Below are 144,179 nucleotides of genomic sequence, written 5' to 3'. Positions count from 1 at the left end.
TGTCCGATGTTCAAATTTTTCTCCGTTGCGTGTCGCTTCGTGTTGAATTTTCGTCGATTTTAAGCCTAACGAAAATTTTTATAATAATAATCGAGGCTATCGTATCGTTAAAAATTATTTCTGCATTTTGTACAAACAAAATAAATATATTGAAGAATATGAAAACATGAAAATTATACTTTAGAAGTAAATTTAGTATCAAGAACGTTCGATTCAGCACGACACAGTCCGACTAAAAATCGTGCCGATTACCGGCGATTCCGATTACCGGCGTTCCGATTAACGACTCTCTACTGTATTGTAATACTAGTAGGTAAACTAAGCGTTGCCCGGGCAAAAAATAACAACAAACATTAACAATATATTAAAATAAATAAAACAATGGGATTATTAGATATAAAAATTAAAATGTTTAAAACAACGAGTTAAAATACTGAATTTTCTTCCGACTTCGAAGCAGTTGAAACGCAAGCGGAAATACTCAAGACAACAATACTTTTTTATTAAACAAAATGTCCCATATGCATTGCGCTACAAATAGCCTCTTCAGTGGTTACTTTGTTTAATAATGCTCGTGTTTTTACATTTAACAAACACCTCCCAACATGCATCAGTGCTTACACCTGTATTCAAATTAATTGTATTTGCATAACTACAGATACAATAATGTTCTACGCAGTGGCGTAGCGTAGTGGGGGCGGCAGGGGCGGCCCGCCCCGGGCGGCACTTTTAGGGGGCGGCAAAATTTCACAATAAATAATAATATCATGCAAAAATAACTGAATAAGGGGGCGGCAAAATTTTCCTCCGCCCGGGCGGCTGACACCCACGTACGCCACTGGTTCTACGAACCATCTTATAAATACATTATCTATTTTATAAAGAATCTTTACATTATTACGGTCAATAGTACACATGTTATTATTACAATGCTGGTACCATGGAGATTCTGTTCTTTTAAGACGTACCGCCGCCTCGTGCTCTTTCAATCGTACACCAAGTTTTCTTCCAGTTTCACCAACATAAATTTTTCGGTCTGGACATGTGCTCTGTAGTTTGTAGATCACACCAGCGCTTTCCAATGGATTTTCTGTTGTTATAGTGCTTCCTTTATTAATTAAGTAAATAAATTTATCAAATCAATTACATTGTTTACCAATTAGTTCTATTGGATAATTATATAATAAACATTTATATTTTTCATACAAATTTTTAATGTATGGTATATCGATGAACACTTTATCTATTTTTTATCTTTAACATTATATCTAGTATTCATATAATCGTGGTGCCATTTTTGTATAAGCTGTCGCGGATAATCATTTAACAAATATTTTTTTATAAACACTTTTAAGTTCTATAATATCTATGTATTCTTGCAAAGTAGTTGTACTATATGTTTTTTGTAATTCCATAACGAATACATTACGTTTTATTTTTTCCGGGCAATACGCTCTATAATTTATTACTTTATTAATATTACATGTTTTCTCGTACTTACGAAATAACAGTTTTTCTTCCTGTCTCGTTATTATCACATCCAAATATGCTATCTCATTGTGTATCTCTTCCTCACAGGTAAACTTAATATTATCATTCAATGTGTTCACATTACTTTTAATATTTCCTGTCATAGTAATGTCAGAATCATACAGTATTAGTATATCATCGACATACCTCGCATAAAAGACTATACCTTTTAATTGAAAAATTGTTTCATCTATCGGAATCATGCAAATTTCCGCCAACTTCGGTCCGACAACAAAACCCATTGCTATGCCATCCTTCTGGCGATAATATTTCTTTGAAACTGCAAAATAGTTGTTTTTAAATATAAAAGTTATAAATTCCAAAATATAAAATGGTAAATTAAGTCTATTCAAATTTTCGATTATAAACTCCAAATGTATAGAGGGATACATAGACTTAACACCTAAACTCAATAATCTGTAAGAATTTTTAATATATCCTCGAAGTCGGAAGAAAATTGAGTATTTTAATTCGTTGTTTTAAACATTTTAATTTTTATAACAAACATTAAGTTTATTAGATTATTTCGTACTTCTAACCCTTCTATTATATTATGGTATTTGATTTATATAACTACGAAGGCTATCTTACGTAAAAGTTTATCACATCAAGTGTCCAATCTAACGCATTTTAAATATTCCTTAAATTGTGTACAGTGGAGGAATTAAAGAATTTTTAAAATGTGTTAGATTGTTCATTCGGTGTGATAAACTCTTACGTAACATAACTTTTCTTGTTATATAAATCAAATACTATAATATAACAAACATTAAAACGAAAACCATATAAAGAGTTTGGTCATTGTAGCCTACGATTGTCACATTTATCGCTATACTCGGACGGTACGAAATGGCACACTTTCAATGGTCAAGTAGATATCAATTGAAAATATGATATGTTAAATTTTTTCAGATATCATAATTTTTCCTAATGTTAACTCTAAGAAACTGTATCATTCACAGCCGAATAATAAACGGTAATCTGCCAACCAATCAAATTTCGCAAAAAAAAAAAAAAAAAAACGGATCAAATATTTAAACTCGGCATCCTCGAAAAACCACTTAAAATATATTTTGTGCAGGCGGTAACCTGGTATTATGTAATTTTCTTATTCGAATGCCATCATATAACTTTCATACATTGATAGAAAGAAGGGAGCCGAAATAACTCGACCAAAGTAGTAGTTGTCCTCCTGCAGGAAGAGAGGATGGTCAACGACTGCTACTTAATACCGATCTACTATTAATATTTGAAAAGTGATCCGTGTTTGATAGGTTGTGATGGCCCCGCACGTGATCGAAGTTGCTAACCTGTCCGAAAGGCTTCATGCGACTTAAGTAAAAAAAAAAAAAATCCTGTAAAAATTCGAGAATAATTGTTTTTATGTGATAATAAAGTGTTTATATTTTTGCAACAGATTGTATAAACTACGTGGGAAGTATGTTCTCGTACATATCGCGTTTATAGTAAAATTATTAGAATTAACGTTGCCGTAACCAAACTAATTCTGTTTGGTTACGGCAACGCAACATGTGAACGATCTGCCAAGGGCCATGCATCCTGGGAAGACTTTTATGTGAAGCCTGGTCCCTATTTAGGTTATTCTTTACTTTATTTCCGGGCCCTATTTAGGTGTTTGTAACGTAAAGAAAACTCAGAAAATTCCACGTGGCCTGCGCGGCGCGTGTTTTCCATGCCCAAACCCACGACCGACTACCCGACTACTGGAGGGTAGTTTTTAAATTTCACTTATGTTATTTATATATATAATTTATATTTGTATATTTATATATTATTTTAAATATTTACTTATATTATTCACTTATATATAAATTCATTTATATTAAAAATTCTGTACTGCTTTGATCTGAATTTATTAAAAATTTACGCATCTTCATTCATTTGAACTAATTTATTTGAGTAAAATAATGGTCCACCAGTAACCGCGTGGATAAAACTACTAATTACTGGCCTCGGGCTCAGCCTTGACCAAGGAGCTGGCCATGTACCACGTACAGTGCGTTCAGGTGTCTAGCACCTGAATAAATGACAGTTTCCTATAGAATTTCCTCTTGTGAGGCATCCCATTTGGCAGATCGCCCAAAATAAAGAAAAAACACAAAGATTTTTGCGTCCATTAGACCAAACCAAACCTTAATAATTGTTCATGAATGAAACATTAAATTAATATGATCTTCAGTTATCGAATTCTAAATTGAATATTACAATTAAAACCACTTCAAAATTTACAAAATTTAATGATAAATTATAGACTTAGATTTAAAAGCTTTTAAAAAGTAAATTGTGAGCGGCATTATGATATTCAGTTCTTAAAAATAAAACAGAGAAAAATATATTTTATTTAAAAACTTTATTTAAAAATCAACATTTTTGTCCAGTATAAAAAAGTACATCGATGAAAATGAAAATGAGTTCTATACAACAAAATGTAAAATATCTACAATAGAAATTCAATACACGTGCATTATATACAAAAAAAAATTTGAATCTACCAATGGCTGTGGCCCATACTGAAATTTAAAAATAGTAAATTGTTATAATGTGAATGATAATAATAAAATTAATTTATACAAACGTTAATTCTTACTGAATAGGGATGGGGATAGGGATGGGGATAACGTGTCCTAGATGATCCAAAATTCCGTATCCTCCACCTTTCTTCACTAAGTGTGCAGCCAATAGTGCAGCGCCTAACATTTTATCCATTTTACCACCAGCTTCTACGTACTGGATGAAAGTTGTACTCAGCATCATCATCAAGAAACAAAAAGCCATCATTTTTTGGAAATTCATGGTGGAATCTAAAACTGGAATCATAATGTATACATGTTAAAAATTTTAAATAAATTCTATATAGAAATATGCCAAATCTATTGAAGTACTTACAACTCTTGTAACTGTTGTTTTCAGTTGGTAGGTGAGAGAATGTCGAAGAAGAGAAATGAATCTCTTTATATACTTTTACTAACAACTTTTTTGGGGGAAAATATTTGTTTGACATTGAATGAAATGACAATGATCGACATTACTTTACCCTTAAAATTTAACGCTCCCATTAATTTGTAGGGCGTATAATTTCCAGCTAAGGTTATAATTATCAGGATCTTCCTTATTTTAGTAATGGGGAGATTATAGAATTTTGATTTTTAAAGTTAGATTTTATTTTCACTTCTTGAAGAGGATAATGGCCTTCTTTTAATGAAAGCGTAGATACAAGTTCTGAGAATATTGAACTACTTTTACTTATTTTTTCTTTATATTTATATATACAAATGTAACTTTACAAGCAAATTTTTAAAATAATTTAGTTGATTAATATCTTATAGATTTATACAACTTTTGACTTTTAAATACGGTTGAACCTCCAATAACGGCCTCCGCTAAATAGCGTCCATTTTTTCATGAAATTCTTTTGTCTTTTAAACAAACATGCAAACAAAATAACCTCCAATTTCTTATGTTTTTGTCAGTGGCCATTGTTCAGGGGTTTTACTGTAGTTAAAGATTTTCTTGCAACTTTTAAAGTTAGTTTTAAAAATTTATTAAGTAAAATATTTTAAATCGCTAGTAAAGTTTTTGCATCTCTTTTGGACTTGTAATTATCTATAGCTTCAGTATAAAATGTCAAATTTGCCGTTTTAAACCATTAAATATGATTTATTTAGCAGATTATCACTTCATAAGGAAGATATAAAAGATTATTAAAAGCTATTTCTGAACTCATAAACAGGTAACCACCTTATTAAAATTGCTGATGATGTAAATGGAGAAATGGTCTCGTAAACTGTTTTAATTTAAACGAGGTTAAGTAATCTCGTGTTATAATATTGATTCTGTTAAATGACATGTTACATGTTAAGAAATAACGAATATTTTTCCCTTTTAAAGCGTATAAAATGTTATAAATTATAAAATTTAGTCTAGTATTGTATTCTGAATTAAGTTGGAAGACATTTAATTAGGTGCTCACTTTCGATCCTCTCTTCTCTGTTGTGTACTTTGGCAAACTCTCCCCCCTTTAATCGCATGTACAATAGTTCAGATCTCCCTGACATTAAAAAATGGGAATTGGAATGGAGATGGGTCGAGTAATTGCTCGACCCGCCTCCATTCCGATCCCCATTTTTACAATGTCAAGGAGATCTGAAGGAAGGTGTCGGGTCATTACTTGACCCCCTATTGTGTATAGTGTTATACTTTGACCCCTTCCCTCTTAAACTGTACACGCAATTAATGAACGGTTCCTTATTTAAAGAATTAACTTCATTAAAATTTCAATCCATAAATTCAAGTCATTTCAATAATATGTGGAAAGTCAAACTACAGTATGAATGTATATGAATCATGTTCAATTTGTGATGTTCACTGAAGGTGAACAGAAAACGTTCAAACTCAAATTATTAAGATTTTCCAAAAAATTTTACAGGAAATATTTGATTTATTAGATCGAAACTAGAACCGTTTCACATGTGATTTTAAGGGTGTCATCTAATCATAAATAGTGCAGCAAGTGATGTATAAATAGCTTAATGTAACATCTGCTTTACTATAGTACTGTACATTTCAACACTAGAATTATAACGTAATATTTGCTACCAAACCTCTGAACAACGGCCGCATGAAATAAAATGGCCACTGTTTGGAGGTTATCTTATACACACTTTTGTTTCCCCCAAAAAAATTCATAAAAAAGTTTAGAGATTGTCGTATTGGAGGTTCGACCATAATTAATTTGGTACAGAGAATATGATAATTAGTTTCCACTTATTACTAATTAATTATCCGTAGATATCATCCAAAACTGAACTTTAACGTTGTGGTCAACGTACTGTATGCATCAATTACGAGTTTAAATGAATGAGTTTCATTTATATTTTTCCTCATATATTCTTTTATTAACATTTGTGACAAAGATAACAATAAACCTTTTAAATGAAGCAATAGCCTGAAGTCACGAACGGGTGTTGGCCTCGGATATCAGAATCATTTCATCGAAACGAAAACTATGTTTTCTCTCTCGTTTTTATTAGAAAGTTGCGTTTTTATTAAAAAATCTTTCTCGTTTATTGTTTAAGAAAATAGTACAAAGAACCCGTTAAATTATCGTTTTCATATAGAGTCATTGCCTTCATTAGTAAGACTTTATGCCACAGATACAAAGTATAAATTCTCTTCGTAATTAGGTTAATTACTCAGTTAAATTCTATTAAAATTAACATTATTTTTCATTTAATTCGTGAATAAGAATGGAGCCGATGTGCTGGATCTTAAATGTGTATCAATCCGCCGCCTTATCTAAGCAATGAAAATTATTCGAAACGATATCAATGACATTGTGTGACGTGTTATAAATTTTTTATTGCTTTGTTCTTATTTATGTACTAGAGTAATTTTTTTGAAAAATGTAGGAAATTTTAAGTAGATTATAACAGTTTAAACGTATCTTGTAATTTTCTAATATGTTTTATGCATACATTATGTTATACTTCGTAATGAACACCGAACTATTTTCCTCGAACATCAACTCCATTCTTCTGGGTATGATTATAACGCAATTCGTTTACAGATGCAAAACATTTCTATCTTTTTCTGTTGATTCAAAACAATTTTGTTGAATTGCAAATGCCAAAATTTATACTTGAAACCGATGCTAGGGACTAAAGAATCATCGCATTATATTTAATCATGATTTAATTGAGATTTGCATACAAGGTGGCCCAAAAGTCGTGCATTGTTTAGCGTTTAACAGGGTTATTTTCAATTTTAACTTCTCTTTGTAGGCTTTTTTCCATACACAGGGTGAGTTCGACAAAGCCCACAATGATGGCGGCCGAGTGATGAGGAACGAGACTTCAACGATGGTGTTTCGGGTGTGATAATAATTAACTTTTGGGCCAACAAGCATAAATATCCGTCTGTAAAATAATTATGTTTATAATTTTATTTCTTACATCGTTTCTTCTCTCATCTCTCATCATCTCATCTTACATCATTCGTATCAGAGTTAACAAGAATAACTGAACTAAGAACTGCTGTTCGGATACTTAACTGTATTAATCATCCAAAACAAGGAAAATAAGAGTCATATTTTAAGCTATAAATTTTCGTCGATATTATAAGCTGATTTAATAAAATTATAAAATTTTAGTATTATTTTAATATCATTAATTTAAAAATAAAAAATAAATGTCATTAATATTTATAATATTTAATAATTACTATTAAAATGAAAAAATAATTCCTCACAGATATTTCTCTATTAAAAGTTTTAAATTTCTTCAATTACTAGTAAATTAATTTCGAGGTGGCGCCTTTTACGTGCACGAATTTATAGATCTGTTCGATTGGTTGAGATATTTTGTATACCATACGTAAATTTGACGTCATTCTTTATAATTTCCCATTATAAAACGGCACACATGACGTCAAATTGACGTAAAAGTACGCGTTCTTCCATCCAAGCAACAAGATCCTGATATACGTTTGTTCGTAGCGTCATCTAAGATTATTTTATTGCTTATTCTAATATTAGGTGATTGTTCCAGTCGATATAATTCATGTTACATTTCTTTTTATTATTCTAAAACATTTTAAACTAAATTACAAATATAATAAAAACAATTTAAATACATTTAAAATTATTATAAAATATTTGAGTATTGAACCATACAGTATGTAAATATTAACAATTTTGATTGAATTAATACATTAAACAAAAGCGTTTAATATTAAAAAGTTACAAAAACAATTATTCAACTAAAAAAATTAAATTAATTTATTTTAATTAATATGATAAACTGTGAATTTTGTTAATTCCATAGAGAAGCGTTGTTAATTCAAATTGTCTATATTTTTACTTATATGAAATCACATTTTTACCATTTACTAATAATAACAAGTGTTTCCGCTCATTGTTTCATTCTAAATATCTTCAATAAAGACCGTGATGTCCCATACCCATGTAACTCCTATAAAAATAAATCAAAAATCTAATTATAAGTTCTGTAGAAATTAATTTGTAAGAATTTGACTATCGAATAATTTCTTAATACGATAAAATAATAAATATTGCGATCAGAAGGGTGTTGAAAATACTTCTGAAAGAAAAGTAAATTGAGAATTTTTCGTAAATAATTATTTGTGATTAGATATTTTTTAAAATAAATTATGTAAAAATTAGAAAAAATAAATATCTAATCCCGTGAGTCAGGGCAATTCTTGACGACCCACTAGTGCCAAGCGGTTCCGTTCCCTGAACACGTGGGATCGTGCCTCGCTAGAACGTGGAGTTTTCCGAGTTTTCTCCTCGTCTGTTAGACACGTAAAGAAAACCCCGCAAAACCTCACGTAGACAGTTTGTTGGTGAGGCGCGAACCCGTGACCCAACTACTAGTGTTCAGGGGTTTTCTTCAATCATTGTTCACCATTTAGGGATAAATTAAATAAAATTTTCCACAAAAACCCCTTTTAAAATCTAAAATAATTGTTTCGGAAATAAAATTTACGAAATGTAAACTTCTTTTTTACCTTATAAATGATTATTTAATGTTTATGGTCAAATGAGAAAGTGTGTTTTTCTTGCAGAAAACCAAAATCGCATTAGTTCTACTCTAAATCGTCTACCGCGTTTATAACAAATAACCAGGAAACAATATTTAAATTCTCTTTTCACGTGGAAAGTGAAATTAATGCTATTTATCTATAGGAAAATTTACTAGAAATGAAATTTACTCACATCATAGGAATTGGAATTGGCATAATTATCATCTTCTTGTGCATTCCTTTCATTAATAATTCTACTAGCATCATTTTCTCCATCTTCATAGCATTGACTTGATGATGATGATGCGCCATTAAGATGATGAATATCGTAGTAACGATTAAAACAGTAAATAATTTTCTATTGGATATCATTTTTTAATTTTCGATAACCTAAACAAATGCATTTAGTAATTTTAAAATGTATGTTTAATATCAATACCGTTGAACTGTTTTTTCTAGCGTTGAAACGTTTTACTGATTTTAACTCATTTATTACTAAAATATTTTAAAATTTCTCAGTAATCTACTGTAATGTAAAGCATCGTACATAATTTATTTTATAAAAGCAGTGTATATAAAAATCTTCATTAACTAAGCGTTCACTTTTCACACGGTGAGAGCTCCTATATTAATCTATATCACTTAAATATCTAAGAATTTAACATATTATATTAACAAAAATTCAGCTAAACTTAATTTTGAATTTTAGTTAAAGGATAAAGTGATTTTTCTAAGAAAACATATGGAAACTCAATGTTAAGATCTTACCTTTCTCTGCTTCTTCTGAGATAATGGATGCAAAGAAGAAAACTTCATTATATACACAGAAATATCGCGTTAAAAATTGCATTTAATATGACATTTTTGTAAAATATTACAATTTTTCATTCAAATTTTCTTTGCATTTATAGTTATTTGGGACAAACGAAAAGTGTTTTCATGACTGATTAAAATAATAAAACTTTCGGTTTTAGAAAGTATTATCATTGTTTTTGTACACTTCCTTATTTTAATAGCAACTCTGTACGAATGTAATTATTAAGGAAGAATTTATTTTATTGTCGAGGAAGTAAATACGGCAAAGGTTGTTCATCTCGAAGGATGATCCTCGTCTTCAATGTGGAACGTAAGTTTTCATAGAGATTTAAACAATGTTCAAAAATGATTTAACTTTAATTTTAATAAAAATTCTTATGAAACGTTTAAAGTTTGACATTTTTTGCATTGATAATTTCCTACTTATTTTTCGTAAAACAATCGAACATAGGTCACCGGTTCTCATCCGACTAAAGGATTAGACACGTGAAGTTTTTTTTTTTTTTTTTTTAATTTTTCTTCACATGTCGAACACCTTAATAGGTGCCAGTTTCCATAAGATTTCTCCTAGAAGACACCCCCCACAGACAGATGGATAAGAGCCATCTGTTTCCTGGAAAAGACAGGTCGCTCTTATTCCATCTCTTCACTTCATTCATTTATTTTTCGTATATTCATACATATATTCAGTGTTGAATTCTCACTCGTGTAGCTTTAAATTAAATATTTTAACGATAAATTAATATTAAATCATAATTAGAATGTTTATAACTAGTAGTATCTTTTGTTTAAGCGTAATTTATTCAAAATTAATTTTTTTACAGTAGTTATGGGACCTATGAAGTGGATAAGAACCCCTCAGCACAACCCATAAGCCGTATATCCATATGTTTTTTACTTTCATCACATAATCTTACTTCTTTTATACTTAGACTGTAAACACCAGTCGCAATTTTCTTCGGCTTGCTCTTGTATGCCACAAATGACATTCCTGGCTATAGGACTGCTAGTCTAATCTCTACTCTCTTAGTAAGGATTTACAGTATATAAAAACCAATAAATTCAGAGATACTAATGAAAAAATAAATATATATAACAGTAAAATTATTTTCTTCGCGTGTTTAACATCTAAACAGAGGCCAATTTCTTATAGAAAGTCCTCCCGAAAGGCGGTTCATTCGCGTGTTGCGTTGCTTTATTCCATTAACCCAATTCAAATTCTTTCAGCTAATACTAAATATGCCCAAATAATAATGTAATAACAGTTTACCGACGAAAAAAATAAAGCACAATGCACTCTTGTTTAACGTGTAAAATGATGGCAGATAATCAGCCATGTCGTTAAGCAAGGGTTTTATAATTACCTTATACACAATTATAACGGTTGAAAAAATATTAAAAAACTCAAAGAAAATCTCTTAATGAGTAAATAAATTAATTAATTAACAAATATTTTGTTTAATTCTCAAAAAATAAAAATAATGTTAACTTATTTTTGTGAAAAAACAATGAACAAATGAATTAAAAAACTGACTTGGTTATTTGTTGTGTCAGGCACGTGCACAAGATTTTAATTTTAAAAAAGTAGAGTTAAAAAATATATATATTATTTCTCGTAACGTATTTTATAATTTTTACAATGTACATGGATTGGATTGATGGAATAAGGCAATGTATAGACGATCTGCCAAAGAGGATTACATCGAGGTGAATTTTCTATGAGAAATTAGCGGCATAAAGAAAACTCGGAAAATCATGAGTGGTCTGTGCCGTCTTAATTCATGGGGTCTCTGAGCAGTTGCCCGAGAGCCCACGCACAAACCAGAATTTAACACTAATTTTACGACTATCCGCCGGTTGTGTAAGCAGGGTCCAGTGCACTGCTTTGCTCTGGGGCCTATAATGCTGTTAAGATGGTCCTGTAAGTGGCCAGTCTCGTTGGCGAGGAGCGAACCCACGATCAAATTACCAGTGTTCAGTGGTTTTATCCATTCAACCACTTGGTTAGCACTTTACAGTGTAGGTAGAGGGCCTGGAGAGGAGGAACTGGGAATTTTTTCCCGGGTTCGGAGAAAAGTTAGGAGTTTATATGTTGGTTCCTACTCCTATAAATTAATGTTATTTTTACTTATAAAAAAATAAAATAAGGTCGCTTTTTATTAATAGAGAAATAGTCAACGTATTTCATTTCTTCAAAAAAAGAAAGAAAAACAAAAAGGGCCCGCTCTATCCCTGGGCTTCACACAAGCTCTCTACAGCCCTGCATAAGTTAGGTACTGTATATAGAGTAACAGTACAGTAGACTAAAAAATAAAATGGATACAAAATAAATATAAGTTCTAGGTAATATACTTTTTAATTTTAATTTTATTTAATATTTTAATGTTCTCCAAATGAGAGAAGTAAAACCATCAAAACCTCGTGTGCAGGGGTCTTATGTCTTAAGTCTTCAATAAATTTACTAAAGATTAATTTGGTCAAATTTATTATGATTTCGTCTTAAATATCAATAAATTATTTTTATTTTTTGTCTGACAATCTAGAAATTTATTAGATGAATGCCGACTGAGAGAGGATTAAGTGTAAACCTTCCACTTTGCAGATCTGAGTTCTAGTGTGGATCAGTTCCTTAGACATTTTCATAGATTTTAGAACAGACCAAAATATGTCGGACTCCACCTTCGATCTTCACTCTTCTCTTAAAGGAATAATAATAATATATTAATTAAATTAAAACAAGCAAAACAAATTTGTTGCTACTTATCAACAGAACGTTTTACTGTCATATCGCATTTTTTACATAAAAATTTAAGTTTATGATTTTTTTCTGTTTGGGGCTCAAGCATGATCCTGTTCACATTTTCTTTATCTGGGCTTTCTGGCCACGTGGAGTTTTCCAGAATTCCTTCACGTATCTAGCGCATAAATAGGAGCCAGTTTTCCATTGAAATCCCCACGGAAGGCACCCCATTGGAAGATTACCCATGTGTTGTATTACCTTATCCTATTAAACCAAACTTAGATAGGACCTATTATAGGGCCAGATCTAGATTTATATTCAATGCGGCTTAAGATATATTTAATATAAAAGTATACAACACACAAATATAATAATAGTAGTATATTTATTCATATAACACATAAAATTATTTTAAATTCATATTTTTGACATATCTAACAAATATAGTACAAAATTCTTGTGAAAATGTATTTTAATATCCACCTCCATATCCACCACCACCACCTCCATATCCACCTCCTTTACCAAAAGATGGGATGGGATGAGATATCATCATTCTGTAAAATAAATAAATTCAGATATAAGATTTATATATAAGATTCACAGTATAAAATATTAAAATAAAAATCTTACGGTATAGGCATAGGCATGGGTATAGGTATGATTTTCTTACTCCCCATTCCTTCCATTAGCATCTTCATCAGCAGATACTTCTCCATTTTCTTGCAAGAAACGTGAGATATTGAATATAACGCGAGTAGGACGATCAATATCGATGCTGTGATAAATTTCACGGATTTCATCTTAGAATGATGCTAAATTTTGCAGAAAATATAAATCTAGATGGCAAATTTTAGTGAAATTAAAAATCGAAGGAGAAGGTGAAGGCCTGTACGGAATTTTTGGACTGGTTCTCTTCTGTCCACATATTTATAGAGAGATAGTTGCGTTTAATTCGAACATAAACATTTCTTTGATGATTTAATAGTTATTAACGATAATTTTAATTCGTTTTATAAAAAATTTCCTGCTTTTGTATTTATGTAGAACAGGATAGATGAAGAAAAATAATATCAATAATTAAAGTGTTACAGAGTATTTAGTGTTGAGGTTATTTGATGTCAAAAGAAACTTTCCTTATCGTTTAAGTGAAGGTGTTTTAATTGGTTTTAATTCTTACCTTATTATGGTTAATGACCTTAAATGTAAACACGAGATTGCAATTTTGAAGATCCTCAGATAACTTCTTTCAACTTTGCTGCTTCTAAACTTTAATTTTAAATTTTAAAAATTTATGTTTATATTTGAAAGTGTCTATGAAAAATATTCTATAAATTATTTTGAAAATTAGTAGTAAACAAAGCGTATTAATTATTTAATTTGTTGGTAATTTATGAACCATCTCTAATTTTAGATGAGATTTTCAGGAATAAATTGGATTATAAATGGAAGTTAAATGAGTTTATTAAAGAGTAAAAACGTTAATAATATATTTTAAATAAAATACACACACACACTACACACATGCTACGCACACACTGTGAACACAATACATACAACACTATACACTTCTAAATAGCGACAATTTTTTTTCAGGAATTTTCTTCTTAAAAAAAATTCTTACAAAATAATCCCTGAACAACAGTCATTGTACAGAAGTTGCTGTATAATTAAGAAAAAATATACAGTATTAAAATTTTTATCATACAGTGAAAGGGAATACCTCGAATTTAAGAGGCACTTTTTCCAGTTCGGAAATACAATAGATGGAAAAAAAATGCTTCTTAAATTCAAAATAACTATAATTTTAAATTATTTTCTTTCAAAACATCTTGAGACTAAGCTTGAATCTTAAATATAAATAAGTGACCAGGTATTATCTACTCCAAGTGAAACAGAGACCAAGAGCAATCAAAAATTGTCCTTTATTGGAAACAATGCATTTCGGATTAGAATTTTGTCAATCCCTCTTTAAACTAGAAAAACTGTTAAATATAATACTGTATGTGTGTAGTGTACAGCAGTGGAGGATCCAAGGGAAGAGTTACAGGGACTCAAGTCCTTCCCATTGGCACAAAAATAAAGTAAAAATTTACTTGTTCGAACCTCAAAAAGTCGATTTTTAAGAACATTTACGACGGAAAATATTGTCTATTTTCATTACAATTGTCTTGTACAGTACGTGTTAAGAGGAATTTAAAATATGTTCTAATTAAACAATTTCTAATTTTCAGAATAATCAATTCTTTTATATTTTATAATCTCATACAAAATTCCAGCTTTATTTATTTAAAAAATATTAAGTTTACTCAATTAATAATTCATTGTTGTATATTTTATTATTAATATATTCATTTGATTTTAGAAAAACAAGAGACAAGGGAAGAAAATTTAAAGTTTACTTTATTAAAGTTCAACAACCTACAACACACCTAAATATTATATCATATACAAATGCTTGTCGCTTGGAATTTAAACTAGGATTTTCCATCTTTAAAAATATTCAATAAGAGACCAGCGACCTCACTTAATTCAAAACACTTTCCTTTATTCTTCTTCACTTTTCTTATCATAAACTGTGAGATCAGAAGACACACTTTGATGAAGATGATTAACCAGTGAGACGATGTCCAATGTCGATGAACTTGACATTATTGAATAGCTGTGCACTGGACTGTGTAACTCACAACAGCTAACACCTGTTACGCTTTGTTCTTCTGCCTGTTTTTTTTTTTTTTCTTCTTCTTCTTCTTCTTCTTTTTAAATCATATCTTCTTAAGGATCTTCCATAATAATAAAGTTGTTAATGTTCTTACAAGGTGTTAAATATTAAACACGGTATTTAAAAAGAGCTAATTTAAAATAGCCTATGTAAATTTATTTTAATGCATTTTATTTAGACGATAAATAAAGAGAAAATCCAAATTCTTGAATTAATAGGAAACAAAATAAGACTTTTATCACGGGAAACCATTCTCTTCTTGTAAATACAGTACTACTTGTTAGGATTTGTATTGCCTTTCACTATACTTTCTCACTATATCCTTATAGTGATCAGTATGATCCTGTGTTAAAAACTTATTTTATTTTCTATTAATTCACTATCAAGGCCGCCTAGAACTTGTATGAGGCCAGAGAGTAGAGCGGGCTCCTTTTGCTCTCTAGAGGCCCTTTTTGCATGTTTTCTTTAAACAAATAAAATACATAGAATGTTTGTTTATTAATAAAAAGTCTCCTTAAAAATGCCATTAATTTTATAGGGGTAGGAATCACTAAAGGCCTCTAAAAGCCAGGGAAAAATCCTCCAGTTTACCCTGTAGTGAAGCTGTTACTTTACGTATTTACAACTACTATGTATTTACTTTGACGTACTAAACAAATATTATATTTATTCTTTACATTTTCTCACCCACCTTATCTGTTCAGCACTCTATTGGGACCTTCTCTCCTCTTTTTTATTCCCTTATTTATCTCCTCATTCTTTTCTCTTCTTCAGCCTATACGCTTGAGTAGACTCTACCTTTTAATAATAATAATAATAATAATAATAACAATTTACTTTAATTTAATATTTACAAAATCATAAATTGGATTTATGTAGAAGTTAAGCTAGAATTTTGATTGTAAAATATTCAAATATGCAATTAAATAATGATAAAATTTCATTTAAAAAAATATTAAAATTATTTATATTAAAATAATTTAACTTTTACATAAATATATTTAAATATTTTTATGATATAAAAGAATCTTACAGTATCATTAAAAACTTTATTATTACATAGAATAATTTATGTAATATTAAAAATTAAGTGTCCTTTATTATAATTGATACATATGTTTTAATAATGATTATACAGTACAAAAATTAAATATATCTACTAATTATACTGTTAATTGATCCAATTTTTAATTACTATTTTTCAAATTAAACAGAATATTATTTTAAAAATAAATTATTTCAGATATTCCTGTATTATCATATTACAGGAAAAAATTAGTTTCAGTTGGAAAATGTTTAAAAATTAAAAAACTTAATTACTTCACTCAAGTCTAGCTAAAGGAGTGCTTGCAGTCTCCATTTTGACTGTGCCCTGAACACAGAATGACCCAGAAAATTAAATATTATATATATATATATATATATAAAATTATATAAATCAATAATTGGAGGAAACCTTTTTATTTTATTTGTTTTAAAGATTTTTATTCATTTACTAAATTTTTGACTCTATAAGAGTATTGAAGCCCTTAGGGTCTGCTTATGCCTTATAACACCTTCCTCAAGCTCAGGCTTCCTTATTAAATATTGCTTTTATACTTTAAAAATTTCACTTAATTAAGAAGTTTTAAGAAATAAATTCAATTTGTTAATTATATTATATTGAAAAAATAATATAAAAATTTTATCTTCCTCACACACAACAATAAAATTTTCATTAGTAAACTTTGATTAAAATAAAGGAAAATTAATGAATTATTGTTTTTTTAATTATTTGCTTAATAACTCAAGGAAAAAATAGATTAAAAAATTATAATTTCATTTTCCTGGATAGAATAATCAATTTAAAATTAATTTCCCTCTTAGTTATTTAATTTTAAAAGGTAACGGTCCTCTAACCATCTTGATAAAGAATGAACTGTACTCGAAAATAAAGAGAGCGCTTATGTGTGAAAAATAGGGAAGATAACACGCGAGATCTTCTCTATATCCTCTTTCATCTTCATAGTATTTAAAGCCAATCACTGAAAAAAATTAAATAATATCGAAACAAATTGACAAGCTATGACTTCGAATTTACAATTTCTTCACTCCGTATTCCACATTCTTTAAAAAATTATTGAAATGTATAAGCCGCATGTAGGTATATTTTTTATATTTTTAATATTTACATCGTTCGTTCTTGAAGTAACATGCGGTGTAATCATTAAAATGGACAAAATGCTAGCAGTTGCACTCATGATGCATGCCATAGGAAAGCATTTTGGGCATGGCAAAGGTGTTTTAGGTGGTGGTGGACACGGACACGGGCATGGAGAAACTAAAAAAGTGTTTATACCAATCCCCATTCCTATTGGAAAACATCATGGTGAAAAAGTTAAATACATACCTGTACCGTAAGTATGTTTTTAGAAATAATCACTGGCGGTTTTAGGCTGTGCAAGGCCCTAAACAAACGTAAACTTACGAGGCTCTTTTGTGTAAGTTTACGTAAGGAATTGTATGAGTTTTAGAATCCGAATAACTGCTGGACTGAGGCCTAATATCAACAAACGTATATTTGCGTGTGTCTGAGGCCCTTAAAAGCGCGAGACTCTAGATTTCTTATGCCCAAAACCGCCACTTGAAATATTAAACTTTTTTTCTTTGATTTACTCAACATTTTTGAATTTTTAGTGTGTATAAGAATGGACATGGAGGAGGAGGAGATGGTAAGAAAGATGACGGTGGCTTCGGTGGATACGGAGGTGATGATTTCGGCTGGCATCGATGATAACGTTTGCATTTGAACTAATTACATTCATAGTTTTTAAATATTCCACACAAAAGTTTTGATTGTATAGTTAGTGTAATGATTCGTTAACTCCGTGTTTTAAATCACAATTGATTTAAAACACGGAATTTTAATGTAAATCTGTACATAAAATTTGTGAAAATAAAATTATAAAAACGTAAATTTGTATTTCTATAAAATTTTATGCTCAATGTCCAGTGGGCAGTTACTAATGGCATCCACGGAAGGCTACGGCTCCTGCACACCAATGTAAAAAAGTTTAATACACATAAATATATATATATATATACGTAAAGAAACTATATAAAAAAAACTTCGGGCTGACAAAGTTCGGGAAGACTGGCTGCACCACGGAGGCCAATTTGCATATCCAATTCTTGATATGCCATTGAATTTTATTACTTTTTTCCATAAGAAGTATTATTGATTTATTGAATGAATGATTAAAATCTATACAAATCACTCGTTAAATTAAAAAATATATGTGAATTTATATAAATGCTGATAAATTATATTTTAAATACAAAAATTTTTTTTCTATATTTGCCAATTTTGTTAACAGATGGCGCCAAAAATAAGTAAAACTTATACTGTTGTATTATAAAATCGAATAGTTTCTTCATTCAAAAATAAATGATTTAATAATTAAAACTATCTTCTGTTATTTTTATTCATTTTGACTTTTTCCCCCTCTTTTACATTTTAATCCGAAATATAGACGGCTAGATATTTAACATTAATATTATAGATGTTGGTAAGAGGAGATACGGAAATGGATTTTTATTCGCTATTAAATTCAATTTTAACATAAGAAATTATTCATTCCATATTTAATTCATGACGGGAACGTTTTACTACTACATTATTCTTATCACGACTGTAATAAATGGCAAATTCAACCCACGCGATCCATCTTGTTCGAGTTAGCTCCTCACTGAGGATAAACAGTTTCTATCGGTTCTTTGCTCCGTCTACTACGTTACTAGGCAACGTTTCACTTGTTATGATGATGCCATCATTTAGTAATTTCAGTGAATGACTTTTCTTCCTGTTTTTATATTAACCGTTTTCTTAGAAATGTGAAGTTTTCCATTAATTTAAAATTAGTAATGGAAAACTAATTTTAAGCAGTATTAAGGAATTACGAAAAATATTCTGACTAAAAAATTATTCTCGTATTTTAATGACAATTAGGCCGAAACGATGGTAACACGTGTTGCAACACGTGGTACTTAAATCGTTAATAACTTAGTAACTGAAACCTAAAGTAATAATTTTACTGTATTTAATCAAACATTACTGTCTATAACTTTATGGATGTAATATTATAATGAAATATTTTTATAACCTTGAATTGTATGTTAATACAGTAGCGCGTCATAACTTTATGGGGCCAGCCAAATTTGAAATAGGGGGCCTCGTGTACAGTGTTCACTTCAGATCTTTTTCTTCGGGGGAATTTTTTAGGGAAGTATTTTTTGTAAAAGCTTGGTTTGGTCCACCTGTTGGTGAAGGCCCCAGGCAATTGCTCTTTTTACCCATAGGCAGTAGCGGATTATGTTCCTTTGATGCTCTAGGAGCAATTTTGTTTTAAGTTCTTTTTGTAAAAGTGATATTTTTTGTCCAAAAAAAAAAAAAAAAAACAATAAAATCCTTAAATGATAAGTTTTTAAAAGTCTTTTAAACGTTCAATAAATTTTAAAGGCATATTGTCTTTTTGCTATATAATTTTTCAGGATCCTCGAGATTACGAGGCCCTAGGCAGTGGCACGTTATCCTATGGACAAAAAGAGCAATTTCCTGGGTTGGGGCCCCAAACCAATCTTTCCCCAAAATATCCCCAAAGAAAAATGCCTGAAACCTACACTGTACATGAGCCCCCCCCTTGTTCAAGTTCTCCAGAGTCCCATAAAACCTCTGTTTCGTGGGACCCTGGGACCTCTGTTTCATGGGGCCTATTGGGTAATCCGCCACTGCCCGTAGGATAATGCACCATTGTTTTAATGCATTTTCAATGATTAATTTATTATTTTTCTTTTACTTTGTTGTCAGCAGTGCCGGATTTGCACGTATGCTAAATAAGTTGCAGCTTAGAGCCTCGCGTTATGATTCTATATCTTAGAGTCTCATGGTATGGGCACAGGGTAGAGCAGACTCATTTTGCTCCTTAGTGGACTTCTTTCGCTTTTTCTCTCCCTTCTTTTTGGTACGAATAAAATACGTAGAATGTTTGCTTATTGATAAACAGCAATCTTAGTTTTTGTTAGTAAAAATAGCATTCATTTACAGGGATAGAAACCAATCTGCGGGGGTCGTACGTTTTCTCTGAGCTCGGAGTAAAATCTCCATTTCCTCTCGATGACCCTGGGCTTCACATGTTTACAGGTATCATTATTTGGTGGAGTATAAGGGCCTGTTATATGTTATGGCTTAGGGCTACAACGAGTGTAATTCCAGTCATGGTCGACCAAATTTCTTCTGAAATATTCTTTGATTTTAAAATAATTGTTAAATCTAGTATCAAATTATCATTTGTTATTAGAATTTTGAGAATATATTAATTAATGTTTGCTTCATTTTATTAATATTGAAAATATATTAATCTTATTTATTCTTAAGTTAACAAGAGTTCTTATTCTTTAGTTATTTATTTATTTTTTAAGAATTGCTTATCCTATGACTTGCACATTGCATTGTTTAGTTTTTTTATTTTCTTTTGTTCTTTGTTCTATTAAATGCTAAAAGTATATTTTTAAAAAAAGTCTATATTGTTTTTAATTCTTCTAAATTTATTTTAAACAGCTGTTTTTGTTTTGTTTTGTTTTATTTCACTTTCTTAATTTATTATTTTTGTTCCTTAATTTAGCAGAGTAAATCATAAACAGAAAATTAAAAATGTCCAAGTTCATCCACTTTTTCCTCAGAAAATTGTCTAGTTTATCCTTTTGTATTTTTTTTTTTTTTTTTTTTTTTTCTTCTTGATATTTTGTATTCTAGAATAGAATATATTAACTACTAATAAAGTTAATATATTCTATTAATGTGTTAATAAAGGAATAAAATTTAAAAAAGAGTAGAAAGTAAACTGGTATACCTAATTAAGAAATTTGTATATTCTTACTTTTATATAAATTTAAGGTTAAATAAAATAAAAATTAAACGAGTTTGTATTTAAGCTTCTTAGTATAATTTATTTTTATTGATAAATTTATATATTAGAATAAATTCCTAATAAGGTAAACTATTTAGTTTATTATATATTTAAGAAAAATGTCAAACTAATTAAAATTTACTGTAACAATTATTTTATTATTAAATAATTTATTTACTCCTAAAATAAAAATTCTGTAAAATATTTCTACAGAAAATAAAATATATATATTCACAAATTATTCTTTTTTTATACTCAATTTTAATGACTTATGATATTTTACGGTGAGTGAATTTTAAAATGAAGATAATTGTTTTGTTACTTGCGTTTTAATATATTTTTAACTTAAATGGCAAAGTAGTTAAATATTTTCTTTAATTATATTTATATATATCTTTCTTTTACATTAAAATTTTAAAAATTATTAATTGGCATATTGCATTAAAATCAATTCTGAAGTAAATTTTAAACAGTTATATCCCATAAATAGGTACATAAATAATAAATTTATAACAAATGTAGCCTATATATTTATTATATTTATATACTCTATATTTATGTTTAGCCTATATACATAAATATATATGTATATATACACACTGGGCCTTCAGGAGGGGAACTAGGGATTTTTCTCTGGATCCAGAGAAAACTTAGGAGCTCATAGTGATTCCTATCCTATAAAATTAATGTTATTTTTACTAATAGAAAATAAAATTTTAAGGCTGTTCTTTTTATTAATAAAGAAACATTATAATTATTTCACTTTTTCAGAAAAAAAAAAAATTGAAAAAGGTGGGTCCGATCTACCCAAGCCTCATATAAGCTCTCGACAGCTTTGTATACACGTATATGAGTATTTATATTAATCAGTGAGTAGTCTTATGATTGATACCTATATTGTTCGTAATAATCTTACTAGAGCATATTTGCCTCCAATTCTTTTCTTAATGTGAATTACTTCTTATCGTTTTTCAACAGAGAATTCCTTGTCAATTATTGGTTTCTGGAAGGTCGCCAAGATAATTAAAACTTCAAAACTTATCTCTACATCATGCTATACATCATCTGAGAGGAAGAGCAGATGAAGCAACCGCAGAAAATTACGCTTATACCTTGTTAACTAAGAAAAAAAAGATATACACTACATTACTTATAGCATGTGGTCGGTCAGTCCTAAAACATCACTTCTTTTGTTTAAAATTTCTTTTAAACAAAAAAAAAATTCTCTTGTGGATATAAATGACTTAAGTTGACACAATTTCTTATAATAATTTAAATAAATTATAATTTTTTAATTTTTTTATGTCTCCTGCTGTTGTAATTTGTATGGGCTATGCACACAGTAAGCAGAACAGTTTTATTATTTTAAATAATATACAACAATAATAATTGGAAGCACTTAATAGTATGATTTTAACATTTTATTTTATGTAAAAATATTTGTGGAGTGAATTATTTTTAAACTTACTTAAGTTAAAAATAAAGTGCTTGAATGTGGGCAGCAAAATATGTATTTTCAACCGGTTGATATTGACTTTCTAGATTATTTTTGCAAAATTTATACTTACAATTTAGACCGGTTTATCACAATAAATAAAAATGGAAAAATATATAAAATAGAAATTTATAAAACTGGAGAAACCACTATTTAATATTTAATTCAGTCGTAAAAATAATTTTATTTTTATTACAGTTTTAAATCATTAAAATGTAACCTCAGAGAAAAGATTTTTAGTGACTGTTTGTGTCAAATTTCAAAGATATAAAATAATGTTACAATAAATTCTTAAAATACTGAATTAAAATTGAAATATTGTCAATATTCAGAATAGTAAAGCTCAACAGCATAGAGATTCATTACACAGTATAGAAAAGATGCAGGTCTTCTCACGCTAACGTCAGCAAGGCATCATATGTACAAAAGCCCAAATATATTTGTATAAATTATTAATTCCGTTGTATTTCTATTGTATTATTATACTACATTGTGTTATTTTTTAGTATACCGGGACCTCGATAAAATAAGTAGTTGGGCCTCTCTCAAGATCTGAAAGACCCTGAAAAAACGAATAACAAAAGTAGTTTTATTCCTTAATAAGATTACTTTATATCAAACTAAATAAAGGAAGATTTTTCAGCATTTTTAAATTAAATAATTTTATTTTTTATGCTTATTCCAAGATTAAATTGAGTTTAACCGATTGGATTTTATGTCACTTAAACTTGAATCTCGGTGGCACACCCAAACATTACAGAAAGGCAATTTAATGTTATTAAAAAGTTTATTTAAACAAAATCAAGATTAGATTTTTAATCAAAAAAACAAAATTCAGTTTTTTTTCCTTTCATTTTTATGGGAAAATCTTTCAATAATTAAGCTTACGCTAAAGTTGAGTAATCAAGAGAACATCGAACTGAATATCCGTAAATATTGTATGAGAAATGACCTCATATTAATAAGGAAACCTTTCTTCGCAATTATAAAACACTTCTTTGTATTATAAACTTTGTTATAATTGGTTTATTACTACTAAGAAACATATAACTTTAATTTAGAGACGGAAAACTCTGTTAAATTTGCTGCAGAATATGTAAATTCAACGTTATTGATTATATATTTTTTCCCTCTAAATTAAGATGAATCAATTGTCTACCAATCGATAAATCTTCAATATAAAGAGCCATAATATAAAATAAAAAACAAAAAAGATAATACTGGTTAAACTTGATACATTTTCAAAATGCTATAAAGAGATTAATGGTAGGTTTCAGCTCAAAGCAATCATCAATTTTACTTCTCTACATTTGTCAAATGTAACCATTCCTGTTTTAAGTTAGAAAATGTATTAGTTATTTGGTATGAATCATCGAAGGTGTATGTGATTCTTTTAAATGTTTTATCTATCTTAACTGTGTAAATTATACTAAAGATAAATAAATATCGTTACTGTTATAACATATTCTAGACATTATTTGTAGGGAAAGGAATGTTATAGGTAAGTTATAGCAAATTAGAGATAAGATAGCAACATTTATTTTCTAAGCAAACATAAGTTTATCATAAAAATAGAACACTTTTACGCCAATTTTAAAAACTAAATCCTGTTAACCAGCAATGTATTGTCTAAAACACTACTTATACAAAATAGGGCCTCTCATAGGCCAGGCTAACGGAGGCCTGGTCCCTATAGCAAATTATATTAAAGTAAAAAAAAAAAAAGTAACGAAAAAGTTGTATAGGGCTTCTACTTCCTGGGGGCGCCGGACAATTTTCTCCTTTTGCCTTCCCCTCTGGGCGTCCTTGCACAAAATACAAAAAAAATCAAAACTGTATTAAATATTATCCTTGCAAATTTGTATAAAATAAGTTGAAAAAAATGTGACCAAAAAAAAAATAATAATAATAATATATAAGAATGTTAATAAATAGTGTTTAGCAAAAGTTGCAGAGCCAGTGTCAATCTCCTCTTTATTCTTGTTCCGGGATACAACATCTATTTATTAGAATTAATGCTTCTTTCGTTGCTTTGATAAGTGTAGAAAATCGGGGGTATCTTTTTATTACGTTATATTTACAGGATATTTTATGTAAGTGGATATTGTTCATTAAGTTTCGTTAGCCTAAGTTAATCCGGATTAGCGAACGTTGACCTAAAAGGTTATCTAACTCTAGTATAAGATCATTGATACCATTAGTTAATTCAGATTTTGATACAATGGGTGTTATTGTTTAAATGAATACGATTAATGAAATTATTTTTCCTCCCCTAAGAAACTTTATCCACTTGTTAACCCGACACTGCATAATTTATGAAGTTCTAAGTTTATGTTTACTTTATTTAAATTATAATCGCACTAATTAAAATTTTGTTCAAGCATGCAGTTTTTCTACTGAAAAAAGTGTTTTAGTTATGCATAAATTCGTAATTATGAATGAATTCAATGTAACCTTAACATAATTATGAATAAAATTAAACAAGCTGCCGCCGAATAAAAATGAGTAATAATAAATTTCGAATCTTAACGGCATAAATTCGCATTTTTTTGTAATTATTAAGCAAGCATTAATGCCAAATTATGATTATATTTTCGTATGTTTGTTTATTGAACTCGGTAACTTTACATGTTTACACGAGTAATATTCTAATTAGTAGGCAGGTGGTATAGACGAGTGGGTTAAGGTCACATCCTACAGATTTCACAGTTGAAGTTTTCGCGTCTAGAGTTTGTAAAAATTAATAGCTTCTGATTTGAACTTGAGATGTATGTCAGCCTCAGGCAAAATTATTTTACTTCCTCTTTCGTATGCAGGTGATTGATTGAAGGTTATTGTAAACAAAATAAGAAGCCCCATACCCTCTTCTTCGTGTCATCAACGGGTGTACTGATGACACGAAGAAGATAATAAATTAAAGTCTATTGTGACTCTACAACAATTTTATATTAATACATGCATAAATTATGATGTTAATTACTCCAGTTAAGTATAAAATGTGGCAACTTTTTAACGTATAAATCATTTACAATTTTATTTCGAGAATTCCTCGAAGATTGTTCCGGCAGAAAAGTCCATTTTTAGCAAAATTTCGTTTAAAAACTGCTAAAAATCCACTAATTTAGAGTCAATAAGCACTAATTAGAATCACTTTGCGCCATTTTTAAGTCTAGTTTTACAATAATCAATATTGGAAGAAATTAAAGAAAATCTCATTAAATTAAGCGTTAAGTATTTAATATTAAATAGAAAATTTGGTTAGTTTAATGGTACAAAACGCGGAAATGTTGTTATACATTAAGATCCTTATGGTTAACATATGAGCCACATGCGTCGCTTCAGATTCTCACGCCATCTAGTTGTCAAAGTGACTTCCGTTTCCGTTTCTGCCAACGTCTTCATGGCGGTTTGTTGACTGTACGGCGATTTTTGTGTCCATCGACGATCGAAAAATGTGAATTGTCATAAGCATCTGCACTTCATCTGTCATCGTAAAAGGTACGAACTAACGGCAGTTTATGCGCTAACCCCAATTATCATCTATTTAAATATTCTATAAATGATCAAGTAAAATGAACGCTTTGATTGATTGATGTTCTTTTTTTATGTTTCTCTTTCTTCATCGTTTCAACCTTGTTCCATCCACTTAATGATGAAGTTTACTATTGTTTAGTAATGAAGTTAATTCAAATTGATTCCATAGATCCTCATTCATAATCAATAGAAAGGGAAAGTTTGAATGGTTGATGCAATCTTTCTCCCTTTCTCTGTCTACAATAATAAATTTAAATACAAATTTTGGCAGTAATTGTTGATATTTGGGTGTTTAATCAGTTTAATATACATTAGCTCAGTGTTTTATTAATAGATTTACCATTTGATTATTTTTAATTTAAATTTATTAAATTATATTGACATTTTAAATGAAGTATTTAAGATAAGCACTTAAAAACTATATTGTAGTGTACTCAGGGAACCGAGGGATCCTGGTATCCTCCAAAGAAAAAGAAAAAAAGCACTAAAAAATTTTCCCAAAACTCTTTTCTTAATTAATATTACTTTTATTTTTTATATTGTTTTACATCTTCTATTTCTATACTACTTATGAATTAGCAGTCACGTAAGGTGTAAATTTTGTTGAATTTGCATTAAACAGTTTTTATCTGTTTAACTCGGCTCCCCGAGACTAAATTCCGAGTGGGGCACTGAATGTACACGTACGCATACATACAAACAAACACACAAACATACATAGGGTGAAACAAAAGTAGGGGTGGAATAGGGTTATACTATAACAATGGTGTATATTTAACTTGGTTATGATTTTGGCTGAAAAATTAACTCCAAGATACATTTCAAGAAATTAATACTTGTGCAAAAATGTTTGTTGAAGTGTGAAATGGTGAAATGTTGCCTTCAGAACTGTGTAAATTATGATGGATGGCAGTTTGAGCACTTGCGTTGATAAATTGTATTTTATTATATTAGTAAATATAATTGTATACGTAATCTCAATAAATGTTATCATTTACTGTCCACCTACTTTTGGTTCATCCTGTATATATACATACACAGTATATACTTTACTGCTTTATACAAAAGAAGTACAAATTGGCTAGATCCATATGCATATTTCTTAAAATTTGTCTATATATGCTTCCATTCCTTGCTTAATTTTTAATTTTTTTCTATGTTCTTCTGGACATCATCTCTGCTGAAAATTAGAAATCATTAAAGAGTCCATTACATTTTAAACTGTTATAAGATAGTAGAAAAATTTTTCTCTTGCAATATTCCAAATTGAATTGGAGTATTGCGAATCAAATAATCACACTTGCTTCTACCAGGCACTCACTGGCAGTTATCATACTGAAGCCCTACCTAAAACATAAATAACCCAAGACATAATAAAGCATATGGCTTTTGGGGCCATTTTGATATGTATTTTAAAGAATTCTGCTAAAATTCTATACATTTGAAAAATTTATATAAAACAAATTATGATGTCAATGTTTAATTGAATAAGAAAATTAAAAGTATTTAAAGATAACTAAAATTAATATTCTATGTTGGAGCTTATAAATTCATTAAATATTGTTATAAATTTTATGTAATAAAAACAAATTAATTAATTTATAGTTGAAGTATGCAATGAAACTAGCTACTGTATTTACTTAGCTGAATTAATCAATTTACCTTTAGCAGTTGGTGAACTTTAGAGGATTCCACTTTCAACTGTCCATACCTAAAGATTGTTTGTTAACTGGGTTGAAAAACTTTGTGTTCTTTAAACTTCACCCTCTATTAAAGGTGCATTGATTAATCTAGCTTAATGAAACTATTACATTATAATTTTTGATAGACGTGTCTTAATATATTCAGTTAAAATTGATCCAAAAGAAAAGGTAATATGTAACTGAGTATATGTATATTGTTATATAGAAGATATTTTAAGATTGTTATGTATATTGACAATAAAGTAATATAATTGCATAAAATAAAACTGTAAAATATAGCAGTTATTATGAAAATTTAAGTATTATCCTCTAATAATTTCTTTATGTAATTTTTACAACATTATTAAAAATTGATGTTTTAGAATGAATTTAGTTATAATTTATAAGTGATTTGACTAAATAGTTAAAACATCTAATAATTACAAATGCTGCTGATTTATTGAGTACTGTGTACGGTATATATTTTATGATATTTTTCCATTATTGTAATAATTATCTCTTGAAAATAGTAATTGTTTTTTATTTTATATATATATATATATATATATATATATATATGTATGTATGTAAACACAAAAATACATACATGTACAGCTGTACATTCAATGCTAAACAAAATGTTTCATTTTTTAAACTTTATTATCACAATTAATAATAAGTAACTTACTATTTTTACATTTTTAAATAAAAATTAAAAAGGAAAAAGATTCTAATATTCTATTCTACTTTGAATGTCTAGTAAGCATTTTCTAAATGAATGAAAGTTTTCAGCTAATTAATTAGCTGTCCTCAGTTTTCAAATCCAAAATTAGTTAATTCTGAAAATTATTTAATTTCATGAAATTGTTCATAAATTAGCCAGAAAACATTTGTTTCTTAGAAAAATACTTGTTAGAGCAATGACTAGACGGAATCAAATTTCTATCCATTGCTTTTGTATTATATTAATTAAAATTAATTTTGATTTTACATACTGAATTTATATTTTCTTACATTGCTTCACTTCAATATAGATTTATTATATCTCAAAACATAATTTAAGTAAACATTTGTAAATGTTGAGACAAAATAACTTGCTTATACTGTTTTTCTACAATTATAGTAATTGGTTATCTAATGAAAAGTGCAATAGTCTTTTGCCATATGGTTTATAAACATCATATGGTATGTACGTTTCACAAACATAAAATGTAGTTTTTAAAAATAATTAATGAAACTATGACAATCAACAAAACTGTTTTCTATAATATACTGTATAGTCAAACATAATATTAAAAAAAAGATATATTGAGTAACATTGATGTTTAAAAAAACTTTTGCATCTCTGATAATCAAATATTATCACAATTCTTATAGGGAAAACATAGTTGTATAGAAAGCACACTTAGTATTTACATATCTCTATCATTTATAATAATTTTTTCTACATGAAAGAGAAATGTATAGCTATTTCTGTTCCACATTTAGAGAAATTATAAAAAGAAGTAAAATAACCTTTCAATAATTATCTTACTCATTAAATTTGATATTATACAGAGTTTTTTAATTTAAATTGAATATTGGATACAATAATTTTATTTTGGATATTATTGTTTGTTAAAAGTGTATTCTTAATATAAATTTGTATGTGTATAAATTAATGGTTAAAAATCTACATTCTTAAAAATTACATGTAATATAAATAAAAAATTTATTTTAAAGAGAAGCAAAATAAAAAAATAAGTGAGAACCGTTTAGTAAATGTTGTTGATAGTAAACATTATCATAAATAGTTCTGATAGTTTTGGCAAAGTATTGCATAAACTAATCACATAACTTGAATTGTCCTATTGAATTATTCAGAAACAATTTTTTACATTAATAATTATTTTATTAAAAGTAGTGATAAATGTTATTAATTGTAAATTTTACAATTAATAAAATTTATTGCAATTGCTTGTTTTTAATTTTACTTTTTAAGAATTACTCACTTTTTTGCAGACATTAATATTTTTTATTCAGAAGATTAAATTCTTATTCTTTTACTTTTTGGTTAGATATTCAATATGCATTCAGTATTTATTTATTATTAATTTTTAATGTTAAGGTTGCTATTGTCTAAATACCATTACCATTAATGATCAATAGTTCAAAGTTTTTATTACCAGTTTATATATAATTAATGCTAAACATAAAATAATTCCTAATTATTTTTATTTATATCATGCTGTGCCATCTACTGCTTTATTAATCATTATGCATTCTTAACAGAAAAAAAAACTAAAAATACAGTATATTCAGCATAATGAGATAACACAATAATTTTTAATTTGAAGTATTATTTATTACAAAATATTATACAGTAGTAATACAGCAAAGCTAAAAGAAAAAACCATTTTTTAATTTGCTTTTTATCTAATTATTCAATATCATATGTATTATGGCATTAAAACAGCCTTACATTTTAAACTTATTACAGCAGTACAAGACATACAGATGAAATGGAAATATCTTCTTACTTTCCCTTTCTTATGTATATACTTCATTATGGTATACATTTCAAAACAAACCTCCTCATCATCTATTACATAGGATAAAAATCATTGATTAATTCAACTGAATAACCACAGTGGCATTAATCATATTACAATTGCATAGGAATTGTGATATGATTAATAGATACCCGGTGTGCTATGCTGTAATTTTAATGTTTTATAATATCATTATTTAATGAAATGTTTCCTCTAACCTGTTAAATATAATTGGATAATATATATTTATTGTTTATTGTATGTTGTATTGAGAGTGTAACAATTGTCATCTTAGCAACATTGCCTATATAAAATAAATAAATATGTTTCTGTTTATTTTTTATTAATTAATATATACTTCAAAATTTCTCTGTTTAGATTTTTATCAAATTACAAATAACTTAATTGCCAGATATACAAAATGTATTATTATTATTTAATAATTTCTCCAAGTCACTATTGAAAAAAATTCAATATTTATGAATATATAGTACAATCAAAGCCCATATTATAATTATAATCAAATAAAATTCTAAATCACTAGATTACTTTTAGGTTGTATTTTAAGTTAATTAAACAACATAATTTAGGCTAATTGCTTATCTTTAGACAAAGTATGTTGTTTGACTTTAAATGTAGCCCAAAAAGTATTCAATAATTTAGATTTTTCATATTCAATATTTAATATAATTTTTTAAAAAATTACTGTAATTTTGCAATTTATTTATTGATATAAAAAATCAATAGTACTATACAATTAAAATTTAATAAATAAAATAGCAAACTTCAGCAGATTAATCCCTTTGAAGTAATTATTGATGTAGATATTTTGTCTCCAATTATTTCTATCATGCACCATATCTTCAACTAAGTTAAATTAGTACACAAGTTTTTTATTATAGTGCAAGCTTCTTTAAACTATATTTCACAAAAGAATGAATAAATTATAATCTGTGTATTGTAATATTAATAAAATATGAAAAACTGCTATCTTATAGCTTTGCAATATTAATACTAAGATGATCTTCCTTTTGTATTTCAAATAGAATAAATTTTTAAAGTTATTGAATTATAATTCCATTTTGTTATTTAATTATATAAATTTCAGTGAATTACTGCTCAACGTATATGTTTTCAATATCCTGTTCATTGTATTATTTAATATAATTAATATGGAAATTTGTAACATATTCAAAGTAGAGCATTAAATATTAGTAAATTAATTTAGAAATTTCTATATATTATTATATAATTTATATTTTATTCTTCTTATAATATAGTTTAAAGCAAATAAAATATCGTTCTTAATATTTGACATTATCAAAAAAATTACATAAATGCACTGTTTTATATTAAATCAAAAAGTTTTAATATCTGAATTTTCAAATTGTACATGTTTAATTATCTTCAGCCCTTTTCTCTATTTTACTGTACAGTACATAATTTAGTACTAATTAATCTAATATTTAATATTCAAACAGAAGTTTTCTAATATAAGGATAGATAAGTTTTTACATAAATAATATCATATATAAAAAAATAATATAAAAATATTGAAAATTAATAAAGAAAATATATTTTCTGATTTACTATTAGGATTCAAATTACAAGTCAAGAATTTTATTCAATCAATACAGTTACTGTATGTAAAAAAATTGATAAATTTAAATTGACTCCTTTTAATACATATTTATTAATTTGGTAATAAATATATTATTAAAATTTTTATAAATTAAAATATTTTAATAATATATTTACCATAATGTAACTACTTTTATAATATAATAATTACTATAATATAATATAATATATAAAATTATAAATATAATGATTATATCATATTACTAAACCAAACAACTATATTAATTGTAATATTTTTTTATTACTGTAATTATTAACATAAAATCATTGATAAAATATTTTTATATTAAAAATTAAATAGTATAATACACAGTATGTAATATATAAATTCTCATATACAAGTTAACATTACATCAATTATTATATTACAGTACTTATGTAATATATTAATAATTTACTTTAATTTAAAAACATTTTTAAATAAGTAGATCTTAAAAATTGATTAAAGTTATAGATTTTTTTCAAAAGCAATTAGTTTGTTTTTAAACAATTCCATAATTACAAGTTTTTATTTTCATTAACATCAAGTCTGGAAGAATATTTCTTCCATATTATGAACAATAAAGTTTCTTAAGAAAGAAGTTAAGCTCATGAGAGCTCATTAATTAGAAGTAAAAGTATATTAAATATTTTAGCTATATACAGTCTCTCCTTGACTTACAATGGGTTATGTTTCGAAAAACACTTTATATGAAAAAATAGCACCTTTAATCATCCAGCTAAAGGTGCTATTTTTTCATAATAATTCACATTAATTCATAATAATTCATATTAAAGTGCTTTTCAATATAATTCATATTAAAGGTGCTATTTTTTCATATTAATTCTAATTTCCAGTATAATTTAAAGTTGGTTTCCAAACATTTTTTAAGTTGAAAATAAAAATAAACAAAAAAGACTATGTGCAAGCTTATACAGTAGGCTACATAATGTGAGTTTCGGCTGCCATCGATTGCAACAGTCCAAACACACAAGCAGTCACCTTAACTGTAATGCTTATATATGATCTTAAGTTTCTTATTCAGAGTAATAGCATTCCTCTTCTCTTCTCACTAATAGCAGGAAACAGTGGGGCATTTTGCAGATATAATGGTATACTGTAAAACACAAGAAGGTATAAGATGGTGTATATATATAAAACTGTCTCAAAAAAGATCATTAATGCATCAGTAGAGCAGCTTGAATTTAAATTCTAACTGTTTTTCCCATACTTCTGCTTCACTCACATCAGCCATCATATGTGTGAAACATTGTAAGTTAAAGAGCATCTGTACATTATTCTGATGTTTTATTATAAATTTTCAAATATTTTTTGTATAAGTTATGATAAATTATTATAACAATTACCTGTTAGTTTTTAATATGGAAATTCAAACATGTGGCATGTTAGACTTGTTATTTCTAAGAATTATATATCATTAGATCTATTGTAAATTTCATATTATAACTTATAAATTATTGATATATAGATTTTCATTGATTTATACTTAATTATTTAATATGTGATAAATATAGCCGATTTCTATATACAGGAAAAATTGGTTAAATGCTTTCAAAGAATTATCTTTAACTTCAGAATCTTTAGAATGATATCATAACTCAACACACTAAAAACCTTTTTTATATCTCAACACAAACAGCTTTAGATAAAACTAACATTTCAACCAAAAACTTGGTCTTCATCAGACAATTGACTAGTATAAAATTTGAAACTGGAATTTGAACATGTCTAAATTATTTAATAAAAAGTAAAAAAAAACATTACATATGCCAGCCCTTTTTACAAAGGAATGTTTAAATTATTTTAAATTTCAAATTATTTAAAAATTGGAAACTAATTTTTGCTGTACATACTACTGAAGTGATAAAAATGTTGTTACATTCCCACAAGTAAATAATATGATGTATTTGCTGGTGTAGAAACATTAGCAACATGCTTAGTGTTGTTTACACTTTTTTCTCATAGCACCACCTCCATGCATACGAAATATTGGCAGCATCTTTTGCATTAATACAGTTGCCGGCCTGGCCAGCTTTGTATATTTCCAATGCTTTCAGGTTGCAAAGGTGTTGAACCTGATCTGACATTTTTACCAATTTGGCCCTATGGAGGTCCGCTTGTATTTCAGGGTCTGTGGTATAGGCAGCTAGAATGGTGGTATGCCTTTGGTTGGCAATATCATACCCATGTTCCTGTATTCTTTTGCTTATACATCAGATCCATGAAGTGCTCACTAAGCATAAGTGATAAAAATATTGTTACATTTGTGGGGATGTAACAATATTTTTATCACTTATGCTTATGGGGGTGTAACAATATTTTTATCACTTCAGTAGCATGTATGGTGAAAATTAGTTTCCAATTTTTAAGTAATTTGGAATTTAAAATAATTTAAACATGTTGTTTGAATTCCAGTTTTGAATTTTATACTGGTCAATTGCCTGACAAAGACCAAGTTTTTGGTTGAAAATGTTAGTTTTTATCTAAAGCTGTTTGTACTGGGATATAAAAAAGGTTTTTTCTGTGTTGATTTATCCTTTCCAGGGATTGTGCAAGAAGTTAGTTTGGTATCATAACTTATGAAAAGATTTGTAAGTGTGTTTTTTTAAGGAACTCTTTTTAAAAAGGGCAGCTAAGTAGCCTATAAAGAAAGGTCTGGCTGTCTGATTTGGTTCTGGAACACTAAAGGAAAATAAAAAATGGCAATCGTCTAATTTTTGGAACGACTGTCTTTTAATTGTTTTAAAAAATATTTTATTCATTCGATGAAAATGAAAAACGAAAAGATTTCTGTTAGAGTTATCTTTTAATCTGTACCAAATAAATGTTTTTAGCCATCTTGGGTGGCAATCAACAGCTTCTAGAATAAAATTATACAGTAGAAGCTTGCTGATTTGGTATCCAATAATGTAGAATGTCTTCTAACCTGGTATTTCTAAAAAGTAGTTGATGATAATCCAGAATTGTTCAATAATAATCTGGCATGATAGTATTCTGTAAATCAGAATTTGTTTGGACATGTGATGCACAAAATATCTCAAGCAGAAGTAAAGTACCTGTCTGGAAAATAAATATTATTTACATAGGAATCATTTTGAATGTTTATTTGTGTAATAATAATGTTCATTAACAATTTTTCTAGTATTCATACATTATATCATTATTTCAGATTGATTAAAGAGTATGCATAAAGAAATTGGAAACACAAATATGTAAATTAAAATAATTGCAGTAAAGCTCAAAAACCTTTTACTGTAGACTAAACTATTTATTCATTTAGTACATTTACTATTTGTAATAAAATCACTTCACAAAATAAATTTTATGTGATGTGGCATCTAATATAAGATCAACTATTATTATTTTTATAAGACAGTTTAATAAGGAATCATGTGCTAAATGTTATACATAGATCTCTTGATATACTTTCTCAATAGGGAAGATTTTATCCAATAGACTTGAGAAACTACTAATTAATAAGACATTAATTGTTGAGAGTATAAACAAAGTTTGAAAATTATAATAGTTAAAGTTTTCTTTCAAATGTACACGTAATTTATCGCATAAATACACAGATTATGTTGAATCAAGACAGGATAATATTTACAGGCTTTCACTGATACTTAATAACCAATAGACACTATCCTATGTTTGATACAGTGAAATGTAATTTGTATAATTAATATGTTAATTCTTAATAGTTAATATTGTAGTTAACATAAATTGTTTAATTTAGATAAGAGTTAATCATAATAGTATTTATAAAGTCAAAAATCAAACATGTTCTGAGAAGTAAGCTAAAAAAGTATATTCTAAAACATATAAATTGAATAAAGAAGAATAATTGTTAATATTATCTGTTATATTAAATTTTCAAAAATTGTTTTCTACGAATTACATGTCACAAAGAGTCTGTCATTTGAATAAAATTCTTTATTAATGTAATTTCTTAAGACTTATTTTATCTAACCTTATAGATTAGAGGACAGCAATTTTCTAAATATTTCTAATCACTTCATTACACTATAATTAGTTTTCAACATTGTAATGCATTTCATTTTGGATTGTTTTTATATTCTTATTTTTAGAAAGAAATTTTTTTTTAAATATTTAACATTAAGGAAATTTTACAATATATATATATATATGCACCAACAGCCTCTAAAACAATTGATCCCACTTAACTGTGTTCCTGTGTTTGTGAATGGATATGTAGAAGACTTCAAAAAATATTATTTAGTTTTCAATATTGTAAATTTTTACTCATTCTTGAACAAAATAAATTAAAAAGTTGATTGGTAATTTGAATCTGTTTCTTATTTTTTTGGGACAAAAAGAAAAGCAGAAAATAAAATATTTAGTCTTTTTATTTTAATATAAATGTTTTGCTGTATATTTAGTCTTCCTGGAAATAACAATAATTTTGTAATTAATAATGACCATGTAACAAATATACAGTATTTAGTTAAGTAAAAACACCCTTTTGGTTTTAAACATTTTAATAACAAGTAGAAATATATAGCAGAAAATTAACAGATTCAGAAGAGTACTTTCCATAATTCAAATTTTTTCCTCAGATGAATGGAACTAAACAAATGTTCTTTTCTATTCATTTGATTCATGAATGTTTTCGACTGCAGTCTTGCAAAGAAGATGCAGTTTTTACTTGTTTCTATTTAAAGTAGTGTTAGAACATGATTATGGTGCAGTATATATTATCAAGCAATCAATCAGTCATAACTGATTGGTTGACAACACCTGCTTTACTTCTTATATGAATAAATTTATAACTCATTGGCTAGAACTGGTATACAGATATTTATCAATTGGCTATGAATATTGTCATGTAAATTAATAAGGTTTTTAGTTGGTAATCTTAAAGCAGTTTACTTTTTCTTTTTTAGTTTAGTTTTTATACTGTTTGAAATGGTTTTTTTTTGGTAGCCTAAATTTATGACGACATTGATTTATGTAATATCACTATGAATAGAATAATTATTTGGAATATGTCACATGGTTTAATGTTATTATAAATTTAGGCTACTGATTGAGCACATTTTCAAACATAGCATAAAGGTAAAAAGTAAAACGAAAATCTTGTGTGGCTAATTCTCTTTCATTGTTACTGTTCAAGGTTGAATTGTGGCTGACATACAGTATTTATTACTAATACTGCCAGTTTAGGTTTTTAAAAAAATAAGTCTAGAATATTTAATCAAATTGCATTTAAAGAATACATTGACTTTCACCATCTTGAAAAATTTTTAATTTTCATTTCTCTGCAGTCAGAAACACATTCCTGATTTTGATTAACATACTCATTATAAATACTACATATTAATTTAATTTATATATATTTGATATGGATGGATTCAATAGAATATTGAGAATTGTAAGCAGTGTATCATATAGATCATCTTACTCTAATTTCTTACTTTTTCAGACATTTTTAAACATTAATTGATTAATTTTATTATTTATACATTCAAATTAATAGATGCAATGTGTATATAAAATTTAATTAATTAAGTTGTTAGTTTGAATTAATTAATCAAAAGTATTACATAATTTAGTAATTTCATTAATAATTCATATATCTTGTCTATTCATAAATTGCTATTATTATTATGTAAGCTGTAAGCAAGATTAATAAACTTTTAACATTTTCAAAGTTTATATGTATAATTGCTAATGGAGTGTATTCTAACTCTGAAAACATTGGCAAATTATCACGTAAACTATAAAGTGAATAACTATTGTAAATGTAAGACTTAGATAATGATTAATTTTTCTAAACAAACTTTTAAATTAAAATAAACATAACAAAATGCTAGATTTTCATAATCAGCTTTAAAACAATATTAGAAAATATTTTTTCTGTTTCACCATTATACAGATGCTTCTTGACTTAGGTTTCGATATATGATATTTCACGTATACAATGGCCAATGTGAGCAAAGTGGAAGTGTAAAAACTGTTAGAATTTGAATTCAAGCAGCTTATGCCTTGTAACATCTCCAGTTTGGAAGCATGCTTCAAAAGAAGGTATCAATAGCCCTGTTGCCATAGCTTCTCCTTCATCCAGCAACTATTATTCCATCATTTCCTTTAATTTTTCTCAAAGTTTTATAATGAAATTTTATTGCATACTTTTCTGATCTATGTTATGATATTTGAAAGATTACTGTGTGTGTAATGTTAGTGTAATACACTTCTGTAAATTTTTTTTTTATTTCATTCTTTCTTTCCTTTTTTCTGTACACTTTACAATACAATGTGCAATAATATGTACTATATAACCTTGCATGTAACTCTTCTTTTATTTACAGTATTTATTTTTATTTTCAACTTATGTGCTTTTCAGAATGTAACCCTATTGTAAGTCAAGGAGAGACTGTAATTAGAACAAAGTTAGTATTTTTATATTTATAACATGCAAAAAAATATTTTAATAATACAAAACTTTTTGTATGAAATATTTGTGTTGAAATTATCCTAAATAAATTATACACTCTGCATAAAAATTGTTGTCTAAAATTTTTGATAGTTCTACTATAAATATATCATACTTTATCATTTTTCTGATACTAATAATATTTTTTGTTATAAATACATGACATTCCAAAAAGAATACTAGTATTTTAAATTATAATTATGTTAATTATTATTTGAGAAGTATGTGATGTACACCAATGGATAGAGTAACTGTTTGAGTTTTATCTCCCATCTGCATTCAGATGTCTTGTACTAGGAAATGCTGTAAACAAAAATGGCAATGTAGAGTGAGAATCACACCTAAATGCAAAATTTACAGCAAAGAAACTTCAGTGTTCGAAGATTTTCGGCCACTATATCATCGGACCTCTTCAAGAAATGTAAAACAGAAAAACCGTTCTATAAATATAAAATGGCGCTTTCTAATTTTAAAAAGTTTCAAATAAGTTTGAATAAAGGCTGTGACGTTTCATACATGACATATATTTTATAAGTCTAAATAGTATTTCCATGTATTTGGTACACGAATGGCATCCGTGTTGATGCATGCTCCACTCCTGTCTGCCCTGTAGATCTCTACCGCTTCTAATATTCTAATATTTTGCCCGTCAAATACCTTATGTATTAGCGTAGTTTGGTCCCAACGAGGAAATCCCCAGATCGCTGGCGTAACGTGCCAGAGCTATATTAATGTTTCCTTTTTGTACATCATATTTGTGATCTCTTAGCCTGGCTTGCAGCGATCTGTACGTGGATCCTATATATATTAGTATTCTGTCTAACCTATTGTCCTGGAGTGGGATGCGGTAAATCCCAGGAGCTCCTGCGCCCTCAGTGCCGTCCTTTGCGTTAGAAGAAGGCGAAAAATGTTGGGTTTTCTTTTGTACGTTACAGGTATGTTTAAATCTTTTGCAATCTTCCTGTGTACGTGAAGGGACAGTTCGTAGTTTAGGACCACCTGATTAGCTTCTGTTTTGTTAACGTTGTTATTGGTGTCAGATGACAGAGCCAGATGCTTGGATGCTAGAGTGTTGATAAATGAGCAGCTGTGCCCATGGTTGGATGCAACTTGTTTCAGATGCTCTCGTTCCTTGCTGGTATCTGACATCTCTGTAGAATGGGAATAGGCTCTCACTACCAGTGGGAAGATTGCATACTGGAACCTTATATGATCGTAGGTCAGCTGAATTGGCAAGTATGAATAGGGGGACGTAAATAGATTTGTGGTAAATTGTGACGTTGAACTTATTATACGCTGCTTGAAACTGTTTGTCAAAATAAAAATGCATTGTGCATTTTTATTTTGACAAATGCACCTACATCCAAAAAAGGGGAGTACCCATGGGTAGCCTCATTTCAGGAGATCTCTGTAAACTGGTCTTACGACAATTCGAGGAGCAGTCCTTAACAAACGTCAAACATAATATCCTTATTTACACCCGATACATTGATGACATTTTGATTGTATGGAGAAATAGACTGGATATTGGGGAGGTGTTAAAGGTGTTTAATAATAACAACTACGGATTAACACTGAAATTGGATCAAGAAAGCTGCACTATTGTTAATTTCTTAGACATCAAGTTTCAAGCAGCGTATAATAAGTTCAACGTCACAATTTACCACAAACCTATTTACGTCCCCCTATTCATACTTGCCAATTCAGCTGACCTACGATCATATAAGGTTCCAGTATGCAATCTTCACACTGGTAGTGAGAGCCTATTCCCATTCTACAGAGATGTCAGATACCAGCAAGGAACGAGAGCATCTGAAACAAGTTGCATCCAACCATGGGCACAGCTGCTCATTTATCAACACTCTAGCATCCAAGCATCTGGCTCTGTCATCTGACACCAATAACAACGTTAACAAAACAGAAGCTAATCAGGTGGTCCTAAACTACGAACTGTCCCTTCACGTACACAGGAAGATTGCAAAAGATTTAAACATACCTGTAACGTACAAAAGAAAACCCAACATTTTTCGCCTTCTTCTAACGCAAAGGACGGCACTGAGGGCGCAGGAGCTCCTGGGATTTACCGCATCCCACTCCAGGACAATAGGTTAGACAGAATACTAATATATATAGGATCCACGTACAGATCGCTGCAAGCCAGGCTAAGAGATCACAAATATGATGTACAAAAAGGAAACATTAATATAGCTCTGGCACGTTACGCCAGCGATCTGGGGATTTCCTCGTTGGGACCAAACTACGCTAATACATAAGGTATTTGACGGGCAAAATATTAGAATATTAGAAGCGGTAGAGATCTACAGGGCAGACAGGAGTGGAGCATGCATCAACACGGATGCCATTCGTGTACCAAATACATGGAAATACTATTTAGACTTATAAAATATATGTCATATATGAAACGTCACAGCCTTTATTCAAACTTATTTGAAACTTTTTAAAATTAGAAAGCACCATTTTATATTTATAGAACGGTTTTTCTGTTTTACATTTCTTGAAGAGGTCCGATGATATAGTGGCCGAAAATCTTCGAACATTGAAGTTAAGTGTTTCTTTGCTGGAAATTTTGCATTTAGGTGTGATTCTCTATTCTACATGTACAGTTCCAGTTTTCTGGTTAAGTTGTTGTCATTGTTCCAGGTGACTATACTGCAGGAGCTGTAGAATGTGAGTAAATGTGGGAAGAGTGACAATGGGTATGTTGTAGCAAGTATAGGAAGAATTTGAATATTGGTTGAATATGTGCCTTATGACATGAACTCTTCATATTGAGAAATATTAATGGGCAAATGTGAAACTTGGACAGTTTTTCAATATTTTAATGTATATTACAATATTCTCAGATAATAATTAACATAACTACAATTATTTAAAATGGTAGTTCTTTTTGGAAGATCCTGTATAATAATCATATGAAAATGGTAAATGAAATCATTAAATTGGCAAATAAAATTTAAAAATGTGTATTTACTTCTCATTTATATGATGTAACAAAATGTGTTATCAATATTATTTTTAAAATCTGAAGTTATATTACTATTTGTGTTATTTCTTGAAAAATTATTAAATTAAAACTTAATTACTTTAAAATTCGTAAGGTAATAGATATTGCATTGTATAGCTAAAGATAAATTATCTCTGATTATACAAGGCAATATTTGTTATTTTTTTTTAATAATTTAGGCAGGATTATCACAATCCATTAATTAATTTAAGCAGATTAATATTTTAAAATGTACATTACAGTTAAACACAATGCAATTTTTAATACTTAAAATTTTGTACATTATTATATATATATATACATATATATATATATATAATCTTCTTTGGTTTACAAATTAATGCAAATTAAATACTTAATATTTTATTTAAAAAAAAGTAAAAGCTTTTTTAAATTTCTGTAAATTTTTTATGTTCTTTAATATTTAAATTTTATTTGTATTTTAAATATATTTAATTAGAACAATAAATATGTAGGTTAAAGGAAAGTATTTTAATTTGACTAATCTGATAAAATCAGCAAAGAGGAAGAACATAAGTTCTCACAATTTTGGAAATAAACAGAGCACAAAATTGGTCTATTTGTAATTTCTTTAATGCTAACAACATAAACTTTCATATACTGTAATTCAATATCTAGCTTCATGTCTTTTATAAGTTTTGTAGAATGGAATCATTTCTTAATAAATTTTTAAGAATTTTTATTATTAAGTTTAATTTTGAAATTAAAATTTAAATGTGATACTTTAAATTAATATCATTATTTAAGAAAATGCATAATGCTGAATATTTTATTTGAATCTATTTTTCTGTAGTGACTTTTGTAATATTATAAACATAAATTTTTATTTAAAAAATATTTAGGTCATTGATTATTAGAAAATAATTATTTAAAATAGCAAGTTTAAAAATTTACTCATCAAAGTCTAAGAGGTTATGTGATATTTTATAAAATTTTATACAATTTAAAATTAGAAAAAAACGATTAATAAGTTTTAAAAATAAATTATAACTGACTTTAAAGGAGTAAAATAATGAGATAAAACTACTATATCATTAAGTTCTTTCAAGCATATTGCTTATCATTAGAATGAATAATAAAATTTTAAATGTTACAAATGTGTAATTGTTATAATTTATTTATTTAATCTAAGTTTTTGGAGTGATCATACATGAATTTTAAAATATATAATAGCAATGTTGCATTGCGTATTTGCATTTGAATTTTACATTTCATGTAGAAATTAAATTTTTGGGTTAAACACTAATATTTGAATTGAAAAGTACCATCAATATTCAAAACTATTGTTTTTATTGCTTTTACACTAGGAAAACAGGAAGTATTTAGACTCAGTGGAACAATAATCATTTTTTAACATTGATATTAAACTGAATTGACAAGTAGTATAATTACATATTAGATTTTTTCCTTGTTTTTCCAGTATTTTATATTTGAAATGAGATATAAATGAATATTATAAAATGTATACAGTATCAAAATTTCTTGTATAATTAACAGAAAAAATTAAGTACATGTAATGCCTTAGTAGTATGATAACCTTTAATAATATGCCAAATGAATGATCCAGATGGAATCTGAGCATGAGTTTGGATCTCATCCAGGAACAAATACATTTTTCTATAGTTAACTTGTTTGATTATATAATATTTTGGGTTACTCAAATTATGTCTGTTTCTACCATTAAAAAATTCCTGCAAAATTTATAAAAAATTAAGTGAATTAATAAATAAAATAAATATACTGATTTATTTTTTTATGCTTGCTTTTTCATTTCTCTGTTAATGGAGAAAAATAAATCTGAAATATTTTGAAATCCAGATTAATAAATATAATTTTCAAAGTGAGTAATGTTTCCTTAAATAAATTAAATTATTAATTATAATAGATATTTTAAAGATTTCATCAGCTCTTATTTTAATATCATGTGTAAGTTCAACTTCAATTTCTTAATTTTAATTTATTTAAAAACTCAAATAAAGTAGTATATTTAAATGAATATCTATTGAGAAATAAAATGTAGCTTTCAAAACTTGAATAATCTCCACTTTGGATATGTATGTCAGAAGTTTCTAAGCAGAACAAACTGTTCTTAAAATATCTGTATTGTTTGTTACAAGATATACTTTAGATGAATTTAAATTGAAGTAATCACACACCAACAACTGCTGTAAATCATCTGGCTATAATTATAGGTGATTTACGGCAGTTGTTGGTGTGTCATTGTGATGCATCAGGTTTTAGTATAGATGTTTATTGAAGTAATCATCATTATATTAGCATTTTTTAATTTTACCTTGTGCAGAAACTAAATAATCACCAATGTGAATGGCTTTTATATTATTGTAATTCTAAATATTTAAAAATTTTCTGCTTATAAAGTAGGAAGTTTGTATGAAACTATTATGTCAATAAACAAACAATAATAATGGTAAAAAGGGATTTATTTTTAATATTTATTTGTGAAATTTATAAGAAATTGTAAATTTTATGAAACGAAAAAGCTTTCATATTTAAAAAATAATTGTAATGGAAAAATTATATGAGTAAAATAAAACATGTTTATGATAATGATCTTTTTCATTTATTTTTGAATTGCTTTTTTAGGTTCTTTCTCCTTTCTTTCTCCTCTCTATTTTGGATCACATCTATTGTTATTTTACTTTCTTCATGCTTTGTTTTATTGTTTCATTCCAATTTTATAATCATTTTCAATTTCTTTCAACTATTTTCTGTTTTCCGAAGATCCTATTTTTCTACAATTCTATATATTTATCAATTTCTTTACATTTTTTTCCATCTTTAATATAAAAAAAAATATTTAATATTTAATTCATTTGCATTGTATTCAAATGAAAAATTAACGTAAATAAATAGAATAGATTAATTTATATTCACTAAACATCTTTTGATCTTATAAAATTCTGTACATGAATTTATATAATTTAAAGTTGAGATGATAATATCTAAAATAAATAAATTTACTAATATAATAAATATTTATGACAGAAAAATTAAACTTTATTTATTTAATTTTTTTTATAAAACTGCTTAATATAGAATCACTTTGGACAGATAATTTTCTCAGTTTGACAGTTGATACGGCAACTTGTCATTCTAGTTCAATCATTGGCTCTCAGTACAGAATCTATAGATTATGACATACTGTCATATATATAAAATGATGAATTCAAAAATTTTTTATCATGAGAATAAATATATATTTCTAATTAATATTTAAATTAGACATAAATTAATGGATTTTTTTTCCTGTCTTTATTTTTTATATTCTAAGTAATATATAAACAAGCTTATTTTGTAAAAAGTTAAAAAATATTACTAACAATTTTTCATAATTTGTAGAATATTTAAATTCAAAAATGTTTGTATAATTATAAGAAATCTAATCCATAAGGATGAGGCATTACTGACTGTAAAAATATAAAATAGTAAAAACATTAGTAGCTGTTTTATAGAAAGGCTATTTTGTATTTATTTCTTTAAAAAACAAATAAATAAATTCAAAAAAGATTTAATTAGATATTTATTATAGAATTTTTAAAGAATAATTTTAAATTTCTTCTGTAATAATTTGAAAATTAAAAAGTTGTTGAAATTGCAGAATTATAATTTTCTTAATGCTATAATTATATTAAAAGTTTTAGTTTTTATTTATTTTAGTAATTAGATAATTAATTTCTTCTTTAATTAGTTAATATTTCCTTCTCTTCTGTTTTATGTTATAATAATAATAGTAATCAAATCCTTCTTTCATTTCCAGTTTCCTTACAAAATTAAATCAACATTTAAGCTTCTTTTAAAATCACTGCATTAATTTTAATTAAATTTTAATATATTAACATTGTCAAGTTAATGAAATAGAATGCAATTTATCAATAGTATTATTCTCTGAATACTGAAGTTCAGTTTTATTGGCTCTTAAATGTAAATTTGACTCACTGTTGCAAATAAAACTTGTTACTCAAAATATACTATGAATAATTTCAAAGCCTATTTTATTAAAAACTGAATTTTTTCTGGTTTAAACTCTATTTACTGAATAGGAAAATGGAACAGTTAGGTAGACTATTAACCTTGTGATAATAGTGCACAGGAAGTTTTTCTATGGAACAAAAAAAAGTATATAAACATAGTATCTATTCAGTATTTTTTTTTTCTGTGAAATTTTCCAATTTAATTGTTGGAAAATTTTCATTAGAATCTACGTAGCAATTTTTAAACATCTTTTATATAAAAATTTTTTTTTATTTTTTAATCTTTAATTCAGCGGTTCCCAACCTTTTTTTGACCAGGGACCACTTTGATTTCATTGTTGTTAGCAGGGACCACAAGGTTTAAGAAAAATAAACTGTGTAAATCTAAAAATAAACTCTAATCAAAACTGTTAACATAAGTAATCGTTAAACGCAAGAGTAACATGCTTTAACAGTACTATTATAATAGAAAACATAACATTTTTAGTAAAAATTAAATTCAGTTTGTATCAATGTGGGAATAATAATTTAAAACGAATAAAAGTTTGCGGACCATATTTTAGCTCTTGCAGACCACTGATGGTCCACGGACCACTGGTTGGGAACCACTGCTTTAATTGAATAAATATTACATGAAAACTTAATGGAGTTACAGAAATTTTTATTTTTGTAAAAATAAGTATTCACAATGTATAAATTTTATTTTGTGAATTAATTATGATTTTTTCACATAAAATAAAGCTCTATTGAAATCTGTTATTACATTGTTGCAATATTGTTTCTTTCGGTTAATTGTATTGACTAATGGCTACTTTATTATAGAGTAAGAAGCCTGTTACATGAAAGTATAGTAAATCAGATGATTATTTTTTGAAATTGTCAGATTGTCTTGTTGCATTTTGTTATTACTGTAGCATTGTAGTATTTCCCAATTAATGCACTCATCTGAGTTATATTTTTCAGTAATGACTTTTTATTCCACATAGTAAAAGAATTCTGTTCTAGAAGTTAAAAACATCCTTTGTAATACTGTTATCGCCTATTCTCCTTAAAATACATTAGTTGTAATTAACTAAAATATTAATTTATTTTATTTACATTAACATATTTCTTACTATTAAAATAAGTATAAAGTTGTTAAAATATGAATTTGTATGTAAGTGTATGTAATTTTAAAGAAAATTCACCATTTTCTGTTGAAATTAAGTTAGATAATGTTAAAGCCTTTTATATTTTAAGATTTAATATTTTAGAAGATGCATAGAAACAAACAATAATTATATTAAGCTAAAGTGAAATGAAAATCAAACATATTTTATGATACTGTTTTTTTTTTTTTTTAATTTCTTAATACAGTTTAAATGCTTTTAAATTATTAATTTAATTCAATTTGTTTAATTAAAATTATTGAAGGATGACAATATTCTGTTTTTCCCCCTTCTAAAAGCATGTTTATTTATTAATTTTTATATAGCCCAGAAAAATTGGTAATTTGGTTATAGTTTGATATTAGGATATTTTAGAATATGTTTCTGAAATGTAGTTTTGTAAACAAACTTACAGCTAGTTAAGATAGTAAAAGAGATTTTTCTTTATACAATAATAATGTTTCATAAAATTTTCATGCAAAGTCAACTTTTAATGTCCAGCAATGAATTTAAAAATAAATATTGTAACTTCTAAGTAAAGGTTACTTCTTATAGTAGCAAGACTAGTGATCTTTATTATGTCTCTTTTAATTATCCATAATAAACAGAGATCAAGATTAAAACAATCCACTTTATTTGCCTAATTTAACTATGCATTTTACTTTTTCAACTGTTATATATAACAGAGGGAAAGTATGGAGATCAGTCCCCCAAACCATGATCCTCGCAAAGATTTTTACACTTTGGACTTGAGACCTTAAAATGTCAAGAAATGCAAAAAAATTCAGGGGTTTTTCTGTATGTATGGATGTTAGAGTGTTTGTGTGTGGGACATGATTTTGTTCACTCTCTCTGAAGCTTAATAACTCCTGTGCTTTTTGTTGAAAGTTTCTGAAATTTTGCAGATAAGTTTGTTTATTATGGGGATTGATGCTGTTAAATTTTGGTGATTAAAAGTCAAGGGGGTGGGGAGATAAAGGGGTCATGTGTATTTCTAGCAAGATCAGACTTAATGACTATTTTACACATTATTAGCATTTACAATTTTTTATAAAACCCATTCCTATCCTCAAAATTAAGCTTTTTGCCATTTTATAATAGTTAAAAATATAAAAAGTTTTTAAAATAAAATATGATAACAGATGGCACTACCAAATGTTATCAGGAAAGTTAAGCAACTGATTGCTAGATTTTTTAGATTGGTAATTATTTGGTTATATCCATTCCATTTTAATATTTTTATTGATATTAAACGGTTTATAAATAACTTTTTATAAATACTTTTAAAGGCTATCATTAGATTATTCATTCAGCAGGTTATGTATTTAGATTTTAAATTTGAATACTTGATGATGGCTACTCTGAAAGTAGATGAAAATATTTGTTTATTTTTAAATTCATTGCTGGACATTACTAGATGAAAAATCCAAGTACTATGAAATATTTAATGTGTCATTTGATATAATATTTTCATTATAATTGAATTAATTAAATATTATGGAAACAATAATTACATTTTTTCAAGATACCTTAATTAACATACATTTTATTATCTTATGTCTTTAGTTTTTATTAATAATGCTTAAGTTTTAGCTAATGAAGTTATTTAATATTTTAATATTAAAAATTATAATTTAAGATAATGAATATTATTATTAATTTTATTTAAAAATTTTTTTCTAGGTTGCTAATTTCAGCTTTCCATAAAAATGCCATCTGCTCATCTAATTTTGAAAGAAGAAGAAGCCATTAGATTAGTACTGGAATTTTTATCAAATAGGGAATTAAGTATTTCACAGTTATCAGTTGAAAGAGAAACTGGTGTTATCAATGGTGTGTATTCAGATGATATGTTATTTCTGAGGCAACTAATACTGGATGGACAGTGGGATGATGTTCTTGGATTCATTCAGCCTTTAGAAGGTATTGATAATTTTGATTCCAAACAGTTTCACTACGTAGTCATCAAACACAAATATATAGAGTTATTATGCATAAGATCGGAAACTGGACCTGTTCAAAGTTTAGACGTTGCCGTAGAAGAAGTTGTAAAATGCTTAAATGATCTTGAAAAGTATTGTCCTACAAAAGAAGATTATAATAATCTTTGTTTATTATTAACTTTGCCTAGATTATCTGACCATTTTGAATACAGAAACTGGAATCCAAGTAATGCCAGAGTGAATTGTTTTAAAGCAGTTCATCCGCTTGTAGAAAAATTTCTTCCATTTGATAAAAAGACAACTGTTAATCAGAAAATCTCTAAGGGTGATCGACTCATACAGTTGATAATTAAAGGCATTTTATATGAATCATGTGTTGAGTATTGCCAGCAGAGAGCGACGTCGTCATCAAATGCTTCCCATGAAATGCAATTCGCACATTTGTTAAATGGCACAGGCTTCAGTGATTCTGACCTAAGTTTGCTATCATGGTTACAATGTATTCCTCCTGAAACATTTTCTTATCCATTTGAACAGAAGACATTGAGTGTAGATGTCGAACAATTAGAAAAACCTTGTCTTGAAGCATCATGGTCTGAACAGATTCTAGTCACTCCAATTAAACCTAAAATTTTTCCACATTCAGCTACTCCTTTTACAAGATTACGTTCTGCTGATTTTATGTCAAGATCACTAACACCAAATTTAGATGGTCTCAGTCAGAAAGGAAACATGATGGCATTCTCCATGGGTGATTTATCTCTCATGTCTCGTTCATTTGCTGGCTTCCATTTAACAGGCAAAAAGTCTATGATTACATCTGTGGATCGCTTGTTTGAAGCAGGTGATGTATTTAGCACTAGTTACAGTGACTTACAAGCAATTCTTGAAACTCCATCTCCAAAAGATAAAACCACATCACAAAAAATTAGTGATAAACAAAATCTGAATGATGAAGAAAATAAATCTTGTGGAAACAAAGAACTTGGTTCAGGGTTAAAGACACCTTCAAAAATAATAACTGATTCACAGAAATGTGAAAAATCGCCAGTTAAAACTGATTCACAAACATCAGTAGATAGTGATACATCAAGTCAACAGAGTGCACTTTTACCTTCTGATACTTCTTCATCAGATTTATGGAAAGAATTCCAACGGCAGAAGCAGCATTTACTAGAAGAATTACAGGCTCAAGAAAAACAAAGGGAACAGTTAATGCGTGAAATTAATTCAGGTGTTTCATCATCATGTGTAAATTTAAATCATAACATTGAAAATAATGTTGTTAATACAAATATTACACCTACAATGAACCAAGTAAATTATCCACATTCTGAACAACTCACAACAAGTACTCCTAAGCCTGTTGGGAACAAATTTGCAACTCCTCCTCCACAGACTTCACCAGTACTTCCAAGAAATGATGAGATGAAATCTGCTACACTTAAATATTCAGCACCTGTGTCAAAAAATTTAGGTGTATTATTAGAAAATCCAGAATTGCAATCGCCACAACCAAATTCTATTCCGTATACAAATATTCAAACCAGGTAATATATAATTTCACATAAGAATAATTATTATTATTTAAAAATAGTACATTTATTTTATATTTTCTGTTAGTTATACTCAGATCATGTTTATGATTTTTTGTAATAATCTATAATAGAGTTTTGTAATGATTTGTGTAATTGTATCAGTAGTTAAGTTAAAGTAATGTAAATATTACATATATTAGGTTGTTGTAAATGAAACGGCTGATTTTTACTTCTGACTTTGAACATTTATTAATTTAATTTAAAACTTACATATTTAATCAAAATTTTCTCCACCAACATTAATACACTTTTTTTCAATTCAATAGAAATGCATTAATGCCAATTTAATAGAAATCACAAAAATGAGAAGCCAAAAAGTCATTAAAGGTACTTTTTATTGCATCCTCATTCTTGAAGACTTTCTTTGCCAAAAAAACTGTCCAAATATAAAAAAAAAAAGTGATAGTCTGTTGGCAAAAAGTTGGAAAATAAGGTGTATTTGGAAGAATTTCATTTGAATACCTTCATTTTTGTGACGAATAATCAAAGAACTGCAGACCTCCAAATGATGCTCATTATCTCTCTCACTGAGTTTGTGTGGTATTCATTTGTTGAGCTTATTGACTCCCTAACATGTTTAGATGTTGAGAAATGGTTGAATAATGTCAAGTATGTTCAACCTTTCTGTGATGTCTTGGACAGGTGATGTTCTGATTTGATGATGGTCTTTAGTTCTGATTTTTGAGATTTGTATTCCCAGAATGAAATTTTTTTAAACCAATGCGTGGTTGCTTGCTCACTCACAGAATCTTCACCAAAAGTTTTATTGGTATTTTTGGTTGTTTTGGTGCATTATGTCCCTGCATATACTTGAAAAAGAAAATTATTCAACTTCCTTTCTTCCATGCCCTCAGAAAAGTACTCTTAAACATGTGGAACTCACAATATAAATGAGATTACATTTTTAAATTCATATATTATATGTGTGCTCTTCCAATTTCAAACATACAGCACTGTTCACATGGATAACAGTTGAACTACAAGGCCTGAAAGTTTAAATTTTAAAAAATGACCATTTCATTTGCAGTGACCCAATGTTATATATCTTGTATCAATCATTAACTTTTCAGATATATATATTTAGTCAGTGAATAGTATGACTCTTTGAATATTATAAAAAAAGTTTAATAACACTTACCTAAAAAATGTTTAAATAAACTTTTCTAAATACAAAGATTAAATTATAAAAACAAAACACAGTGACAGCCTTAAAGGCTAAAGTCAGAAAGCAATGACAATGGCACCTGGTTGATAAGAAAGCTGGGACAAAGAAGAAACAATTACACTATTAGTTTTCATTAAAGTAAACCTGATGAAAGGTAGAAAACAAATTGAAATTTTCAATATTCTAAAATCTGTGGGCAAATTTGAGAAAACACACATGCTTATTTGAATAAAAACAAATATCAAATAATTGAGTTTTCACTTAAAAATTGCGAAATTTTGTATGGAGAATTTCCCAAATTCTCGAACTGTGTTGTATGGGGGATATCCATACAATACAGCATTCAGCATCTTTCATACAATACAGCATTTCTACAACATGATTAGAACAAAATCAAGGATATAACTTCTGGAGGAAAAGTCATTTAGTGCACATTATTGAGTGAATTTTGTTAATGCCTTAACTTTGTAATAGTTTTGAGTTTCTGTTTACTTAAATTAAAGAAATTAATTACTTCCAGAGCTATGAACCAGTTTAAAATTAAATAAAGTACACTGCAAAATGCAATATACTGTGTTAAGATTTATCAAATGAAAAACTATTCACTTTTGCTCATCATTTAAGTTTTTATTTTTAAAAAAGTTACCTTTTGGTTCAGTAAAGAAAATGATAAAAACTAAAGTAGCACAGTTTTTACTGGTGGAATGTATACTTCTACTCTAACTACATTCAAATTAAAAATTTTCCTAGAACAGTCCATTAAATTTTATAGTTTACTTAAACTGCAAATATATTGATATACAAACATAGGATAATAACATCATAAGACATAACTGAATTAATTTGTAAATTATTTAACTAAAAAAATGAGATGGAAATTCTTTAATAAACCTATATATTGAAAATTAGATGAATAAAAATGAAACCCATCAATTTTAAATTAAGCTATTGTAATTTTTTGAATGTATGAGACTTTAAAAGTAATTATGAATTTAATGAAATTGTTCTAAGAAAAATTTGATTTCAAATTTGGTTACCATAGAAATGTGTATTCCACCAATAAAAATCAGTTTAGACATTGGATATATTATTAGATTTTTGAAAAATAAATGTTAAAGCCAAACAATTGCTGAATTATATCAGGCTATATTACTACTACTAGTAGTAATAATAGTAGTAATATAGCCAATATACGAAGACTATATAGTATATATATAGTCAGTAATCATTCAGCTTTAATATATAACTATAGAGTTTGGATATTTATATTTTAAAAATAATGTTTTTGAAATGCTGGTTTTTCAATTGTTTGACAAAGCAAATTTAAAAAAATTATATCCATTATTTATATTTAATTAGCAGATAAGCCAGGCTTTACCTGGATGAAAAGTAATAAAGACAAACATTAAAATGAAAACCATATTAAAAGTTTGGTTATTTTAGCTTACCATTGTTACATTTATCATGAAATTCTAAGTGGAATACAAATTTAAATTATCATTTAGCCAGTAAGGAGTGTAAATGGCTGGAACTGTGATGATAAAGACAGATTGATTTGATAAATTTACTATTATATTAAAATTAATGATTTTTGAATATTTGTGTATCCTGTTAAAGAAAATTATTTTATTTCAGTCATTCCCCTGTTAATGCATATGGAACCAATATAAATTCTGTTCCACCAACTCTCACAGGTCCTGGAATGACAAATACTTCACGAATAATACAGAATGTTCCACCGACTGCATATAATGCATCACCTGTTCAAACTACTATTGGAGGTACAAGGGTGAGCATAATTTCTAACAATTATCATTACATTTTAATAAAATGAGAAATAATTTTTTGTGTTGTGAGTGAATTTTTATGGTTTTTCTTATCATTTGTTTTCTATGGCTTTATTTGTTGATTTTTATCATTGTTGACTGTTTACCGTCCAGTATTCTAATATTACTTTTATAATTTTTTATTTTCACTATTAACTTTCTGAATTGGAGAATATTAAACTACTTGAAATGTTTATTAACTTACAAACTATGAATTCCTTACTTTATAGAAACCTTTTATGAAAAATATTTCTATAAAGTAATAAGTTTGTATTTTATAATGCCTATATACATACAAAAGTCAAAATATGTATGTATGTATAGTAAAGGATTCTACATCAATTAATGTGTCTGCACCAAATTTGGCTTATAGTTATTAGAAAATGAAATGTTAAGTGTTAGAAAAGAATCAATACCAACATATGTTTTATATATATGTAACTAACTGCATATGCCCAGTGTTGCTCGAGCTTTTGGGGGTTTGGTGAGGTTGGGTAGAAGATGGTGATAAAAACTAAAATGTTCATTTATTAACCTGAGTATTTACAATAACTAAACTGCAAAAAACAAAAACTTTGCACAGGTTTAAGATAATAGGAATGGGGACACCATAGTTTTTCGATAGGATGTTAAAAGATATTCATGCCAAATTTGGTACAGATGCATTGAATGATGTAGAATCCTTTACTCTATATATATATGTATTTTGACTTTTGTATGTATATAGGTGTTATAAACTACAAACTTGTTACAAAAAAATTAATTATTTCAAACGATGGAGTCAGATTATTTTATCAAAGAATTTTATCAAATTCTTGCGTAATTTTATTGTACAAATTTATTACTTTATAGAAATATTTTTCATAAAAGGTTTCTATAAAGTAAGGAATTCGTAGTTTGTAAGTTAAACATTTCAAATAATTTGGTATTATACATTCATTAATATAATTACTGGACATAAAATTTAGTAATCATCTATTTTTCAGAATTTTTTATGCAAATTAGACTTTTTGATTTTTCTATTTTAAATGTTATAATTAGTAGAAATCCAAATAAATGAATATTTTGAGGACTCACACAAAATTAGTTTATTTTAGAATAATTATCTTTTTTATTCTGTATTTAAATATATTTAAAAATTTCATCATTGGTTAGTAAATAAAAAAAAAAATATGTTTGAGAGTTTAATATTTCATTATAAATAAGGTAAATGGTACAGTTATTGGTTACTTAAGGAAATTTTTATTTTAAAAATTTTATTATGTAACAGAAAGGTTAAACTGGAAATATTATACTTATTGATGAATTCATTTTTTGCATCTTTTTTACTACCAACATATAGAAATTACAAACGCCACTTGTTTAACTCTTTAAGCTCTGAAAATTTCTTCTTTTTATGTATTTGGAGACAAAATTTTACTCTTCACGTTATAAGGGGAATTTGTATAATAAAACTAGTTAAACATCTTTTCATTAGGCCAATTTTGTCATGAATAGATTAAAACAATTTAGCTGATCTCATGTTTAAAGACTTAATCCAAAATTTGTCTTATTTTACAAAAATGCAAAGTTGCACAATTACAGCCCACCCACAACAACAGAAAAACCTGGGGTTTTTTCTAGCTACTGACAACAGAAACTTGTGTTACTGTAACAGAAACTCTTATTAAACAGGTTTAAATTTGAAATGGCTAATTACTATCTGGTGGCCAATAACTTTACCATTTACCCTTTAACTTTAAAATTATCCTATTTAAATACATACAAACTACAATGTTTAACAAACTGAAAAGAGAAATCTAATTAGACCAGAACTAATTACGCTTAAATTTCGAACATTAGTCAAACAAATATTTTTATTTAGAAAATGTTAAACAATTTTTGGAAATTTAAATTATAGTTTATATATTTAAGTCTTTTATGTTAAAGAGTTTTAATAAAGGCAAGGTCTTAGTGAATTTGTATTGAAGAAAGTTGAAGGTAAAGATATCTAAACATTGTGCAGATTTAGTTTATAAAATAGACTTAGGAGAGTGCTTAAATATTTATGAAACGTTATATTTAATTTTATTGGAAGAAAAAGGAATTAATAAAAAGACAAAATTTAGACCTGTGGACTTGATGATTAATATTAAAAATTAAATTCTAATTATTAAAGTTTCTAAAAGGTAATATTTCTAATATCTATAAATCAAATTTACTATATAAGTATAATAAATATTGCAAAGCCCAATAAGTATAAAGAAACATCCAATGATTGCCTAAATGATTGGGCTACAGTTTCACTAATTTGTATTAATTATTTAAAATTAGCAGAATTGTAACCCAATCATTTAGGCAATTGTTCGATGTTTCTTTACTTGTGATTAATTATACTGAGAACAAAAAGTTAATGCAGAAAGAAACCTGTAGTAGTTTTGATTATTTATTTGATTTATAGTTATGAATATAATAATTGAAAGTTGGAAGGATTTCGAACACATCAAAATGTATCCAAGATTGACAAATTCTGAATATATTTCTTTGATATTACTTTCAATGATTAAAATTTTAATTCAGTAAATATTAAACAGAAAATCTATTTTAAAAAGTTTGTTTATCAAAACTCAGTCAATATTTATTTCTACATAACATCAATGTTGAATGTAGTAACTTTAAAAGATATAATTTAGAGTTTATATAAAAAAAGATAGTTTGATTCTGCATTTCTGCAATAATTGCAAATCGTTCAAAACAGTAAATTACAAATTACATTATGAAAAAATAAAATACTAAAAATAAAATTATTTTCAGTCTTAAAACAAGTAAAAACTACTTTGACTTACGTCTATTTAAACTCGTATCGTTCCTCGAAGTCAGATTAAGTCAAAGTAGTTTTTACTTGTTTTAAGACTGAAAATAATTTTATTTTTAGTATTTTATTAAGTATACCAATCCCATTGTTTTAATTATTGAATTTATATAAATTACATTATATTAAAAATATATATACATCAAGACTGAAAGAATGCATACATCAAGACTTTAACAGATAAAACAGTAAATTGTTTTTTGGTGTTATTTTAATGACTAACAGTAGGTCAGATAATTGTATATTAATGATGTGAGGACTGCATTTATTATTTTTTTTATTAGATTTAATAGCAATAAATATGTCTCTATTGAAAACTATTTAATTGAACTATTTAAATTTGTTAAATATAAATGTTCAATCACATATGTTTTAGATATTTAATTAAAGATTATAGCTTCAGCTTTCTGTAATTGATTCTTTTATACTTTAGCAATCTCCTATTGCACAGTTACCTCCTCCAGATGATAAGAGACCACATTTTCTCCCTGTTACAAGGTTAGAAGATGCACAAGCAATAAGAACTGGAGAATTTCATCCTAGTGGAAGATTTTATGCTATTGGATCTAATTCGAAAACATTACGTATCTGTTCTTATCCTAAATTGAATGATTTAAGGTATATAAACTTAACCTTATTTAATAATAAGATTATGTTTTATATATATAAAACATAATCTTATAAACATAAGATAGTCTTCATATATGTATATATATGAAGACTATCTTCATATATATATCTTCATATATGTATATATATGAAGACTATCTTAATTTTTCTGTTTTTAAATTAAATTAAAATGACTAACTTTTAAGCTAGAACTTGACTAATTAATACAAGATCTTTCAAAAAAAAAATGCTACCATTTTACATTATTGTAATAATATTAATTATTATCTCAGAATTTTGTAATGTACATTAAAATATTGGAAAACTGTCTAAGTTTCACATTTACCCATTGTAATTTCTTGATGTGTGCACCTCATGTCATACATCTAACTGATACTCAAATTCTTTCCACACTCATTGCAGCATATCCATTGTCACTCCTCCCACTGCTCCTACAGGTTACTCATGTTGCACAATGATTAGTTATTCTGACTTTGAAAACTGCAAAACACAAAACACCTTCTCTTTTGTGGAGTCACTATTTTCATTTACACTCTTTCTAGAGGTAGATGGGAGATGAAACACAGACAGTTACTCTATTGATTGGAGTGCATCACATATTTCTTAGATAATAATTAACACATATTAGTAATTTAAAATGGTTGCATCAATTTTGAAAGACCCTGTATAATAAATACAGTGTAATTTGGTTTCAGACTTAGTTGTGTATATGTATTTGGTGTTTTCTTATCTAACACATAACTCCAAGTATTGATTTGGCAGTACGGTTCTTTTATGATAAATTTATTTATATATTATTTTTTATAATATTTTGCATTTCTCTACATGATTTTGAATTACCTTGTAACTTTGAAAACTGTTTGAGAATTTTTATTAAAATTATTTTAATCACTGTACAAAAATAGTATATTATTGTTAGTTGTAAAGCATGCTTTTAAGGTATTTTCTCTTAATACAGTTGCACCCCATTTATACATTTTTCAAGAACTGAGAAAAATATTGTATAAATAAGAAAAGTGTACAACTGAAACTACTTTGAATTGCTTTTGGAATGAATGTAAACAACAAAAAATATGGTGCAACACAAATTAACACTGTACAACTTAATTTGTGTGTATAATTCTTAACAAAAAGTTTCAAATTATTACATGTAGAATACATTTGAACAACATATAAAACAAAAACTAAATCCAGTTTAAAATTAAGTCATATACTTTCAGAAACTGATCAAGTTTTACTTGTTTTTTGATAGACTTGTTATATACTGTATCAGTATATAAGATCAGTTGTCTTCTTCCTCTGAAACTCCAGTCAGGTGAAAGAATAGTCATTCTAAAGGTTAGCTCACACCTGACAGCAAGTAATGAAAATGAATGAAAAACTGAAAAGCAGTTTTTATTCATTTAGTGTGAAATTCATTTACACTACAAAATGTGGAAAGAGAAAATTTTCAACATAGTGAATGGTGGAGTAATTTTCTAAATGCTGGGGTCACCTGGGCTTTTTTATAGCAATCACCAATCCATTTGCCAAACATTTTTTATTAATTAATGTAGAATTATTTGACAGATTACTTTTTTGCTTACTGTGACTTTCGTATCAACCAGAATTGAAAGGATGATCCACACTATTAAAAGAGCAGAATTTGTATGACTATTTCTCAACAACTTTTCAGAAGTGCTACTTGCATTATAGCACAAATTTTAATAAACAATTTTAAAAGTACAGTTCAGAAAATTTTGAATGTATAATTGTTAAAAATGTACAACTGAGAGATGTATAAATGGGATTAGACTATATGATTTATGATTAATAAAAATAGAAAGTTTTTTGAATATTTTTATATTTACAATTTATTTAAAAATTTCAATATTTTCAGAGATGAACATATTGCTCATCAACCTACAGTTCTGTTTAAAAGATTAAAACATCATAAAGGTTCAATATATTGTTTAACTTGGAACAACAATGGAAATCTCCTTGCAACAGGATCAAATGATAAAACTGTGAAATTAATGAGATTTAATAGTGAAACCAGCAATATTGAAGGTAATTTAATATTTGTTAAAAACAATTTTAAATATCAATTTGGTCATTTTGTTTTCTTGTTTAATATTGTATTTATCTGTATTCATGAATTAATCTGATAAATAATTTTATCAGTTTGTTGAAGCTTTTAAAAATTTAAAAATTATAAATATATTTTAAAAACAATTTTGAAGGCTACAAAATACTATATATTCATAATTCTTGATCTTATTTTAACTAGATGTTTTGTATAATTTAAAAAAAAAATTTTTTTGAAAACATTATTAATTCAGAATTTTAGTTTAGGAAGAAAATACATTTAAATGTAAATATTACAATTTTATAATTTCTAATGCTTAAATCAAATTAGAAATGTTTTACTGAGTTTTATTATTATTAGTTAAGGACAAAAATCAAAAAATTTAATGCATTATTTCATTGTTTATGCATATCAAGTAGAACTATGAATATGAGCTTGTGAATTGTCTTCCTGAGTAATAATCAATTTTATTTTGTCATTAGTTACTGCTTGATTACATAAACAATGCTAACAAACTATTATGTATTATTATCAAATACGTTGTATTTGGTAATGACTGACAAATATTTTGGAATTGAACATATAGAATTGAAAATGCTAATTTTATTAATTAAAGCCAAACAATCTGCCCTATTATTGGGCTGTAATAAGACATCTCCTTATTTTAAATTAATCAAAAGTAGTCAACTTACATTTTAAGAAGTAATTAAAGTAAATTTAATGCAAACATTTTTCAGATGAACTTGACTTCATCTTTAAGTCATTCTCTTGAACATTAAAAACTTCTGCTCACTTATCTGAAGTAAATGTAAAATTTGCAGTTTATTTTTTACTGTCTTTCAGAACTAATTATTACTGATTAATTTTGAATAGAATTTTATATCAGAATTTAAAGAAAATTCATCTATTTCTCTTTCTTTCCAGCACTAAGTGTTTAATTAATAAACAAGTGTTTTTGGCCACATTTAGGGACCTGCATCAGGTTAAGCTGATACAAAATTGAACCTGCTATAAACATTCAATTTCATATCAACTTAAATTGAACCTGCTATAAACATTCAATTTCATATCAACTTAACCTGACATAGTCTCCTGAATGTGACCGAAAACGTTTGTTTATTAAATAGTTAGTGCTGCAAAGTGTGAGAAAAGCGTGAATTTTATTTCAATGATATTTATATCATGAATATCATTTAATAATTTTAAAAAATGTTTTCTCAAAATATAAAATTTAATTTATATTTTGAGAAAACATTTTTTTAAATTATTTACTTATTATAGTTACTTTAAAATAATTATATTTATAATAATAGGCAATGATGCAGAATTAACTATGCATGATGGTACAGTTAGAGATATGTGCTTTGTTGAAGATGCCAGTAATAGATCAAGTCTTTTAATTAGTGGAGGGGCCGGTGATTGTAAAATTTATGTCACTGATTGTGAAACTGCTACTCCATTTCAAGCACTGTCTGGACATTCAGGTAAATATTCAAATTTTAAAAATTTCTGAAAATTATTTCTGTTGCTGACATTGTTTTTCTTTTTTTTTGTATCAGCACAGAATAATATATGAAATCACTTTCATATTTAATGGCAGATACTTTCCACACTTAAAATATTAAATATGAATTTAATTCTTAACTCTAATATTCAGTTTATGCTATTTAATTAATGTACTCTATGAATTGATTTTTAATTATTCCCACTTTCATCTTTTGATATAGTAGAATGTAATAGATTTATGTTCCTTATTGATTATTTCAATTGATTATATTTCTTTATTAATTGATATTCAAAATAATATTTTAACTTATATCACTTGATTTAAATTAATTTTCACTTAAATAAAAATTGTGAATAAAGAGTTTTGGCAACAATAAAATTATATTTTGTTTTGTATATTAGAAAATCCAAAAAATACAGGCTGAATTAATAATAATATATTCTTTGTTTTATTGTAAAAATTATACAGTAAAACCTCAATTTAACAGATTAATTTGGATGAAGGGGGATATCCATTAAAGCCAAAAATCCATTATATAATAAAGTAGATTTTCCGAATGCAAGTGTTAAAAAATTGACAAATAGTTAGTTTATCTGTTTTACTTATATAGATATGTTTGTGTGATTAAAATTAAGTATGTACAAATGAGAAGTTTAATTTCACAGGAATGTTTTCTATATGTATTATAGCTATATAGCTAGTGATTGCAAATTTATCGGGTATTATAATACTGGTAATTCGGTAATTATATTCAGAATTACTAGTTTATTGGTAATTTACTGGTAAATTCTTATTGACAAATGATTTAAAATGAAACTGAATTACTGACAGAATTATTGAATAACCATCTATTTTCAAGTTTTCTATCAGAAACAACATTCTTATAATAGCAATTATCATAACATAACAGACATTGAAATAATGCTGATTATTAATTATGTTTTTCTTTATTTTGAAAGTAGGTCTTAAAAATCATAATTTATTTATGCTCTCGTCATCTAATCTAGATCTAATTTTCATACAAATGGCAGCTGCATTAGAGAAAGCTATCTCAGAATCAATACTAGTTGGACATAATGTAACTAGTGCATTGACAACCTTTTTATGATACGTTCCTTGTATTTTTTGCTCTACAAAATAATTCATTTCTTTCTTAACTATATCTTTCACACTTTTAAATTTACTTATATTACTGTTATCAGTGTCTATTCTCGTTTTATGTTTAACCTTTCAGCAGTGGGAGAGTCAGGTATGGTTCTATCCCTTAGTAGTGGAGAATATACCCGAAAAATTTTAAAAGTATTTTTTCACGCAATTTTTCTCATTTCCGTTTTAGAAAAAGTATTTGTAAACAGTTATGTCTAGTAAAGAAAAGTCTTTTTTTATTGTTACATAATTCATTTTTTATGTGAATTTTTTTTTTGCGGTAGTTTTTGGCTAGATTCTGGTGATACCCCCAAAAGAATTTAACGTATATATACGTCCCTCACCACTGCCACACGATCGCCCTCGACGTATATATACGTCCCTCACTGCTGAGTGGTTAATAAATAAGTCCAATTTCTCTTTCATTGTTAAATTTGACTTTTCTATTGTACACTTTGTTTTTGTCTTGACCTGAGAAGTTGATGGTGTTGTAAGCAATGAACATCTCTCACCAGAATCTGAGTCTGAACTAATTTCAGTGACATTCGCAGGTCTTGATTCGTATTCATTTTCTGATAAGTGATTGATTATCTCCTACAGTCCTATTCAAAATTATATTTTTGTTAACATTATTGGATATTTCATGTGACTTCTATTTGTTGAATTTCTCTAATTTATGTAGATACATTAAAATATCAGAGTAAATAGTTTGTTTCTCTTTTACATGAAAAATAATCTTTTTTTTTAGTTTGTTATACACAGAAAGAAATCCTGCTTTGATACTTCTATCAAAAATTCTAACATTAGATCTGCAATGTACAAATTTGTGTTTTTGCAACACAATGATTTGATTGCTACTTTTATAGGTTGTAATGACTGTAATGTATTAGACAGCAATTCAAGTTAATCTTATATCTGAATGATATCAATTAGACTTTTTCTGACAGAATTTAGGACTTCTGAAAAGCATTCCAACATGGTCAACATACTGCTTCAATGTGTTTTTGAGTCTAATAGTAGAGATAATTCTTTTCCTAATTTATCTATAATATGCTTCTGAAGAATGCCATTTTTGAGTGGTGATTTTCAAAAACGTTTTAACTACATTTCTTATTTTCTTAATTAAAAGATTCAGTTTCATATTGGAAAACATTCCTGTGAAACTTAGTGTCATCAGGACTCTCCTGTATCACTTCAAATCCTCCATCATCAGATTTATTGTCTGATATTTCAGAATCTTCATCATCCAGTTCTGAATGTAAGGGTTCAGTACTGTTTTCTTCAACATGGCCTTTTTTACTAAAAAAAATTTTGCTACTGCTAAGTGTATGCCATGAGGAATGCAGCTCGGCTGTTTACATTGACTAATCTTGACACTTTTTTCATCACTGCAACTTCATCCATGACAATTGAAATTAGGTTGTTATAATCAACATTGAATTCTTTTAATCTGACATTTAAAAGTTCAATGCATTTTTCAGCACACATAGATCCACATACACAAATCAAACCTAGATTCCAAAATTTGTTACTTGCATGGAGATTAACATTTATATATCAATGGTTGATAGATGATGTTCATTTGTCATGAGATATACTGAAGGATTCTTCTCAAACTTTTCTCTCTGATATATCTTTAATAAGCTCATCCTGAATTTTTTCCGAATTCAGTGATCATCTTTTTAATCAAATGGAGAGATTTAGGAAGATTCACATATCTGCTTGCAGAGAAAAGTCAACTTAGGTCTTTGAACGTGCAAAATTTGGAGAATATGGCAGTCTGTCAACCAAAACCATACGAGATAATACTGCAGGCAAAGGCTCGTCATTTTCTTTCTTGAAAAACGTAGTTATTTTTTTTTTTTTTAGATTCACTTTGTGCATTGTTTCTGGCTGTCTCTTCAGATTTTCTTTTCAATAAGTTTATATCATGACATCATACAAGGTGATTATGCAGTCTGCTAGTACTTCCTTTGACTGCTTTGATTGTTTTAAAGCACAGTTTGCACACTCCAGCATCTCTTTCTCTTGTGCAACTGAAGTAATCCCATGGCAAATTTTTACTCATTACTACAGTAAACGTGAATTATACTGTATTAGGGAAAATGGTATTTTGTATTTTTATTTATTTTTTTATCTATAACTATTTTTATAATTTTATTAATGTGTTCTTTTGTTTCTGTTTCAATTAATCTCACAATAAAGGTTCCAGTATCTGAATTTCATGAAATCTGACTCCAGCGTCAATAAAGCACACTCGAGTGAACAAAAAACAAAGTTAAAAACAAGCTTCTAGAGTCTTGTGCTTAATCCAGTTTAATTACGAATATTGTTCCATTATGAAAACATTGATATTTGATAATATTTGTAAAGAAACTGAAAAGAATATTGCTCACTATGTAAGTCATGTTTTCAGTCGGCACATATTTATGATCTATTTTAAATCAAGAATTGGTAAGAAGTTTCTTTTTGCATCTCAGCTATCTTGAAAGCAAAAACAAGACCAGTTTTTGGAGGGAATCAAGTTATAAACAGACTAGAAAACGGGTTAATCCTGACCAAAATTTTTGGGCATCCTGAAAGTTATAAGAATAATAGTCTTATCTCTAGCGCTAAACAATAGACAGAAACGTTATTTGATGTGAATAAAAAAGTATGGACTCAGCTCATTATTGACACATGAAATATATGAAATATATTATAATGAAAAAGTATTAAAAGTTTATGATAATAATTCAATTTTTGTGGGCCCTTGACACTGGGGGCCTAGGGCTTAAGCCCTATTAGTTCCTATGTAGATCTCTCCTTTACATGATACATGTATGCTGACTGGGTACTCAGTTACTCAGTTTTACTAAAAGGTACAAATTAATGTACATCCTGGCTCTGCAATTAACACTACCAGGGTTTAATACAGAATACATAAATTGGAATTACAGATATATATAAAGTTACAAATGAATGTGAGAAATAATAATAATAATAATAATAAAGAAGACGTGTCACAATGAGGTGGCAAAAGTAAAAACCTAATAACTAGTATGTACAATTATACAAGTTGAACAGTATTGCAGAATGTATATAAATATAAAATCAATTATTAAAACCAATGGGATCGGTGGTAATATTAACACACTAAAAATAAAAAAATTTTTAGTTAAATAACAAGTAAAAATTATACTCTTTCCATTTCCGACTTCGAGGATTCTATGAGCCAAAACGAGACAAACAAATAGCAAGGAACAACAATTATTTTATTAATTTATCCATATGCATTTCGCCATCTAGGCCTCATCAGTGGATACATCAGGATGTTATTCGTTGATTACGTTTTATACCCAACAGCCGTTCCCAGCATGCATCAACAATCAATCTGATTGAATGCATGCTGGGAACGGCTGTTGGGTATAAAACGTAATCAACGAATAACATCCTGATGTATCCACTGATGAGGCCTAGATGGCGAAATGCATATGGATAAATTAATAAAATAATTGTTGTTCCTTGCTATTTGTTTGTCTCGTTTTGGCTCATAGAATCCTCGAAGTCGGAAATGGAAAGAGTATAATTTTTACTTGTTATTTAACTAAAAATTTTTTATTTTTAGTGTGTTAGAATGTATATAAGATAAGATATACAAACAAAAGAGGAAAGTATTACAATGTGATGACAGAAGAAAGCCAATTATCAAATATGTACAAAAATTTACATGCTGAACAGTATTACTGATGGTGATATAAGAAATGCAACGCAACAGGCAAGCAAGAGACAGATCGTAGTGTAAGTAGTACAGCCATGGGTAGTACAGTGAGATCGCATGATGAGTAGGCTGCCAGCTGCAGAGGAAGAGTCCGATGGCGGCAGCTGAATCTAGTTGTTGATGAGCCTCATTGAGTGGTTGCTGAAGCTTCTGGCTAATCTTTCAAAGGCAAGGAAGATTTCCTTGCTGGCCCAAATGTCAGAGTGGTTGCATGGCCAACTAATATTAAGTTCATCCATGAGGAGTCTAATATTCATGCGTTCGTGTTCAAGAGTACAGCAGTCAAAGAGGTAATGATCAGAGCCATCTTCCTTTTGGCAAGCCGGGCAGCCTACCTTGCACCATTTCACCAACAGGGCAGAGTCCCTGTTGGTGAAATGGTGCAGGTAGGCTGCGAATTTACCATGGTTGGTAAGTAACTGCGTAGTGTAGTAATTTGGAGAAAACCACTGCACAGAGAGAAAGCGATGTAGGTCAGTCCCTAGTGGCAAGTGTGGCAATGGTCTTGTGTCTTTTAATGAGTTTGTAGAAAGCATTGAAGATTTCCTTGTTTTTAATGAAGACATCGTGATCACATGGCCAAACAATATTGTAGCTGTTTACAGTGATTTTTAGATTGAGATGTTCTGTTTCAAGAGAAATGCATTCGAATATATAATGGTCAATGTTATCTTGAAGAATACAGATAGCACATAAGGTATTTCTTTTGTTTGTAAAATGCTGAAGGTAATTGGAAAATTTACCGTGTCCAGTAAGAAATTGGGTGAGAGGAGAACTTGGTTTAACCCATTCGTATGTATCATGGAAATTTTTAACATCTGATACGAATTTGAAAGTAATGTTATTATGTTTTTGAGTCCAGTTATTTTGCCAATGATGGAGTATATCATTGTATAATAATTTTTTGACACTTCTCTGGCAGATCTTATTATATATAGTGCAAGTAGTCGTATCCCTGGCGGCTTCCTTAGCTAATTGATCTGCACGTTCGTTTCCTATTAATCCCTGATGTCCTCTTGTCCAAGTGATGCTATATTCATTGGTAGAATTGTAGAATAAGTAACGAATGCGAATGGCAATAGGGTGCGGTTTTCTACTACGAAGAAGTTGAATAGCAGAACATGAATCACTAATTATATGGACGTTCTTATATTCCTGGTAAAGTTTGATCCAGGTAGCCATGTATATAGCTAGCAATTTCGCCTGGAATACCGTACTTGCTTTATGTAACTTGCCTTTCACATTGTGTATTTCCATGTTGTGTTCGTAGACTACAAAAGCACAACCGATGGATTCGTGGATTCCAGAACCATCAGTATAAATTTCAAAGTCGGGTTGTGTGGGAGGATCAATACGAAATAGGTTGTTAATGTATGGAGGTAGACTTTCAGCAGTTGGACTATGATTTTCATAGTTTTCCGATCTAATTTCACCGGTAGAAGTGCAAATATTGGTTCCTATTTTCAGTTAGTGTAGATTGTATTCGAGTTGGGTAATCTCTGTAATTGGAGGTTTTCGAGCTAGTACCTGTAAGCTACAAGTAGGAGTTGTCCTATATGCTCTCGTTATTGAAATCAGTGCTTTCCTCTGTGAAGATATTAATTTTCGCTGTAGGTGAACTTTATGAATGGCGTTACCCCAACTACAACAACTGTAAGTAATAATGGGGATGTAAATTTCTTCATAAATAATATTTATAGCGTCTGATGTGAGTCCCCAGTTTTTCCTAGCAATTTGTGAGAAAGCATGAAAGATTAAGCTTGTTCTCTTAGCAATATATTTGACATGATCTTCCCAACCAAGTCTAAAATCTATCCATACGCCGAGATATTTAATGCTTTTTTCAATTTTAATCAGCATATTATTCATTTTGATTGAAGGTTTGCGAAGGTATAAGTTGGGTTGTCGTGGCTTGTTGAATACGATTCCAATAGTCTTATTCGAATTAAAGTTTAATTTGTATTGTTTTCCCCATTGATATGTTTTTTCGAGTATCTCGTTGCCACGTTTTTCCAATACTGCACAAGATCTCCCACCAATAAGAATTCACACATCATCTGCATAGGCTGTAGCTGAGTCATATCCAAAGTTTTCTTGTAAAAAAAGCATTAAAAGTTAAGTTCCATAGCAGAGGTCCACATACTGATCCCTGTGGGCATCCTCGTACAACGTTGCGTTCTACACAGCATGTTCCATATTTTAGTATGGCTTTGCGACCATGAAGATAATTTGCAAATAGATGATATATATTTGATGAGCAAGCAGTTTTCCTTAGTTGAATGTTGAACGCTTTAGATATATCCAAACTAACACCAAGCACGTATTTATGGTTATCTAGTAGATTTTTGATATTTTGTACGGCATCGTAAATAGCATCTGAAGAGGAAATTTGCTGCCTAAAACCATATTGAATGTTGCTAAGGAGTGCCTTGTTCTCAATATGCCAAGTTAAGCGATCTGTTATTAGTCGCTCGAGGACTTTACCGAAGACTGATAGTAATGAGATCGGCCTGAGTTCATTAGGCTTATTTGGTTTAGGGACGCGTACTAATTTTGCAATTTTTCATGGGGCTGGAAATATCTTCAAGCTTAAACAGGTATTATAGAGTTGCAATATTTGATAGGGAATAAGTCTCCATATATTTTTGGCAATTGTGGCGTTTATGCCATCAATTCCAGGGGATTTACCATCTTTGAGACTGCAAAAAGCGTTATTTATTTCATCATAGGTAAAATCTGGAAAATGATCATTATTGGTGTACGGGGTTATATCCAGTCTTAATTGCCTTTGCCATGGGGTATCTTCTTCAGCATTGTCATTAATGCAGAAGGTATCTATTTGCCATTCTAAGGAATCTAGGAGACAACAGTCAGTTATCAGCTGATTCGTTGATCCCGGATCAGCAGTAGTTAAAATTTGGGGTTTGCGTAGTTTGTTAGTGCATAATTTTGTTAGGTATCCCCATGGGTTGGAGGAGGCAGCACTACAGTATTTCTGCCAGGATAAGATCTTGGCATTTTTTATTTCTTTTTTGTAGATAGCCTGGTGGTTGTAATATTGCTGTTTTAAATTGGTTCGGTGTGGCTCAGTTCTGCATCATTGAAATTGCCTCCTTAGAAGGTTGTTGATTTTACGTAATTCTGAGAGCTGACTGTTCCACCAAGGGACAGATCTATGTTTAAGAGAGGTTTTTAGGAACATACCTATTACAGGTGTAATTAATTTTGTGAATGTTATGCTCAAGAACTTCTGCAATTATATCAATGGAGTCATTGAAGTCATATGTTAGCATGTTATTTAACAGATAATTTTGTATGCTGTCCCAATCGGCGAGGGCAATGTTGAATCTGTACTTAGTTGTAGTGGTTGCATAGTTATTATCATTAATTTTTAGATTAAAAGAGATGTATGCATGGTTGCTAAGGCTACTTTCACGGTGTACTCTCCAATCCTCGAGTTCAGCCATGCATTCAGGACTGCAAACTGAAATGTCGATCCATGTGGTACTGCAAGCTTTCGATACAATCTGGCCAATACGTATACAATACGTATTAAAAGCTTTGAATGAGGTCATGCGCATGCACATGTTTACCGCTGAAAACCTGCACACAAGCAAGCAATCGAGTTCCCGCATGCATCACACTGACTTAAAATGCCTAGCTACTAGCTGCCAGCTGCCAATGTAAAAGGAAACACAAATTATAAAAGAGTTTACAAGTTAGAATAAATTATTATTAAAATATTTGTTCTCATATAAAAAAATATATTGACAGTAAAAACTTTCTCTTAAGCATGCGGTGCATGCTAAGCAAGCCCAGAGAACTCACCCCTGCTAGAAAATTCCTTTTAGTAACCTTAAATTACAAATGAATGACCCATCACCACCTGCACTGTTTTCTCGTATGGTATGGAGTGAGAAAGAAGGGAAATCTTGTTCCCATGGGAAATACCCATGGAAATTTTAGGAAAATTAATATTGGGTTAATTAAGAGATATTTTTTACTGAAATACCAGTAAAAAAATTAATATAATTTTCCTAATTTACTAGTATTCTGGCAAACCAGTTACTGGTAATGCAATCGCTATAGCTTATGTATTTGCCACAGTTTTGAGACTGTAGTAAAGAAGTATATGATCTAAATTGAAATAAACAAACAAAAATTTTTGGAAAATACATTTATTAAATATGTCAAATTTAGTTCTTTTTAAGCAAATAAAAAATAAATGATGTTCTTAAACAAAAAATAAATTTTAAACTTGAAGTAAACACAGAAATAATTTCCTATTTATTTGTCTTTTGATGATGATATATCAAGTAGGGTTTCTCATTTCCTTGTCTTTTGCTTGTCCCGGATTCTGGGGTAAAAATGAACTGTTTCCCGGGATCCCAGGACAAAATTAATTATTTTTAAGATATACAAAATATCATGAAATCAAATGATATAATTATTTTTTATTTTTTGAAGTAATTTAATACGTTCTGCAACCTCCAAAATCATATTAATAATGCTGTGTAAGACATATATTAAAAATTACCTTTGAATTACATAGAAATTTTCACAAATAGAAAAAATTTATTAAGGTTTGCTGCAAACTGCATACAACAACAACAAAAATGCCTTTGAATTGAGTTGAAAATTAAAAAAAATGAACTTCGATCAAACTTCTAACTTAGAAGGTAATTTTTGAATTTTTAAATAAAATATATTACAAAATATTGTAAATTTTTATAAGATTTTAAAAAGCAAAGATGGTCAATACTCTGATCATTCAATGTAATTCTTATTTTAGTAATGAAAAGTCTTGCTATCGAGAATGCCTTTTCCAATTCAATTTATGTGATTGGAATCGTGTTTAATGCATTTAAGAGAATACAAATATTATTTACAGGGAGACGCCTGGTCTCCACATCTTTTTAATTTTTATACCTTTGATCTAAACAATAGTTTTACTAATGAGGACGATGGATTTGTTGTCGATGAGACTGTTATCCATTCCATTGCTTATGCTGATGACATTGTTATCATTGCTCAACAGCGGCTGCTCTTAGGAGAAAAATTCAAGCAATTACCAAGTATTTTAAGGAATTAAAATTAAATATTAGTCCAAAAAAATCACATATTATGGTATTTAGAAATGGGTCTACATTACCCAAAAGGAACATGTCCTTTCACATCAACAATGTAGAACTAAAAATGGTAAACGAGATTAAGTTTTTTGGAATAATTTTAACTCCCAATCATATCCTTTGACAGACAAATCAAGGCAACGATGGTTAAGGCTGACAGATTAATCAATGGTGCAATTAAGTTATTTGCTATAACTAATTTAAAAAATATCCATGTACAGTTTAACTTGTTTAACTCAATAGTTTACAATGCAATAAGCTACGCTTCACCTATATGGTGCTTATCTAATTACCAGAAGTTAGATGTGATCCAGAACAAATTTATCCGTAGAATGTTCTTATTGGAGTTCAAAGTGCCAGGTAGCGCCTTAAGGTTAGAGTTAAGTAAATTCAGTCTTACTGCACTATTTATTAAAAGATGTGTGAAATTTCTTATAAAACTTATGGACAGTGGTTATATTGCATCGAGGCTTGTACATTTATTATACCGTAAATCATTACTAAAAGTTTCAAAAAGGAATTGGATTGGACAATTGACAAAAGTGGTAAATAGACTTGGTTCTTCAATAGAACCTTTAATATACTGTCCAGAAATCAGTCAAGATCTATGTAACCAATTAACCCGAAATGTATTGGATAATTTATTGTTTCAAGATACAGAAGATATTCGGTTATGAATTTCAACCGAAGTGGTACAGCACAATATTGACCTTCCCTAATATAAATAGCTATATGGTATCTAATTTACCTTTCAATGTGAAGAGGTTCTTTATTCAACTTCGTCTCAACAGTGATGTTATATTGATAGACAATAAGTTATATGTGTATACTAATAAATTGTGTCCAAGATGTAACATGGACTTCTCAAAATTTCATTTGTTATGTGTATGTGAAAAGGCTAACGATATCAGGAAAAACTTTGATCTCTTGTGTTTAAAGAAAGGTTTTACGGAAAGTGCGATGTACATTATGTTTCATGTGGCAAAATTAAGTACAATTTATAATTTGTATAATTATGTTAAAAAATTTGTATTGATTAATTGAGAAGAACTGATTGTTGAAAACAACTCCCTTTGTAACAGGTTATGCCTATTACGATTAAAGAATATTTGATTGATTGATTGATTGAGAAGACAAATGTTATGTGTTTTTCACCTGTATCCTGGAAGATTTCTAGATCATTTTTGAGATTGTAGTACTTCTTTTGTTCTCTAGTATTCTTGATTTGTCTACCTTGACTGCTTTAATAGAAGCATCATAGCTCAATAATTCCGCAGTTCGTTTGTCTTTAATAATCAGGTTATGAAGAAAAACTTCATACTTGCAGACTTCGTACTCATTTATATCCTTGCCTAATTTGCACAACTTGGCATTATGCAATTATTGAAGCTACTGGGCATAGTTAAAAATTAAGACAGCATAAGCAGAATTATTCCAGATTTTACAGGTAAAGAAGTTTGAGAGTCCTGCCACAAATAAGCTACGTATTGATTATTGGCCATTTGTGATGTGCCATGACGAGCAAAAATTTAAAAAAACTAATAAGTAGGTTTAAAATTAATAAATACAAATGTATTCTGACAGTTTATGAGTTAATTATACTTTCTATTTGTAAAATTTCTTCAACCTTAACATAAAATCAGAAAAAAGTGAATTTTTAAGAAATTTGCAGGATTTCCTAGGATATTTTCCGGGTTAAATAAACAACCAGGATCCTGTTTGAGAAATCCTAATATCAAGACACTCTCATTGTGGTATGAAGCTAACAGAAGTGACTCTTGAATTTGAAAAAAATAACTTGTTAATTTAATTACATATAGAAAGCATTTTAAAATCACCATAGTGCTAATTTTCATATATGATATACAGACTGGAAATTTTGCCTGTTAAATCTGAAGTCTACTAAGTTGAGATTTTACTGTACTGTTATATATAAACAAAAATGAATATTGTGCATAGAAATTGAAAACTATCATTAACTGAATGTTAAAGAAACAATTTTGCTTTGTTTTCAATCTCCTCATTTGTCAGAACTAAGTGAATCTTGGCTTTATAAATTTGAATACTACTACTTTCTTTTTAGTATATGTTTATTAGCTTTTTGATAATATATACATATACATACACTCAAACCTGTTTTTGTGCGGTATATGAATTTCAATCAAATTGGTATACCGCACAAAAAAAATTGCACAAAACAAATCGCACAAAATAAAAAATCGCACAAAAAAAGACTGCACAAAAACAGGTTTGAGTGTATTAACTAATTAAATATAATTAAATATAAAATTATTTTTTCATATATTATTCAGGGACATCTGAAAAAAGTAAATGATTTCCTTGGTGTTACAAAAAATGTCAGTTTTTTTTAAATTTATTTATTTAAGAGGTTTATTTTCAGTATTGTGTTACCATCAGGTTTTTTAAATAAAACTTCTGTTTCACTTTTGTCACATTTAAAGTAAATTATAACAGCTACAACTAGGTAGGACCAGATGGCTGACTCTAACAGACATCTTCATAGTTGAAAATGGGCTCTCAGTGTCCATACTGTATCAGTTGGAATAATTTTTTCTTAATATTAAGCATACATAATTTTGTACATTTAATACAAAAACAAAATTTTATATAATTAATGTTACAAAATAAAAAATATGTATTTAAATTTCATTTTAATAAAATTCAAGTCTATTTTTGTTTGGTGATGGTGTTGCAAACAATGTTGTGGAGAAGACTATCTGATCCAACTTAGCTTGTGAGAACAACCACAAAAAGTTAAACAGGTTTTTAGAAATATTTAAATATTCAAAATATTATTTGTTATAAATTATTTTCTTTTTATAGGACATATATTAACATTATTCACTTGGGGTGGATCAATGTTTGTAAGTGGTTCTCAAGATAGAACAATTAGATTTTGGGATCTGCGTACTCAGGGATGTGTAAATTTAATTGCAACTCCTTCAAGTTGTGGCTCTGGACCAGGTATTTTAGAATACTGTTATTGTTCTGATTATGTCAGTGTATTGTAATTTAATTTTACATAAACTGAAATTAATTAATTTAAATTTAGAAATTTAATGTAATTAATAATTCACTTAAAATTTTAATAATTAATTTTTTTGGATTTAGTTTTTGAAGGAATAATTATCCATTTATAATCTTTAAATTGACAATCTTATAATTAAAGATTGTAAATTTTTATAATTAATATTTTTATAATTATTTTAACATTTTATGATTAAGATCATTAAAACTGTTGTATTTGTGATACTTTTATTTTAAAAAATCTCTCTCTTTCTTTGACTTTTTTCTCATGGTAGGGATCAGCTTTGTTGCAACTGTCGTCTCCACTTGGTCTTTGGCATCATCCGGGTTGAGGATGGCAATGTGCATGTCCTCTCTGATGGTATCCATCCATCGTTTCTTAGGCCTTCCATGTGGGCAGTACCCTCCTGGGTTCAATTGCATGGCTGTTTTTGCTACTGATGTGTCTTCGCCATGTAGGACATGTCCATACCATCTTAAGCGGGCCTGCCGCATTTTCTTGTCAATTCCTGTTATTCCCAGTCTTTGTTGAACATCGTCATTTGTTACATGATCAAATCAGGTTAGGCCCAACATCCACCTTAACATCTTCATCTCCATTACATGTAGAGAGTGTTCATTGTTCCTTGCTGTGGGCCAGCATTCAGCTCCATAAAGAGCTGCTGGGCGGACCACTGTTTTATAAATTTTTGCTTTTAGATGTTCGGGCATTTTTCTATCACGCAGGACACCTGTGGTTTGTCACCATTTGAGCCAGGCAGCATTTATTTGTGCTATGACATCAGGCATTGTTTCACCGTCTGCAGATAACACGGATCTCAAATATTTGAACTGAATCATTTTGTTTATTGTCTGGTCTGCCACTTGGATCGTTTTGTCAGTTTGTGGGCCACACTTGAGATATTCTGTTTTCTTTAAATTTAGGCTTAGCCCATATTCATTAAGTCGGTTACTCCATGCTTGCAACTTCTCCTGGAGAGCTGTGTACTGTCTTGATGTGCAAGCATCACATCATCAGCATACAGTAGTGTCCAGGGGGGTGCTGCCTGCAGGTCAGCTGTGACAGTGTTCATGCATAATATGGCATAATGCAGCAATGGCGAGAGTGCTAATCCTTGGTGAACACCAACAGTTATTTTGAATGGTGGCGAGGTTCCATCTGGGTAGCAAACTGTGCTCACCACATTGTGATATAATATTTGTGTCCACTTTACGTATTCCTCTGGTATTCCATGTGACCGTAGTGCTTTTCAGATAGGCAAGTGTGGAACATGATCAAAGGCTTTTTCAAACTTTTATTTTAAAGAATATGTTAGATAATTATATTCTTTAATGTTTGAACATATTACATAAGTACATATTAAAAAAAAAATTATCTAATAAAAATATGAAATTAGAAGAACCATTGTTTGAAATAATTCAAATAATTTGGCTTTATTATGAATTTAGAAAAGTTTTACTATTTAATATCATTTTCAAGAACACTTACCATATCTATAAATTTGTTTTGTGACAGAATAGCAGAAAAGTTTTTTATTCAATAAATATTTAAAACAAAAGTATTGAAAAATGTTAACTGATTTTAATTTTTTTAAAAAATATTGTAAAATATCTTATCAAACATGTGGAAGAATACTTCACATATAATGGAATTAAAACTTTAGCAGATTTTACTTCAGACATGTTGCTTATATAAATAAATAAAGTAAATAAGAGCACAGTAATAACTGATTATTTATCAGATTAAAAACACAAATAAATGTGTATAGACAGGCAGTGTGTACACTTATTTATTTGTGTGTTTTTAATTTTACACTGGTGATGCATTACATATATATTGGCAAAGTTATTAAACTGCAGTAGTATCAAAAATACTGATCAATTTATTGAAAATTTTAAAAATCTTACTTTGAACCTGATGAAAAGCTATAAAGGTACAAAAGAAATATTTTCTAGCTAAAGTTTAGGCTAGATACCTATATATGTTTCTTTATTTATTTTTTGATATATTGGATTTACTAAAATGAGATTATAGTAAGTTTTAAATCACTATAATCTCATTTGAGTAGTGTTACAGTTTTTTCCACTCTTCAGATGCAGAAGAAGATAAAATCAAACAAAAGCTTAGAAAAAGCAATGTCTTTCTATCCAGTCATATCCAGTAATTCAATTTATTTATCACTTGTATGATATCGTGAGTTTGTCAGTTTTTGTTATGCTTATTTAACAGGCTTAATGTTATTTTTTTTCTTGTATAAAATTAATTTTTGTATTTTTAATCAATTATTTTAAATAGCCCAAGCTAAATAATAAATCCACAAACCAACTTTTAATTAAAGCCAAATGATCTTTTGTATTACTGGACTATAATAAGTCTATTATTATAATTAGATATAAAGCAATTTGACTAGAGTTAGGTGGTTAAGCTGATGATTTTAATAATTACAATAAATTTTAATATTTAATAAAAATAATTAATTTAATTAGTCTTATTATAGTTTGGTAATATAACAGATCATTTAGCCCAAGCGAAAATAATTAAGTCAACATTATTGCTCTGTTCCTAAATCTGTTTTAATCTTCTGTTTGAATCAGTTATAACTTGTAGACATCCAGTATATTAGAAGTGCAAGTTTTAACTATTTTGCAATGTAATGTAATTATTATTATGTATTATTAAGCAGCAGAATCTGCTTATTGTAATCTCTTCAAAACTTGCAAAGTGCAAAAGTGACTATAGCAAGCACTAGAGTATAATTAGTGGAGATTCTGGTTTCATTGATTCTGATAATAAAATTTATTATTTGATGCTGTATTTTATTTATAATTAATTAATTGTAATTCATCCAGTTTATAATTAAAGTAATAAATTGACTAACATTTGCATTGGGTTCTTCCCAAGGACCTAGGACATCATAATGTAATGGTATAGAATGTTTGCAGATCCCAGCAGTACTGATTTTTGAAGTTGACAGATGTTAATTTTGTCAGTGTTGATATTCTTCAAGTGCTGCTCCAGGTTTTTTGGAATAGCACCCAGTGCACCAATAATCACTGGTACTATTGCTGCTGGTTTATGCCACAATCTTTGGAGTTTAATCTTCAAGTCCATGTATCTTGTAATTTTTTTTTGTTCTTTATTATTAACCCTGCTGTCACCAGGAATTGGTGATAGCAAGGTTAATGATAAAGAACACTAGGATTTTATCAGTTTGCAATCTCTGAAGTCCTATAAAATTTTTACCTGCTCATTTTCAGTGACTTTTGTTATGTTATGATCCTATCAGTTGTTCAAGGTGAATAAACCATAGTTTTTGCAAATGTTCCAGTGAATCATCTTGGCAATGCTGTTGTGACTTAATTTGTAATCAGTCTGTGCAATTTTTTTGCATGAGCTGAGAATAAGGTCTATGGTCTATAGTTTCATTCGATTCATTGCACAGTCTGCATTGAGCATCTGATGAATTTTCAACTTTAGCTTTGTTCTAATTGCTTGTTCTTGTGGCTTTCAGTTTCTTTCTTTAATGTCCCTGTTGTCAACTGCTGCCAAGTTTTGGTTTTGTCCACTTTTTCATCTATCTTTTCCAGAAATTGGTCTTGCAATGCCTATTTTTTCCAACCTTCTGCTATTTCCTTCAATGTTTTTTGGCAATACTCTTTTTTCGTGCTTTGAACCTTCAGCAGGTTATGATTCTTTACTTTCATTAGTGTTCACTCTTGGCTATTGCTGGAAGAAGAAAAACATGCCCTAGCTAATTACATTAGCTAGGCATGTTTTTCTTCTTCTACTGTGTGATGCACCTGCAATAGATCTCTGTCCCCAGCTTTGCAGGGCAGGTACAGTACAACTTGTCAGTGTTGCTGTATGGATGTAGGACTTAGTGAATTGTCATCAATTTTCTTATTTTCTGATCTATAGCATCTAAATCAGTCTGTATATAGTTCACAATGCCAGCAGTGTATCTAACAACTGGAATAGCCCAGGAATTGATGGCCTTTATTATATTGTCTCCATTTAGCTTTGTCTTCAGGATTTTTCTGACCCTTTGGATGTATTCTTTGCTAACAGTTGTTTTTACTTGACTGTTTGATGTTATCTAACTCGAATATGCCAGGGAATTTGTAGGCCTCTTGTTGGTTATTTTTAATAACCTGGTCATTTGGAATTTCTATTCCATTATTTTTTGTTTTTTTTTTTTTTTTTTTTTTTGGTCATAGTCACAATGACACATTTTTCCAATCCAAATTCCATTGAGATGTTGTCTGAACTGAAAATATGCACTGTGTTGGTCAATGAGTGAATTTCACTTTCTAATTTTTCATACAGTTTCAGGTCATTCATATATAGCAAATAAGAAATTTTTTGAGCATTCCTAGCTATTTGTTATCCCAAATTTGTTTCCTTCAGGATCAATGACAATGGGACCATCGCTATGACAAAACAGGAGCGATGACAATGAGTCACATCCCTGACACCCCTCTTGATGTTGACCATTCCATATTTTTCATTACCAAAAAGAAGTTCTGTCTTCCACTTTTCCATTACTTTTTCCATAAATTTTATGTAATCTTATGAAGATCTTGCATATGAACCCTGGTGGTTCATACATTTTACGATGCACCTATGCAGTAATAAGTCAAACGCTTTTTTATAGTCAATCTACATTATGTGCAGATTTTTTTTCAGTCTTCTACTGTTTTCCAGAATCATGTTGTCAATCAAGAGTTGGTCTTTTGTACTCCTGCTTTTTTTTGGTTCCCTTTTTGTTCTGTTAGTAAGATGTTCAGTTCCAAAAAAAACTATGATGTTATCAGCTATGATCCAGTAAGCAATTTGAACATGGTAATCATGTTGGTAAGCATGTTATTGGCCTGTAATTTGATGGTATTGAACTTTTTTCGGAAGAGGTAGGTAGGTTCTGCTAGTTGTTAACCATTCCTCAATTTCACAATTTTGCAGTGAATGATTGAAATGATCAGCCACGACTGGATGTAAACTGGTCAATCAAAACCCATGCATTTGATCCTTTCCCGGAGACATCCAGTTTTTGATTCTTTTACTCTATTTTTTACCATATTTGTTGTTATTGACTGATTATCCATATGATATTCACTTGTCTCCTCTTCAAATGTTTTTATCCAGCTTGCATTATGTTTATATTCTTTTTCATTTTCCCATAAATTTCTCCAAAACTGTGTAGTTTCATCTTTATTTCGTTTGGTGATATTGATTTTTCTATCCCAGTTAAATGTTTTGGAAGCAGATTGGACAGTTGGTTTTGCTTATATTGACTGTTCCTGGCTTCATACCTTTCAATTTTTCTGGCTGTTATTATTATTATTATTATTATGTTTGAAGTTTCTCATAATAAATAGTATGAAATGATTTTCCAATTATTTATTGTGATATTGTCACAATGCCAGGCTACAATTTTTCATTGCAATGCACTTAAGATTAGTAGTGTCTTTCCCCTGTACATCATACTTTTCCTGTTAATAATTAACTCATGCCAGTCATGTATCTAACTCTGTTCAGGAGAAAATTTTTGAATTGAAATAACAGAAATAACATGACTTTTGGCTCAAAGCAGACATTCATATATAGTTAACTGGGACCTCCTGCTCCTAAATTTTCAATATCTGGTCTTAACTTTTATCTATCTAACACTGTTCTCAAGATTAAGGAAGGACAGACAGACGACAGTGGGAATTTGTAGGTCTACAATTTTTTCAGATTGCAGCCCAACAATAAAACAAATGTTCTTTGTTCTATTATAATAGGAGATGATCATATGAACAATACCTCTCCTCTGTAAAGGGAAATAAAGGTGAACAAATTGAGTACTAACTATAAAATTTGATTCAACTAATTTACATTTAAGAATAAAGTTGTTACTTTAGGTGTGAAATGTCCTTAAACTTTTTTATTTTTGTTTCATGTCTTTGGAAGCATTAATGGGCTTAGCAACTTTGCATGTTAAAAATAATTACCATTATTAATATTCTTCTATATTAGCAATGAATCTTTTTATTCGTTTTATTGAAAATTTTAAAATTATGTTTTAGGAAGCCCAGTAGCTGCTGTATGTGTGGATCCTTCAGGTCGACTTCTAGTTTCTGGCCATGAGGATGCTGCGTGTCTATTATATGATATTAGGGGTGGTCGAGTGATCCAGTGCTTCAGGCCCCATACTTCTGACGTACGATCTATAAGATTCTCACCCAAAGCCTATTACCTCCTTACTGCATCGTATGATCATAAGATTGTATTAACTGATTTGCAAGGTAACTTTGCTACTTGTATCTCTCACATTCTACAAGTTAACATATACAAATGATAAAATATATGTTAAATCACAAGTGAAAGCAATTTTTTACTGTTTTTTTAGGCGATTTAACTCAACCATTACCAAGCATTGTCGTAGCGGATCATACAGATAAAGTTATCCAAGCCCGATGGCATCCTCAAGAATTTTCTTTTCTCTCCACTAGTGCAGACAAAACTGCTGTCTTATGGGCACTTCCTAATTAAAGATATTTTCATTTTTTACATTTATATATTTATCTTTTCATTGTTTACAAATTTTATTTTTTTTACCTATTTAAAAGTTCAGAGTCATATATTATAAAAAAGGAAAAAAAGAATTAAATTGATCAAACAGCATATTCAGTATATTCTGCAATATATTTTTAATGCAATAATTTTCTGTATAATTAAATGGAAAGTTCTGAATGGTCACAAAATGTTTTATTTATCAAGATGCTTGATCTGATTTTTTTTTGTATATGAGTCATAATGTTAAAAATATAGCAGTGTTTTTAGTGTGTTTATAATATTGAAATTATTTTTCCTATTTTAATTACTTCTATAAAAAGTATTAAAAAAAGAACTTTTATTGTTATATGTAATTAATATAAAGAAATCTAAAGTATAATAAGCTTAAATTTCCAGACATGTATAATTTGGTTTTGTTGTGTAATACATTTCTCAGTGTATAGTTTAGAAAAACAGTCATTTTAATTAATTTATTATATTGTGTCGTAGCATAATTGCCATTTTGTTCAATGAATTTGTGCCATAAAATTCTATTTTTTCTTGTTTTGTTCTGTTTTTTATCATTGGTATACATTTAAAATATATAAATATATATTTTAAGTGTTATTTATATAATAAATTTTTGAAACTTTGTGGTTGGAAATAGTTATAGACAAAGTGATAATGTATATAGAATAGAATACAGAGAAGGTTCTGCATGATAATAGATTTTTTTCTTACAAACACAGTATATAGTACAGCATCACCATAGTTCGTTAATAGAAAAGCATAAATATACATTTTTATGAATAAAATGTTAAATATAAAAAAACCAATTTGCAATTCAAATAGAATTTTTTCTTAAAAAAATAAAGTTCAAATTTCTTCCAGAAACAAATGGTGCAAACAGTACAGAAAAATTGCAAACAGTTTCATTTTTTCTGTATTAATAAATATAATAAATGCATTTTCAAACATAATTTTTGATACTTAAAATATTTATTATATTTTATATAATGTACACATTTCATCAAGCTGTGGCTCTTACAAATTGTATATACTGTATTTGTCAGGAAAAAATTTCACGTAACAGTGACTAAAAGAAAACAAATGTATATTTCTCTTTTGCATTGATTTCAAAAGAAAAATTATATATATATAACTTATATATTAAAAACCAACATAAGATTTATATAATGCTGACAACCGAGGGAGCAGTTAACAATTTGCTTGTGAACTACAGCATTTTTTTTAAAAATCTGTAGCATTTATTACGTGCATGTTTTATTACTGTACATTAATGTGCATTTATTTGCAGCTTAAATCTTGTAATAAATTGTAAAGTAATAAATTTGTTAATAGAATTCCTATATAAGAATTCTTCCTAGTTTTTATTATTTAATATTTTATTAAGAAAAATACATATATATATTTATTGAATATATATATATTTTTTTTGTTAATATTTTGAATGCATTGTAAAATAATTATTTGAAATATCTTTGTTTTTCTACTAACAAATATTGAATAAAATGTTATTTAAGAGTAATCTTATTAAGACATAATAAGTATGTTCTAATTAATTTATGATAAAAGTTACTCTTCATTCAATAGCTCTTCTGTTTCATTATTTTAGAGCTGATTAGTTTACATTCTTTCTAGTGTATAACAAACTACACAAGCAAATATTCTCCTTTTCTAAATTCCATTATCTTGCTCTTGTATCTCATGTTTGCCCATTAAGCATTTTTTGTTTGTTTTTTTCTTTTTATTATAATGTAGAAAATGAAATTCTTAAGTTAAATTCTTTTATCTATTTAATTTAGAAAAATTTAAGTAAGATTTAATTTTCTCTTCAGTATTTTAATAAAACTAATGATAAACTTATTTTATGATAAAATAATTTTTATTTATTGAATAATTCATATTTTTTATTACCTATTCAATTTTTTTTCATTAAATTTGCAGTTCATCAAAGTGAATTGATAATATTATTATGATTAATAAAAATGACTATTCTACTTTACAAAAGTAAATTTGATTTAAAAGAAAAAAGTAACATGATTTAACTTTAAATTAAAACTAAAATGAAATTAAAATTTGAATTATTCTGAAAGTTTTATCAAAGGAATGTATATTTCTTGATATTTTTATTTTATATTTTCTGTTTGTGATTTTTAAATTTAAAAAATTGACTGAAAATATAAATTTTCTGTGTATATAAAATAGAATATCTGTCTTCTCAGTCTGCTATACACCTAAATCTGTGCCCTATACACTTCTAAATCCTTTTATCAATCTGGACAAAATATTTTAGGCCCACTAGCAACGTTCCCTCTATTTTTTTTTTTTTTTTTTTGTAGCTGAGCAGAATATGTACTGTACTCTGAACAAAAAAATTTTTGATGAGCAGATACATAGACAATCTTATTTTTTTCCTTTAAAAATTAAAATAATTATAAAGTAATAATTAAAATTCATTTTAAAACATACTTCCGTACAAAATAGTATCTTTTGTCAATGATTTAATGTATTTAAATGAAATATACGTAGTAATAATCGTGTTGCAGACAGTGAGAAATCAGTAAACAATAATTCAAATCAGTGTGCATGCTCGCCTTTTCGGCACATAAATTCTTGTGCGTGGCAATAATTTGAGCAGTGTGCAGCTTAGAGGGAACCTTGCCCACCAGTGGCCAAGTGGTTCCATTCCCTAAACACTTGGAAGCGTGAACACAATTGTGGGTTTGCGCCTTGCCAGGATGGCTGGTCATGTGGAGTTTTCCAGGTTTTCTCCATGTCTGTAATGCTTGAATAGGACCCTTAAAAAGACCTTTCCCTAGGCAGATCACCCAAGTGTTGCATTGCTGTAACTTAACAAAACAAACAAACCAAATGTTTTAGAGTTAGTCTCATGGACCCTGTAGAAAATATAGATTACCACAAAACCTGGACATCCCACTACTAACTTCTAAACTTTTTGATCTATCTGGACAAATGTTTTTGTTACACTCTAGGATTTTACATGGTAGCCTATATTTTATATAGGCTACCATGAACTCTGGACACCCCTTTATTTCATGGTAGCCTATCAAGGGGTGTCCCCTTTGTAAGAATTTAAGTTTGATGCATTATTATAAATTTATAAGTAAGCATTGCATATTAATTAATGAAGGTGCTACACAGTCTTTAAATCACATAGTGGTGATTTTAAAAAGTATAGGGTCTTCTGGATTTGTTAGCTGTACTGAAATAGTACTATCAATTTGCCTAAAATTAGCCTAAAATAACCTAGATTTTAATACTTGTCATTATTACTTTTTATCAGGCAATACAAACATAGCTGCTAGTTTTATATAAAATAAATTCAAGGCATATAATGGATCATCTGGTTCTTTTATGCCTTTTTCCTGCACTACAGTAATAATTTTTAAATTTATTTGAATATTAAATTTTTTATATTTCATATAAACTAAAAATCAATAATATTAGCATCGAGAAACTAGACTTAAAATATTGTCCTAGGTCAACATGGATAAATTAGTTTAGCAGTGCAACCATTCTGGACATAGTGAGGGGATCATCTGGAAGTCATGAAAGGATGGAGAGGACGTTGAGATGAAATAAATGAAAAGGAGAGCTGTAGGTGTAGATTATTGAGAGAAGATGCATACAGTTCAGGTTTTTTAGATAAGGAATTGCGACAACAAAATCTACTGGTGGCCTTACTATTAGCCCATGAATTTGTGTCACAAGTTTACATGTTGTTTTTTAATACTAATGTATAAAATTAATGTCAGAAACACCTTAAATCCAGTAAAAACAGTATATTAATTAACAGAATGAATGTTTTCAACCACGTGCAATGGTCATCTTTGGGTTCTAGAGTAGAATTAATGAATAGAATAGGAAGCACATTTGAAATTAAAGGCATTTAAAACTTACAGATTTACATAATGAGTTATGAGGAGCATAAATATATTAAAGAAACATAGAAAATAGGAATAAATATTAAATACAAAATAATTAAATATATAAATTTTAAACTTAGATTTAAAAATTATTATATATGCTTCCTTATGTGATACAGAAAGTATACACAGACTTGTATTACAAAAAATGGAAATTATTTTATAAACTTTAAAATTAAATTATAAAATATACCAACAAAATTTTGAGGTGAAACGATTAAATTGTCTTTTCTAATTAATTTACACTTGTACTATACAACTGATAGACTTCAGGGAATATCTAGATTGATGATCAAGTTGCTTGCTAGAGAAAGAGACAGTATCTAGCTTAATGATTATACTATCGTGACAGATGCAGTCAGCAATTTAATTACACTGAATGCTTTTAAATATCAAATAAATTATGTAGTAATTACTACTTTCCATTTTCTGCTAATGCCGCTGTTTTAAAATTAGCTTAGAGCTAAATAAATATTAGCACAAAAATAATTAAAAAGGTATAAAAAAAAATAATTTATAAACTTATTCAAGATATTACTAAGTTTTTTGCAAGAAGGAATGTCGTTAATACATTTTTTCCTTGCAAACTAGCTCCTGATAGCGATATCATTCTTATCTGTTTGCTAACTTCTCTGCAATTTCTGCCTCGAAATTACATGGTGAGCAACTCAAGATATTTAAAATGGAAAAAAATTGCATCTTTTTTAACGTTTCTTTCGTGTTTTCGTGTTAAGAAACTAAAACTGTATGCTCGCATTATCGAGCATACAGTTTTACATTACAGATAGCGAGTCTAGCGCATGACTCGCTATCTAAACGAGGAAAAAAAAGGTATAAGACCGTAACAGATTGTAAAATTTCCCTGTTAAAAACTTCACTTCTTTGTGACAATTTGAAAAATGGTATAATTTTAAATAAATAGAGAGGAAGAACAATTGGTTAACGTTCTCTGTGTGGAGTGAATCACTAGCAGAAAGAACACTGCTGCCTTTGATTGATTGAACAGTAACTGTAATCTACGATATTGCGGTTAGCCTGTAACACAACAGTTTGAGTTATTCAAGAAGAAACCATCCATCCATTTTTTTAACACCGAAAAAAATAATAATCTTGTGACCTCCTCATAAATTACATCAAGTCTTTGACATGAATAATGTTAACATCTTCACGGTTGTCCGTCAAAGACGAGTGGCTGTTTACTCACCTTTTTTACGATATTTTTTCTGTTTCTGTAAAGGGAATTTGTAAAAAAAATGCGACTTTATTTCTGGTAAACGGTGCTGTCATTGAGGTTCGAGTGATGAATGCGTGACATTAATTTCTGATTATTACTGCCACTGGATGTTATTGAATGAGGAACAAGATGTTGAACGATCCGAATCATATTAAATTGGAGAGGTTAAATGCTGGAAGTAATATGTAAGCGTCAATCGCAGTCGTGTGAAATATTTTAATAAAAAAAAAAAAATGAAGCAAATCGATTTGCTGAACGGTTATTAAACGTATTAATGTTGAATTTATATAATTAAATATGTCAACATTTATACATTCGCGTGTATGAAATTACAAATATTGATTTTCTCTACGCACGTTTTTTCTCTTCGTAAATTCTCTTACTTTACTAGCTGTTATGTATAACAGGAAAAATGGCGATCGGTCAAAAAATGACCCCAAGATTTTTACGTTTTTGGACTCGAGAGATCTTGAAATGGTCGAGAAAAAAGTTGGGAGAGTTTTTCTGTATGGGAGCACGATTTTTTTACACTTCTCTTTTAAGCTTAATAACTCCTGTGCCTTTTATGTCGAAAATTTCTGAAAATGTGTGCAGGGAAGGTTGTGTATTAGGGGGGAATGTTTTCTAGAATAATTTCAGAAAAATCGGACTCTATTGGTTCGGGAGATATGGCCCACCCCCGTAATATCTCCCGTAACCAATCTGAAAGACTGTAAAAGGTAATGGTAGCAGGATTATGTAAGGATGAAAACAAATAAATAATGCCGGGGAAAAGTCCTAGCAACAAAATGTTTCCAGCTTTTTAAAAATGTCTTGCGAATATTTTATATTGTTTTCTAAAGCTTAACACATTATTTTATTGGATAGAATTAACATATTTATGTGATTTATGCTACATGTAATCTCATTGTGCATGCAAGTGGATAGCGAATCGCTTCGATCTAAATCGAATAAGTGGTAAGAAATTTGTATCAATAACAACGTTACATTAAATAGTAATCGAATAATATCACGAAACTAATGATATAATCTACCGTTGATACAATTTTCCTATCGCTTGTTAAAATCTCTAGCGAATCTAACAAGCAATTTGTGTTCAGTAGGAATATGTTAACGCGATATCGCTCAACCGACACGATATATACATTTGTACGTAGCTTAAATATGGTAACATGTTACTGTCTAGCATCTTTAATCACATTGAAGAATGCTACATTACGTCAATTAATGTGGCATTTCATTGCAGAAATTCGAATTAGCGAAACGATGAAGCGTGTAAAACGCAATTAATGATTTGGATGGGATAAGACAACGCAACACATGAGCGATCTGCCGTGGGGATGGGAAACTTCCCTCTAGTTAGGTATTAGACACGTAAAGTATGACAAGAGAGAAAGACTTTCTATGGTAAACGGGCCTCTATTTAGGCGTTAGGCACGTGAATAAAACCGGAAAAATCACGCGGCCACTCCGTTGGTGAGACTCGTAACCAGTGTTAAGTGATCTTATCCACTTGGTCTCTGGTGGGCCGTAAAATTCAACTACCTTTTATTCTGTGACTGTAATAGAAAGAGGAAAGCATGCGTAAATATAGATTGAAACACGTTTTTAATGACACTTTCTCCGACATACAAAGTCATACTATTTTAAAAATTAACACTTCAATATATCAATAATAACATGAAGAAAAAAATAAAGAAGAAAAAATCGTCCACAAAAAGACGTAGCATAAATCGATATTAAAAATTGTGCACTTCACAAAAAACAGTTTCTCAAAAGTTCACTTTTTCGTTTGTATTTTTCTTTCTTTTCTTTTATATAAAGGAAGGAATATACACGTCAAGGCAATATGCCTCCAATTACAGTCGTGGATGGTATAAGGAAGCTATTCAAACATTTAATTAATACAGTTAAAGATGTGACGATATCGACCAATAATTTAATGATATGCAGTTGATGAATTCTTTTTTTTTTGGAAAAAGATTTACGTAGCTGTTAGCAGCTGACGGAAGCCAGTTTTTTAATTATTTTGAATCATTTGTTATTAATAATTATATAAAGTTGAGCCGCTTTGTTTAGTATCTTCGATTTTATATGCTCCAATCTGCAGCTTGTTCATTTAATATGGCTAACCGTCATCCACCTCAGCTGCGTCGAACCGTCTTAATGATTACAATACCTAAAACATAATTTTACACAACGTCAACTTTTTGGGGGATTTTACACCATTGAAACAGTTCCGCACAACACTAACAAGCAATAGAAACATCAAAACTGTTGTTGTTTTTTTTTTTTTTTGCCAGGAAAAAGGTTGTTAATGTAGTGAATTAACAAATGGTTTTGTTTACTCTTCGCCATCTTTGCTGGGCTTCTCGTCTTCGGTCGTTTTATCAGCCTCTTTGATCTCTTCGGGTTGTTCTTTATCCACTTTGTCTTCTGCTTCTTTCTTGGTTTCTTCTTCGGCTGGTTTCTCTTCCTTCTCCTCTTCCTTTGGTGCCTCTTCTATTTTCTTAGGTAAATGGGTGTTTAGTTCTAAAGTCTTGCACATTTCATCCCAGTCAGGCCAGTACCGTTCTTTCATACAGTGCACGAACTTCAATAAGTTCGAGCAATCTGTCTCCATGTATTCTTTGATGCCACCAAAGGGGACGTAAATAAATTGGCACAAATGAGCAAAGGCCACGCAATCCAGCTGTAAAAAAGTAAGAATAATAACGATAGGAAATCTTTATTATGTGAAGTATAATAGTAATCTTTACAGTTCACTATACAATAATCAAACAAGAGTTTATGACTGAGCACATCATTGTTACAGCGTGAGAGCCTGATATACAGTGGAATCAAACAATGAGAGGTTAAGAAAGCTCGAACTGTACCATTATGACAACTAGTGGCGCGTTATCCTATGGGCGTAAAGGGCAATTGTCTGGGGTTCCCTTCAACGGGGCCCCAAAACGTTCTCCAGAAGAAAGATGTCTGAAGACAACAGTGTAGCCTACATGAGCCTCCTAATTCCAATTCGCCTTGGCCCCTTGAGACTATAACGCGCCACTGATGAAAACAAAATATAAAAATTTGAATTCAGATCCCTTAGTGGATAAGAGGTTATTTAATTGCAAAGGGTGCACTAAACTTATAAACACAACTACTTTAATGCTTTCAGGTGGTCGGCCGGATGGCCGAGCGGTAAAGGTGGCAGCCTACCGCTCTGGGGGACCCGGGATCGAATCCGAACGGGTCGAATAATCCCCAGGAATTTTTCGGGGGGTGGTCCGTTCGGATATGTCGGGCCCCGTCCCTCACCATCCAGTCGCCCCATTGTGGGCCTGGCCGAACCCATAATGGGCCTACTAAAAGAGGCCCTCTTAGTGCCCACAGGGCGGAAAGAGTTAAAAAAAAAAAAAAAAAAAAAAAAAATGCTTTCAGGTGTCAAGAATCTCAAGATTTATAATTGTAAGATAAAATATGAAATATTAGATGATTTTAAGGTTCTTGGATGGTAGATTTTTAGTTCTTGGATCTCTAAAGATAAGTCCAATGACGCGTAATAGCTTCAAGAAGCCCAAGCAAATTTGAATCGGGGCCCTTGTACAGTGTTGACTTCAGATATATTTTTTTTTTTTGAAAGAGTTTTTAAGAGAAATATCTTCTTGATTCGGAGCCCCTGTTGACGAGGGCCCCAGGCATTGTCTCTTTTGCCCATAGGATAAAAGCGCCACTGGATAACTCTGAGACTGGTTAGCGTTAGGACAATTGTATTTTTGTAAGAAGCTTCTATTAAAGTATTGTGTAATTAACTATAAAGAAAAATTGTCAATACAAAGAATATTTCATCATAAAATAAAAAGAAATAGTTACCAAATGGGGTTCGTCGCCGAAAAAATATGTTTTATCATCCAGTAGTTCACTCAGTGCTTTCAAATCAGATTTTCCAAATTCATAAATCTCTTCAGGGGTATGACGGCCCAAACCGTGTCCAACAGTTCGTTTAATGTTCTGTAAATGATAATAAATTTTCAACTTGTCTCTCTAAACTAACCACAAAATTGCAATTTTGTAAAATATACTTACGCTTTTAAAACCGAGTTTGAAGAAAAATTGTAAAAGACCTTTAGGAAGCTTTGAGTTGAGAGTTCGTTTGATATCCAATTGAGCAGCCTTTAGGAAGTCACCTGGATGACTATATCTCCACCAACGCATCACCCTATTAATTATAATAATAAAATTTATTAATAGTACATTAAAATTTATATATTTTGCCGTATTGAATCCCCATTTTTATGTAAACAAGTAAACAAACTACCAGAGATGCCAACTTAGGGGTTTCCTCCTAAATTTGGGGAATCAGAAGGATGGAGGAAAATGTAATATTGCCCATATTCGTTAGCGGAATTTCGAATAGGAACTTCTAAAAGTCACATGACTCAAGACTATTTGCGCGAAATCGGGAGCACGTCTTTTTATCACGTAACACTTTTGATCAACTGTGCCCACACTTCCTGCACCCTAAATTGAAAATTAGTATTTTTCTGGATTGCCAAAAGACTAATTTTTTATATGGAGCAAAGCTATTTAGGGAGAATTTCAGGTCTGTTTATGGGATTTTCACGACGGAGGTTGTTAACACTGCAAACTACATAACTGCAGCTTAATAACGGTCACCTCCAAATAACAGCCATTTTTTATGTTCTCGTCAATGACCGTTGTTCACAGGTTTAACTGTACCACAAAAAATGGCTACAAAATCGATATTTTTCAATCTCCGAAAGTAGGATAGTGGCTAATTAATTCACGAAATATGCTGAATATGTCATTAATTCTGGCTTATCGGCTTAAATTTAATTACCTTTACTTGTTTAACTTCCTCCGGGACATTTTATTAACAGTTTATCGGGCTGAAGTGACGACAGTTATTCTTCTGCAAGCGTAAAAAAAAAATGTAATAAACTTGTAAACGAGAGTAATTTCACCCTCGATTATGAGTTATATATGCCATAATATGTATATATATTCACACTTCTATTCAAATCAGAGATCTGACTGAAGGTATCAGGACATAATTTAGTTTCTGGCTTACATAAAATGATCTGTTGCTAAATAATAGCAGAAATATGATAAAATTTCTGTTGGAAATGCTATAAATGGCTTTAAGAGTGCGCTTTCTCTCTTTAAATATGAATTTATATCATTATAAATGCCAGAAATACTCACTCATAATGCTATTAATTGTACTCATTAATGAGTTCCTCTGTTTGTTTGTCTACGTGAATAACAGTAAACATCATAAAATTCTATTAAATATTTTAATCAGCGAATCAAGCGTAAAATGATCATTTAAATTTTAATTTAATTGAGATATTGCGGCTTGAAAGTATTTAAATCATATAAATGTATCGATTAAATAATTTTAAAAGTATTTGACCAATTACAAAGAATGTATTTAAATTTTCGAATTTTATGAATGCTGATTGGTTAATATATAGTATTCGTTGGCCAATAAAACTGAAAGTTTAAATTTTTGAATTGTAGATGTTGATTGGTGTTTTGTTTATTAATTCGTATTATTGGTGACATTTAGCGTATATTCAAATATTTTAATTAAAAATTTTTATTTTTAATTTAATTTAATTATTTTTAAGTAATTATTATAAATGACTTGTACAGCACTGTACATTACACGGAATTTAAATTAATTTCTAAATATTTTTGAGTTAATTAAACATTTAATCTTTAAGATATAAACAACTTTACTATTATTTAAAATGTAAAACAAATGCCAATTTATAATTATAGTTTTATTTATTTTAAAATATTTTTTAAAAATAATAATTAATTTTATTTAAGATTTATGATTTTGAAACGAATTTTTAGAGGTAATAAAATTAAATATTCCTTTTTTTTTAAATTACAGTAGAGAGTCGAAAATCGGAATCAATTGGGGACTGGGGTTGTTCCGATTAGTCATTTGTTCCGATTACCCATTATGTACGAAAAATTACATTAACCTGTCCGATGTTCAAATTTTTCTCCGTTGCGTGTCGCTTCGTGTTGAATTTTCGTCGATTTTAAGCCTAACGAAAATTTTTATAATAATAATCGAGGCTATCGTATCGTTAAAAATTATTTCTGCATTTTGTACAAACAAAATAAATATATTGAAGAATATAAAAACATGAAAATTATACTTTAGAAGTAAATATAGTATCAAAAACGTTCGATTCAGCACGACACAGTCCGACTGAAAATCGTGCCAATTACCGGCGATTCCGATTACCAGTGTTCCGATTAACGACTCTCTACTCTATTAATATTAAATGGTTAGTTTAAAAATAGTATTTTAGCATTAGTAAGTATCTTAAAATAGGAATAATCTTTACGCTTTTGTTATGAAATTACAGTGTATAAAGGCAATGATACTGTTATTACCTCTCAAGTCATAACTTTGTCTATTACTTTCAACGCTTGTTCAGGAAGAGTTTAATATAGGAGAGTGTTTTTATTTTTTATTTTTTCCTCTTAAATTCCCTCCGATTCTTCTAAAAATTGTATTAAAATTGTTCAAAATATAGCAATTTAATACATAATATATAATTCTTCAAAAATTAAATTTTAAATTGTAATTCTATAATCTTATTGGTAAGTGAGTTAAAAGATGTTGACCAATCAGCATTAGTCAAATTTGAAATTTGAAAATTTTTCAGTTTTATTGGTGAATTAATTAAATAGTATAAACCACCAATCAGGGTTCATAAAGTTCAAAAATTTAAATATCTTCTCTCTAATTAGTTGATTCGTTTTAAACTATTTATAAATTTAAAAAACAATGATTTTTTGAAAATTCGATTAAAATTAATTTAAATATTAATAAATTTATTTATTTTTTCTTTTATGATGTTATTGGTAAATAAATAATTTAAGCAAATACACCAACAACTGCCGTAAATGATCGGGCTAAATTTTGGATAAATGATTATAGATTAGAAATAAATTTGGCACTAGAGTTAGGCGCCATCTCTTATTAAAATTAATAATTATAATATTTAATTCATTAATTTAGATTAAATTGGAAAAGAATCGGCCCGAAATGGGACCGAATCCGCAACTGCCGCTTACCGTGCGGATGGGTTGACAGTTACGCTACCCCGATCTTTGGTCCGACCTCCTCTTCCAGCATATATAAGACTATGATATAACCATCCACCGGATTATATCTTAGTCGGTAAGTGGGAATTGCAAATTTATTTCTAATCTATAATCATTTATCCAAAATTTAGCCCGATCATTTACGGTAGTTGTTGGTGTATTTGCTTATGATATCGGGTTTCGTTTAATGTATGTTTGTATAAAATAATTTAAATTTATCAATAAATTGAGTTAAAATGTGTATATATATATATATATATATATATATATATACATTTTATACATACCGTATATATTTCTCTCTTTGATTTGTTCATTTTTGAATTAATTTGAAAATCCAACAACCAATCGCCTTTGATAAATTTAAATATTTAAATATTTTTCTCTTAAAATGTATTGGCCAATGAATAAATTTCGAATTAGTTTATATAAGTTTACGAATTGATTTAAATTTCAAAAATACTTAAAATCGATTGGTTCTCGTTTAAATTTATATTAATTCAGCAACCAATCAGATTTAGCAAATTTAAATAAATAAATATTTTTCATAACTTTTACGGTCAATAAAAAAAAGCCAATAAAATTCGATTTAAATTTCAAATTTAATTAGTTTATGGTTAAATTTAATGGAATTTAAAATGAGTAACGGACTTTAAATATTAAATAATTTGATTTAAACTCGGCATGGCTTATAGAGAGGCCCGCCAAGGCCGTCAAGAGCACGTTTGAGGCCCGGGAGTAGAGGGGGAGCTCCCTTAGTAGGCCCCCTTTTTTGAACCAATAAAATAAGTAAAATGTTTCTTTATTAATAAAACAGTCTTATTTTCCGTAAAAATAGCATTAATTTTATAGAGGTGGTAACTAATAAAGGCCCTAGATTATCTATGGGCCAGGGAAGAATCTCCAGTTCCCTCCTCTCGAAAGCCTCCGAATTGGAGTGGCTTTTATTTTATGTTTGTAAAAATACATTAATTTTATAGGGGTGGTAACTAATAAGAGCCCTCTCGACGGTTTCCGAATTGGAGTGGCTTTCATTTTCCGTTAGTAAAAATAAAATAGGGATGGGTGGGAACTAATAAAGGCTCCCTTCGACGGCCCCCGAATTGGAGTGAAGCGGGCCAATTTACAGAGATTACTTTTTGTTACTGTTGTTACACGGGTAAGGTACAAGATACGGATGTAAAAAAAGCGAATAAAGTGAATAGAAAAATGGTCATAACTTATGAGATAAAGTATTTTTATTCACGGAGATAACTCCTACTTGCTAATATTCACTAATCTCTTATCGTAAACAAGACTTAATATACCTTATCTGGGGACAATGATAGCTTTTCAAGCTCTCTTATCGAGTGTAAACGGTCCCTCCGACTTATCAAACCCACCTTCAATGCAAAAGTGGTCCGAGTCGTTTCGATCGATGCAATTTTTCTTCGACTATCGTTTCTGAATATCGTTAACGTAATCCGTAGTAAACTTAACTAATCAGTATCAAAAAAATCGTCTATGATTATCATTAACTTGAACTTTAAAAAATAAATAAATAAAATATAAAACGATCAGACAAACAAACGTTCTTACCAGCTCGTATGATTGTTGAGCATGGAAATAAAGGCATGACTGATGTTTCTCTGATCAGCACTCAGGTCAGCATCCAAATCTTTATCAAAGTGTTTGCTCAGTTCTTTGATGATAATATCTGAATCTGCAATTTCGACTCCATTCAATTCGACGAAAGGAAGACGTCCCTTTTTCGATTTATATTTCATTTTATGGTCGATATTCTGTTAAAGAATCGATTATTTTCGATTAATTAATCCCGTAAAAAATCGCGAATGCAGAAATCTCGCAAGAAAAAAAGATGTAAAACAAAATCGATTCGAGATCGGATTAATTAGATTCATATTTTAAAAAAGAATATATCGATTATCACGAGCTGAATATTATCGTGGCTGTTAGTAGTTATGCAGCACTGCGATAAAACTGATGATAAATCAAACGCGTAACAATCCATTTAGGTTTTCCTACTTGTTAAATAATAACATTTAAACATCGTAAATTGAAAATATCTCATCTTTCTTAACGCCAAAGGGCATCAATTACATTTTATCAGCTCGTAAACTATGCCAGATACCATCTAGGATATTGAGAAGCATAGAAAAGTAGTAGCCTAGTCAATACAGGATGGGTTCTCACCTCGTACTTAATCCCAGCCATTCTCAACCATGTCTCCACCTTAAAACAAAACGGCGACGCAGAAGGCAAAGTTGGACAACGGGTGAACTGATAAAGATACACGACATCTTTCTCATAATCCGGTTTATGAACGTTTGTTGCTGGTCTGTCTGTCGTTGCGGGAGCATTGGAAGGATTGGATGTCATGATGGCTAACTGGCTAGGGGACAAACCAAGATGGCGCTATGCAAGACTGGAGAAGGTCGATCGATCGCTTTCCTCGTCCAAGCTACAGCTTGCAATATACCAAGGAGAATCGAAATCCTGATGGGTGATGTAAAGATGATGCATCCCTGTAGTGTATATTACAATCGTAATTACTCTTTCTTCCACCGAATAAGCCACGATTTTACTATTTTAACACTCGAAAATGGAATAGAAAGAGTAAATTTACCTTTTAAAATAAATAATTAAATATTTAGAGTCGAAATTAATTTTTAAACTATTTGTTTCAATAACAAAAAAAGTAAACAAACGTCTCTATTTAAATTATTCTATTTGATTAATATAAAAAAGATTATAATTAAATATTATTATTTATTATATTTTCTCTTAAAATATTTCTAATCTATTCGATGTAAAATTGAATTTTTAAAACTGTTTTAATTAATTTAATTATAAATTTACGATAAATATATTTTTAAATAATTGGAAAATTTTAATTTGCAATTTTACATTATATGTAAACAACTTGGAGGAATAATTTAACATTTGTTTATCGTAATATAAATTAATGTAAAAATTAATTTATATTATATAACTTATATTATCATTTTCGGACGTAAAAATTAAAGATATAAAACGAAATTTTATGTCTATAGCCAAAGGGGGTTATAAAAAAAATCATATTTGGAAGATGATGTAAGAATCTTCGTGTTAAACTTGCGTAATATATCAATTTTCATAAAGTTTCTACAAAAAAAAATTGCTTACATCGTATCTAAAAGGAATTAATACACCTTCCTGAATTTTTATAAAATAAAATTAAAATATTTTTAGGAAACGAAGGGGAGAAAATTGCTATTTTATAACAGTATAAAAATCTGTAAAGCGGTCTTCTCCTAAAGCTTACTTATCATGCAGTGAAGCCCACCTTTCAGAAAAAATCGATGTTTTTCGCTGTTTCTGATAGAAAAGACGAGTTTATATTTTACATTATTAAAAAATAAAAATATGTTTTGATGTTATTATATTAATAAATTCATAAAAAAATTGAACTGATTAACATATTTTATTTATTAACAACAATTTTTAACAACACGTAACATATAAAGGCAATACATTATCACTCAGAAACGTTCTTTGGTTATTTTATTTATATGTTGTTTTATATTTTTCAAATAAACATCTCAGATATTTATTTATTTATTTATTTTTAGTTAATAAATATCTCTTTTTGGTTGCACTGATCTTCGGGTGGTGGAAGAGGATACAGAATTTCTGTTAAAGGAACTCCATTCCAATATCCCTAAAAAGGATAAATGATTAGTTTAATTTGCTTTTAAATAAAAAATATATAATAAAGAAAGATTAAACTTACAGGAAATCTATCTCCAGAGGATTGATTGCATTGCATAGATAAAGGTGAATTGTTATAGAGATGATACAAAAAGTTGGAATTGCTTTTGGTCCAATGGATAGATTGATAATTTTCGCTCACATCATTGTCAGGAGACGTAGCTTCGTTATTATACCTAAGGGAAACCAATCTCACAATGAAAAAGCTGAAGTTTTCTTAGAATGTTTGTGTTGAGTACACATCTACACATCCACCAACTTTATTTAAGAGAATAGAAAAATTCTCTCGATATCCTATAGAAAAATGAATGTTATAATATTTAAAAAAATACTTACTCGTTCATATAACGGAAATAACTGTTCAGTACATCAGTATCTATTGAACTTTTGCATACTTCTAAGTTCGATTTTGGAAAATAATGCATATAAGTCACGCACATTTCATCGCTTATAGCGAATCCACCCTAGACATAAATTTATATATTAAATTCTTTAAGCTTGTATATAATTTAATATCTTATTTTTAAAAATGAAAATACATACCAGAGTAATATTATCTCTATCTAATGTTTCGTAAACACATGAATTTATTAATGCATCTCCCTGAAAAAGTTGAATAATTATTTATTTATGACATTGATGCAGTTAAATCGGCTGTAAGCACTAATTTATCATTGATAAGGCTTTTAAAAATTTTATCAGAAATGCGGAAGTAATTTACATATTTTAAAATAAAGAATTTTCCCTTAATACATAAGAAATTCAATGCAATGATATTTTGTAACAAGTATTTTTGAGGCCTCATAAATGTGAGGGCCTACTAGCCATGTCTAAAAATATACAAAATAGTGTTGAAATTTATTAAAAATTAACAAATTTTTACTGTATTCAAGGCGAAAATTTTAATGTGTATTTGAGTTTAATTATTTAAATTTTTGAAGGATTTGTGTGTTTTCGTGTGAGAAATAATTAAATGCAAGTAATAAAATGCTTTAAATGTCAAGAAATTCTTCGCTAAATTTTAAAAATTTGAAAATTATTCTTCCTGCCCTTAAAAATCCTTCATAAAAATTCCCCTGTTTAGAATGTATAAAGTCTACAAATACGTCATATTACGTCATTCAAATACGTCACAAGTACGGCTTACAAAGTCCATCCTACTTCCACTTGTCCATACGTTTCGTATGGAGAAGTGTCAGATGATAAAAAAATGAGTATGGAACAGTCGATTGAAGTGATCTTGTGGCGGCCCTAAGTTATAACATATAACAGGCCCTTCGCTTTCACCAAATAGCCTGCATGTTAAAATGTGAGGCCCTAAGCTGCAGCTTATTTAGCTTGTATGCAAACCCTACTGCAACGGATGCTGTAAAGGCTCAACAGGAACCCAAAAATGTCTGGCTTACAGGTCTATAGTAAGGTTGCAAAAGGCCCAGCAAACTGAAGTGCTTCCTCTTCAGTTAAAAAAAGATTCAAAGTCCAAAAATACTTCAAAATTCTATTTTTATAGTTGTTTAAAAGGTTTATTCGTTGTTAACTCAATCTACAAATGCTACATTTTATCATTAATCAGGACCATTTAAGTGCATTCCATTTGTCCATTCACCTATTTTTTCTTGAGAATTTTGAATATTTGATGCTTAAAAGTTGATTTGATTCATATAACAGTAGTAAAAATAATTTTATTATTAATTATTTATCTTCTTTTTTCATCCGGACATTATATACATACTTAAGCTTATCATATAAACCAAATCTTACCGGAAATAGCTGAACTCTACGTTTTAAAGTACGAATTTCTTGAAAATGTGTACTATAATGATTATCCCTATTTACTTCAGTTAATTCTACACCACCTCGAATATGTTTCGTCCATACTTTAATACCAGTTAAGTGAGTATGCAGCTGAGCAGCGAATATCGTTATGCCTTCCGGTGGTAAACCCTTAAAAAATAGCTAATTAATCCATCTGAATTATATATTTATGTAATGTTGATGTACTTACGACTCGTGTACATTCGGATATACAATATCCATCTAATTGGAAGGCCTCTTGATGAGGAGGAATGGCCATTTTATTTGTATACTCCAATCCTACTTCGATAACAGCAGCATCGTACTGTCTGAGTTGAGACGTGTAATAAATACGAATTCCAGAGCTGTCCACCCAATCTAAAATTTAAAATGAATGAATAATTTAAAAATTTTAAATATAATTCGTATTAATTAATAATTCATAACCATCTTTCAGTTCGGGGTTGTTATAATGCACTTCCAGCATCAAGTATCTTGAGAAGTTCGCTCCTCCTATTGGTAAACCCGCTTCTTCTGGGTAAGCGAATGGCTACAAGAGTCAGAAATTCGTTAGAAATTCATAAATTAATATGGAATTTATGGTAAATATGACTTACTGTTGCACCCATAGCCCATGCTGCTAGTACTTTTTTGCACGCTTCTAGGACTTTTGGCTTTTTTGAGTCCGAACACGGACCATTCCAGTATGGAAGTTCTTTTTCTGCTTCCACTTCGCAATGGAAAACTTCTATGTGATGTACTAGAGGTTCGTTCCCTTTTTGAATGGTTGCTTCGTACTTAAAATTTATCGAAAAATAATAGTTATAGATAGATGCAACACGTTATAATGTACTGTATGTTGTGAGATCTACAGGGTGCCTTAAGTCTGAAAGTTATGTTGATCTTTGTTTATTCTTTTACACGTAAAGTAGGGGGCTGAGTGAGGAATTCAAGTTATTCTGATGGTAATGTCCCGCAGATAGCTTATATTGCTAGAGTTCAACAGACTGCATCTGGAATACCGTGTTTGATTGGTGGAAAGTCTGGATACATCTCGTGAAACTCTATACCATCACCATCAAAATAACTTGAATTCGTTCCTCCTTACTCAGCGCCATGTTTTGCCTGTAAAAGAATATACAAAGATCTTTCCAGATTATGTAGTACCCTGTATAAAAATATTTATAAAGATTAAGTTCTTTTAATCACAATTGATTGAAGTAGAGTGAAAGAAGTTTAATTTATTCAAGTAACCATTGGTGAGACTTTTTAACAATTGTATCTTTTTTGTAATGCAGAGGACGATTTATATTCTCAGAAAGATTTTTTTTTCGAGTTTTTCTCCTTTAAATTCATTAAATTTAATCAAAAGTGGAGACTAAATGAAACTAACCTGAACTATATGGTGCTTTTCCTTAAATTCTTCAGGCAACAGATGCAAACTGCACCAGTAAGTGGTATCTCCACTAGGAACCTCTAACTAAAAAACACAATAACTTGATTATACCTGTAAGAATTATGATTAAAATACTAATTTATGCATAAATTATCTTCATTTACAGACAAAAATTTCAGCATTTTATCTTTTTCACCCAACCTTTTTATTTGTGATGGGTATAACTTTCGTATCTTCAGGAAATTCTGGTGGTGGATCCATATTTTTCAGCAATTGCACGCGCTGAAAATTATGATTTTCATTAATCAATCTCAATCCATCCAATCTTCTGATAGGTCCACGCCCAATTACGTAAACAATATGAGTCGTCCCGTCCTAAAATATAAAACAAACATGCCTTTAACACTTTAAAACATTAAGTTAATCCTTAAAATGGACTCACTTCTATAACATAATCCTGAGGATCGCACGTGTCGAACTTCCTATTAAAAATAATTCTTACTTTATGCGGGCTTTTCTTATATTTAATTAAATCGCAGTCGTTGTGATAATCGACAGTAATGTAGCCTCCTTCGTCTGTCCAAACGTCCTAAAAAATAATAATAATAAAATCGATAAATTTTTCACAGAACTTCTAATTGACTCTCTAGAATTATTAGTAGTCATATTGAAGCCACGTGACACGGAAGGAATTCCTTTATTGAGTTTAGTGATAAAGCAGTGGGGGTGATGGTTTGGTATTTAATATAAGCATCCGACGATATTAATATTTCAATCATTCTCTACGTGTTATGTTCCGAAGCTGTCAACCTAATCCGACATTACTGTTTATGAATGCATTCGGTAATCTTTATACGTGTGTTGACCTCTTTGTAACTTCATAAAATATCCATAGCTAACTCCCTGATCTTAATTAATCCATTAAGTAATAGAGGAGCAAAGATTAATCATCGATAAATGAAATTTTCAGGGAAAAAATTGCGATAAAAATAGTGAAAATGCGTTTTCTACTACTAATTTTAAGCAAATTAATTGTTAAAATCTCTTAAATCCCCTAAATCTAAGACGTTCAGAGCGCAATTTTACAGCTTTACAACGAAAGAACATGTGATATACCCGTATAAAACGCTATTAATGTTTACATATTTATATACGATTTTTTAGTCGAATGTGGATACGTAAAAATCTTACCTGAAAGTGAGAATCGCCCTGTCTGTTAACCCACCAAACGCATAAATCGGCTCGTGTTATGTTACCTCTGTTGGAAAATCCCATTCCGATCCATTCGTTATCAGATACGTGAGCTTTCAATTCGAATGTCACAATTTCTAACTCATAGTCCACAGTCCAGTAGAGGTGCAGTCGATCTTCGGGATCTAGAGGAACATCGAAGTAAAGAGGTCTTTCTGCAGAGCTGATGAGTAGTGTCAGGAGAAAGTGGAAGAGAAGATGAAGAGCCATGGTGCTGTCTGGTGTTACGCGATCATCTTCCTTCCTTTTATTATCTTGGATGAAGCTGCTGATTGGCTGCAAGTCGAAGTGTCATTGTTGTGCCTTGTTCGGTGTGGAAATCCATTGGTTAATTGCGATCGTTTCGGCAGATTTTGGGCAATAATTCGATCGGGATGAGATTTTTAAACACATTTTTATAATTCTTCAATTGTCAAGACGGGTTGTAAGCATTTGAATTGTATTTTACCAACGTTTGTCGTTGACATTATTGATGCTGTAATAATTCGTAGAATTAGCAAATTCTTTTGTAAATATATAAAATTGACTACAATTATTATACTGTACAGTAAAGTAACAATAGGCTAATATTATAAATATAAAATCCTACGTTTTTTATAGGAAGAATATTTCAGAGAATTCATTCAAGAGTGAGTAAGCGATATAAACATTCGTTTGGCATAAATCCTTCAGTTTATGCAGCTAATTATATTTATCAAGATTTAATTTGACTTTGAATAATAAAATAGCTGAGTATTCAATGCATAATATTATTTGTTTCTAGAAGAATTGCATGTCCTAAGAATAAAGTTCCATCAGTAGTCAAACCACTGAAACAACTGAACAACGATAGGAGTTCGCGCCTCACCAAAGGCTGCCCGTGTGTTTTCTGAATTTTCATCCATCTAATGCCTAAATAGGGGCTAATTTTCTACGAGGAAGCACCCCCCCCTCAGCAGGTCAACCTTGTGTTGCGTTTCCACATTAGATCACTTCACTTGGGAGTGAAATGATAGAATAAGGAAACTTTATTGAAGACTAATAATTAATCATTATTGATTATTTCTGGAAGCAAAAAGCATGGATTACTGTCATTATATATGGATTACATGGATTGAGTAATTACCAAATTACTATTTTCTCAAAGAAGTATTTCAAAGAATCACAACTAGTTACAGAATATGAATTATAACTCGTCGGTTAGTACGGATTTGTACCATTTGACGAGACCTAAGAACGTATTATAAATAAAAGAAAGTGAAGTTACAATTTCTATTCTATGGGTGATTGGATTTCCTCATGAAACCAGGATATTCACTCGATATGCATCATCTTCCATATACTGTATATGATTGATACTAGAGAGTTAGAGAAGTTTCTTAAGATAATTTGTGTGTGTGTGTGTGTGTTTGTGAAAGAGAGATTTCCACGACGTGTCTGCGGGAGTGCCAGGAAGATTGCAAAGGGAGCAAATTGCCCAAAGATTGTGTAGGAATTAGGGGTTCCTAATTCCTTGGATTAGGGATCCCTAGGCAATGTTTTTTTTTTTTTTTTTTTTTTTCGTTTACTTCTTAATGCTGTAGTGCTTCTAATATGGTTTTCCTAGGCTCCGTTATCATCTGGGAGGGCCTACGTATCCATATAATATATTAATTATAATTTGCATTCGAGAATAGCGAAATTTTTTTTAAACTGTAATCGAATCTGAACTTTACCGATTACAATCTAATGGAATTACCGCGTTGTCACGAAGGTTATAATTTAATGGTGTTTTCGTCTAGTTAGTGTTTCTCAACGAAACGGTTTTGCTTCCTTGGGGGACAAAAATAGTCTGTTGGGAGTAAAAAAATAATTTTTTAAGATGCGATAAACTACCAAGAATCACATCACACAGAATTGTAACACTGTCAGATAAGGTGGAATAAGACAATATAATATCCGGGTAATCTGCCAAGGGATGATGCCTTTCAGAGGACTTTCTATTGAAAAACTGACCACATGGAGTACAATTATAGAAAATAATAAAAGCATTAAGTTCCAGAAACGTCTGACATTCATAATTAATATCTTTTTGAATTTTGTTTGAAAATATTTATAAATACTAACTCTTTAATAGTCATATGAATTCCTAATAAATTTTGTGGTGATTTGTATCAAAAGCATAATTAAATCCGTTAATTTCTAGTGAAGGGAGAATTTTATTTGCATAATAGTGGGAGAAGCTGAGACAACCTGATGGATCTTCAAGACAGAATGCTGGATATATTCTGTTCTCCGCAACTTCCAGTCGATCCTGACACTTTCAAGCCTTAGAATTGGATGACCCTCCATAATCCACAATGGATAAAATGGAAAGAGAAGATTCTGGAGAACACGAACATGAGTGGCTTAGGGATAGTCAGGAATAGAGGCTAATAAGGAAACCCTTTCAGGTGAATGTTAAAACATCATCATCATCATCAACCCCGAGCTCATTGCCCGTTGATGTCTGATGCCTTTTCCACTATTTTCTTCCATTTCTCTCTATCCAATGCCGATTTTCTCAATTTCCATACATTCACTCCACACCACTTCTTCACGTTATCAATCCATTCTTTATATGGTCTGCCTCTTTTGTTGGATCCATCCATAATACCATAGACTGGTGTTTAAATTTTTTTTGTTTCTATTCATTCTTTTGATGTGTACAAACAGATGAAGTTTTCGTTGTATAATTTTTTGTAAGAGATTCTTTTTCATATATATCCTATTATAAAGTTTATCGTTTGTGACTTTTTGCATTTATCCTATTTGTAAGATCTTTCTGTAACAGTATCTTTCAAATGCTAATATTTTTCTTTCCATATCTTTTGTTATTACTACGTCTCACAGGCATACAGAATGCAGGAGAAGATGCCGGTGTTCAATACTTTTAATTTTGTCTGCAAACTATTTTGTCTACTTTTACACATTTGACTTTGCTTTACTTTTCCAGATTTTATCCATTGCTTTCAAATTTGTTTTTGCTTTGGCTATTCTAATCTCTATTTCTTTTTTGCAATCCAGATTATAGGTTAGTTTGCTTCCTAAATATGTAAAGCTCTCTACATTTTTAATGTTTTTCTCATCTATTAGGATGTTTCTTGTCATATAGTTATCACCAAATATCATTGTCTTAGTTTTTTTGCTATTGATAGTCAGTCCATATCTTTTTCCTTCTTCATTAAGCAGATTTCTCTAGTTGTTCTTCACTTTCTTCAATGATAACTATGTCATCTGCAAATCTCAGGTTATTGAATTTTACACCGTGAACTGATGTTCCCTGCATCTCTTGCGTCATCTTATCCATAACTCTTTCTTAGAGACTTATGAAGATAGTTGGAGATATAGGATCTCCCTGTATGGTGCCTCTTCTTGGTTTAAACCAGTTTCCTAGCTCCCGACGCAATCTCACAGCTGCTTCTTCATTATCATTAATATAGCTTCGTTAATGAAAATGCAGGTTTATTAGTTTATGATTTACTCCATAAGATTTTAGCCCTGTCAAGTGGTTTTTTTTTTTTTTTTTTTTTTTTTTTTTGTCTATGCTGTCAAATGCCTTTCTTAAAGTCCACAAAGCAGGAATAGATGTTTTTCTGCTTTCTTCTCGCCTTTTCAACCGTAATGTTAGTATCCGCTGCGTTGTACTTCTGTCTTTCCTGAAACCTGCCTGTTCATCTGCTAAGTGTTCTTCCATCAAACTACTTAGTCTCTCCTTTAAGATTATCATCAAAATTTTTCTTATGTGGCTTGTTAGGGCAATCGTTCTATAATTTTTGCACTCTAACATGCTGCCTTTCTTATGTATTGTCACCAATACTGATTTTTCCCATTCTTTAGGTATCTTTCCTTGTTTCCATACCTTTTCCAATACTTGGTGTATCTCGTCAATTAAGCTTTCTCCTCCCTGCTTAATTATTTCTCATGTGATTTTGTCATGTCCGGGACACTTATTGTCTTTAACCATTTCACTGTCCTTTCAACTTCCTCCCTCATAATATCATTTTCATTTTCAATTCTTGGTGGCGATATCTTCCTTAATTCATCTACCAGTTTCTCTAATACATCTGTATCTAACGGTTCCTTGTATAGTTCAGAGCAATAACTTGTCTACCTCTGTAGGACTTCCACCCTGTCCTCTAAAACCTCTCCCTTCTCATTTTTGATTGCCATTTCTGGTTGACATTTCTGATCATCTTATATACTCCTCTAGTCTTACATTCTCCATATTATTTTTCTATGTTTTTACACTGATCTTCCAGCCATTTCGCTTTATCCATCCTAACTGCTTTTTTCACTTCATTGCACTTTACCTTATACTGTTTTCCCAACTCTTTAGAAATGTCTCTTCTAAGCCTAAGAGCTCTTTTCTCTTGGACAAGCTTTAAGGTCTCTTGTGTGATCCATTTCTTGTTGATTTTTTCCTCTTCTGGTAGGGTCTGCTCAATTGCTTCTCTGATTGCCTTTGTTATTTCTTCCACTCTTGTGTCTAGCTCTTTTATCCTGTCTAGGGTTTTTTCTTCTCAAGTGTATTTCTATATATGCTCCCTATTTGTTCTTTTAGCTTTGAAATGTCTCTTTTGTTTTGGAAATGTGCATTAACTTTCCTCTTCAGTTTTATCTTTACGTTTGCTATGACTAAGCTGTGATCAGAATCTATGTCGGCTCTCTGAAAGGTTCGACACTGACTGATGCTGACCATCTCCTTTGGATCAAAATCATATCAATCATGTTTCTTGTTGTTCCATCACTTGATCTCCATTTTCTACAGTTCTTTTGCTGGAATTTGGTGTTGCATATCGTTAAACCTTGATCTAGGGCAAATTCAAGCAGTCTTTTCCCTTTTTCATTCCTTGCTCCATATCTATACTTACCCATTATTTTTTCCCAACCTTCGTTATTATTTCCAATCTTAGCATTCCAGTCACCTCCAATGATGATCACATCTCTACGCGATGTTTTCTCTATCATCATGCTTAGATCTTTATAGAAAAGTTCAATCTCCTCTTCACTGCTATCTGAGGTAGGTGCATATACCTGGATTACCGATATATTAAATGGCTTTGCTTCAAGCCTTGCCATCATCAATCTTTGCATTAACTAAATTGTATCCTAACAATGCTGCTCGTGCTCTTTTACTAAGCAGAAATCCAACACTAGCTCCATGTCCTGTATCATTTCCAGATCAGATGACTTTACCACCATTCAGTTCTCCCGATGCCGTCCAACGCATCTCTGCTAAGCCTAATATGTCGCATTGATATCTCTCCATTTCCTTCCGAAGCAGCTCTAGTTTTTTAGGTGACCATAACGTTCTGACATTCCAAATTCCTACTGAAAGGACTCGTGTTGCTAGGTGAAGCTTTCTTTTCTTTCTTTCGGTAGCCAATTTTTTGACCCACTCCCGATTGCTCGGTTGGATTCGCGGACTTTGTTTATCCGGGAGACGTCCGAGCCGGCATCTTTTATCTTTTGTTTGTATTGACATCAAATTTCATTCGTGTTGTTGTTTTATAGTCAGCGCATGTACAGTACACTCATCTAACCAACCCTCCTCCTTTTTCCAGGCTTGGGACTGGCATGTTTTCTTTAGAGATCGCATGGCGGAGTTGTTGAAACATCGTCTTTGCCTAAATTAGTCCCGGGAAAAACGGTTACACCACTAACTTCGCAATTGTTCATGCAACCCGCTAAGATTATTATTTTTTCAATTCGTTCGCACACTGAAAGTAAGATTCAGCAGATTTTTAAAGGAGTCAAACCAATTCAAATGTAATTTTAAAATTGCATTCGTTTAATGAATATTCAATGAAAATGAAAAATAGAGCAGTGCAATATGTAGTTGTACTTCCATCTCCAGCAATCACAATGTTTGAATAAGCCACATTTAAAAATACCAAAAAAATTTAAAAATTAAAAAAAATTAAACTAATTAATGAAAAAGTATTATTTCTATTATATTATTTTATACTATCGTTTTTCATTTCAAACGTCAGGATAATTTTAAAATGTTCAACGTATAATTGTGACCTGACCACCAGAGGGCTAACCTTAGACTAAAAATTTAAAAATTTATGTTAATTCCGAAATTATAATCAAAATATTTTTAAAATTAAACAGTTATAATATAAAAATAAAACAGAAAATCTACACTAAAATAAATCAATAAGAATTATCATTAAAGCTCATTAATATTTTCCAGCTAACACTGGATGACGTAAATCAATTAAAATCGATTGCCGTCCCTTTAATTCTAATTAAACACGCCGTACTAATTTTCGAGTCGCCATCTGGTGGTGAAATAATAATAGCGTAAACATTTCATTCATACAAATAAAACACGCTCTAGACCACGCACTTTCTATATTTAGACGGAGCGTAAAATAAAACCGAACAATATTTCGAAACGTTACTCTTCGTAATTAAGATTTACTTTTAGTAATAATTTACGTAATTAAAATGTTTTTTACGATAAGAAAACAAGTTTCCTTAGGAGCGCCATCTGTTATCGGCTGGCGTAATTATAATTCGAAAACAAAAATGAAAGCTGATGACAGAAAAGATGTCTTAAGGTCGTCAATGCGAAGGAGGGATGGCATTTGATTCTAGATATTGAAAAGAATAATTGATAAAAATCCAACCGACTCGTGTATAGAAAATGGCTCTCAAGATTCTAGTTGGAACGAGTAAGCACGTTTTATGAAATTGACATATTATTTTTGAATTAATTTAATTATAAAGTGTAATTGATGTATTGAGTTTAAGGTTTAATGATTTTTAAGTTTAATTGAGTTTATAAGCAATATTAAACTTTTTGATCTTGTTTAAACACTTGTTGCTTATGGATATTTTTATACCTGGAAGCTGCTTGTACATGATAACAAGTGTAGAAGTTACTTATGCACAGGTTACTTTTAGTTAAATAATCCATATAAGTATATATGGACAAATTAACTAAAAGTAACCACTGCTGTATCTACTTGTTATTACATTTTATAAGGAATATTCAAATTAAAATTCTCATTTATTCTTTTATTACTGGGTAATTTGCTCGTCATGATCTTCTTCCTTCAGAATTCTGCTTCCTGAATTTTTTCTTTTATTCTGGGATTTAGGAAGCAGAATTCTACTTGCTGCATCCCGAAATAAAAGAAGAAACTGAAATTGAAGTCCCCTTGCGATGGATGGGGATCCTCTGGAATTAAAATTCAATTCGGAACATTTTTTAAAATGATAAATCCTTAAACATTTAAATTCATTTTGTAATAATTAAGCTAATCTAACATTACAAGGATCGTTTGGTAGTGACGAGTTAACAGGATTGCCTATTAGATTTTTTTTTAGAACTGAAATATGAGTGTCGTACTGCCAAACTAGATTATAGATGAGGTTGACTTGATAGCTAGGAAAAGCTGAGAAATAAAAACACAATTTGTAGAAAGATCGTAGATTAAACTTGTGGCACTTTTACGCTTCATCCTTCTGGGACAGATTACTGTAGTGAAAAAATAGAATATGGAATAATAGTACATTGCACCATTATATAATGAGTGTTATATAAAAAGTTAATTTGTAAAATATGTACAGAAAAAAATTACAAAAATTAATAATTTCTTACATCTTATAGCCTAGGGAATTGTAATTTTGTCGTGTGATTTTAGATTTACAAGAACTTTCAAATCGGCTTTCTCGTACTAAAGAATGGAAGATCTTGTATATGTATCCTATTTTAAGACAAAGTTTCCATGTGGTAATTTTTTAGAAAAACATTAATTTTTCATAATTTAATCAGAAATTTAAAGCTTCCATTGAAATTCTCAACAGTGAACTCAAAGAAAGTGTTAATATTGGAGAGTGGACAATTTCTAAAAACACCACCATACAAGCAAATTTCAAATTTTTAGTATTAATCACAAATCCATGTTTTGAAGACAATGCTTTAAAGGTGTTATGTTATCTCAAAAAGGCAGAGAGGTTTTCTATTTTAGGCTGACTATTACTACCAAAGGTGGATTTTCAGCCCGAAAGGTGAAGATTTGGCAACTATGGAACATGGGAAATCATAATAGTTATAAAAGAAAACTTATCATGAATCATGTTTGTCATAAAGATTAGTTAATTTACACTAAAAGAATAATTTTATTTTAATAGTTATATTATCAGAAACAGTAGCAGATTAAGATCTTCAGGTCTCCTAGATACTGAAGATTAGTGGGCCACTAATCTTCTATAATCCTCTACAAAATTTTACATTATAAACTAATGAAATTATTTATAAATTATGATATTTATTTTTATCTCAATATATGTTAATTCAAAATTAGTTGTAAGGATCAAAGTTACTTTTGACATGTTTGAACAAATTCATGTGAAGAACTATTTATTACAAAATTTTAATTGTTTTGACATTTTTTAAGTTGATTTTTAGAATATATTTTTTTTAAATTGACCAAGAAAAAAATTTATTTGGTTTTATTTGCAATCATTGATGATATTAAATTGTCCATATTTTATGGATTAGTTGTTCTAAAATTAATATTATATTAAAGAACAGTATCAAAGTCAAATACGTCTGTCGGCATTAAATCCAAATACTCTATATTGTATCTATTTCATTAATAATTGAAAAAGTTACTAATCATCCTTCTTAAGATTTAATAATTTTTTTCCCTTTTACATTTTCTACAAGATTTTTGATAATACTTGTCTTTAAAAAAACTTAATGTTTGATTTTTTTTAAACAGTTTTCATTTTATTTAAGTTAAAATTATTTAACTTAAATAACTATTTAGAGGGGACTAATTTTTGATCTAAATAGATCAAAAGTAAATAGTTTAAAAAATCTATTTTTGTATCTTTCAAAAGAGGAAAGAAACTAAAGCATTTAATGTAAAGGAGCTTTCTTTATTAATCTTCATATTCTAAGTCTTGTTTTTGACTATTTATTTTAGATTAATTCAGAAAAAAAATGAAAAAAATTGGATCTGAAGAGTTTGAGATTGTCTATACAAATTATCATTTGTTATTAATCCCTAACCTCTTATGTTTATCAATATTAAATATTGGTGATAAATAAATTAAATATCAAAAATATTTGAAGTTTTCTTTGCTTACTTTTTATTTTAAATCAAATTCACAAATATTGACACTCAGTTATCAGAATTTATGACTTAAAAAAGGATACCATTATAGTTTATGAAACCAATTCCAAAATATAAATATACATGATAAATTTTTAAATATTTTTCACAGTACTCTCAATTTTTAAATAACTTACTTCCTTATTAATAACTTACTTATAAATTATGATAAATTAAACATGTATAGAATTACATCCTGTTACAACTATAAATAATAGGTTTATTCTTTTGGTTTGAAAAACAAATATTTGTTCAATGTTTAAAGAAGTTATCACGAATATTCTGAATATATTGACATTTACTATCGCTTTTAGTCTAGGAAAATGTTAGTGAATGATTCTCTAGTATTTCATATTTTATGAGAATACCTGTAAATTTTAGTTCTGATTTCCCATGGCGATTCTTTATAAAAAAACAAAAAAAAACTTCAAATGCAATAAATATTTTTAATGTATTTGTCAATATATTTTATTTATCATACAATTGAGCTTTAGAATCCATAATTTTTTGAATATTTTGGTTCGTTTCCTTCTCTCTTTACTGTCACACGTTGGATTATTAATACATTTTTAATATAAAAAATAAAAATAATTGGAAGTTTTATTCTCATCATTAAGAAAATCATTTATTTTAAAATATTTTATTCTAAAGAATAGAAAATCTTTTATAAATTCTAATTTAGTTAATTATTTAAAAAATCATTAGCATAAAAAGAATTAAATATTAATCCGTCTGTAAAATTGAAGTTTCAAAATTTTAAAGATTAGATTTCTTTGTATGCAATTGTGTAAACTCATTATTTAATCAATAAAATATTTGATGAAAGGAACAATGTTTTTATTTATAACAACAATTAGGTGTTTGATATAGCTTGAAACAGTAGCTTATTAGAAGAGATTTTAAGAGGGGGGCCCAAATCAGAAGATGGAAAGGTACAGTACAGTACATTCACCTCTTGCCATTGTGAATGTAGACATTACTCTGCGGATGAAGAGTAAACTCTTATTGTGTATACATGTGTATAAGTCATGTGTTTGTCATGTTCAATTTCTTTTTTACAAGGGAGTTCTCCCTTGTTACACTACTGGTTTGAAAAATGTTATTGGTTACACCTAAGGCTATAATATATAGTTTAACTGATGGAAATTTACATTGAATTTTGTAAGCAGAAATATCAATTTTAAGACGTTTTGCTGATTTATTATTAATAACGCTTGCAAAAATTTGGTAAATCTTTCTATTGCGTGATGTTATTTTTATGTATACAAGTAGATCAATAACTGCAAATGCATACAAAATATTGTTCAATCATAAGATTATTTTACATGAAATATTTATAAAATAAATATTTTTGTATGTTTTATTATTATTATTCGAGAAAAAGACAATGTAATTTTTTAAAATTTTAACACTTTTTTATTTGATGGATGTTATCATTCTCTGACATTGTTATTCCTTAACTTTGTCAAATATTTAGAAAAATATTTGTAAAGTAATGAATTTGTATAAGACACTTGTATGACATTTGTTTCATGATTAATCGAAAAATAAACCTTATTTAGATTTATTTTTAGAAATTCTATAGTATAAAATTAGTTTTGTAACACAAATCAATGTTATTTTCCGAAAGAAATTTTATAAATTCTACTCCACTTAACACCTGCCACTATGGTTAGATAAACTTAATGGCCATTTCAATTTTATCGGGTGCACTTCCACCTGTCATTTCGTTAAATCGAGGATTTATTCTTGTATTATGAGAGCAATATAATTCTCTAAACTTTATTTTTTATTAAATTAAAAAAGGCTATGACATTTAATATAATATACATTAAAACCTGCGTAAACCGGAATATATTTTCCGGTTTGGCAGGTTTCCGTTTTATTCAGGTTCCGTTCTGGACAGGTTTTTCCTGTAATTGATTTTTTTCACTCTCTCCGCTTTGTAGACTCCCAAGAAGGCCCATTTTTTCAGTTTCATCGTGGGTTCGACCAGGCCAACAATGTGAAGTTAGATGAAGAGGAACTGGCCCGACAGTTAATTTTTTTTTTAAATTGATTTTCGTGAATTTAAAAAAAATGATTAAACATAATTTAACTGAAATTTTCTGCTGAGCGTTTGCCGGAATCATTAGGAGTTAACAATATTCAATATATGTAATTTAAAAAGACAACGACAATCTAATAAAATATATTTCCTGCGCATTATCTATTTCCGATACTCTTCCTATTTAATTTGTTTTGCATGCTTAACCTGTTAGCTTTTTTTTAAAATTAATTCTCTTGCTAGCAAAATTTCCGAACCACACACGAATCTAAATGGAAAAAAATAAGGAAAAACATTCTTCACCAATTATAGAACTTGTTAGAGATAAAAAATAAATGTGCGGAGAATTCTGAAAATATCTATTAAAATTGGTGCTGTTGCCAATTGTATTTCGTTCTATAGTTAATTAGTTTAGAAAGAAACAGTTTAACAATTAGAAAATGGAGTAAAGTGAGCAAGAAATACATTTAATTTTACAAAGTTTATTAAGTGTCTTTTTAAAATTAATTGTATACCTAGAAGAGTTTTAAATAAAATATTTTAATTTATTTTTACGCAAGAGCTTACTATAAAACTGACTGTATATACACAGTGGCGAATTAATACCTTCCTAGGTCCCTAGGAACAAAAGATTGGAGTCCTCAACATAATTTTACATCATAAACCAATAATTTATACTGTAAATAATTTTAGGGATACAATTGCAACGGTGAAATTACTTTTTTTTTTTTTTTTGTTTTACTTTTTCCAGTTTTAGGGTCCCCTGAGATCCGGGGTTCCCTAGGCATTTGCCTCGTGTGCCTAACGGTTAAGGCCGAATTTTTAATTTTTTTTAATAGTTTATTATTTAATATTATTAAGAAATAGAAGAAAAATTGCATGTTTAATAAATTGCCAAACGAATCCTAAAAGTTTCAGTCGAAAAATAATATATCCGAACGTTATTCTCCGCATTTTTTATTTACTAAAATGAAAATAATTCTAATTTACAGATTTAAAAACTTGGAAGTGAAGCTAATTTCAAAATGGATTAATTAATATTCTATATACAGTCAAATCCCAGAATAACGGCCACTGACGAAAACGAAACAAAACAAAAAAAAAAACCTCCAAACAACGGTCCCTTTTTTTGTATACCTTTCGAAAAGAAACGTTCTCCTTTTAGAGGTGTCCGTTATTGGAGGTTCGACTGTATCTTTATTATTTATGCTGGTTTATTTTTCAAAATTATCTCTTTTTAAGCATCCGCAGGTTTGGCGGGCAATTTATCTTTATCGAATTCGAAAATGTCATCACTGATGACGTCTACTCAGCGCCGGATAAAGGGGCGGGCAAGCCGGGCGACTGCCCGGGGCGCCAAATTTTGAGGGGCGCCGATATAAAAATAAAATATTTTTTTACACTCATTATTTTTTTAAATTTTATAAATTAAAATTGATCATTTTTCATGAGACATCGATTTTTTAGCAAGCAATAAATTGTTTTTTCTTTAATAATACCAAATAAAGGTCACAACTCTAATTATTTTATTATTGTCAACAGATATAAATAATATTAAAATTATTCAAAGAAAAGTATTTGTATAGTCAAAATTCATAATAACTCAAAAAAAAAAAAAAAAAATTAATAGACAAAAACAAAAATTTACTAATTAAAATAATGAAACCTAAGAATTTTTATGGTTTTTATCACACAACATTGATGCAGACAAATGCTTTTTAATCTCTAAAAAGTTTATTTTTATTTATTTTGAAAAGATAATTTGTAATCAGTATCACGTATCACAACAATCTACTCAAAAAATGGACGAGATCAAATTTATAAATTACAAATATCAACAAAATTATGAATAGTCAAAGTGATACTGGCGCCTGTCATACGCCTTAATGGTTAAATAACTGTCTTTCTGTAAACTTTGCATTAACAACACTTGCCGTGCTTTAAATAAATAAATTTTTTACACAGTTCTTTATTGTGTAATTTTGATTTTTTGCCTTTTTTACTTTTTTTTTAATTTGCAGTAAATTTGTATATTTTTGTATGAAAGGGCGCCAAATTTTGTTTTGCCCGGGGCGCTCAAAACCCTAGAACCGGTCTTGCGGTCTACTAACGGACTGACAACTCATTTTCCATTATATTGTAGATTCGAGCGTTTTTTTTATCTAACAGTTATCGTGTTATCATTCTTTTTTGGTGAAGCTTTAATGGAAAAGGTCGTCCATTAATTACGTTTACAGTTTAAGGGGGGTCGCGAAAAGTACACCGTTTTACACAATGGGAAAGAGGGGGGCAATGTCTACATGGACTTTTTTTTATAGGTAGGAAAATATTTGCAGAATTTTTTTAAGTTATTGCTTCAGTGTCAGGGGGTCCGTGAGCTATTATACACGTAGTTAAAGGGGAGTGGGGTTTGCCAAAAGTACATCATTGTGCACAAATGGGAGAGTGTCAGAAATGGTTCAAAGACTTGTTGTGTAATTAATGGACGGTTCCAGAATTCTGGAATAACATAAATCAGTTTTAACAGGAATTTATCTGGGCTTGGAGAAAACTTAGTGGCCCATAGTGCTCCCTACTTGTATAAATTAATGTTAGTTTTACTAATGAAAAATAAAATTTCTAAGACTGCTATTTATTAATAAAAAAACATTCTATTGTTCAAAAAAAAGCAAAAGGGTTCACTTTCAATGGCCCTGGTATATTTATACAGCTTGTCATTGTTTTATCTTGGAAATCAAATTAACAACATTTAATTAATTTAATTTAATTAATTTACAGAATTACAAGTTTTAAAATAATTTATGCATGTGTACTTAACTTCCCATTATGATAGAGAATCTTTAGTATATTGCAGAACATAATTTGATTATACACTTGACAAATTATCTATAGAATGATTCACTCTGATGCCATTGTTGATCTATTAACAACTATATTTTACTAGCAGATAGATTATTCCTGAATTATTGAAAATAAATATGCTTTATACACTTGTTACTTTTGATGAACTATAATTATTCGGTTGAAGAGGCTACTCAAATTACAGTAGTTAAAAAAACATGGATGTTTCATTTTTATCTGGGTACTAAATTTTTTCATTTCTTTGTGGTTTTCTTTCTCCATTTTTGCTTCTTGTGGTATATTACTTGCTCTTGTTTGTTACAAAAGAGCAAAATTTTAGAGGAATGTCTTGGCTGTTTAAAACCCTCATGACTAGTTTAAAATTAGTTTTTTTTTTATGAATTTACTATTGTAATTATTATTTGATGTGTATAATTTTTGAACACAAATTATATTTTCTTTATATATATATATATATATATATATATTCAGATAAAATTATTCACATATCCATTTATATAATTGTCTGTGTCAATTTAATCAGAAAATTAATCAAATTAATGAATGTAATTAAATTTTTACGCTTCCTTGTCAACAATATTAAGCTACAAAATATATTATTTTTTAGTAAAGTTATTTAAATGAAAGGTTACAGTTTGAAGTTTAATATATTGAATTGTTAATTAAATTTACGTAATTAATTTAAAACATATTTTGTTGAAATAAAATAGTTCTAAAAATATAAATTTTAACAAAATAAAAGAACTTTTTAGGTATAAGTGCCTCTAAAAGAAATTATTTTTCTCATTAATTTCTGACAAGAGGAATCAGTCAATGGCTTAAAGGATAAAACTATTAATTTACAAATGCATTAAAGGAAGTAATAAAACAAAAGGAAAATAGATATTTTAAAATAGTGGTAAAATTAAATGAGCTTTAGTTATTTGTCGAGAGTTACTTTAATTCTAGTGAAACTATAATCTTGTTTATCATTTAAAGAGAATATGTAGAATAAATTTTTCTAAAAATATATTGAATTATGTTGCATTGATGTGACAAGTGCAGCTGATGCTACAGATAGAAAGGTTGTCATACATCTTATTCTCCCACTTGCTTCTTATATAAAGTATTTCTTTATACCATTCTATTTTGAAATACTTATCAAATAAATTTAAAAATTTATTTAGTATATAACTCAATATATTAAATGTATATCAAGTAATTATACCTGTCATTCATCATTCTTTATTTAATTTAGTTTTTAGATTAGGTGACCACATGTCCTGATTTATCCAGGACTGTCCTGGATTTCTCCTGTCTTAACCCTCAAAAATAAAATATAAGACGATTGTATTTAAAATTTTAAGTCTTCTGATGCAACATAACCAATTTATAGTAACCAATATATAAATAATTCTTAAAAAAATAATGTACATTTTTAGGCCCATGTTTTGCTCCTAAAACTGTTTTGGTCCAGGCAATAAACAATATGGCCATTCTATTTTAGATAAAATAAATTAATGTGTCATTTGGATAAAATTTTACAATATCAAGTTAAATTCATAGTTGTGTAGGTATTAAAATATATTTTTAGATTTTTAAAGTGTCAAATCAGTTGCCATTTATGAGAGAATTATTTTCTGCAGTCTTCTTTAGTCCAAAATCAATAATGAAATATTAAGAAACTAACTACTAGTTGATTTTATTGGCATCTGTCAGATATGTCGACTGTATCCATGTTAAGCATTCTTTAGTTGAGTGTTGTAAAGATGAAATTGCAATGCAACTAGTTTCTGACAGAAGGATCTAAAAATCAATAAATAGAATTTTAAATTATTCAAAAACGATTTATTTATTTATAAAAAAAATCTTTTTTTATGTATTTTTTTGGCAAAAACTTGTTGCATTTATCATTTGTGTATGTTTTAAAAGTGGCATAAAAACGCTGTTTGTGATAAAAGTGCCATAAAATCAATTAAAAGTTTCATTATTGATTTGAGACTAAATAAGTGATGGAGAAATAACTTTCCCTTAGTAGAAAAAGAAAGTGGACTAGATTTTAAAAAAATGTTTAGGAGAACCTTACTTCACCTAAGGACTTGTTACATCAAGGAGGAGTACACAAAAGCTAGAGGATGACAATTGTTTTTCAGATACTTATTGTAACACAAATCTGAATTTTATATTACAGGTTTGTGCCACAAATATTTGAAAAACAATTGTCATCCTCTAGTTTTTGTGCACTCCTTCTCTTCAATGTAACAAGTCCTTAAGTTCTTGGAAACAGTGGTTTTTTTTTATTTTTTGTTTTTTAACAATACCTAAAATAAGGACAGGAGACATTGATCATAAATGGGCTAGATAATTTTTAAAGTTGTTAAAATATTTTTTCATATGAAATTAAAATTATAAAAGTTCATCTAAATAAAATATTGGTAAGTTTTAGTTACATTTATATTTTTAGTATTATAGTCAACAAATATCAATTAAAATTATTTAAAATGTTAAAGCCATTAGTTAATTATTGTTATTTAAATAAAAGACAAATTAGGGCCATTCATTAATTATGTCAACAGCTTTTGAACCTCTTTTGACCCCATCCTTTCCTGTTATGTACAGTACAATGATGTATTTTTGACAAACTTCTCCTCCTATCACTAAAATACTCCATATAGACAATGTTTCAACACCTCTCCCTATCAGATATGTTTCATCCAACTCCACTTAAACTTTATGTAATTAATTGATAACCCTAGATGATGATACTTCAATAGAAATTTTTAAAATTCTGTATTTTAAGCAATCTTAAATGTTGCAACAAATAAAACTGTATCTTATTTTTTTCCTCTAGTATTTGACATAAGTTATTGTTGGTGAAATTATTTGTATTGAGGACAATGTTTTTAATATTAATATCCTCCAACTTTGATAAAATTTCATTGATAATTGTGATTTTTCTATTGTCATAAGAATAAATATTTATCTAAGCTATAATTTATATAAATTTTAATTTGGACAATAAGAAAATTATCTTTAAACAATGAAGTAGTGTAATTTTGTTCTTTATCTAAAATATTTTTACACGATTTACTTCAGTGATGCAAAATCATTTAATTTTTTATGCTAATTAAGATTTAAATGTAATTATTATTTTAGAAATAGAACTTAAATTAATTTATTTGAAGCATAATACTATTATTCATCATGAATTTTTTTTATTCTATGAATTCTAATAAATTATTTTCTTCAAATTTGCTTTGAATTATATAAATTTTAAATCAAATTCAATAAAAATAATCTCTTCAGATTAATTAACAATATTTATTTTTAATTAAAAATAATGTAAAAATTTAACTCTTCTAAACTGATTAAGTTATTATAGATGTACAATGCATTATTTTATTTTAAAGGAAAAGAATTATCATCAAAAAATGCTTAAAATGGCCTTTGTTTATATTAAATTTAATTTTAAATGGTTATAGAATTTTAAATATTTTCAGTCATAACAAATTCTTAAAATAACTAATTTTTGTTCTCCTCAGAAATTATGAATGACGTGATTAAAGCTGTCAAAAAGAAAGGAGAATGGAAAGTTCTTGTAGTGGATCAATTAGGCATGAGAATGATATCGGCTTGTTGTAAAATGCATGAAATAGCATCAGAAGGAATTACAAGTAAATTTTTATTTGTTTACATATTTTTTCAAATTGAAGTTTAATTAAAATTTCCATCAGAATTGTTTACATATTGTGAATTAATAATGATACATTAGTTAATTTTACATTGAAATGTGTAGGCAAACTTTACTAATACTGGATACTTCTTTTTTCTTCTTTGTTACTCTCTGGAGAAAATTCAGGAAATTAATTTTATTGGGTGATTAAGTATAATGAATTATTTCAGCCAAATAAACTTAAATTTTGTCAGTATTAATTGAACTGTCAAGGAGAAAGATAAAGTTGTTTTAAGCAGATCCAGAAACTCAGGAATTTCTCCCAAGAGAGTAATCATTTGATAGCAAATGTGAATTATACAGTGTGAAATTTAATATGGCACAGCTGTTATTTCGACACATTATATAAAAAAAATTCAAAATTTATACAGGAAAATTTTATATGTATAGATTTTTATGTTTCTAACTATTTTAGTTGTTGAAGATTTAAATAAAAAAAGGCAACCACTGCCATGTATGGAAGCTGTTTATTTGATAACTCCGACCGAAAAGGTAAAAAAATAAATATCATGTTTTAAAAATTTCATACAAAAATAATGACCCCTTTTTAAAATTTATTTATAGTCCATTGCAGGTTTAATAGGTGATTTTCAGTGTCCTCAACAAATGTATCGTGGTGCACATGTATTCTTTACAGAAGGTGAGAAAAAATAGTTTAAGTAGAATTGTATACAAATTTGACTAATAAATTTGCTCAGTATATATATTTCAATGAATATTAGGCATATATTTTCTCTGATATTTACTTTAGTAGTATGAAAATGAGCCATTCATTTGCCAAATCGATTAACTTCACAAAACAAAAAGTAGAGAAATGATAATATATTTTCTTTTTTTAAATTCCTTTTAAACTTTAAACTTAAACAAAGATTGTGGAATATATTTTTATATATTATTACATTAAAGCATAGTTTTAATATATTATATAAAATTGGTTATGCAAAAAATGTAAGAATAATAACCATTATTCCAAGGATATATTAATGGAGTTAATTGATTTTGGCTTGTGAATGGCTCAAACATTACTACTAAATTAACTTTCAGTGTTAAATAATAAAAAGAATGGATAAATTGATGAAATTTTTAATTATTTGAGTTTTCCCCATTACAATAAAACTCCAATTATCTGGATTGCCCTCCAACTTTCTTAAAAGTAAAATAGGCATTGTTGTGTATATACTGTACATACATGTAAAGTAATTTCTTTCTAAATGTAGAAAATAAACTACTGTATATTCATTTGTAGCTACATTTCCACATTTAATATTTTATTTGCACATAATTATGTATACACATACATAACAGGGTGTTTGGATAGGAAAAAATTGACTTATATATATATATATGTTTTTCATATTTAATACATTAATAATAATAATCGTTATTCCCAATACATTGTGTAATCAAAAAATTTGCCTTCAATATTAAGAAAAATGTGTTAAAAATGAAAGATAGTCTTTACTATTTCATTATCTTTTATTCTGACATGTTAAGATAGAAATGTCAAGATTAGCTTTCATAGTGATCGATAGGAATTGCCATATAATCTATTAATCTCTATTACATAATTTAGTGACATCCTCATGTCATCATTTTTCAATATAGATTTTAAAAAAAACTTAAACATTAAAAATTCTTGTGACAAATGATACAATAAGTTTGATCCACTGTATATACAGTAGAGAATCGTTAATCGGAACCCCGGTAATCGGAACGATTTTCAGTCGGACTGTGTCGTGCTGAATTGAACGTTTTTGATACTAAATTTACTTCTAAAGTATAATTTTCATATTTTTATATTCTTCAATATATTTATTTTGTTTGTACAAAATGCAGAAATAATTTTTAACGATACAATAGCCTCGATTATTAGTATTAAAATTTTCGTTAGGCTTAAAATCGACAAAAATTCAACACAAAGCGACACGCAGCAGAGAAAAATTCAACACGAAGCGACACACAACGGAGAAAAATTTGAACATCGGACAGGTTAATGTATTTTTTCGTACATAATCCGTAATCAGAACAAATCACTAATCTGAACAACCCCAGTCCCCAATTGATTCCGATTTTCAGTTCTCTACTGTATTCATTGTATTCAAATGTTTTTAGGTTAACAAAATATGAAATTATGTAATGTGGTTTTATGACAATAAATAAAACATTAAAATATTTTTAAAAAAAAATTTTTTTTTGCATTAATGCAATATATGCAAATTTTCAATGTTATGTGACTCAAGCCAAATGTGGGTTTTCTTTCTTACATTTTCAAATATCTTTCAAAGAGATTTTGTGGAAACAATTTATAAATTCAGACATGCAATTGTCACTTTTTAAAACTATTTTATGTTATACTTTATTTTAATCATACTTTACAGCAGGAGTTTCACATATGTTAGTTTCATACTTTTAATTGTAAAAATACTTTTATATTTTCATTTCTAAGTACTTATACAATTACATCAATCCTTAAAAACTAATTTTTAAGTTCAATTATCAGTTTAACTTCAAAATTATCTTAAGTTACAGACGTTTTGGTAATATTTTTATAGTCATAGTTTATAATTAATTGAAATCTAATAAAAATACTATATTAAAATCAAACTTGAAAGTAGTGTATTTTGAAATTTAGCATACACAATTAAACTACTTCTTGTTTTTATTATTGTTATCAATTGGAGTTAAATTTGGTAGCTGTTTTATGTAAAAATGAACAAGTATTTTAGAATATTGAGCTTGAAATGCATGGCAATTTTTTAGGAAAAATAAAAATATTACTACTAGAATGCAGAAATAACCAATAATAACTAATTAAATAATTATATTACAGTGACTCTTCTAAGAAAATAATTGCTTCCTTTATAAAAAATTTAATTTTTTAATTGTAATTATCAGACTGATATTAAAATTTGTTGCATAATTATTTCTTTATAATATTAAAAAAAAATAAATGCAATATTTATTTAAAGTATTTAACTTTCTTTTAATATGGTGTGATAGTTAATTGTAAAATTTCTGGCTATACATACATATTTACAAATATATGAAAACACATTCAATAAGATTTTAGCTTAAAAATTTATTATATTTTTGAGTTAAAAAGGCATTCCCCCCTCTATTTAATAACAGTAATCATCATCATATTAAAACAGGACAATTACAGTAGGGTTTTATTCAGGATTAAATATACATAATTCATATTTTTGCATATATGACAGATGGTTAAATCAACTCTTGGATGCATGTGCATGGGAATAATTCTGACTGTTAATATACATGCTAAATACTATAAAATTTATTGTGGAGCAGAAGTAATGGTATGAAAATTGGAAACAATGTTCTAATACAGATAGAAAGAAAGCAAGAAAAAATTGTGTGTACACTGTGCAAGTTGCATAAAAGTTAAAATTAAACTGAAACATCTTTTGACATTATATATAAGAAAACTTAAGCTGCATCAGCTGGGTTTGGGGATGAAAAAGTGTAGCTTCTAGATAGTCAAGAGGGTTTCATATATAACTGTAAGCAGAAGTGAATCTTGACCAAAAATTTTTGGGTGAGCTGAAAGTTATAATAGATTACTGAGCCTATCTCTAGCACTAAACAATAGGCAGAAATGTTATTTAGTGTGAATAAAATAACATATAGTGACAACGTATGCAGGAGTGCATCTAGGTTTTTTGGGGCCTAGGGCTTATTGAAGTCTAATGGGGCCCCATTTTTTGTTAGATTAAAATCTTTAAATTGAGGTTTAAAATTCATTTTTAATAACATCAAAATCAGAGTTGAAATATATTTATTTATAAAATGCAGTTGAATGACAAACTTTATCAGAAAAAGTATTAAAAATTTATGATGATAATTCAATTTTTGTGTACTTGGAAGAGGATCTCGAGGACTTAATTTTAGATATAACCATATTGCCGGATTGGTACTGACAGGTCCTGCGAAAATTACTCTGGAAAGTCTTGAAGCAAAGATTGGACAGAAGGCCAAGTAGTGCAACTGGCATTGTGTCTGCATGGTAAGCAGGAGTTGTTGGTTCAAGTCCTGCTCCAGGCCAATCTTTTCTTCCAGAATATTCTAAAATTAAAATTTATTTATTTATAATTATTACATTTAACAAGACATGATAGCTTGCCACCTTCCAAATTGCTTATTCATTAATAATTATTTAGCCTTATATTCTGATAATGAATCTTGCTTTAAATCTCACCATTATGGATCAGGTTACGACATTGATTAATCTAGAAATACATTATAATGTTATATGTGATACCTGGTAACACAACCCTCATTATAAAACAAGACCATACCATAATTCATTGATTAATAATGCTATCAATAAAAATTAATCTTGTTATTCATATGTAGAATTATATATTATTACAAATTAATCTTTTCAGCTTGTCCAGCAGAGTTATTTAATGATCTCTGCAATTCTATGTGTGCAAAGTATATCAAGACTCTAAAAGAAATAAACATTGCATTCCTGCCTTATGAATCTCAAGTAAATAACAATTGAATATTTTATTAATATCTAATAAAAATAAGTAACTAAAAGCTTTATCTTACAACTTATTTTATTAATAGTTAATGATGTTTATAGAATTTTTAAAATAAAGTTGAGATTATTTATATTTTAGGTATTTTCCTTGGATTATCCAGAAACATTCCAGTATTATTATAATGTGTCTCGTTCGTCAGGACGAAATGCCAATTTGGAGCGCATTGCCGAACAAGTTGCCACTCTCTGTGCTACTTTGGGAGAATATCCTTCTGTTAGATATCGCAGGTAATTGAAAAAATTATTTTAAAATATTTAATATTTAAATTGATTTATTTTAAAAGCTTGACATTTAAATGTAATTTTTTTTTTGCTAGTGATTTTGATAGAAATGTTGAACTTGCTCAACTGTTCCAGCAAAAGTTAGATGCTTACAAGGCAGATGAATCAACAATGGGCGAGGTTATTTTATATTTGATTTTTTAAAAGATTGTTAGTTTTTTTTAATAAGACTGCTAAAAATAAATTTTATTAGGGTGCAGAAAAGGCCAGATCGCAGCTCTTGATCTTAGATAGAGGCGTCGATTGTGTTTCTCCCCTTCTTCACGAGCTTACATTCCAGGCAATGGCTTATGATCTGCTTTCAATCGAGAATGATGTTTATAAATTTGAATCTCCCAGCGGACACGATGTCAGAGAAAAAGAGGTACTCTTAGATGAAAATGATGATCTCTGGGTTGAATTACGTCATCAGCATATAGCTATAGTGTCTCAGTAAGCAAAATTCTAGTAAATGTTACAATGTTTATTTTATAATAATTTTAATGATAAAATTATATGATTATTTAGACAGGTAACAAAAAATTTGAAAAAATTTATTGAAAGCAAGAGAATGACAAGTTCAACTGATAAAACAAGCATGAAAGATCTCTCTCATATGATTAAAAAAATGCCACAGTATCAGAAGGAATTAAGTAAATACTCAACACACTTGCATTTGGCTGAAGATTGCATGAAGTGTTATCAAGGATATGTTGACAAACTCTGTAAAGTTGAACAAGTAAATGATTTGATAGCAATTTACAACAAAGCAATTTTATTTTGTGTAATATTCATTATCTTTTCAATAGGATTTAGCTATGGGAACTGATGCTGAAGGTGAGAAAATTAAAGATCCTATGAGAAATATAGTCCCTATTTTATTGGATGGTAATGTTACAACATATGACAAGATCAGGATTATTTTACTTTATATTTTATCTAAAAATGGTAAGTATATTTAACAAAATCTTTATATATATATATATATATATATATATATATAATTTGAATTTTAGAATAAATATTTTTTGGTCAAAGATTTTAAGTTTTCTACAAATTTGTTTGAATAAGTTTGAACATCTTTAACTTCATTAAAAATACACTAGTTACAACCAGAACAAGCATCTAGGCTATTAAATATAGCTCTACTGATACAGTTAACACTATTAAAAAAAAAACAATAATAATTCATAGATAGTAATGTGCCTTGTCACTTTTATTTCTTAGATATCTCTTTAAAAATTTGGACTTACTAAAACATGCATTTCTATCTAAATGTTTCCATGCTATGAGCAACTTCAGTTTCTCTTGAGTTAAAATTAATCTAGAATGGCATAATAGGAATCTGCCAAGTGATGTTATAGCTGCTCAATAAAACTTTATAAATATTTCAAATAAAAATATAATCAATATTCAAGCTATGCAGTTTTGTGAATTTCAATTTGTAGTTTTAAATTAAATATGTAGTGTTATTTTTAACAATATAAAAACAATTTTAATGGTTAATAATGTGTTCCAATAAACTAAATGTTTTTTTCAAATATAGTTGTGTATATTTATATTTTAATAATTGCAATTCAAAATGTCAGCCTTTTTTTGAGAACACTTTTCAAATGCATACAAAATAATCTTTACAAAACTGTTAGAGTTTATTTTGTATGGTTAAAGACTGCAGACAGGAATATAAAAAAGGTTCCTTTCTGATGTGTTCAGAGCTTCTTGTCCTTTTTTCCAATTGCTGTACTTCATAAATTTCCTAAGTTAACAAATACTGGACTTATCGTACAGGAAAAGGTTTTAGAAGAGTAAAATTAATCACTTTGAATTGTCTGTTTTGGATGCATTTTGGGTCTGAACCTCGCTTCAACAGTTGACAATTCTTATAAAAACAAAGGTCCTGGGAGGGAGTCAGAGTTTTTATATATCAATATTTTGATCTAAAAACTATGTAAACTATTCCAGAATTTAAAAATATTTTTCCTAAAAAATGGTAAAAGTTAAAATTCAGTAAATAAAATCATATAAAATAATTGTATTATGCACAACTTATTCAGTTTAATAGATGTTTATAAATAAAATTACATGAGTAATAAAAAAGTACAATAGGTTTCTGTCTGTGGACTTTGATCAAAGATCTGGCTGTAATTTGAATTATTTTTATCAATTTCATCAAGTTTAAGGGTAAATAAGAGACATCTTATTGATTTTTTTTCCAGTATTTTCAATTCAAGTTAAAATATACTTGCTCCAATATTCAAAAATTATTTTAAAAACACAGAATTTTGAAATAAAATATAATTCTTTATCCTGTAATGGTATTATTGTATTTAAAATTGAAGTTTATATATATAATTTGTTTTATAAGACTGACTGACTTTTCTTTTTATTAACTAGGTATTTCTGAAGAAAATTTGACAAAATTAATCCAACATGCTCAAATTCCACCTACAGAAAAATGTATTATTACAAATATGGCTAATCTAGGAACTAACATTGTAATAGATGTAAGTAAACCAATTTTGATGTTATACTATTTAAATTAATTAAAAATTTGTTGAAGAAATATCATTTTATACATAAAAATATTCATGAAAAATGGTTAAAATTCTGTCTTTTAGATATTTTAGAAATAATTCCAATCCATAGCTTTTCTTGCTATATTGGCTTTCATGGCTTTCTCAAGTCAACAAAAGCATCACTTTTCCAAACTTTGTTTTCATTAGTACAGGTTTCAAGACAAAAGCAAATGACTAAAATAATCAATAGTCATCAATTATTGAAGCCTGCCAACAGAAGAAACCAGTTATTTTGTGTTTGAAAAATTAATATGATAATTATAGAGATTTTAATTAAATTTTCTTCAGAACTCAAATTACAAAATAACTTGGTCTCTATTATTGGAATGCAATTAGAATTTCCAACAGCAGAGTGACACAATGGTTTTTGATACTCAGATTGGTTTGTTTTGCTATCATGAGCTCATAAGGAATTCATATGAAAAGTATTCAAACATCCAGCACAAGTTCTTGGGGATGAGAACTTTTTACAATCAAATATTTTTCAATTCTTGCATTTGAATACTCCCATTTTTAGTTGGAATCACATTGGATTAAGCCTAGTAATATGACTTTTATGTGTGTAAAAATGATTTTACTATAAAAAAACGAGAATAACTGTGTGATATTTATCTGGTATCGTTTAAAGACAAAAAAAAAAAAATACTAAAGCCTGTTCAAAATGCAAAAAATAATTCAATACTTTTATAATACTCAGCCCCAAGATCATAATTTGCAACCTCTGGGACTTTGGCCACATTTTACTCTCCTGTTTATGCCTTTTGCCATTATGCAATCCTAATTAAGCTAATATTCATGACAATAAACATTCAAACTAAATTTTAGCAGTGAAAAAATGAGAATAAACTATATTACTAGCTTGCACGTCATTGGCAAATATTCTTTTAGTATTTAGTATGCTTGACTGTTATGGAATATGGTGGTATTCAGCAAGCTTAAAGCCTGAAACTCTAAGAACATGTATGCAGCCTAGCAGAAGCACACAAAGTTCACTTGTATCCAAAATAGGTTGCTCATCCCTGCCCCTAGCAGTATAACATTTAGTTTATTTACTTCAAGACACACTGGGAAGATATTTAATTAATTATTAAATTGCTGTTCAAATAAAACTTGTATAATTATTCCATTATTATTGAACTTTTAAATTGCAAATTCATTATAAAAATACTACAGAACTTATTTTAGTAACTTAGATGTGATGTTAATTGATATAAAAGAATTAAAATGACTGAACCAAGATCTTCAGATATGTTAATCATTTGTACAGTACATGGGTGTATTTATGTAAAAATTCATCTGCAGCCATAAGGACATACCCAGGATCTAAACTAGAGGGGGGCAACTCTTATTAGTTTCAAGGAAGTAGAGAGGGAGAGTGAAACAGGATGATTTCTTGCAAAATATAACTCAAAACTATTGAAAAACTGTTTTTATTATTCATTAACATACTAATGCTACATGCTATAACTTTATATATGGACCTACTACCTACCATGTAGTTAACTGAGTTAGATTTTTATGTTAGCAATAATCTTCTCGCATTTACCGAAAATTTTTCTATAACCTTCCTTTCCACCATCTCAGTGTTTTTTCACAAAATTCCAATGCACACTTATCAGGCATAATACAGTCAGTCTTTCCTCTCCCATAGTGCTCCTAAGCCAGGTCTTCACTCTTTGAAGCATACTGAAGGATCATTCTATGGTTGCCATAGTGCATGGAATAGTGCTCAGAATTGTGAATGATTGATTTTCTCATGGCAGAAAAAATATAAGTTTTGTTAAACAGGTCAACAACTTCTATATCCCTTAATTTGTCTTCTGGTAAATTCTTCTTTATCCACAAATTATACCAAAGGTCCAGTTCTCTGGTGACATCATCCAACTCGTAAAAATTTGTAAACAGTTCTGCATTCTTGTGTAAATCTGTGATATTTTGGTCATGTATAATGGTGTAGTTTTTGTTAATGTAAATGTAATGGGGTATTTTCTTGGGAAAATCGAATATTTAACGATGATGTAAGCGAATCCAGATATGGTATAATTAGTGAATATTGCCAGTATTCATAGTCATTGTTTGATGCAGATTGCTCCTGTGTTTTTGCTTATGAGCAGGACATGGAACACAATTTTCTATTTCACAAAATTCCATTGCCATGTCTTGTGCTTTTTTAAGTAATTCACCAGTGATTCGATCTGTGTGGTCATTTTTAAGTACATCGAGGATTCCTGTAATGTGTTCTCCCACCACAATTAAATCCATGGTCTTTGTTTGCAAGGTGTTAAGTACCAGTTTCGATCACTGCTGAGTATTTTGCTATAGTAATTAGGACAGTGATAAACAATGGTTTCATAACTGCTGAATGCAACTGGTATGCAGTTTTTCTTGCAACATAATTTCTCTCTGTGGATAATTTTCCTAGCGTTTTCACAAGCTCTGGGAAATTTTGAATTTTCGAATTGATTTATATTTTTCCGACCATCTTGTTTCACACATTTATGATAGATTTGGAGTGTAATTCCTATGAGTAGTCAGTTCTCTAAAAAAGTTTATCATATCTGTTATAGTGGCAGTAATATTTCTAATTTCAGGTACTTCATTTGTATCGTTCCTCACAAGATTGAGTTTGTGGGTTAAGCAGTGAAAATATAATGCTTGAGAATATTTCTTCCTTAAAATCACTTGTACACCACCCTCTTTGCCTGCCATTGTAGAGCAGCCATTGAAACCAAATCCAATGCAATATTCTGGTAGAAGATTATAACTAACCATAAAATTGTCAATTGCTTCTGCAATCGACGAGGCATCTTGTACTTTTAGTTCCACAAAACCTACAAATTCTTCAGATTTTTCTTTTGCTTTAATCATAGTCACAAGCCAATTGATACTAAATTGATATGTCTGTACTGTGTGTCTATGTGTTAATTACAATTGTTCTAGGGAGGGGCAGCTGTCCTCCCCTACTCCTTGCTGGTATGCCCTTATGCAGCCATATGTGTTGCCTCTCATTACAGGGCTCTTGGGAGCACTGCCATGAGAGAACACATAGCAAGGGTGTCAGAATAACTTCTACTGCATTACCACACTTCCCTGGCCTGCCTAGTCCTCTGATTTATCACCAATCAAGCATGTCTGGGATCACCTGGGATGCCAAGTTGAACAGCATGGCAAACCTTTTTGAGCCCGCATGCCATGTAGCAAATATACTTAGCTTTAAAAATGTTTGTGCACCAAAGTTTTAGACATAATACAACTTGAACTTCACACAAAATATCACATAAAAAGAAAGTAAATGCCACACTCAGTATATATTTTAAGTTTTTTACTTTTGCTAGTGCTTTCAATGAACTTATGTTCATATTATTGTTAATTGTCTACTTGGACTTTACTTATTAATAGGACTTTATACTGGTGTTTAAAGATTGGCATAGTAATGAGAGTTAGTTCAGGAAAGAACAAAATTTCTTTATTATATCACCAGACTAGTGAAGATAAAATTTTAAAACAGGAACAATAGAACAATAGAAACAAACATACAATTTGAAGCCGAAACAGAATGTAATGATAGTTTAAATTATTTAGATATAACCATCAATAGAACTGACAATAAATTAGAATTCAGAAAATTTATAAAACCTATGCAAATACCAAAAGTACTAAATTACAAAACCAACATTCCACAAGCTATGAAATTTAACATCTTTAAAATGTACATAGAAAAAATTAAAAACAGAACTAGTAAATTAGAAAATCAAGAGATAGAAATAGAATAAGCCATAAAAATGTTCTTACTGAATAGTTACCCCAAAAAAATATTAGAAAAATGGTTAAACTGGACTAATAATAATGATAATAAAAATAGAAATTTTCAAAAAGATAAAAAATGTGTAAATTTGATGTATGTACCTAAAATATTTGAAAGAATTAAAAATATACTAAATGGAAAAGTGAATTTAATACCCGAAAAAAATAATTTATTCAAAAGATATTTATATCATAGGTCAGATAAAAAATTAGATTTAATGGAAGAAAAAGAAATTGTGTATTCATTCAATTGCAGCTGTGATCTGGCCAAAACTTATATAGGAGAAACAAAAAGAAAATTAAGCACAAGAATAAAAGAGCACATATGTGCAATAAGGGGTAATTATGCAAATTCTGCAGTCGCAGAAAACTACAATAGTTATGGGTGCCAAATCGAAAAAAATACTATAAAAATTAAGAAAAAAGAATCAAATAATTACAAACATCAATTATACGAACGTTTAAACATAAAGAAAGAAATAGAATAAACAATAATTTGGGTCGTATAATCCACCAATCCTGGAGCACCATACTTGATGACGTTTATAAAAAAGCATAGTTAATAGTCTCCTTATCATAATGCCATTGAATGGTGGCAAACGAAACCTTGATGTGAGTTTTTTTTTATAATGGAATTTTTTACATGATGATGATAGATTTTAATAATTTACAGTCTTTATTTACTTTGTTTATTTAATTTTAATTATACAGTGAAATGTTTAATTGTAAAACAAGAAATGTCCAGTTATACTTGGGATTGGAATATGTATTTACAGTAAGTTTTAAAATTGTATTTTATTGCTAAGAAATTTTAAATTATACAGTAACTTATTTGTTTTGTTATTGTTACTTTTTAGTGTTTGGTAGTAATACTGCTGATGAGAGGCATGCTAGCCCGAAACATATATAATATGTGTACAGAAATTATTACTACAGGTGATATAATAAAGAAATTTTGTTCTTTCCTGAACTAACTCTCGTTACTATGCCAATCTTTAAACACCAGTATAAAGTCTTATTAATAAGTAAAGTCCAAGTAGACAATTAACAATAATATTAGAATTTAAGGACAGTAAGGCTTTTACAATAACTTATGTTCATCATCTTCAGGCAAATGAAATTTAAAATAAAGAGAACATATAAATCTTTACTGGGTGTGGCATTTTAAATTTAATTTGCCTGAAGATGATAAACATAAGTTCATTGAAAGTACTAGCAAAAATAAAAAAATTGTTAATGCTGCACCCAATGTATATTTTTACTTTCTTTTTAAAGTTTTAGACTTTGAATAATGACATTTAAAGAAATTAAATGAATATGCTCTAATTAGAATAAATGTAAAAAGGCTGGCTGAAAGGATGATCAGATGATAAACCAATAGGATGATTGAAAAAGACAGATGATAAATCAGAATTGTATGATATGTTACATGCCAGATGATTTCTCCTTATGTGCCACAGTTTGCCACTCCTTGCTGAGGAGTTTGGCCAAACTAGAGGACTGCTTGCAGCAACTGTGGACTAAGATGCTGCAGGACACCTATATGCCTTCATGTCACCTGTATTACATCACATGCAACTGTATTACATGCAACAGGGTATTAGAACTTCCTTTCATTTGTAGTGTTTTCTGCAATAAATGATTCTTTTGCTTTCATTTTGTAATTACTTACTTATATCACCATTACACTCACACATGTACAATTTCATTCAATTCCTTCTTGGTGTGCTAATTTTTATGGCAATGAGTATACTACTAGTGGTAGTTGGTAGTTCATTTTATAATATACATAATTTGCCTTGGAGTCAATATATTAAATTAAACATAATCAATTAGAATTTATTAAGTGTTATTACATTTTAAAAAATCATTATCTACAGGCAACAATTTAAATTTTTAAAATATAATTTTTTCTGAGTTAATCATTCCTTGGATATTTAACAGGCTGGACGTAGAAAACTCTATCAGGTGCCACGAAAGGAACGTATTTCAGAACAAACATATCAGATGTCCAGATGGACTCCTGTAATTAAAGATATCATGGAGGTAAGCCATGTCGATAATTACACATCAAAGTAAATGTTATATTCTATAATACAAATATAATAATTTGCAGTTTTTTGTAGGATGCTATTGAAGATAGGTTAGATGTCAAGCATTTTCCTTTTCTTGTCGCTCGAACAGCTACAACTGGATACGGTAGAGCTCCTCCCACTAGGTAATTTTCTTTGGTTAAATCAAAAGAAAATATTAGATATAAAACATTTGTTATAATAACCAAATAATATATTTTCAGTGTAAGATACAGACAATGGCTCAAAGATAAGAATGCTCCTAATGTAAAGAATTTTCCTAGACTGATTATATTCATTGTGGGTGGTGTCACTTATTCCGAAATGAGATGTGCATATGAAGTTACCAAAGAACAAAAGAATTGGGAAGTTATAATCGGTAAATATAAATACTAATCAACTCATTAATAATATAATTACTGCGCTTTGTATATTTATATACATATTTTTTCAGATTGTGGGTTTTATTTTTTATTATTATTAAAATGTACTTGACATAGTAACAAATAATAATTTCAAAATCTCATTAAATTTGAAAGAACATTAAGATTATTGTTTGTTGTTTACACCATTATAAATAATATAAGACAGTTTTCAACATTTTTAACATTTACAATCTTGACCAAAAGTATAGTCACTCCATATAAATGCATAAATAATTCAATTGTATATGCATATTACATCCCCTACTCTATAGATATAAAAGATAAAATGAAGCCCATGGGTAAATATTGGGTCTAGCCATTAATGTCTTTTTTTCTAAATATTGTTTTCATGTTATAGTAGTGATTGATGTATTATACAAGTTAAATACTAATTGCTAATTAATGAGTTTTATCAATCAAAAACTGTTATGAATATTGTTAAGAACTTTTAAGGTATGTAATGTTTGCAGGACACATGAACTTTGTCATATATAAGAAAGGGTAACACTGGTTACAGCAACCAACAATATGTGTAGTGTACATGGCAGCAAAGCCTTAAATGTCAGGATCAAAATCCACACTCTTAAATTTTTTTTAACCATTGTTGAGACTCCAGATGACCTGACTTAGAAAATGCCAAAATTGCTGCAGTAATGGAATTGACCAAAACTGTAGACTGTGCAGCAAGAGTAGACAGGAATCAGTCTAAACAGAAAGGGTCTATGTTAGATGAAAGGGCCGGAAGATGTGTGAGAGTTGATACATGGATCACAGTAATTTCTAAAAAAAGGTAAAAACAATAAATTTATATAATAAAGATAAATCCAGCTGAAAGAGATCAGATCCATGTGTAAAATTTCACATATCTCCCCTTTCTTCTGACGTAAACTCTTTCAGCTCAGGGTGACTCGTAGTCTGCACAGCAAAAGATTAGATATATCTGTAAGGAAAATGAACAAGTATGGGTTCCATGTGATCTTACAGAACAAAATCACCTGAAACAATTATCAGTATGTGTTACTACACAAGAGTAAACAGAATAGTAAGTGAAATGGAGATAATTGGATATTATATACCATTTGTAAAAGACATCTCCAGTGGTTATATCCAAAGGCCATTCAAGCTCCAGAACTAAAGTATAGTCTTCATTTTCGAAAAATGTTCCGTCTGTATGATGTGAGGGAATACTGCACTATTTCATATGGAATCAACTTAATGCTGCTTTATATCTCCAGCAATTAGAAAAACTTCAAATTTGACAAACAAAACAAAGGGTTTTCTCTTTATAAATACAAACCTTTTGATTGCAAATCTTTTTAAATGATGGGATACAAAAAAACATGTACAGGAAATTGTTAAGTCAAACTCGGATAGTTTGAAATCTGATTAGTTTGTAACTGTACTATTTGTCCTAACAGGATATAGAGCTTTAGGGAATGTATATGTTAACTCGTTTGTTTAGATTGAATTGCCTCCATACTATAATAGAAAACTAGACTAAGGACAACTCTAATCTGGTCAATGTGGCTTTGCTTTTACAGTAACACATTTTTTGGTGTCACCTTACCTATGGAATACCCTTTTTTCTGTTATCTCGTAAAATACGGTTGGGTTTCAGAATTGCAAGATTGGGCCACAAATAGCAGACTGAGATATTTATAGGGCTCTAGGCTACTAATTTGGATGGCTTACTACTTTTTGGGCTGCATTTCCAGGAAATCTACTTTACTTTTTTAAAACCTAACTGGCAACCTGTGAGGTTATTACAGGACACATGCTGTTTACCTGCAGTTCATTTATATTATTAATGAAAATAGCATTCAGTATGTGTAGCCATATTCCATTTGCTTAATAAATTACATCACTTATGTGGCATTTGGCATATTGTATGGAAATATGTAAATCTCGGATAATTTGACGTCTCGAATATTTCATTCCTTGAATTTCAATCTAATGAGGATTTCTTCTGTGGTTTTTATTTCCTTCACTTTGAGATTTTGAATTGGCCAAACAAATTAACTTAAAAATTTAACAGAAAGAAATGATATTCTATCAGAGACTCCTAATATAATCAGATGGTACTGTTAATAATCTGAAATTGTCAGTCAAGAAAACAGTCATCAAAGTCAGTAAATTTCAGAATCCTGTTTTTAACAAGAAAGTCATGCATTTAAAAATTTTTACAATTAAAAAAGTAGATATTTGGGGTATTCTAGTTTTCCATTATATGGTATGTGGAAGTGAATTTTTAAAATTCTAGTTAGCTTCTTTCTAAACTTTAGTTATTATAGGAAACTCTTCATTTTGATATTAGTAGTAATGAACATTTAACATGGTTTTTTTCCTGTTTTTAATTTAATAAAATCACTTAACTTTAAAATATATTTACTTAAGTGTAGACATTTCAATATTAAGGTCAACACTGCATTAAAAAAATTCTTGCTAACGTTTTAATAGGGAATTTTTTTTACACCTCTGTAAACCAATGCAGTAAACCTGTCAGAAATTTTAATTATAAATATGATATTCTGTTATAAACTTACCTGTTTAAAAGTTAATAATAAAATAAATATTAGTAAGTGCAAATTCTAATTATTTTCTTGTCTGAAATGTGGTTTATGAAAACAACATAACTGTTTTCAGATACAGAGTTAGCAATACTGGTTACATTGTATCCTCATTTGATCATTGTTATGGAGTAGCCTGTAAAAGATTAATCATACTGTGTAATTCCCATTAGCTACTGTTTTTTAAATTGCAAACATAAATATGTTGTTTTCAATTTAAATGCTAAAATTGATGTTCTGTAACAAATTGATGAAAATGTTGTAAGACATTATGGATAAATCTGACATTTGAGGTTTTGACTGTATTGAAACTTGTTAAAGAGTGAAAGTTTTAATAGCTGCATTAGATAGTAAGGAAAAATAATCATAAGCACATACATGTTTAAGGTTTTTAAAATAAAAAAAATCAAATTAAATTTAAATACATATTAGTTTACATCAACTTTACAACTTGATGAATGAAATGTACATATCTTGAAGTCTTCTGGTATGTTACCAGTTAAGTTAATACCCATTCTGAAGAAAAAGAAAGCAGAAAAATGAGGAGAACACAATCTTGAGTCTGCCGTCACATGCATCAAAGATACTATCTATCAAAGACCAGAGGGAAGAATAGAACAGAGCTTATTAGATGATCAGTTTGGATTTCAACAGGGAAAGGGAAAAGAGAAGCAATACTAAACTTAAGACTATAATCAAATAGCTTCTTCACGTTAATAGACAAATATTAATTGCATTTATTGATATCAAGAAAGCTTTCAACAATACTGATTGGGAGATCATGTTCAGAGCACTGAAAATGCTGGGGCTGACTAGAGATTAAAGAATTATATTAAAACTATATAAAAACTAGACAGCATTTATAGGTAGGGAAGAGGAGGCAAAAATCAGAGAAGTATGGCAGGGATGGGGTTTTTCCCCGTTTCTATTCAATATATAAGTAAAAGAAGCAATTAAAGAATTCCTTGCTACCAACAGATCAGGAGTAAAAATAAATGGAAAATTCTTCACTATAATAAGATACACCAATGACATTGCCCTGATAGCGGAAGACGAAGAGGGACTCCAGCAAGCTCTTTCCAATCTCAATGAACATTAACAGAGAGATGAAACATGAAAATTAATAAGACAATGACCAAGGTAATGAAATGCATATGTTTGGCTAGAACAGTGTTTTTCAACCTTTGTCATGGCACACTTGAACCTATAATTAAATTTTCACAGAATAAATCACAATTTAAAGTGTTTGTAAACATTCTATCTTCATATTACTTGCCACTTAAACTAATTCATTTTGTCTATATTTTTTGTGAATTAAATAGAACAGCAGGTTACAACAATAGTTATTTAAATTAATACTTTTCATTTACATAAGAAAAGTAATTAACATTGTCTTAATTTGTGTTTAAAAGTGGCATAATAGCCTTTTAGAAACCTGCCCAACATCCCACTATTTCTAAGTTAAAATAATTTGAACTAAAAATGGACAATTATAAATACATTTTTGATTGAAAGAAAATTTCATTTTAAATTAAATAACCTGGTGTTGTGTGCACGTAATTTTGCTTATGAATGTATACATAAACATATATTTTTTACTACAGTTATTTATTATAACAATGAAAAACTTGTAAAATCAGTTTAGAGGTTTTAATTTTGACATGTACACTTATTGTTCTTTGGGCTTCTTTCAAAAATAATTTATTTAATAACCTTCAAAAATTTTTGTGGCACACTGGTTGAAAATCACTGGGCTAGAGGGTGAAAAAATTGCAGAGGTGTAAAGACTTTCCCATACGTAGGCAGTATAATCTCCTCTGATGGAAGAAGCATAAGAGAGGTATCTGATAGGATGGCACAAGCACAATAAGACTTCTACAAAAAGAGAGGGCTATTGACATCAAAAAATATTTCAGTAGAAATTAGAAAATGTTTTTTTTATCAAAAGCTTTGTGTGAAGTATAGTATAGCATTAAAAATGGCTTGAAAACTTAACTTCGGGAGGCATAAAAACGTTAAACTGGAGGTATTTGAATTCTGGTGCTGGCAAAAACTGTTACGTGTACTGTGGACAGATTGGTGGAGAAATGAACACACTTTGACAACGTCGAGAGGAGAAAGACAACTTTTGGCAACAGTAGAGGAGGAGGAACGTTTTGATTGGACATCTCGTCAGAAATTCTTCATGGAATCACACATTACTGGAAGGTAAGATAGAGGAGAAAGTTGTGGAAGACCCAGAATTGAATATCTCTGACTGTTAAGACTTCACCAAATGGTAAAACTGTTCACCCAAGACAGGAAAGCTTTATAACTCAATTGGCATTTTTTCTCCTCCATGTTGTCTACCAACCTGTAGATTCACGGGGAGCGCGAGATCAATTTATGTAGCATACTTAAGATTATGGTAGGTTTTTGTGTACTGTACAATACTTGGGCTTAATATAGTTAATGTTTTTGTTTTCGTTGGAATGTAATATATTAATTGTATACGAGTTTTCTTGATACATATATCAGCTGATTTAACTTAAATTTCTACAAACTATTATAGTAATTTAATTTCCTAATCAAAAACCAATTGATTTTCTTTCAGGCAGCGATCATCTATTGACTCCCGAGGGCTTCCTCAGCGATCTCAGAGACCTCAGCAGCTGAATGTCGAGAGTGGCTGCATATTTTTATTCGTCCCCGTGCAATATATTTTAAACGCATCGTTGCAGTTACTACTTTTTGCCCCTTCGTAACGTTAAAAGTTCCACAGCTTTGTTAATAGTGTATCCATGAAAAATTTTAAGAACAAAAAATCATAAAATTAAAGTACAAAAACAAAACTATTTTTGAGATGTTTTAAAATTAAATGAATTTATATTCTATTTGTATTTTTTCTGCTTTTAATGTTGATGTTGGCATATAAAAAAATTCCTAGTCAACAATATTTTTGTGAATGTTGTGCATTTGTATAATTGTAATAAAAATCTAACAATAAACACCTGAAATCACTTTATTGACTCTTTCTAAACACATTATTCTGGTTTTTTGTGAAAGTTTCTCTTGGGAACAATCGGACGCTGACTTCTCAAAATGGCACTGGCTCTTCGCAGTGTTGCCTGTAAAAATAGTGCATTTCGTGATTTAATTTTTCCATTAGAAATACCATTTTACAGTAAATATGGAAATTTAAAGTTTAAAATGACATTTACCATTTTCAAGTCACGTCTGTAACGATTGGACTTGACAAACTTTTTGATGCTAGTCATACTTCTTCTGGCTCCTTTTGTCAGTGGAATTTTAGCTAAATTTCTTACTGGTTTGTTTTGAACTGAAATAAAATCATCATAATAGTATGTAGATACCATGTACGATGTTAATCAAATTAGCAAAACAACTGCTTAAAAATAAATTGTCAATCACATGATTGCAAACAACTTTTAAAATAAAATCTTACATTTTCTCTTCTTGTACAGAAGATTGATTCCCTTGCCACTAGTATGGGGTTCGATCGCTATGGCCTTCCTGTGAATCATGCCGCTGTAGCGAGGAGAATGAATATTTTTCAAGTTCAGAGGATCCTATGGAGAAACAAATATTCCACAAGGTTTAAAACTGGAAATAGCATTAGCATATATTTTTTTGTTTCAGAATTTTCAATTGCTGCATATTTTTAAATTTAACTAAGTTGCTGAAAATATAAATCGTCATAACACTACATAATATGAAGATCAATGGTAGCCTCCTCATGTTACATCAAATCTTGCAAAACTTTTTAAATCTTCTCTTCAATTTAAAGATTTGCTACAACTTTTATATACATATCTACTACTCCCATTTCAGTATTATTAGTCTCATTTTCTGTGAAGTTAGTGTTTTGTCTTACATCCAGATGCTCTTCCTGTCACTAACCCTTCATCTTTTTTACTTTTTGTGTTAGTATTTCATGCTTCCAAAAAATTTAATCTTTGAATTTTGTTAGCCAAGATTCACTTTTCTAGATCATAATATAAATTTCAAAGTTTTTCATTTTTCATAAAACTATCATTTTCTTGCCACTAGCGAATTGCAGAACTTTGTTTGAAGCTGCCTTAAACAGAAATATTGTTCAGTATTGCCGAATACCAAGCAAACATCTGGCCAATACCAAGTGAGGTGGATGATTTATTTGCAACTTTGCTCAACAAATATTTGGTATTTGCAGTTTCAGACTCCACATCGGTATACTGTGTCGAATCAATTCGATATTGGCCATTACCAAGTAGATTTGTTTGCTTGGCATTCGGCAAATATTGAGTGTGTGAAATCATCTTTATAAAGATACTTTCGATGCACATAAGAATGAATATATTCTTCCTTCTCTATATTGAGTTCTACTGACTTTGCACATGACATAACTTCTATTTTTGATTTTATTAAAAAAAAACATAAATAAAATGAAATTTTCTTTTTATTATTATATATAATACGGCAATTCAAATGAAAACAATTCATCAATAATGATACGAGAAACAGAGTCTGTATTTTTAAGACAAATTCTTAAAGTTTTATTGTCATTTTTCAGATATGGAATTAAAGAAATACTTTACTAGAAACACAGTAAACAATTTGAAAGCAAATTAAAATAAAATAAATTCTACAAAGCCTCTATAGCCTTTTCCAGAATAAGAATGGAGCTAACATTCTTATGCCAAGTAGAACACATGTTTAAACTGTTACTATAATCTTATTTTCTATTCTTATATGTATTATATATTTGAAATGTCTGACATTTTCAAGAAATTTGATTTTTTTTTTAAATTATAAATCACACATAAACATTACATTTTGAAGAATTTTCATCATTCTGCCACTTTCATAGCTGAGCATTTGAGATCTACAATGTTTGCTCCATTCTTATTCCACAAAATACCAAAATTACCATTGAATGTTTTATTTGCGTAATTCACTCAGATGTCACAAAAATACATGACATTTCTTTCTTGCATAATAATTTAACTTACCGTGCTGAAGTATTTTCTTATATTTCTTTTCTTCACCAGAAAACTCGAACAATTACGAATGACCATCCATTGCAAATCGGTAGACATCTTGACACCTGCCGTACGAGAGACAAGATTAGAAAATTTCATTCCATTAAAATACTTAAACTGCAATGCTACATCAGAAATATTAGCTGAACTCAATTTGAATGTCTCGGCAGCAAGTGCATTAGAGGATTAAAATGCATATAGAGAGAAAGCAATTGAGCAAACACGAAGGAAAGTTTGTTGAGTCGGTTCATTATAGAGAATGGTATTAGGGCTTTTCCTGTATTTACACACACACACAAAAAATAATTAATAGTATGTATAAAATTTATAAAATCTTATATTTGAAAACCCTTTTCTACTAGTATCTAAAAAGTTTTAGACAAGTATATTGATTTAATTTGCTGTAGGGGCTTATGTATGTATCTTGACCCAGGCCACAATTACCTACTGGAAGACACTGTTTACCCCCCTCTCTTAAATTTAACTATTTAGCTATATTCAATGTTCAAGTGTGGAATGTATACAAAATTATCAGTTTAACCTTTTACACTAAAGATTAAAGTGAAAGAAAATGTGGCATTGGGAAAGAAATGGAATACTGATAAACACTAGGAGCTTGAAGAAAATCACTTTAATAAAGAATTCAACTGTGTATCTATGGACATTGATTTTATTAATTTATATCTTTAAATACATTTTGCATTCACATTAGTGATTTTTTCTGTATTTTATAGCATGGTATATTTTACATCTAACTCTGTAGACAATTTTAAATAATTCAAAACACTCTTTGCATTATGAGCTAAAACATGTTTTGAGTCTTTCTTGGCATCAAATCCTATATAACAATTTTAATTCAAATAACAATGTACCAGCATTTAAAAGCCAGTTATAGTATGGTATTTTTTTTGTATTAAATAGTGCAACTTTTACCTTCAGCTATTAATTATATTATCATTTAGAGAAACAGATTTATTCAGTTGAAAAATTAATTAAAAAATGTATCAGATCACAAGAATTTAGTGAAAGAAAAGACTTCTTAAATTGAAATCATTAACAGCCATATTTGCCAATGTTTCGAATTAAAAATTTCCCAAGTAAAGGTAAGTAGTAAACAGAACCTTTCTAAATTTGATTATTGTTTGGTTAAAAATTTTTATAAAAACACATCAGTCTTTTTCCACATGCCAAAAATTTTCAATGAGCCTACCCTGGTTATTAATATCATAAATGTTACACAACAGTATGAGCTGCTTAATGACAAGAATGAATGCTTTGAGCACGGGAAACCTTTTTCTATGTAGGGGCTGCATTTCAAACTTTTAAACTGATGCGGGCCACATGCAAGAGAAGAGAGAAAAAAATGCTGGTAACTCACATTTATTTATTCATATATAATTATAAATTAGCATAAGTATACTTAATTTAGCTTCTGGAACAGATGTAAATGTAATATATTGGAAATTTTTGGTTAAATATTAGTCACTGCTAGTTTTAAATTAGTTTCAATGTGAGACTGTTAGCTGGTTTCTTGTTTTAATTTTTACTAAATTCATTGTGGAAAAACTATTTACATACATAAGTTGTAGAAAATAACATTTGAATTTTTGCTGCATACTTCCTTAAGCTGGAAAATTGATGTATTTGTTCATATTTTATGCACGTGGGCCACAAAAAATATTATATAGGCCTGAGGGCTGCAAGTTGTCCATCCCTGGCTTTGAGAAATACATCATTAAGCATATTTTAAGTGAACATCATAGAGCATAATTAGACAAAACTATATTGTACAGTCCATTGCTCACATAGGCTATATCGCTACTTTGGAAGAAAACCGGCACAACTCAAAATAACTATTTTGAGAAAATCCTATTCAAAGATTTAACTGAATATCGCTTATCACTTATTCAACATTCACATAACTGCTTCCTAGTGGTCAAATATGCAAGTTACTTTTATGACACTTTTACACATCAAAATTTACTACATTTTCATTCTGATTATGACATAATAAAAAAAATCACACTTTTTTGAGTTGTGCCGGTGTTCTTCCAAAGTAGCGATATGTAACACAACAAGTATTTACTTATCTATACATAGAAAAAGTACAGCAAAATATGGTATTTCTTGTTATGATGTGTAAAATTGGTTTAATTTATTGTAAAATTACATTCATAGTGCATGTATAATGACAATAAATTATAGTAAGTTGTTCTGTGGAACTGTGGGAGTTAAACAGCACTATTTGCACATTAACAACAATTAATTTGAGTAATTGTGGCAAAACTACTCAATTTCTAGAATGTTTTCTTAACCATATTAGGTCAAAGTATACCTAGGTAACCCCAATGGTGGTGCTATGGCCACACTTCCGACTGACCTCCCGGAAGGGAGCTGCCGGCAGGCCACCATGTGCTAAACGTCACTAGTTATTGAACAAAAGAAAAAAAAGGAAACGTCTACTAAAAATATAGTTAATCTAATCTAATCTAACCTAACAGAAGCACCACCATTGGGGTTACCTAGGTATGCTTTAACCCAGTATTAATGTGTTCAGTTAGACAGCTGGATGGCTGAATGGTTAAAGTAGCAATCTTCATTCTGGGGATCAATTTCATGGCTGTCCACATAAAAATAACATCATTGCTTAAGTTTTGCACACCAGTGTATACACAAATAAAAAGATATAGCAAGTCAGCCAATTTTTATAAATTCTATGTAACATATTGAATAGTACACAAATATTTAGTGGAGTTTTTATTTATTTTCATTTTAAATCCTTCACAAACTAGAAGTTTACAGTTGTTTCCTCATCTCTTCTATTTTCCATGTTAATTTGTGATAATTTTAAATTTATTGCTACTTATTAATAAGAAACACTAACAAAGGGTATATTCACTTCTGCGGAAAGAATATGTATTAAAAATAATTTTGTTAATGAATTTATTAAAAATAAAAGTATTTCCTCGCACTTCGAAAAATTACAATACGGCATCCATTAGATATTTCCTCATTCCATCACAATTCACTAATTTCCACACGCGACAAAATAACACGTGGATATATATTTAGGCCTAAAAATTTCATCTAATAAAAAAAATTACAAATTCGTAATCTAATTTATTATTATTGTACCAAATAATATATAATTTTCTGAATTTTTGTTTAACTTTTTTAGCCCGGATAGTTCCATTATTTAAAAGAAATATAAGAAATTACCTTTACCAGATCACCGCAAAATGGCTGCTACTAATAAACTGAAAAAGACGACAAATAGACCTCTAATGTCAAATTTTATCTATTTTTTAGTTCTACTCAATAATTTTATTAATGTAAAAATTTAATATTAAATTTATTAATTATTTTATTTTTTATAATTTTGTTCAAATTTCTCAAATTATACACGAACATTAAAATTTAACTTTTTTGTTTAATTGTTTTTACTCCATTACAGAAAACGACCAAATGGCAGCCTGTTTAAGGCTGCCATTTGGTCGTTTCTATTCATATTTAAATAAATTATTATATACCTATGTATTATATTTGTATATTAAATAAGACAAATTTCATTTTAATTTGTAACTTGTATTTCATGGCTGCGCATTAAATATAACTTTAAAGAAAGTCTCGTATTATCCGCGTGATTTGAATAGAATTTAAATAAATATAAATCAAATATTTGTATGGATTTTTTGACGTTTCTCAACATATTAGGGGGATACTATAGATTACCACCTATGGAATTTCGGATCTTTGAGTATATATCTGAACTCAGGAGACCGAGACGAGTTCAACGATACCCTACTTTTGGACCGGAGACGAGAAATAATAAAGTTATCATATTTTTTTCCAGCGGTCGCGCGATGATAGGGAGTCGCGTCGCTCTCTCCGCTAAGTCGGCCTCGCTATCGCGATCGGGAGTCGCGTCGCTTGCCGTTAAAATCGCCTTTAGTAGACGTTTTCCCCCCTTTTTTTTACTTTGTTCAAGAACTACTGTGAATCAATAACTAGTGACGTTTAGCACATGGCGGCCTGCCGGCGGCTCCCCTCCGGGAGGTCAGTCGAGAGCACGAACAGTCGGAACGGCCGCCACGTTCGCTGTCATAAGTAACATTAACCGAAATGGCGATCGCGCGATGATCGGAAGTCGCGTCGCTCTCTTCGCTCTCGTATCGCGTGTTTAACCCTACTGGAGATGACCGTAGTTCGACGTCATGGTTTGAAGACTTTACCGCAAGATGGCAGTACTAGCAACTATGGTGCCGTCTGCATGAGAGCATTAAAAAAGTATGGTAACTTAAAAAGCCTGATAATTTTTTTTTATTTTTCGTCTCCGGTCCAAAAGTAGGGTATCGTTGAATTCGTCTCGGTCTCCTGAGTTCAGATATATACTCAAAGACCCGAAATTCCATACGTGGTAATCTATAGTACTCCCCATATTAGTACTGTACGCTCTCATTCGTTGGCTTAGATTTTGAATTTACTGGCCATCATCGACAGGGGCGGCCAAATATCTCTGGCACGCCGGCGGCTAACAGTCCAA

General features: G+C 28.9%; 6 protein-coding genes across 6 annotated transcripts; 2 read left to right on the top strand and 4 right to left on the bottom strand.

Moving 5' to 3' along the window:
- Positions 1–26,139: 26,139 nt before the first annotated feature.
- LOC136986324 (WD repeat-containing protein 47-like) lies at positions 26,140–81,410 on the top strand. Its single transcript, XM_067283821.1, has 9 exons — positions 26,140–26,309; positions 48,524–50,333; positions 53,182–53,335; positions 56,657–56,841; positions 58,733–58,902; positions 60,235–60,405; positions 73,308–73,448; positions 79,578–79,796; positions 79,901–81,410. The coding sequence occupies exons 2-9, from the start codon at positions 48,550–48,552 to the stop codon at positions 80,041–80,043; spliced, it is 2,967 nt and encodes a 988-aa protein (XP_067139922.1). The 5' UTR covers positions 26,140–26,309; positions 48,524–48,549; the 3' UTR covers positions 80,044–81,410.
- A 5,432-nt stretch (positions 81,411–86,842) lies between these two features.
- Positions 86,843–94,869, bottom strand: LOC136986210 (failed axon connections-like). Its single transcript, XM_067283697.1, has 5 exons — positions 94,588–94,869; positions 93,973–94,175; positions 89,323–89,455; positions 89,110–89,247; positions 86,843–87,943 (listed from the first exon to the last, which is right to left on the bottom strand). Exons 1-5 carry the CDS (start codon positions 94,771–94,773, stop codon positions 87,596–87,598), a joined length of 1,008 nt encoding a protein of 335 aa, XP_067139798.1. The 5' UTR covers positions 94,774–94,869; the 3' UTR covers positions 86,843–87,595.
- Positions 94,870–95,851: 982 nt separating this feature from the next.
- On the bottom strand, positions 95,852–101,056 carry Tbh (Tyramine beta hydroxylase). Its single transcript, XM_067283903.1, has 12 exons — positions 100,526–101,056; positions 99,777–99,923; positions 99,536–99,709; positions 99,332–99,418; positions 98,556–98,735; positions 98,386–98,488; positions 98,150–98,316; positions 97,906–98,088; positions 96,688–96,747; positions 96,481–96,608; positions 96,167–96,320; positions 95,852–96,094 (listed from the first exon to the last, which is right to left on the bottom strand). Exons 1-12 carry the CDS (start codon positions 100,793–100,795, stop codon positions 96,002–96,004), a joined length of 1,746 nt encoding a protein of 581 aa, XP_067140004.1. The 5' UTR covers positions 100,796–101,056; the 3' UTR covers positions 95,852–96,001.
- A 4,182-nt stretch (positions 101,057–105,238) lies between these two features.
- LOC136986272 (craniofacial development protein 2-like) lies at positions 105,239–105,664 on the bottom strand. The gene has a single exon (XM_067283766.1). It carries the CDS (start codon positions 105,662–105,664, stop codon positions 105,239–105,241), a length of 426 nt encoding a protein of 141 aa, XP_067139867.1.
- A 1,306-nt stretch (positions 105,665–106,970) lies between these two features.
- LOC136986322 (protein ROP-like) lies at positions 106,971–137,605 on the top strand. Its single transcript, XM_067283819.1, has 15 exons — positions 106,971–107,268; positions 118,153–118,284; positions 118,759–118,835; positions 118,908–118,983; positions 122,750–122,853; positions 122,990–123,138; positions 123,228–123,312; positions 123,386–123,624; positions 123,700–123,910; positions 123,981–124,119; positions 125,566–125,675; positions 131,496–131,597; positions 131,678–131,769; positions 131,848–132,002; positions 137,209–137,605. Exons 1-15 carry the CDS (start codon positions 107,241–107,243, stop codon positions 137,268–137,270), a joined length of 1,761 nt encoding a protein of 586 aa, XP_067139920.1. The 5' UTR covers positions 106,971–107,240; the 3' UTR covers positions 137,271–137,605.
- On the bottom strand, positions 137,599–142,960 carry RpL28 (ribosomal protein L28). Its single transcript, XM_067283820.1, has 5 exons — positions 142,856–142,960; positions 139,607–139,701; positions 138,061–138,184; positions 137,816–137,934; positions 137,599–137,722 (listed from the first exon to the last, which is right to left on the bottom strand). Exons 2-5 carry the CDS (start codon positions 139,691–139,693, stop codon positions 137,639–137,641), a joined length of 414 nt encoding a protein of 137 aa, XP_067139921.1. The 5' UTR covers positions 139,694–139,701; positions 142,856–142,960; the 3' UTR covers positions 137,599–137,638.
- Positions 142,961–144,179: the final 1,219 nt, after the last annotated feature.

This window comes from Centruroides vittatus, unplaced genomic scaffold (genome assembly GCF_030686945.1).
Source record: "Centruroides vittatus isolate TY-2023 unplaced genomic scaffold, ASM3068694v2 scaffold_1015, whole genome shotgun sequence".
Classification (NCBI taxonomy): Eukaryota; Metazoa; Arthropoda; class Arachnida; order Scorpiones; family Buthidae; genus Centruroides; species Centruroides vittatus.
The sequence above is the reverse complement of the archived record's forward strand: the minus strand, read 5'-3'. Positions and strand labels throughout refer to the sequence as shown.

Bases quoted from the DNA above. Each gene is read 5' to 3' on its own strand.
- LOC136986322 (XM_067283819.1), top strand. From the start codon at position 107,241: ATGGCTCTCAAGATTCTAGTTGGAACGA. The intron at 107,269-118,152 runs GTAAGCACGTTT...TGTTCTCCTCAG, and splicing joins CAAGATTCTAGTTGGAACGA to AAATTATGAATGACGTGATT. The intron at 123,139-123,227 runs GTAATTGAAAAA...TTTTTTTGCTAG, and splicing joins CCTTCTGTTAGATATCGCAG to TGATTTTGATAGAAATGTTG.
- LOC136986324 (XM_067283821.1), top strand. From the start codon at position 48,550: ATGCCATCTGCTCATCTAATTTTGAAAGAAGAAGAAGCCATTAGATTA. The intron at 50,334-53,181 runs GTAATATATAAT...ATTTTATTTCAG, and splicing joins TATACAAATATTCAAACCAG to TCATTCCCCTGTTAATGCAT. The intron at 73,449-79,577 runs GTATTTTAGAAT...ATTATGTTTTAG, and splicing joins AAGTTGTGGCTCTGGACCAG to GAAGCCCAGTAGCTGCTGTA.
- LOC136986272 (XM_067283766.1), bottom strand. From the start codon at position 105,664: ATGGCAAGGCTTGAAGCAAAGCCATTTAATATATCGGTAATCCAGGTA.
- LOC136986210 (XM_067283697.1), bottom strand. From the start codon at position 94,773: ATGACATCCAATCCTTCCAATGCTCCCGCAACGACAGACAGACCAGCA. The intron at 89,456-93,972 runs GTAAGAACGTTT...TATAATTAATAG, and splicing joins CTCAACAATCATACGAGCTG to GGTGATGCGTTGGTGGAGAT. The intron at 89,248-89,322 runs GTAAGTATATTT...TATCATTTACAG, and splicing joins TCAAACTCGGTTTTAAAAGC to AACATTAAACGAACTGTTGG.
- Tbh (XM_067283903.1), bottom strand. From the start codon at position 100,795: ATGGCTCTTCATCTTCTCTTCCACTTTCTCCTGACACTACTCATCAGC. The intron at 99,710-99,776 runs GTGAGTCCATTT...TTTATATTTTAG, and splicing joins CTCAGGATTATGTTATAGAA to GACGGGACGACTCATATTGT. The intron at 96,095-96,166 runs GTAAGTTTAATC...TATCCTTTTTAG, and splicing joins CCTCTGGAGATAGATTTCCT to GGATATTGGAATGGAGTTCC.
- RpL28 (XM_067283820.1), bottom strand. From the start codon at position 139,693: ATGTCTACCGATTTGCAATGGATGGTCATTCGTAATTGTTCGAGTTTT. The intron at 137,935-138,060 runs GTAAGATTTTAT...ATTTTATTTCAG, and splicing joins TCTGTACAAGAAGAGAAAAT to TTCAAAACAAACCAGTAAGA. The intron at 137,723-137,815 runs GTAAATGTCATT...CTATTTTTACAG, and splicing joins ACAGACGTGACTTGAAAATG to GCAACACTGCGAAGAGCCAG.